Source organism: Syngnathus leptorhynchus, chromosome 21 (genome assembly GCF_054491065.1).
Source record: "Syngnathus leptorhynchus isolate UIUO chromosome 21, UIUO_Slep, whole genome shotgun sequence".
NCBI classification, from domain to species: domain Eukaryota; kingdom Metazoa; phylum Chordata; class Actinopteri; order Syngnathiformes; family Syngnathidae; genus Syngnathus; species Syngnathus leptorhynchus.
Genome location: NC_141215.1, coordinates 926,141 through 1,048,036, shown reverse-complemented (window position 1 = coordinate 1,048,036; position 121,896 = coordinate 926,141). Strand labels below are relative to the sequence as shown.

Here is a 121,896-nt window from a genome sequence, read left to right as displayed (position 1 = left end):
ATTGTACTCAATTCCATTCATAAAACTATTGAAGTATTGAATTATTTTTTATAAATGTACATTGAATGTATATAATTTAATTGTTACCCTAGAGCTTTATACGAATGAGATTGTTGTTTATTATACATTGAAGATGTCAAAATTATTTATCTATTTATTTATTGTTTATTTATTGGGTTATTTGCTTATTACTTATTCATCACTCTTGTCTATTCGTTTTTACTCTTTGTGCTATTTACTGTATGTGTTGTGTAATGTGTCGAGTCACCGTGGGACGGTGGGAAACGTAATTTCGATCTCTTTGTGTGTCTTAACATGTGAAGAAATAGACAATAAAGCAGACTTTGACTTTGAAAATAGAAAACCAATACATTCATAAATGGCACGTCAAGATGACAATCTAGGAACAGTTTAAGTTCTAGCTCCTGCAATAATAATAATTATAAAAATGTTAATGATTGTCAAGTAAACAAACTCAAAAAGACAAAAACGCGGGTGCCCGCGGAGTAGGATACCGTGAACGCGCACGCACACCGCATAGCATATACTACGTACGCTTTGGTGCTACGTGCATGTTGTGGTGAACGACAAGCCGCTCTCTCATTCTTGACACGTATCAGGTTGTTGAATGGACGGACATTTGTTGGCAGCTCGCACTTTTAGTCTTTTATTTTGTTCATCTTTTTAAGAACACAAAACGCCAGTATGTTGTCGACTGCAAGCCAGGTCTTCAGAACATTTTCCACCTCCTCTGTGAGTAAAAGCTCCTTTTGTTGCATTCATACAAACTTGCCACTGACAGTCATTGACTGATGCGAAGTCGCTTGGTCTTAGAAAGACTTGAATATTTTCCATATTAATTAATAGCTGTACGGATTTGTCTCTACTGTGTTGCACACTGCAAAACGTAGAGGAGTTGCATCAGCACGTTGTTTTTTTTTTGTTTTTTTTTGTTTAAATCACGGAGGGTAGTGATGCGACCGTGCATGACTTCAAAGAATATTCGAAATCGTGGAATTACTGCCTGGTCCTTTTTAACGAGTGCTTCTATTATTTGAGATTTTAGGCAATTCTGATATAATCTGTGAATAGTGGCCATGAACCATTTGCAACATGCAATACGATACCGGCTGCCTCGTGCACTTGACAGAGCCAACTCGCAGCCCCTTTTCTCTTTACACGTGTCTATGACAGTTGGGGAGGGTGAAGGCGTCATCGTCAGTCAGCCAGTAGCTTTTCTCGGCTCTTATTCTGGCCAATGGCAAATACTTTATGATAAGTAGCCCTAAGACACAACTGGCAGGGTGTAAGGCAAACACCTTTCTTCTTTTGTAATCGAGGGGATCCAATGTATGGAACAGAGTGGCAAACGCAACTGCATCCAACGTTCACTCCCGTGAAGCTAAAGGTGGAAGGAAAACTGTTGTCTTAAGTACATTACTGTAGTCTGGTAATAAAGAACTCAATACATAGAATGCTTTATATTTTCAGTGCACATGTAATTAAGTAAATGTGTATAATACAAATTTCATGATTTATTTCATTATTTTAACTCTAATATTTATTTTTAAGCTGTCAAAATTCATCTTTTTTCTTTCCTTTTGGTTTTTTTTTTTTTTTTACCACCTCAGAACAGTCCAAATCCTATGTCAGCCTCTCAACAGTAATTGTTCATTAATTTTAGTAATAATCCCGAAGTATAAACATATTATCTTTTGTGTTTAATCAAAACAAGGCAATTTCAAACGTTTGGTTAACTACGGAGAACATGAACTGAATCAGTCTTGTAAAGTTTGGCGAGTACAGCATTAGTCCCTCTTATCACAAAAATACAAGATTTTTTACATTAAATAAGGACAATTGTTTTGTGATACACCTACATGCAAAATAAAATCATCCAATTATTCGATTAATCGATTGAAAAATCTATAGAATAATTGCTGCTAAAATTATTACATTGTGACACCCCTAACACTTTTATCCGTCCATCCATCCATCCCCACCCCACTATAAGTGCATTACATATACGTGTATATCTGCAATATATGTGTGTGGGGGGGTCGGTTACAATTTATATAATGCCTGAAATTAATTAATTTTCTCCTCCCATTACAGAATCACTTCCAGAATAAGCTCAGACTAGCTATAATTGGCCAGAGCTTGTTTGGCAAGGAGGTGTACAGCAACCTGAGGAAACAGGGTCACAAGGTGGTTGGTGTGTTTACTGTACCTGACCAAAACGGCAAGGCTGATCCTCTTGGTAAGTAAAGAACTTATTTGTTTTCATTTTGTGTAGACAAGTAAAAAGAAAATGCATAGACTAATGATTTTTTTTTTTTACAATGTAGCTGTAGCACATTTTAAAACGTGCAGTACACTTTTGACACACGTGCCTTAAAGTTGTCAAGCCAAATCAACTAGAATAGAATAAAATACATATAGGGAAAAAAATTCCACCCACGGCCCGGTGAGTTTTAACAAAGCCAAATCAATGAAGGGACACGTTGGGCTCCCAAATCCCACATATTGGGAATTAATCAATCAGAACGAAGCTGTTGTCCAGGTAAAATTAAGACAAAGACTCTATTGGATAAAAGCATATTTACATGTTGAATATATTTGCATTTTTTTTCAAATGACAAACCAGATCTTACAAAATCTTAGCCATTTCTGCTGTCATTGCCACCAAATGCATTTAATTAAAATATTAGTATAAATGTTCCTGATATTGTCTCTTTGTAGAAATGTTTTAATCGCCTAATAAAATGGCTGTGCGCACGTCTTTTGTCATCTAACCAAGGCTGAATTGTGGTCTTGTACTGCTACTTATTGAACAAATTGGGTACTTTTCATTGTACACTCAATAATGAATACATGAAAGGTTTAAGAATTAGAAATAAAATACCCAAATTCTTGAAATTCTTGACAAAATACGTCGATAAAAAGACACGCTACTGTAATTTGTGGACGTAAAGGCACTATGGATCGAGATATTTCTATCAAACCTTTTGCTGGCCACCGTCTTAAAAAGGCTTAAAAGTCTTTATGGATATATCAGATAAATATGGAATATGTGAAAGACTATGGCTTGGCTACATCCTCTCTAAAGCGTAACATTTAATAGCCTAGCTTTAATTAGCCTCCATTACTTTTCCCATAGCTTGATTTATTTCTCTAGTTCCTCACAACTTGTACATTGCCTTTGTTGTTCTTTAGTACCTTCACTGACTGAACTGGTCGTTCTTGTTTGCAAACCTTAAGCTTTTTCAGTACTCTCTGTGGCCCAAACTTCACAAACTTGCCAGAGAAAACGTTGTTGCATATTCTTAGAATTATTGTAAGTTTTCCACTGTCAGTCAAAAGTGAGCAATTACGACAAATACATCGCTACATTTTCATCTTCATTACATTTTCATTCACATGCACTGAACACGGCCAAAAATCCATTAACACCATTAAATTTGTTTTCAGAAAGTTCTATCATCATTGTTTAACTAGAAATGTAGAGCTAGACCTTTGTTTACAAAAAGTAGAACTATATTGCAGAGCATTTCTACTTTGTCCATTTGTCTCATTTCGTTGTCAGTAGGGATGAACAAGCAGCGATACCGGGTATCGGTCCAGATACCAGCCTTATTTTAAGGTACTTGCAATGTTTGTGACCATCAGAAACTACAAATGGGAAAAGTAGAAAACGTTTCCATTAACATCATGTAATTCCAAGGAAAATTGTTATACTGGGACATGTACCGTAATTTTCGGACTATTAGACGCTCCGGAGTATAAATCGCACCAGCCATAAAATGCACAATAAAGTGAAAAAAAACATACATAAGTCGCTCCGGAGTACAAGTCGCACTTTTAGGGCAAATGTATTTGTCAAAATCCAACACCAAAAACAGACATGAACCAGCAACAACAGGCTAAACGATACGGTATGCTAATGTAACATATACACAAACGAGGAGCCGAGAACGGGCCTGACGTAACATTCAGAGTTATTCAAGTAAGTATTACATAAATAACACGTTCATCAAACCATCTGTGTCACTCCAATACATTAAATCCATTGATGTGCTTTATGTAAACAATGCTGCAGTACGCGTATGCGCCGCATATGCTGACGTCGGACTATTTGTTTATTTCTTTGCATTTCTAATTATACCACAGATCCATATAACGATATATAAAGTACATTTCGAATAACTATCATATTACAACAACATTATCAAACCATCTGTGTCACTCCATATCATTAAATCCATCGATCGTCTATTAGGTAAACAATGCAGAGTACGCCCGCCCTCTGATTCGTCATGATTTGCATTTCAAATTATTTCACAGACCCATATAACGATATATAAACTATATTTTAAATAACTATCACATAGTAACAATATTATCAAACCATATGTGTCGCTCCAATTCATTAAATCTATCGATCGTGCTTTATGTAAACAATGCTGCCTATGTGCCGCATATGCTGACGTCGGACCCGTTGCAAATTGCATTTCTAATTATACCACAGACCCATATAACGGTATATATAGTATATTTTAAATAACTATCATATTACAACAACATTATCAAACTATCTGTGTCACTCCAAATCATTAAAACCATCGATCAAATTCCTCGTTCTTCATGTCAACAACAGCGCGTGGGCTGCAGCGATCTAGTACATAACTATGTTGTAGCGTTAACAAAATACCAAGAAAGACGTGGGTTTGGTAAACAGCTCTTTATTTAACAAAACAAGAGTTCAACGAGCCAAAAACTACTGAACATCCAGCCACGGAGGTGGAAGAGAGCTCCATAAATAGGACCGGGTGTGCGTAAAAGCCATGTCCTAGCCCCATCCACCGTCCCCAGACAGCCACCCGGCCGAGCGCCGGCCCCCGACTTTCATCCACGAAAGTGAAAGAGAGCTCCCGTCGAGAAGGACCGGGCGTGCGTAAAAGCCATAATAGTTTTTCAAACCTTCTGTGTCACTCCAAATCATTAAATCTTTCAAACTCTTTGTCCTCCGTGTCACTTACAAACAAAGCCGCTAATGATGCCGGTAGTACGTGGGGCCCATCGTCATCTTCGTCATCCCGTGATCAAATCCTTTGTCTCTTATGTAAACAACCCCCGCACGGCATGGGTGACGTCACTTGCAGTTCAAATGACAGTAATCCCTTGCTACATCGCGGTTTGTTTTTCGCGGATTTTTGAATTTTGAAAATTTTTGAAAAAAATCACATAAGGAGCGACTTATATGTGATTTTTTAAGTATAAATTTTTTTGAGTATAAATCGCCCCCCCACCCAAATTGACAAAAACTGCGACTTATAGTCCGAAAATTACGGTAGGTGTTTGTGTCATTTTTTAAAAATCATTTCTGGGGAGAAAGATTTTATGGATGAAAAATACTTGTGGTATCGGTGCTTGGTATTGACCTGTAACTTCAAGAATAGGATACTTGTGCTGTATGGGATTAAAAAATGGTATTGAAGACTTTTGGGTTCATAGATTGACTGACGGAAGCTTACATACATGCTCATGTAATTCTGAAGGTTGGCCTGTTCCATTAATGCCATGTTAACAGAAAAAAAGTGTAGGAACTACGTTTATTTCTTTGAAGGTGCAAGGTCATGTGGTTTTTACCTCTCAGTTACTCGGACACTCAAAACACTTCCACACCTATTGACAAATATTATCCTCACAATTTGAGTTCTTGTTTATTCATTGAAGTAATCTTCTGAGTTTAAAGTAGTATAAAGTATACATTTATCACAATGGACTATGTCATCAGTTGACCCACTGTATGTTTTGACAGCGCTCTGCGTGTTGAGGTCATGTCATGACACATAGCTGTGGTCATGTCCTTCTGACTAACCTGTCATTACACCCCCTTACCCTCAAATGTTTGTAAAGATAAGTGTGGCGTGAGTTGGAGCACTGGCCGTTGGAAAATTGTAACTGAATGATTAAAGGTTTAGCGATTAACTTGGTAAGCAGCCCAAAAATACGATTGATACTGTGGCATCCTGACTTAAGTCAGTTTGTAAATTGGAATTGTGAGATGCACCAAAATGCTGGAACCAGGATTATTTATTGAATAACCAACATTTGTTTTAATGTTTTTTAACAGTACTTTTAACTTGAAAACAAACTCAAATGTGTGGTTGCAAATACATACTGATAATAAACAGCCACTCATTCTGAAAATGGAATTTTCTGCTTTTTTTTATGCGACAGTTTCCTCACACTCTTAATTTTCAAATGCCCCGCCCCTTCAATACAGGTACAAATAAAATGACAGTGACAATATTCAAAACACTACCTCAGTCACTTTGATCCATGTCTCAAATCATATTCTAAACTTGAAAAATGTATAGTGCATTTCTCAAAACTTTATGTACACAGAGTAAATTATTGTGGATTACCTTCAAAATGCACTTTTTCTCAATCATTAGTAGATATCTTAAAAGGATGTGTTGATGTTAATTTTGGCTAAAAGGTTTGACCATTTTTTTGTTGAAATTGTAAATTACATCTTAAGCCCTGTGGAAGATTGATTTGGAGAGAGGATACACGATTAATGTTTATATTGTAATTTATTGACAAATAAAACATTATAAGGCTGCAACTAATTCATAATAATTTTATAATTGTAATGATTTGGGCAATTGATCGATAATTCCGATTTAAAAAATGTTTGATTTCCATCCCTTTATTTAAAAAACAGGACTTAATTAAAAAAAAAATCAGTTATGATTCCATCCATCCATCCATCCATCCATCCATCCAACCATCCATCCATCCATCCATCTTCTTCCACATATCCGGGGTCGCGTTGTAGGGGCAGCAGCTTTAGGAGGGACTCCCAGACTTCCCTCTCTCCAGCCACTTTGTCCAGCGCATCTCAAGGCATTCCTAGGCCAGCTGAGAGGTATAGTCTCGTCAGTGCGTCCTGGGTCGTCCCCGGGGTCTCCTGCCACACGTCCAGGAGGCATCCTGATGAGATGCCGGAGCCACCGCATCTGGCTCCTGTCAACATGGAGGAGCAGCGGCTCTACTCAGAGTTTCTCCCGGATGACCGAGCTTCTCACCTTATCTGTAAGGGAGAGCCCGGACACCCTGCGGAGGAAACTCATTTTGGCCGCTTTTATCCTGGATCTTGTTTTTGCGGTCACGACCCATAGCTCGTGACCATAGGTGAGGGTACGAGCATAGATCGACCGGTAAATTGAGAGCTTTGCCTTTTGGCTCAGCTCTCTCTTCACCACGACAGACACAGTCCGCATTACTGTTGACGCTGCACCGATCTGCCTGTCGATAAATAATAATAATAATAATAATACATTTTATTTGTAAGGCGCCCTTCATGGCAATCAAGGACGCCGTTCAAAGATAAAATAACACAATCAAATATAAAAACTGTATAAAAGCAAGGAAACATCTGCAGCAGAATGAGGGGTTCAAGTATATGCTTGCTTAAAGAGGTGGGTTTTTAAGTGGGATGCTAACTGTAAAATGGAGTCAATGTTTCGAATGTCGGGGGAGAGAGTTCCAGAGACGGGGGGCAGAGCAGGTGAAGGCTCTAGCCCCCATAGTGGACAGACGGAATGGGGGAACGGTGAGGGTAAGAGTAGATGCGGACCTAAGAGACCGGCTGGGAATGTTAATGTGGAGAAGGTCAGTTAGGTATGAAGAGGCGAGGTTATGGATGGCCTGAAATGTATAGAGGAGGATTTTATAGTTAATGCGGTGTTTTATAGGAAGCCAGTGAAGTTGGAGCAGAACAGGAATGATGTGATGATGGACAGGGGTTCTGGCGATGATGCGGGCAGCAGCATTTTGAACCAATTGCAGTTTATGGAGGAGTTTGTGAGGGAGGCCAACAAAGATGGAGTTGCAATAATCCAGACGGGAGGTAACGACGGAGTGGACCAGGATAGCAGTGCTGTTCGGAGTGAGTGATGGACGGAGGCGGTTGATGTTACGGATGTGGAAGTAGGACGAACGGATGACGTTATTGATGTGGGTGCGAAATGATAGGGTGCTGTCAAGGACGACACCCAGACTCTTAGCCTGAGGGGAGGGGGAAACCAAGGAGTTGTCTATAGTGAGCATAAGACTGGGTTGTTTGTTGAGGGATGATTTGGAACCAATGAGGACTACCTCAGATTTGTCACAGTTGAGTATGAGGAAGTTTGAGGTGAACCAGGATTTAATTTCTTGAAGGCATGCACAAAGGGAGGACGGTGGGAAAGTGTAGGGGGGTTTAGAGGAGACGTAGAGCTGGGTGTCGTCCGCGTAGCAATGAAAGTTGATGTTGTGTTTTCGGAAAATCGAACCAAGCGGAAGGAGGTAAATGGTAAATAAAATTGGACCAAGGACAGAGCCCTTGGGAACACCAGAGGACAGGGGGGAGGGATGTGAAGTAAATGATTTTAACTGGACAAATTGCGAGCGGCCGGAGAGATATGAATGGAACCACTGCAGGGGGGTGTCTGACAGTCCAATAGAAGTTAGCCGGTCAAGGAGGATAGAGTGAGAGATGGTGTCGAAGGCTGCGCTTAAGTCAAGGAGAATGAGAATGGATAAAAGACCAGAGTCGGCTGCAAGAAGAAGATCGTTTGTAATTTTAATAAGGGCTGTCTCCGTACGGGGACGGAAACCGTATTGGAACTGTTCATATAAATTATTACTAGAGAGGTGAGTGTGGATTTGTGATGCGACAACTTTTTCGAGTATTTTGGAGATAAACGGCAGGTTGGAGATGGGGCAAAGGTTACTGAGGGTGTTTGGGTCTGAGCCGGGTTTCTTGAGGGTTGGTGTAACAGTGGCAGATTTGAAAGGTAAAGGGACAGAGCCAGAGGTGAGCGAAGAATGAATGATGGCAGTGATCAGGGGCAACAGAGAAGGGAGAGAAGCTATGACCAAGGAGGAAGGGATGGGGTCAAGTATACATGTAGATGGCTTTGAATTCCGGATGAAATTAGAAAGGTCAAAAGCAGAGGGAAGTTGGAAGCAAGAAAGAGTGGGGGGGTTGGATGGGGGAAGAAAGGAAATGGATGGCTAGACGAGGGATCAGTTGCTGGTGGATGGAGGCTATTTTATTGTCAAAAAAGGACATCAGGGTGTTACACTAGTCGGAAGAGTAAAAATGTGGGGGGAGGGAGTCAGGGGGGCGGGTTGAAAGATGGCCTTTCAAAATCATGGCGAACAGAGCTCTGGTGTTCCCCGCACCGGCTGTAATTTTCTCTGCAAAATATTGTGATCTGGCGGAGGAAGTTGCATCCTTCCTTATATTGGAGAAGGTGCATGTGAAATAACTGTTTGTGGATATTGAGACCAGTTTTCCTAGAAAGACGCTCTAGCTGTCGTCCTTTAGTTTTCAGTTGGCGCAAATGATGAGAGAACCAGGGAGCACAGTGAGTAAAGGTGACAGTCCGGGTTTTGAAGGAGGCAAATAAGTTCAGCAAAGTTTGGAGTCCATTGTTATAATTAAAAACCAGTTGATCCGGGGTGTATGGGAGGGTGATGGTGGGTGGACATTCAATGGCTGTTGTGAAATCTGCTAAATTTATGTTTTTGATGTCACAGAAGGATATAACACGGGGCAGTTTGATTTTGGACAATGCGATCTTAAGATTAAAAGAAACTAGCAAGTGATCAGAGAAGCCTGTTCTCAGATCAACAGCAGAGAAGTTAAAAGGAGTGTCACCAGAGCAGCAGACCAGATCTAAAACATGGCCTTTAGTGTGGGTGGGAAAATCAATGTGCTGCTTAAGTCCAAAACTGTCCACGCAAAATATAAAATCCTTAGTAGGAGTGCTGTTAGTGTTGTCCATGTGAATATTTAAATCACCCAGCAGAATGATGTTGGGTGAGAGTAAGCAGATGTGGGTGAGAAATGTGGTGAAATCATGAATAAAATCCTTATTTGGTTTGGGTGGACGTTAGATATTCACGAAAATAGTTGGTGTGGGACCATTTAGCTGTAAAGCCACAGATTCGAAGGAACTAGACTCCGGCACTAAAACAGATGAAACCTTCCAGGACTCACGATGAAGTATCGTAAGACCTCCACCTCGACCAGTGAGACGTGGCTTGCAGGTGTAAACAAACCCGGGCGGACTTGCTTCATTTAATTGAGAAAAGTCACCAGGATGTTGTCATGTTTCTGTTAAACACAAAAAGTCATACTTGTAGTCGAGGAGAAGGTCCTGTAGCAGTTGACCTTTGCTCATGAGGGAGCGGATGTTGAGTAGTCCCATTTTGACGTCACAGTGTAGATTGGAACAGGAAGCATTAGCTGACTTAGCTAGGCTAGCTTATACGCCGTGATTGATCTTTCTTTTGGTGTTTTTCGGTGGATGGCGGCGAGTGGAGGACCAGATGGTGTTTATGGAAGTAGAGTCGTCAATGTGGTAGTTGCGTCCAGCGCCACGATGGATGTATCTGCGGTGAAGTCGAGCAATGTTCGGGAAACACTGCAGCACAGGTGGGGGAGCACACCGGCAGCGCCGGAGTTGGAGAAAACTCGGTCTTCGTGTACTGGAACATGGATGATGCTTGATAAATCATGGCGGACAGGATAGTCCACCAGAGCTTGGAAGCTTGATGCACGGGCCCAGGCAGGAAAACGCTCATCAGGGCCGGCAAAACGGCGTGAAGCAACACACCAATGTCCGGAGAGCAGCGTTTGCAATTCGCACCAGCGTTCACTCACAACCGGAAACAGACTCAAATTGACTTTTCAAACATGACCACAAAAAGCCAAGCTGTTCTCGCGCTGCATCCTGCCCTCACTCGTCAGCAAGACCCCAAGATACTTGAACTCCTCCACTTGGGGCAGGATCTCATCCCCGATCCGGAGAGGGCATTCCACCCTTTTCCGACCGAGGACCATGGACTCGCATTTATTTGGAGGTGCTGACCCTCATCCCAACCTCTTCACACTCTGTTGCGAACCGCTCCAGTGAGAGCTGGAGATCACAGCTTGAAGAAGCCAACAGCACCACGTCGTCTGCAAAAAGCAGAGACGCGATGCTGAGGTCCCCAAACTCGACACCCTCAACGCCTCGGCTGGGCCTAGAAATTCTGTCCATAAAAGTTATGAACAGAATCAGTGACAAAGTGCAGCCTTGGCGGAGTCCAACCGTCACTGGGAACGAATCCGACTTACTGCCGGAAATGCAGACCAAACTCTGGCATCGATGATACAGGGACTGAACCATCCTTATCAGTTGATTCGGCACCTCGTCCTCCTGAAGCACCCTCCACAGAACTTCCCGAGTGACACGGTCGAACGCCTTCTCCCAACTCCACAAAACATATGTGGAATGTTTGAGCAAACTCCCATGCACCCTCGAGGACATTTATTGGCAAAAATGTTGATCATTGTTTCCCAAAGTAAAAGTAAATGTTTTACTTTGATTCAACACAAAGCTCATCAGCTTTCAAGCAGGACTACATACATTGGATCTTTATTGTTAAGACGTTGAATTTTTTTACCCTTTGGATAATTTTAAATGAAAGATTCAAACCATTCATAGATTATCAAAAATAATTACTGATTGATGTGATAAGCAATTCCTTGTTGATTAATCGATGCGTAGGTAGGTAGGTAGGTAGGTAGGTAGGTAGGTAGGTAGGTAGGTAGGTAGGTAGGTAGGTAGGTAGGTAGGTAGGTAGGTAGGCAGGCACGAAGGAAGGTGGGAAATTCAGGTGCGAGCAGTTAAATATAGAAATACACAGATAAACAAACAGATCGACTATACTAACTAATACTAATTTTAAAACACTGATACAAAAAGGCAAAGGCAGCATTGCAAAGTACCAAGAAAATAGACAAAACAACAAAATATAAAAATAATGTGCCAAAGCATTTCCTCAAGTGATGATGTAAAGAAGTTGTTCGGAATATTTCAATTGTGATCTGATAAATGCACCAAAGCGACTGAGTAAAACAATTTTCATAAAAGGTAATTAAAACGATTGTGGCAATTTGGAAAATTTACTCCCATCACTTGCTTTTTCAGCCTTGGCAGCAGAGAAGGATGGCACACCAGTGTTCAAGTTTCCACGGTGGCGAGTGAAAGGAAAACCCATCCCAGAAGTAGTCGAGGCCTACATGGCGGTGGATGCTGACATCAATGTGATGCCTTTCTGCTCTCAGTTCATCCCCATGAACATCATCGATTATCCCAAGCATGGCTCCATCATTTACCACCCCTCCATCCTTCCACTCCACAGAGGAGCCTCAGCCATCAACTGGTAATAGTCTTTTGTGACCATTGGGCAGTGGTCCATTCCCTGTTTTCACTTACTATTTGAATTAACTTCCTGTATTCATGTTAACCAATGAAAAATGGCAATAAAGAAAACACAAACACATTTACCGTATTTTTCGGACTAAAAGTCGCTCCGAAATATACGTCGCATTAGCCATAAAATGCACAATAAAGTGAAAAAAAACATATATAAGTCGCTCCGGAGTATAAGTCGCATTTTGGGGGAAATTTATTCGACAAAATTAAACACCAAGAACAGACATGAACGGGCAACAACAAGCTAAACGATAGGTATGCTAACGTGACATAAGCACAAACAAAGAGCTAAGAACGGGCCTGACGTAACATTGACAGTTATCCAAATAACTATAACATAAATAACATCTTTATCAAACCATCTGTGTCACTCCAATTCATTAAATCCATCGATCGTCCTTTATGTCAACGATGCCACATGCGCGCCGCGCCGCTGACGGCGGTTGCACTTCAAATTATTCCACAGGCCCATATAACGATATCCATCCATCCATTTTCTGAACCGCTTAGTCCCCACGGGGGTCGCTGGCGTGCTGAAGCCTATCCCAGCCGTCATCGGGCAGTAGGCGGGGGATACCCTGAATTGGTTGCCAGCCAATCGCAGGGCACACAGAGACGAACAACCATTCACACTCGCACTCACACCTAGGGACAATTTGGAGTCCTCAATCAGCCTATCAAGCATGTTTTTTGGGATGTGGGAGGAAACCGGAGTGCCTGGAGTAAACCCACGCGGACACGGGGAGAACATACAAACTCCACACAGGGAGGACTGGAGGTGGAATCGAACCCGCAGCCTCCTAACTGTGAAGCGGACGTGCTACCCAGTGCCCCACCGAGCCGCTCAAGCGGAATCATATACATATTAAATAGAATTCGTCCGAGTACCGATCCCTGCGGGACGCCACACGTAAAATTATAGAGCTCAGAGGTCGCATTGCCATGGACCACTCGGTGCGTCCTGTCTGATAGATAGAAATAGAACCAGCGTAGTGCTGACCCTGAAATACCAACACAGCTTTTAAGGCGCTCTAATAAAATATCAAAGTCTACAGTGTCAAAGGCAGCACTAAGATCGAGTAATAACAATACCAATGAAGTGTTTGAATCCATAGCTACGAGGAGATCATTAGACACTATAGAAAGTGCTGTCTCTGTGAAATGATTAGCTCTAAAACCAGACTGAAAAGATTCATATCGATTATTGGCGGTCATGTAATCAATAAGCTGCTGCGCTACTACTTTTTCAAGAAGTTTTGCTATGAATGGGAGATTCGAAACTGGCCTATAATTACTGAGACAGTCCGGGTCGAGATTTGGTCGCTTAAATGGCGGTTTAATGAAAGCGGTTTTGAAGGCTGTTGGTACTATACCAGAGGAGACAGACAGAATAATTATATTTAAGACGGACGGTCCTCAAATTTGAAATAATTCTTTAAATAGTTTGGCTGGAAGCGGGTCAAGTAAACATGTTTGTTTAGCCGCACTAACCAATTGTGTAAGCCTTTCAAGGGACACGCTTTTATAATTTGAGAGGGTTATTGCATGGTCGTCAGTGCCGGTAATCGGCGGTCTCGACTGAGCGATTGAAACGGTTATCTTGATCTGGTCCCTAATGAATTGAATCTTTCGAGCAAAGAATTTCATGAATTCGTCAGCTGAGTGAAAGGAGCTATCGGAGGTCGGCTGGCGTAGTGTTACCTTTGCCACTGTATCAAATAAGTATTTAGGATTGTTTTTATTGAGATTAATAACTTGCGTGAAATAGTTTTTGCTAAGATAAGCGCATCTTCATATTTCAAGAGGCTGTCACGCCATGCCTGATGGAAAACCTCAAGTTTGGTTAAACACCATTTGCGCTCATGCTTTCTACATAATTGCTTAAGCGTACGCGTTTCATCTGTGAACCATGGAGTAGGCTTTCTACGGTGAGTTTTCAGATGCATAATGAGATACTTCACACCCCTCACTGCCCATCGCAGGCCACAGAGATGAACAACCATTCGCACTTGCACTCACACCTAGGGACAATTTGGAGTGCTCAATCGGCCTACCAAGCATGTTTTTGGAATGTGGGAGGAAACCAGAGTGCCCGAAGAAAACCCACACCGACACGGGGAGAACATGCAAACTCCACACAGGGAGGACCGGAGGTGGAATTGAACCCGCATCCTCCTTACTGTGAGGCGGACGTGCTACCCAATGCGCCACTGAGCCGCCCCATATAACGATATATAAATTATATACCGTAATTTTTGGACTCTAAGTCGCTCCGGAGTATAAGTCGCACCAGCCATAAAATGCACAATAAAGTGAAAAAACAACAACATATAAGTCGCACCGGAGTATAAGTCGCACTTTTGGGGCAAATTTATTTGTCAAAATCCAACACCAAAAACAGACAGCAACAACAGGCTAAACGATACGGTATGCTAACGTGACATATACACAAACGAGGAGCTGAGAACGGGCTTGACGTAACATTCAGTTATTCAAGTAAGTATTACATAAATAACACGTTTATCAAACCATCTGTGTCACTCCAATTCATTAAATCCATCCATTGTGCTTTATGTAAACAATATGCGCCGCATATGCTGACGTCGGACCCGTTGTAAATTGCATTTCTAATTATTCCACAGACCCATAGAACGATATATAAAGTATATTTCAAATAACTATCATATTAACACAATATTATCAAACCATGTGTCACTTCAAATCATTAACTCCATCGATCAAATTCCTCGTTCTTTATCTCAACAACGCCCGCGCGTGCGCTGCAGAGATCTAGTATATAGACAGCCACCCGGCCGAGCGCCGGCCCCCGACTTTCATCCACGGAGGTGAAAGAGAGCTCCCGTCGAGAAGGACCGGGCGTGCGTAAAAGCCATAATAGTTTTTCAAACCTTCTGTGTCACTCCAAATCATGAAATCCTTCAAACTCTTCGTCCTCCGTGTCACTTACAAACAACGGTAGTACATGGGGCCCTTCGTCATCTTCGTCATCCCGTGATCGAATCCTTTGCCCTTTATGTAAACAACCGCCGCGCGGCACGGGTGAAGTCACTTGCAGTTCAAATGACAGTAATCCCTTGCTAAATCGCGGTTCGTTTTTCGCGGTTTCATTACATTGCGGATTTTTGAATTTTGAAAATTTGTGAAATAAATCACATATAAGTCGCTCCTGAGTATAAGTTGCCCCCCCACCTAAACTATGACAAAAAACGCGACTAATAGTCCAAAAATTACGGTACCAAAAATATAAACAATTTTATCAAACCATCTGCAGTTGCAGTTCAGATTACAGTAATCCCTTGCTACATCATGTTTGTTTATCGCGGTTTCACTACATCGCGGATCTTTGAATTTTGAAAATTTGTGAATAATTTCACATAGAACTTTTGGAACTTTTTTGACTTTATATAAGTCGCTACTGAGTATAAATCGCCCCCCCCCCCCCACCCAAACTATAAAAAAACAACAACGCAATTTATAATCCAAAAATACGGTAAAAGGTTTTTATTTTTGTCTGTTTTTATGGATTTTCACTTAATGTACTGCGTCCTTGGTGGCAACATCTTGTTGTGAAGCTGTTTTTCTCATCTGGAACTCTGAGGTAGTCACCAACATTTCCGCTGATAAGTCAGAGGACCGTCAGGCTTCTGCTAGAAAGAAGCAAAAACATTGGGCAAAGATTACTTCCACATCATGTTGTTGGCGCGATGTTATGAGGACGCTGCGAATAAAATTGGATAGGTGTTTGCATACAGAAGTCCACCATGGAGCTAAGAGTTGAAGTGCGTGTTGATAGCGTGGTGTGTGTTCTTTCTATTCCTCGTTTTCCGAGTATATTCAGTAAAGTTTTTTGCGACACACCTCCTTCTCATTTCTTTTGGCACCACAATACCATTGTTTTTATGCTGGTCGTATCATTTTATTTTGTTGAATTTATCCGCCACACCTTAAAAGCCCGCACCACATTCACTCAGTGTTCAGATCAGCTCCCCAACACTATTGAAGACGTCACGCTATATGATTGGCTGAAAAGACTGTGGTTGGTCTGTTTTGAGGAAATGGAATTGGAGTTTAAATGTGGACGATTTTTGCGAAGAAAACTTCTAAAAACCATGTGCAGTCTGTGATTATTTGATTTATTGATACTTTGGACATTTGATTTGATTTGTAATTTCTAGAACTGTTTTGAGAATTTTCTTGTTGCAAAAATCGTGACGTCATCAAACACCGGTCCATGAAAATATTGTCTGACAAAAATCCGGTCCGTGGTGCTAAAAAGGTCGGGGATCGCTGATCTACATGATCCCAGTTATTTATTCTGAATTTCACCTCCCTCAAAAGAAATTAATAGTACATGCAAATGTGCTCTGTGATGGCATGATGGCAGAAGAAAGTTGTTTACAAATGTGACAGTGTTTAAGCAACTTGTGTTGTGTGTAAATATTTGAATAGAAAACAATAAATGTCAAATAATTTAAAAAATGAAAGTAACAAAAATTTACCATTCTTACTGGTCAAATCTGCATCAATGGATAACATAAAAGTCAATACAGCACCGCTTAAATGTTTTGAAGTTGCTTGAAGTCATTCCATCAGTCTGGTGCTTGCAACCGAAACTACTTTGTAAAATTAAACCAAGGAGTCAAAGGACATTTTTATTATATTTCCAAAAGAGGCATACCAACTTCTATATCAATTTTATCTCCACCAATCAATTGTATAAAGTAATTTGTAATTTCCTTTTCTGCCCTTTATGTCGTCAGGACCTTGATCCACGGTGATGAAAAAGCTGGCTTCACAGTATTTTGGGCCGATGATGGTCTGGATACCGGACCGATCTTGCTGCAGAGGGAGTGTGCTGTTGAACCCAATGACACTGTAGACACACTCTACAACCGGTTCCTCTTTCCGGAAGGCATCAAGGCAATGGTAATCATTGAAAGACCATTGTGATCTTTCTACCTTTACGTTTTCAAAACACTGATTCCCAAAAAGGTGCGGCACACATTTTGTATTTTACGCAGTTCCCGCAGACTATAACCAACATTCGTTACCTGATGTGAAGCTAATGCAACAGCTAATAAGGAAGGCACATCACCAGCAGGGTCTTGTTTGGTTTTGATTAGGACTTTGTTTTTCGTGTCCCTTTTGGTAAGTGTCATGTTTTGCTTGTGTTACTTTTCGTTGGCATATGCCTCATTAGGTTTTTGTTTCCACCTGTCTTGTTAGCCCCGCCCCTTGCATCTTCCAACCAGCTCCCTCAGCCAGCTGCGCCTTGTCCAGGTGTTTGTCATCTTGTTAGCTTGTCTGTATTTAGTTCCCTGCTCTCTGTTTAGTCCTTGTTAGTTTAAAGTTAAAGTCAAAGATCCAATGATCATCGTCACACACACATCTGGGTGTGGTGAAATTGTCCTCTGCATTTAACCCATCCCCATGTGATTTTGATCCATCCCCTGGGGGAGAGGGGAGCAGTGAGCAGCAGCGGTGCCGCACTCGGGAATCATTTTGGTGATCTAACCCCCCAATTCCAACCCTTAATGCTGAGTGCCAAGCAGGGAGGCAATGGGTTCCATTTTTATAGTCTTTGGTATGACCCGGCCGGGGTTTGAATCCACAACCTTCCAGTCTCAGGGCGGACACTCTACTACTAGGCCATTGAGCTGGTTAATGCTGTTTATGCTGTTGTTTGTTTTGATACAGTCAAATCTCTACATGTGAATTAAATTTGTTCTGGGACCTACTTTGTATGTTGAAATAGTTGTATGTTGGAGCAAATAGTTCCATAATAATGCACTGTAGTTCGTTTAATTCGTTCCACACCCAAAAAACAATAGCTCTTTAATAAATACTTCATATAATTACACATAGTAATAAAAGGAATGCGTGATATCAAAGATGTAAAAAAAATAAATAAATCAATAAGGGGTTTTTATTGAGAGAAACAGATGCGTACACACTTTCCGTAACTTACTGTAACTTACAGTAAGTGAACTTCAAACCAACTTTGCTTATTATTTTTCATATGGCATTTATTATTTATATGGCAATGGCATATCTTTTTTCGATATATATTTTTTTACCATTTTTAATTTCTTTATCCAACTTACGTAGCAGTAACTTAAAACTAACTTAGCTTATTTATTTTTTTAATATTTTTTTACGTTTTCTTTTTAAATTTCATCTTCGTTTAATTGTCACTGTAGAGACACAGATGCGTACATACGTTCCATAACTTACTGTAACTTACAGTATGTGAACTTCAAACGTAGCTTTTTTTTAATATATGGCATATATTATTTATATGGCATATATTTTTTCAATATATATTTTTACTATTTTTCATTTTTTTATCTGACTTACATAACGTTAACTTATGACTAACTTAGCATTTTAATTTTTTGAATATTTGTTTGTTTTCTTTTTATATTTAATGTTCACCCTCTTCACATCCACTCAATTCAAGCTGTCTTTTCTTTGCTTCACTTTGCTCCTCACCATCACTCGACCGCTTTGCAGATCCCCCCCCCCCCCCCCCCCCCTAAAAAAAAAGGCATTCCATCTTTTCCAGGTTAGGGCTGCGACGTTTAGAGATGATGGTGATCCCCTTGGATGGCTTGACCGCTTTGAGAACTTCCTTCTGCTTAATCGTCGTCGATATGTTCCGGCCATATTGTTTTGCAAGATCACTCACGCACTCCGCGCTCATGTTTTATTTTGATTTCTTGTTTTAATTATCAGGAAATCATCACCTTCTTTTTTCACTATTACTACTTTGCGTTTGCCTTCTTGGGAAATGATCACGTGACGCTGATGTCATCCCAACGTGCTGCCATCAAACGGGTTGACCTTGATGACGTCGTATGTTGGGAATTACTTCAGATGTTGAGTCAAATAATATTGAAAAATTCCACAATCGTATGTAGAGGTTTTGACTGTACTTTGTTTCTGTTTTGGATTCCTGGTATCTTTTTTGTAATTATCCCAGTGACTTGTTTTGCTCTTTGTTTCATTAATATTAAATTACCCCTTGCATGTACTCCAGCCTCGCTTTCCTGCATTTGGGTTCTCAATCCTGCTCCACTTGACAAAAACAAACAATGACGCAATCCCATTGAACTTTTCACTCAGGTCATTAATGTACAACTTATACTGGGAAAGGTTTTGAAATGAACACTCATTAACTACCGACTCCAATGCTGTATTTCAACTTTTAGGTTTAGCAAACAAATGACACCTGTCGTGATTACGAAACTCAGGGTCATGTCCATCTTTTCCAGGCATCAGCCAATAATTAACTCCAAATAAAAAACAACAGCCAGGGATTATATGGTGGTGGCTGTGTATTTACATCAAAATAGTAATCAAACTGCAGCAATATATTTTGGTGTTCCTGAGTAGCGTATTTTACAATTGTAAAAAAACAACGAAAAGTCAAAATTTATATAGCCAGGACTGTACAAAAGTTCAGTAAAACATAAAAGTGTTTTCAGCCCATCATGTCAGCTTTCTTAGATTGTTTGGAAAGCCCACATTGTGTACATATTTGTGGTTAATAAGGTTAAATGGATTGATTATTTTAATTTTTGTCTGTCTGACGTTGAATTGTCGTACTGTTTTTTGTACTTTGTAGATGAGCCACAAACGTTGAGTATGTTACAAACAATTTGACAAATATTCAATTACAAGCATCTGCCTACCTTTGCTTTCCCACACGCAATTAATACATTTCTGGATTTTAAGATTCCGATTGCTTGAAATCTGTATTCAATGGATGCATATGTTGTTAGAGTAATTAATTGCAGTCTGTTTTACAAAATAGGTTGAGGCAGTGCAGCTTGTTGCTGATGGCAAGGCCCCACGAATCCCACAGCCAGAGGAAGGTGCAAGTTATGAAGGTATACAGAAGAAATCCAATGCCAAGGTGAGGTGTTACAGAGCAGTTGTCGATATGTATTGGAAACTTTGAACACAATCCTAACCTGAAGTCTGCGAGAAATTTTGTTGAAATCTAAACAACTGAAGATCAAAAAGCCATATGTTCTTCATTTTGGTTCTGTCTTTTTGTTGGTGGTACGGTGGTGGAGAGGTTAGCTCGTCCGCCTCTATTTGTAATGTTCTTTGTCTTGTACTTTTATTTTCTCCATCAGCTCAATCTGGCTCAGTCAGCTGAGGCAATTCACAACTGGATACGTGGCCATGACAAAATTCCTGGTGCCTGGACTGTTCTTGATGGCAAGGTGGGTCCGCAAAATGAACAAATAGAAAATGCTTATAAGAATTCAATATATGGGGGTGGGGTGGGGTGCGGTGGGGGCTGGGGCGAATATGGCAGAAAAATTTCTGGAAAAATCAGAAAAGTCTGGTCTGGCACCTGGGACAGCAAGCATATTTCAGGGGTCTCAGTGCCCTTGTGCCCCTTCGCCCCAAGCTCTGCCAGCGATAACGGCTATCGACTTAAAGAGAAGTTCATTATTTGGAAAAACCAGCATAGTAATATTTAATAAAATCAAATGAAAGTACTCACAATTTGAATATTTGGAAGAACCAGCATAGTAATATTTAACAAAATCAAATGAAAGTACTAGGAATGCCTTGAGATGCGCTGGACAAAGTGGCTGGAGAGAGGGAAGTCTGGGAGTCCCTCCTAAAGCTGCTGTCCCCGCGACCCGACCCCGGATAAGCGGAAGAAAATGGATGGATGGATGGATGGATGGACAATTCTAATCTGCCTGACGGATCCTTAATAGAGAAGCAATAGAAAATTGTTGGCAGACAAGTTCCAAGTTAGCAACACGATAATAACATCATTCTAAATGCTTTGCTTGTGACAGATCGGTGTTTACAGTAGACATCACTTTTTACATTAGTTATACATGAGTCATATAAAATGAAATTAGTTACTATGTTACAGTAATAATCGCAGAAAAGCTCTGTGCTGTCGATTGCAATTCCTAATATGGAATGCTGTTGATATAAATTGAACAACTTTTTTGGATGCGAATGGGCGGAGAAAGATTTTTGCCAACACTGGTTTGTTCATGGGCAGCTTGGTGGTGCACTGGTTAGGACGTCTGCCTCACAGTTAGGAGAATGTCGGTTTGATTCCACCTCAGGCTCTCCCCGTGTGGAATTTGCATTTTCTCCCCGTGCCCGCGTGGGTTTTCTCCGGGCACTCCGGTTTCCTCCCACATCCCAAAAACATGCTTTTTAGGCTAATTGAGCACTCCAAATTGTCCTTAGGAGTGAGTGTGAGTGTGAATGGTTCACCTCTATGTGCGCTGCAATTGGCTGGCAACCGGTTCAGGGTGTCCCCCCCTGATGACTGCTGGGATGGACCCCCGTGGGGATAAGCGGTATAGAAAATGGATGGATGGTTTGTTCATTAAGGTGCAAAAAAACTTATGGCCAGCAGATGGCAGCATTAGATCTCTTGTCTCTAGAAATTTGACGTTTCAACTAAACGTTTCTCAAAAGGTTATGCTGTTTCTACATACTAAAAATAGAATAAGGTAACAACATTTTTGTGTGATGTAAGAAGAGTCGATTCTCTCATTCTGTAGTTTCTGTATTTACATCGCCATTCAACAATATTCTGTGAGCCTTGAAAGATCAAAAAGAGCAAAACAAAAATTGGCTGGCATTCAAATATTGCCCTTTTTTTATGGTTTACCTTGAAAGAGTCGAAAATGAAATTTCCTGTGAATAATGGATGAAACAGTGATTTTATTTTATTGGTTTCTGAGTCTAACAAACTGAGGAAGTAAAAGTACCGTAATTTTCGGACTATAAATCGCGTTTTTTGTCATAATTTGGGTGGGGGGGGGTGACTTATACTCAGGAGCGACTTATAAGTGATTTTTTTTTCAAAAATTTTCAAAATTAAAAAATCTGCGATGTAGTGAAACCGCGATAAACAAACTGCGATGTAGCAAGGGATTACTGTCATTTGAACTGCAAGTGACGTCACCCGTGCCGCGCGGCGGTTGTTTACATAAAGGGCAAAGGATTCGATCGCGGGATGACAAAGATGACGAAGAGCCCCACGTACTACCGGCATCATTAGCGGCTTTGTTTGTAGGTGACACGGAGGACGAAGAGTTTGAAAGATTTAATGATTTGGAGTGACACAGAAGGTTTGAAAAACTATTATGGCTTTTACACACGCCCAATCCTTCTCGACGGGAGCTCTCTTTCACCTCCGTGGATGGAAGTTGAGGGCCGGCGCTCGGCCGGGTGGCTGTCCAGGGACGGTGGATGGGGCTCGGACATGGCTTTTATGCACGTACGCTCCTATTCTATGGAGCTCTCTTCCACCTCCGTGGATGGAAGTCGGGGGCCGGCGCTCGGCCGGGTGGCTGTCCGGGGACGGTGGATGGGGCCCGACACGGCTTTTACGCACGCCCGCTCCTATTCTATGGAGCTCTCTTCCACCTCCGTGGCTGGAAGTTCAGTAGTTGTTGCCTCGTTGAACTCTTGTTTTGTTAAATAAAGAGCCATTTACCAAACCCACGTCTTTCCTGGTACTTTGTTAACGCTACGATATAGTTATATACTAGATCTCTGCAGCGCACGCGCGGCGTTGTTGACATAAGGAACGAGGAATTTGATCGATGGAGTTAATGATTTGGAGTGACACAGACGGTTTGATAATGGAGTAATATGATAGTTATTTGAAATATACTTTATATATTGTTACATGGTCTGTGGAATAATTAGAAATGCAACTTACAACGGGTCCGACGTCAGCATATGCGGCGCATACACGGTATGTTCACATAAAGCAAGATCGATGGATTTAATGAATTGGAGTGACACAGATGGTTCTATAAACGTGTTATTTATGTAATACTTACTTGAATAACTCTGAATGTTACGTCAGGCCAGTTCTCAGCTCCTCGTTTGTGTATATGTCACGTTAGCATACCGTATCGTTTAGCCTGTTGTTGCTGGTTCATGTCTGTTTTTGGTGTTGGATTTTGACAAATAAATTTGCCCCAAAAGTGCGACTTATACTCCGGTGCGACTTATATATGTTTTTTTTCACTTTATTGTGCATTTTATGGCTGGTGCGACGTATACTCCGGAGCGATTTATAGTCCGAAAATTACGGTAATCCCGTTCGTGGTCTTTCTTTATACATTTGTTGATATTCAGTTTGTAAAGATCCACTAATAAAGCAAGGCTTATTTTGATTCTTGAAAATCATATCACCAAATACACATTTTGTTTTGAAGTCAATTTGAGGTCAATTTGAGGTCAATTACATATTTCTCTAACCCCCCCCAGTGTGTCACCCTATATGGATCATCAATGTTACAAGGGTCAGTGCCAGCTGGCCAGCCACTGGACATCGAAGGAACTTCCAGTCAAAGTCTGGTGACAAAAAATGGCCTTGTCATACATGGAACTGATGGAAAAGCAGTGAGTACTCCTCTGTTACAGAATTATTCACAAATTTTTTCATTACTGGTAAGCCAGCTCGTTAACAAAGAAGACAAGAGTTCCGTGGTACTGATGTTTACTGTGAGCTTAGCTTTCTTTTACATCACAACCATACCGTGGAACTGGTGAGACAAACGAACATAAAATAAACGTAGACAAAACATACACATCAAATACAAAAGTAAAAACTGCATACCACTTTGGCCTGCAAGTGAACAAACTGGGTACTTGACTTGAACCTCTTAACTTCGCGGTAACATGTACGAGGTCGGGCTGTTTCTTATCATGCTGTTTCATTATGTCAGACTCCCGATTCTTTAGCCGGAAACAGGAATCGCCCTTGAAGTTACTTTTGGTTTCTCTTGCAACTTTATATAAACAATACACTGCTACAAATTACATACAAATAACAAGAAAAAGAAAACAAATTCACACAAAAAAAAAGGTGTGCACCTTGTAAAACTTTCAACTATTGCTAGAGCTACAAGAGCTTTTGCTTAGTGGCGAAACATATAGACTTCGGCAGTTACAACTGGCATTCTATAAGATTTTACGCTTGCTCATGCTGATCTGGCTGCAAATAGCAGAGAAAAAAAAAAACCAAACCAAAATAAAAACAATGAAAAACTACAATTTATGCTTTTTTTTTTCTAGGTTCTCGTTAAGAATCTTCAGTTTGAAGATGGAAAAATGATACTTGCTTCAAAGTACTTCTCCACTGGTGAAACTAAAAGTGTGGAATTAACTGATGGCGAAAAAGAAATAGTAAATGAGATGAGGGTAAGTTCATTTCCTGCAAACCAATATTACCACGCGTGTTGTTTTTCAACCATTCCCCCCCCCCCACTGATTCACCACTGTTGTGAATCCAAATGTGGCCTTGAATTTTTTAAAAATTTTTTATGACAGAACATCTGGAAGGGCATTCTCAGTAATGTCCCAGCTATTGAGGACACAACGGACTTTTTCAAGTCCGGAGCTGCGTCCATGGATGTGGTCAGGTAAGTAGATCAGAAGAGCAAGATGTTTGGTTCTCATCTGTTAATGAAACAATAACCAAAATAGCTTACGCAACTTTAAACTTTAAGTCTTTAATTTTTTAGGCATTCCAATATTTTACCTGCCTAACATTGAAATCGCTGCATGAATTGCTGCACTGGACTCTGTTTTATAGGGAGGGGGGGTCCACAAATAAGGATTTTCTGAAAAATAGTGAAGTCGTTTTTACTCTTGAAAGCTGATATTAAGCAGTGGTTTCTCTGTCCAGGTTGGTGGAGGAGGTCAAGCAGCGAGCTGGTGTCCTCCTGCAGAATGAGGACATTTACATGGCAACCACCTTTCAGGACTTCATCCAGATGCTTGTCCGTAAATTGAGAGGTGAAGACCAGGAGGATGAACTGATCATTGACCACGTAAGTCAATCTAGATATTTTTTTGCAATTAACAAAAGGGTGCAGTCTGTAATTATCGAAATAACTTGAGCCACGAGCAGTTCAAAAGATTCATCCACGTTGGGATATTGGAATATTGGAATTGGATATTATTTGTAAATGGAACAATAAACTAAAAAATTAATACTAAAGTAATATAGATAATATTATAAATATTAATCGACAACAAAACGATTATCAAAATAATTGCCTTGTATTTAAAAAATCTAGTAATTTATTTTACAATTTTTAACTAAATATCTAACTGAAGGTCTTCTTATTTCACCTTCTCAAAAGTAATAATTATTTCATGAACGCAGACTTTGATCTTTTGGGGTTTGATCACAATTATTATTTTATTTTTTTATGTTTGTCCTTCGCTTTCAAAGATGACCACGCGACTTCACAGTGTCCCATGTGTGCGGAGATGGCTGATGAGGCCAATCCCTGCACGGAATGACCGGCCACAGTGGGGGCAGGCCAGGGCCGAGGGCTGGTTGGGTGGGAGGGAAGAACTGTCTTTGGTTTTGCAAAGCCGTCGTTTCCATTTCGCTTCGCGTTGCTTTTCAAAGTCTGCAACGCCGTGCTTGACTGCAGAGCGCCAGTTTGGTCGGTGTTGGGCCTCGGCCTCTCAGGTCTCTGGGTCCAGACTGCAGCTTTTGAGACTGGCCTTTAGGGTGTCCTTGTACCGCTTCCACTGACCGCCACAAAAGCGCTTGCCAAGGTGTAGTTCGCCGTACAGAAGCCTTTTTGGAAGGTGTTCGTCTGGCATGCGGCAGACATGACCAGCCCATCTCAGCTGGGAGCGGTTGAGGATGTCATAGATGCATTCCATCTCTGTCCTGTGGAGGACCTCAGTGTCTGGGATCTTGTCCTGCCATCTGATGTTCAGTAGCTTCCTGAGACATCTCATGTGGAAGGCATTGAGCTGCTTTGCATGTCGGCTGTAGACGGTCCATGTCTCACAGGCATAGAACAGGGAGGGGAGGACAACAGCACGGTAGACCTTGAGTTTGGTCTGCAGGCTGAGCCCTCTACGTTTCCAGACATAGCTGCGGAGTCTGCCTCATCTATATTGGCCGTACGGAACAGGGTGCTACCTAGGTAGACAAACTTTTCAGCTGCCTTGAGATATTCACCATTTACGCTGATGAGCGGGTCCGTGTAAAGGGCTCCAGGAGCAGGTTGGTACATCACTTCTGTCTTTTTTGTGCTGATGGTGAGGCCAAAGTCAGAGCATTCTGTGGCAAAGATGTCCATGCTCAGTTGCATTTCCATCTGACTGGATGGACTGAGTGTGCAGTCGTCCGCGAAGAGGAAGTCGCGGACTATGGTCGTCTGCACTCGAGTTTTTGCCTGTAGTCTCCGTAGGTTGAACAGCTTGCCATCGGTGCGGTAGCGCAGGTCTATTCCCATGTCCCAAATTGGTATGCGTCTGACAGCATGGCTGAGAACATCATGCTGAACAGAGTGGGTGCCAGAACACAGCCCTGCTTGACTCCGTTTTCCACCTGTAAGGGCTCAGAGTATGCACCGTTGTCTTGGACTCGTGCCTGCATTCCATCATGGAATTCGCGGATCATGTGGATAAAGATGTTGGGACAGCCAAACATTGACATGATCTTCTAGAGCCCTTCACGGCAAACAGTGTCGAAGGCCCTCGTCAGATCTACAAAGGTGAAGTACAGACTGACGTTCTGTTCAGGACACTTCTCTTGGAGTTGGCGAGCAGCAAAGATCATGTCAACAGTTCCATGACCCTGCCTGAACCCGCACTGGCTCTCTGGAAGGAAGACTTCATGTTCAAGATGTTCTGTCAGACGGTTCAGCAGAATTCTGGCCAGGATCTTGCCTGCTACAGAAAGCAGAGCAATGCCACGATGGTTGTTTCAATCCTGCCCGTTGCCCTTTCGTTTGTATAGGTGGACGATGGAGGCATCTTTGAACTCCTGTGGTAGCTTCCCTTAGCTCCACATGGTGCAAAAGAGGTCTGTCAGATGTTTGGTCAGGGGAGGTCCACCAGCTGCATAGAGTTCTGCTGGAATTGCGTCAGCCCCAGGTGCTTTGCCGTTAGGAAGTCCTCTGATGGCTTTGGTGACTTCAGCTTCAGTTGGTGGCTCATCAAGAGCAGTGTTGACTGGCACTTGAGGGAGGCGCGCAATCATTGATGACTGAGGGGCAGTTGAGGATGCCGCTGAAGTGCTCAGCCCAGCGCTCGACGGTCTTCTCTCTGTGTGTGACCAGGGTGTTGCTATCAGAGCTGAGGAGAGTGGGAGATGGCTTTGAGGGCGCTGTAGAAGTTCTTGTTGTCATTCTGGTCTGCATAGGACTGGATCTCGTCGGCCTTCCTGCTAAGCCAGTTGTCCTGCTGGGTAGCGTAGCTCCCGCTGGGTGGTTGCTTTGATTTTCTTGAGGGCAGACTGTTTTTGAGAGGATGTTGGATCACTGAGGTGGGAGCTGTGTAGGTGATGCTTTTCCTGGAGAAGATCTCTGATGTGCTCATCATTCTCGTCGAACCAGTCTTGCTTCCTGCAGACTGGAGGTCCTACTGCTTTGAAGGCTACAGTGTCTCTGAATGCAGCACAATCCAACTCCACGTTCCCTGAAGGTTTAGGGTCTTGCAGTTTACTGGCGAGCTCTTCATCCAGGGATTGCTTCACAGAGGCGTTGGCGAGCCTGGAGACGTTCAAACGCTTTTGGGGTTTGGAACCTTGAGGCCTCCTGGGAGGGTGGTCAGTCCAGCACTCTGCACCACACTGCCTAAGTGACCCTGACATCCTGTCTGTCCTTTTGCTTGACGATGACATAGTCCAGTAGATGCCAATGTCTTGTCTGCCTGTGCCATTTTTGCCGAGGACCCTTTCCCAGGACTTTTGGTCGGTGCCGACTCTGGCATTAAAGTCGCCAAGAATGATGAGGTTATCTGCCCTGGGCAATGCAGTGATCATGGCTGTCAGGTCCTCGTAGAACCTCTCCTTCACATTGTCTGGGTTAGTCATCGTTGGGGCATAGGCGCTGATGACTGTGGCAAAGTGTTTGCCAGGAAGAGGCAGGCGCAGTGTCATCAGGCGGTCATTGACACCTTTGGGAAGCGCAGCCAACTTATTGACCAAATTGGATCTGATGGCAAAGCTGACTCCTGCGTCGTGTCTCTCTGCCTCAGTGCGACCGATCCAGAAGAATGTATAGCCAGCACCAGCTTCAACCAACCCTCTCCAACTAGACTGGTCTCTCTGAGGGCAGCAATCTGGATGCCATACTGGTCCAGCTCTTTGGCAATCAGGGCAGTTCTTCTCTCAGGTCTTGATGTGGCGCCAGCCCTATCGAGAAGTGAGCGCACATTCCGTGCGCCAAAGCTGATTGGTGTCACCTTTGTCCTGTTACCTTGTTTCTTACCGCTGGTAATGGGACTCCTGCCAGCCACGGCCAGCTGGCCAGGAAGAAGTGAGGCAGGCAATTTTTGGAGCACCTTTTCTAGCCCGTTCCAACATGCCAGGAGGTAGGCAGTGCAAACCTAAATAGGGGGCTGCCGAAATCCAGTGCTGCCTCGGTTCACTGGACAACAACCCTATGGCCCGAGCCGCCTGTGTGCGAGTTTGTGACTATTGCTTCCAGTGAAGTCCACACCTGCCACTTCGCCACTTACCCGACGCCGCAGGACTTGGGAGGGGGAGCAATTGCGGGGAGTGTGTGTGTGTGAAGTCATGACTTGTGTGTTGGATTTAAGTGAGGGTGGGTTGCGCAGCACCAACCTCACTCTCTCGCCCGAGTCCACCTGTATCCAGTGGCAAGACAGAGTCAAGACGGCTGGAGATGGAGCCGGGTGCAGTGGATGGCCTGAATACATTACGAGGTGATGCATCCAGCCCGAGGCGCTCCACAAAGCTTGCTGGTGTCGCCGATTGGCCAGTTGAACCTCTGAGGGTTTCCTCCGCGCTTCCTGCCGAGAGCCAGTCTTTTTTTTAACTAAATATCTAACTAAAGGTCTTCTTATTTCACCTTCTCAAAAGTAATAATTATTTAATTCTTTCATGAAAGCATACTGATTGATCTTTTCGGGTTTGATCACAATAAGACATTTGCAAACATCTGGCTAACAATTACCATCAATCCTTTTTGTGTGATATTGCTTACCGTATTCCCGGACCAAAAGGCGCACCGGATTATAAGGCGCACCTTCAATGAACGGCCCATTTTAAAACTTTAAAGCTATACTGCAACAAACTGCGGTTGACTAGGGTTGTGATACGCATCCACTAGCCAATAACCAATGGGCCCTCTGTAAACAATCGCATTTCTCAAACTATCCTATAAAATGATCAGAACTGACTAAATTTCCCCATGGTACTGCTTACCTATGTTTCTCTTCCATATCGATCCGTAAATTTACTCAAAACATTAACAGAGCAGGCGATTTTGACATGAAATAGCCTCGTGCGTATAGCAGATATCACTATAGCATCAGCCACCCGCAAACTCCCATGAGCCTCAGCAAAGTGTAAACAATCGCGTTTCTTAAACGAGGGTTTAAAAAATGATCAGAACTGACTAAAGTTCGATCTAACACCTTGGTACTGCTTACCTATGTTTCCCTTCCATATCGATCCGTAAATTTACTCGAAACATTAACAGAGCAGCCTATTTTGACATGAAATAGCCTCACAAGTCAAGTCAAGTCAAGTTTTTATATAGCCCTAAATCACAAGCAGTCTCAAAGGGCTCTGTCCTCTGCATTTAACCCATCCCCATGTGATTTTGATCCATCCCCTGGGGGAGAGGGGAGCAGTGAGCAGCAGCAGCGCCGCGCTCGGGAATCATTTTTGGTGATCTAACCCCCCAATTCCAATCCTTAATGCTGAGTGCCAAGCAGGGAGGCAATGGGTTCCATTTTTATAGTCTTTGGTATGACCCGGCCGGGGTTTGAACCCACAACCTTCCAGTCTCAGGGCGGACACTCTACTACTAGGCCACTGAGCTCACGGGTACAACAGCTATCACTATAGCATTAGCCACCCGCAAACTCTCATGAGCCTCAGCTCGCAGACTCCCATGAGCCTCAGCAAAGTGTAAACAATCACGTTTCTCAAATGAGGGCTTAAAAAATGATGGGAACTGACTAAAGTTCGATCTAACACCTTGGTACTAGTTACCTATGTTTCCCTTCCATATCGATCCGTAAATTTACTCGAAACATTAACAGAGCAGCCTATTTTGACATGAAATAGCCTCACGGGTACAATAGCTATTCAGTGACGCCCCCTGACCACGGTTACCGTAATGCTGATAAGAGATGCGACCTTGTAATTTACTAGTTGTACTAAAACGTACAGAAAATTTTGGCAGAGCACTGTGTTCAACCAGTATGGATCAACAAATTCATAAATTGATCCATATATAAGGCACACCGGACTATAAGGTGCACTGTCGGCTTTTGAGAAAATTTTTAGTTAAAACTTAAAACTTATAGTCCGGAAAATACGGTAACTGTTTTTAATGACTAAATACTACTAAATAAACAAAAATAATTGGTTAATAAATAGCAAATGGGAAAAAAACTTTCAATACACTGAAATAATACTGGATTTCATTCATCAATGGAATAATCAATAAAATAATCGATTCTAAAAATAGTCAATAGTGACAGCCCTTCTTTTTGCACATGTTAAAACCTGCATCTCTTCTTAAGGTTTCTACATTTTCCACAAAATTGGATTCTGAATTTTCCTTCCCCAATTGGTGAGTTTGGATTATGGAATGTCATCAATGATTGACCACTGTGGTCCTGTGAAATCCTTTGTGAATTGTTTGCGAGTAGGAGTCAGAACTATATAAATAATATGAACTTGTTCCTTGTTTGGCACGCTCAAACATGGCGAATAAAATCTCTTGAATCTTGAAAAAATCTTGAATCTTGACTTGAAGCGCAAATGAATTCACCCCATTAGTGTTAGAGATGTTCTCACTCTAACTTATTTTGCAAGAACCACATGGGAGACAGTATGCCCTTTAAGCACTTGCAAGTGGAGAGCCTGTTCGTTACTGTGGCTACAGCAATGTTCGAACAAACTCTACCGTTAGTTAGTCTCTTACAAGAACATATTTATTGAGAACAAGTTGGGTGGGGGTGACATTGGACATGTTTGGTGGTCACCTCAACAACCCCAGTGCAGAGGGTCCCAGTTCATTGTTTTACAAGGCCGTGGAAACAGAAACTAGTGGAGCATTGTAGATGACTAACTAAGCAGAAAGTGTTTCAACACCATTTGGAAAGTTTCAACAACTGAATGGTTAAACTTTTCAGAGTCAAGGAAAGGTAAAAGGTTTAAACAAAGTTAATAATTCTAGTCTACATTCCAACATAATCATACGATCAAGATAGTTTATAAACCCTAACAATTAGTCTGAACACCATTTTCTGGATATTACGTTTGTAAAATACATGTGAATCATGCAGAAAAACCCACCCATTTATCCATTTTAGGAGGCTGCCATTTTGTGTTGTGCTCCCGCTTGCTGAAAATGACATCGCAATGCATAAGGCAGGGGTGTCCAAACCTTTTGCAAAGCGGGCCAGATTTGGTTAGATGAAATGGTATAAGGGCACCGCACCAACATTCCTCGAACCATTACCATTGTAAATGAACTTGTAAATATGTAACTATATCCTTTGCTGTCTGCAGAGAGGTTAATATTGCAGATGAGAATCTATTGTCAACTGCACTACCAGAAAAGTTAAAGATTAAAATAATAATACATTAAATACAAATGAACAATTTTATGAAAGTTGAATGATTTTCTATTAGATGTTTTTACTTTGTTTTATTATTGTTGTTATTGTTGTATTAATGAGAAGGGTGATATTGTTTTTTCGACTGCAGTAGACAGGCCAAGTTGCATCATGTAAGATTTTTAATCCAAATTAAATCTTTCTCCATTTTATCGTTTTCATTTCAACTTCATACGCAACAAATTACTTCATAATCACAAAATAATAATCCATAGTCTTTTTGTTGTCTGCGATCACTGCGAGTGGGCGGCGCGGACGCTTAGTAGTGTGTAAAGTTTGTGCGAAGTAGACAGCTCTCACCAGTAGTCCGTGTTTATTTATTTATTTATTAATTTTTTTATTTTTGCCTTTCCCTGTGCAGCATCACTTGCAGCGTTTCTGATTTTAGCATCGCCTTAGTTAGTCCTTGGTGTGCGGACATCTGAATGAGGAAGTATCTGTGTCACTGATTATCTTGCAAACGGACACCTGTGTGCGCGTGCACTGGGAAGGGACGGGGGAGACACACTCTCAAACGATCATGAGCGCTGGCTCATATGCGCGTTACCGTTCGGACGAGTTTCATTTCTTATTTCTTATTCACTTATTATTGATTTTATGACACAATGCTTCGGGCCGGTCTAAATTTTTACGCGGACCGGATTTGGTTCGTGGACTGGACTTTGGACAGCATGACCTAAAGTCTCAGAATGTGAACATCATATGACCTAGGGCAGGAGTCGGGAACCTATGGCTCGCGAGCCAGATATGACACTTTTGGCGACGGTAAAAACATCATTAAAATATTAAATAAAATAAATATAAAATTATTAAAATACATTAATTAGTACAGTCAAAAACTCCATCCATTTTCTGAACCCCTTTGTCCCCACGGTGGTCACGGGCGTGCTGGAGCCTATCCCAGCCGTCATCGGGCAGTAGGCGGGGGACACCCTGAACCGGTTGCCAGCCAATCGCAGGGCACACATAGACGAACAACCATCTGCACTCGCACTCATACCTAGGGACAATTTTGAGTCTTCGATCGGCCCACAAAGCATGTTTTCGGGATGTGGGAGGAAACCGGATGTTAGAGATGTTCTAACTCTAACTTATTTTGCAAGAACCACACGAGAGACAATATGCCCTTTGAACACTTGCAAGTGGAGAATTTGTTCGTTACTGTAGATACAGCAATGTCCGAACAAAGTCTGCCGTTGAAGTCATGCAAGAGAGTATTTATTGAGAGAAGGAGGGTGGGGGTGAGAGTCAGCCAAGGTGGGGGTGACATTTGACATGTGTGGTGGTCACCTCAGCAAATGACAAACCACTTGGGAGGGTCCCAGTTTATCGCTCCACGAGGCCGTGGACATAAATCCTAGTGGAGCAAAACAAGGACGCCTCCACACCACCTGGAAAGCTTCAACAACTGAATGGTTAAACTTTTCAGAGTCACGGGAAGGTAAAAGGTTCAAACAAAGTTCATCATTCTAGTCTACATCCCAACATAATCATACGATCAAGATAGTTTATAAACCCTAACATATCCCTCCTGTTTATCATATGATTATGCCCACCCCGATCAATAAAACATAAGTAAGAAAATATAATGAAGAAAAACAACAATAAAATAAAAACACAGAAACAGCACATCATTGTACCCATCACTTGCGAAGCATTTTCGATGGTCAAATCATTAAGTTTCTGTAAAACATGCTCGGCTAAACATCATCTACGCAATCTACATAGATCAATTTTAGTGTGTGAGTGAAAAACCTGCGGCAAGATGTTATAATGCAGGAAAAGTCTCACACGGTCCCTCTGCCTTAGGCGACCATAATGTTATCAATAACAACAGTCAAGACAAAAACTGCTTGTGTTTGTTCAGCCGTCATAGTCATCACATTTAACATGTCTGATATGTTGTATTTGCACTTGTGCTATGGTAGAAGACAAAAGTCTTGATACAGCAGACTTCAAACACGGGATAACACAAGTTGTAAATAAGCACATCAACACAAGCACAAAAAGCACAGGAGCCACAAATTTCAACAGCAGTTGCCACCAGTTGCCAGAGAATAGCCACGAAAAGAGATCCCATTGGTGTGGGACTTTGTCTTTTGACATGGCCTGCTGTAAGTTCTTCAGTGAATTCATGGCGTCGTTGATGTGCGTGTCATTTTCTCCTGGTATGTATGTGCAACAGGAGGTCCCAATAATGTGGCACACACCACCTTGCGCTGCAGTCATCAAGTCCAGAACCATCCTGTTTTGTAAGACCATTAGCCTCATAGCCTGAATCTCTCTGTTTTGACCATCATTGACCTGCAGCGAGAGATTCACAAACGATTGGAAACGATAGTTCAGTGTCTCGATGTAGAGTGCTTGTTTTCCAACTCCGATCCAAGGAAAAAGCGCATGAACAACTTTGTCTCCGACGGACCATATTTTATGATCATCTGGCACGTTCGCACCCCAGACAGGGTCATGAGGGTCAAAGGTTGCAACAGCCCTGCGTCGACGTCCAGAAGAGTTGTGTGCTGTCGTCAGCTGATGATGTTGTATCCTGTAGGTGTGGTCTGTCACCCACACTGGAGCACACACTCCTGTTCAGTTGGCGGGCAGCATCGGATAAACCTTGTGACCACAAAGCCACCAGCCATTCTGTATGAAGTAGGTTCTGTTTGATGGCGCAGCCATGTTGGTAGGAGAGCCCTCACCACTTGAAATGGCTCTCTCATCCTGACACTCAGCGGTGATGTCCAAAGCTCCCATCCAGTTTCCTCCTGGAGAGCAGTCGTCGTTGATGCATTTGTGGGTCTCGTTTCCTTGGATGTAACATGTGTAGTTCACTCCAGCTGGTCTCTCTGTGTAGGCCACTTGCGGCAATGTTCGTCCTTTAACAGTTGCGTTGATATTGATCCAAAAGAGTTCGATCACAGGTTCTTTTCTGTGAGTCCAGGGCGGTAGGGGTAGCATCACTGACTGTGACAGCATGGTGTTGAAATCCAAATCCGTCCCACAAAGGCGATGCATTTGCTTCAGTGACAGTCATTGTTCTGGCCTCCAGGTAAACTTTTGTGGAGGAAGGGGGAGAGTTTGGAACACACACATAGCATTCCCCCTGTGTGTGAGCTCTCACAGTGAACCCCACACACCGGCACCAAGCGTAGGCCCCGTATGGGCCTCTGCGGTCCCATGACCAGTCCCCGAAATTCTCATCATGTGACCATCTTCTTCCACGAATGACACTGTCCATTGGTCCATTCAGATGAGCCCACAAACCATAGCACACTCCAACCACAGCGCAGCATAGAATCCACCTGGCATTTGGAATTCCGTTGCTACTAGGATGGCAGAGACACCGGGACATCTCCTCGCCTAGCGGAGTGGGGATCACTGAAGTCTTCACCAACGTTGAGACGTTCCACCCTAAGCGATGAAACCCCTTTGAAGTCGGAACTTCCCCACCACTCCGAATGAGGGGTCCAGCACTCTCTGCAACTTGCAGTGGCTGAGGTGAATCCAGCTGGGCCGTTCAGCAATCTTTACTGCAGTGGGGGTAGTCAGCAAGACTTGGAATGGTCCCTCCCACCGCGGGCTGGCCCAGTTCTTTCTTTTGATGACCTTGATGTAGACCCAGTCTCGTGGCTTAATGAGGTTGTCAACCTGTGGGGAAAGAAGACTAGGCGGCAGTAAATTTGCATTTAACACATCTTTCATTTTGAGCGTTCTGATCATGTAATCTGCCAAGGTCTGTTCTTCATCTGCTTTTTGCAAATCTGGAGTGAACACGGGTAGTCTATATGGTCTCTCATGGATAATTTCAACAGGCGTTAGCCCTTCTGAATTGGGGGTGATTCTCATATAGAGTTTCACCAAGTCTAGGCACTCTGGCCAGGCTCTGCCTGTTGATTCCATGCATTTTTTCAACCTGCTTTTGATAGTAGCGTTTGCTCGTTCAACCAGGCCTGCACTGGATGGGTGCCACTGTTAAGGCATCTACTCATTTAGATGGAACTATTTCAACCCATTTGGAAAATGCATCAATCATCACTAGGCAGTATTTGTGAGGTCCACTTTGTGTGAGTTCAATAAAATCTATGTGCATGATTTGGAATGGGTAAGACGGTTTTGGAAATGAGCCTCTCTTAGGTCTCATGTTCCCTTGTGGATTATGTTTCACACAAACAGGACATGCTTCACAAATATTTTTTTTTAAGTAAGAATCTAAACCAAAGGTAGTGAATTGACCTCATCCCTCCTCTCGACACATGGCAAGGCCCATGTGTCGCAATTGCTGCTGCCTTAAAAAGTGTTTTTGGTAAAACAGGTTTGTCATTGATGCGGTGGATATTATCTGTATCCACAACTGCACCTTTTGTCGTCCACATTCGTTTTTCCACCATTGGAGCGTTGCCCTGCATGTCTGTCAGTATAGTTTTATCTATGAGTTGCGTGTCCTCTGAATCTATTAAAAAAATTTCATGGCCATGTTTCCCTGCTGCTGCTTCTTTAGCGATTTTGTCTGCAAATCTGTTTCCATTTGAGACTTCATCTGTGCCTGTGGTGTGAGCAGCACATTTACACACAGCAAGTTTAGCAGGTAAACGGATGGCCTGCAACAAGTCTTTTAACAAGGAGGCATGGGTAACCGGCTTACGGGTTGACGTTGTCATCCCCCTGCGCTCCCATTGTTTTGCAAAATAGAACAGAGTAGAAAACGCATACTGACTGTCTGTGTATACAGTGACTTCCTTATCTCTTGCTAACTGACAAGCTCTTGTCAGTGCAATCAGCTCAGCAGCCTGCGCTGACCGATTGTATGGAAGCTTCTCTGCTTCAATAATCTGGTTTGGCAACTTCACAATTGCATAACCACTTTGATTGTTCCCTTTAGGATCCTTTGAACATGATCCATCCACAAACCACTTTTCCCCTTTATCAAGTGGAGTGTCACTTAAATCTTGTCTGGGTAGCTGTAGATGTTCTGTAGCATCTAAACAATTATGTGGGGTTCCATCTCCTGGCAACGGGATCAATGTTGCTGGATTTAGGACTGTGCACCTTTTTATCATAATATGCGGTTGTGACAGAAGTGTAGCAGTGTAGGATAGGTGTCTGGCGGGTGACAAAAAGTTCATTTTGCTTTGCAGTAGCAACACATCTACAGCATGTGGAACCAGCAAGTCCATTTTGTGGAAAAGGACCACATCTGCGGATAGTGTCACTGCAAGCGCTGCTGCGCATACTGCTTGGACACAGTCTGGTAACAATTGAGCCACTGGATCCAATTTTTTTTGAATAAAATGCAATTGGTCTTAGTTTACTGCCATGACTCTGCAGCAACACTGAGGTCATAAAACCATTCCTGCAGTCTACCGTTTGCACAAACGTTTTATTGTAGTCTGGTAAGATAAGGGTTGTAGTTTCCATCAAAGCCTGTTTCAGTACTACAAAAGCATCTTCCGCTACTGGTGTCCATATTATTTTTTCTGTCATTGCCATGGGGACTCCATGCACATTATTCAGCAGTGGTTGCGTCTTTTCTGCATAATGTGGGATCCATGCTCTGCAGTAATTGCAGAGCCCCAAAAATGACATCATTTGTTTTTTTGTCTCAGGTTTTGGTGCATCTGCAATGATTTGTTTTCTGGTTTTTTGTATCTGTCTTCCAGCAGCTGACAACGTGTGACCTAAATAGTTCACTTCCTGTTTGACCCATTGTAGTTTATTTTTGCTTACTTTATTCCCTGCTTTACAGAGATAGTGTAACAAAGCTAAGGAGTCTTCCTTGCAAGCAGCTTCAGTTTCAGAGGCTATCAAGAGATCATCTACATAAACTAGAAGTTGGCTTTTGTTTGAAATTTGAAAATCAGCCAAACATGCCATGATAGCTTGAGTGAAAATAGTTGGACTATCAGCAAATCCCTGCGGCAATCTGGTGTACGTATAACTTTGTCCTTTAAAGGTAAACGCAAACCAAAACTGTGAGTCTGGGTGGATTGACACTGAGAAAAATGCATTGCTAAGATCAATCACTGTGAAAAACTTCTGGTTTGGTTTCAAAGTGTTCAGAAGTGTGTGCGGGTCAGGCACATTAGGTGCTCTTGTTTGTATTGCCTCATTTACAGCTCGTAAATCTTGTATCACTCGCCAATCAATCTTGTTGGCCTTTTGGACTGGAAAAATAGGAGTGTTGCAAGGAGAATCTGAGCACTTCCTAATAATCCCTCCTGACAAAAGATCATTTACGACAGGGGCTATCCCATTTATTGCCTCCTGGTTTAAAGGAGATTCTCTGATCCCGGTTAGATTTGGATGTTAAGTCCTGTAGCAAATGGTTCCTTTGATCAGTCAAACAAATGTTGATGAGCCAGGGAAGCGCATAAGCGCGTGCCCTTCTAAACACCCACACCACTTCCTCATAACTTCGTTAGTAATTAGCAACAACTTTTTCTTTGGGGTTTTTGTTTTCTTAGCATTTAACTTGCACAAAAGCACTCTTTTGTCCAAGCTGCTCTACCAATTTCCCATAGTAGTCTCCAACAACTTCAACCATTCAACCAATACTTTCCTTTCATTCAGGAAATCATTCGTCCCTGCTCATTTGCATCTCACACACAGTCACCAAAGAGGAGTCTTTTCAACACATTGGTCTCAAGCTATCCAAGTCCTCCACACAACATTCATATACCATTCTCAGCACAATCCCTATCCTAATGTTTCCGATAGAACAATTCACCAGTTCAAAAAAAATAACTCAACACATAAAAAAACACAGCTTGCGAATTAATCAGATTTTTTTATTTTTATTTATTTATTTATTTATTTTTCAAATTCAGTTTTGCAATGTGTACAATCACCAATTTTGCTTCATCCAATTCTAGAAAACATGTTTTCTCTGTCTGTCGAATTTGTCATCAGGGTGAGACACTAATGAGCACTAGTGTAAACCAGTTTTCTGTCTACAAACAGATTTCTTTCTTTTCTTCTCTTTTTTATTTATTTATTAAAAAAAAAAAAAAGAATTATTTATTTATTTATTTATTTTATTCTTCAAAATTGTTTCTGTTTTGCGGTGCAAATTGGATAGACCACAGTCTAACAAATTTCTTTTGTACACAGGTTTAGCCAATTTTATCAGTTTAACAAATATGCACACACGTGCACAGCTCTCGGTGCGAGGGGAGGGGACCTGGCAACAATGATTCGTCACAAGCTGGCCATTTCTTGCGGTCGATCATGAAGCTGGTCCCACCCACGCACGCGAGGACAGCACATTCTAATTTATCTTTTAGAAACAAGTTGTATTACTTTACCACTTGATTTGCAAATTTTAACTTCAGTGTGCACACATAATTTGACCCCTTCGTCATTTGGCGTTGGGCATACAATCAGCATTGTCTTGTATGTACAGGAGTTCTAATAACCTAAAAAAATGTTTTAAACCAAAAGTAGGAGCATGAGAGGTCAAAGAGGAGGAAGCCCGTTTTGCTGAAAATTTGGCTTTTCCTCTGCCCCTTCCTCCACCCTTTGATTGGTCTCGTTTTGCATAACGACACACTCTTGCAAAGTGTCCTCGTCTCCCACAGTTCCAACAGTTGTCAGAATCTGGTGGGGGTTTTGAACCATATGGCGGCCTGCGACCTTGTTGGCCTTGACCTCTTCCTCTGCCCCATTGGGAACTTTGGAAGAAGACTGTTGCATCTTCATCTACATGATTATCATCATCATCTAGATGAAATACATCAGAACTTTTGCCTTTCTTGATCACTTTGTCAGCGTCTCTGGCCCACTGCATGGTTGTTGTAACACAAGCAGTGTGTGCTTCCACCAAGTGTTTCCGCACCCTGTTGTCTAATTCAGGTGGGGAACCATTTAGGAGCGCATATTTTAGCTGTTGCTGATAAGCACTCTCAGCTGCATCATTGAATGGGATGCCATTATGCACCCTAAATTCTTTTTCAAATGTTAATGGAATGGACTTCTCATCACCTTCAAGAGCTAGAGATTTACCGTTTTTATTTCCCATCTTAACTTGGTATTTTTAGATTTTTCCAATTTTTTTTTCAATTTTTTGTTTTTCTTTTTTGAGGATCCTCAATGCAGGATTAAATTTACCCTTCAACAAAATTACTAGCCTGTGTATTACCGTTGGTTTTTGCTAGTACTGTTTTTTTTGTCAATTTATCCTACCATTCACACTCTCAACCACACAACTTTCATGCAAACAGCTCGGAAAAACAGACAAAAAAAGAATCTACGCCCTTCTTCAATTAAGAAAAAGAAGCTCTGTTTTTTTTTTTTAACCCGTTCCTTCCACTGGGACTCCAACCCAAGCTGTTCTATGGCTCGGAAAAACGTACAAAGAAAAATCTACACCCTTCTTTGAATTACAAAAAAGAAGCTCTGTGTTCCTTAGCACGTTCCTTCCACTGGGACTCCAACCCAAGCCAGATCCTGCAGCTTGGAAGAACAGACAAAGAAGAATCTACGCACCTCTTCAATGAATGAAAAGGAAGCTCTGTTTTCCTTAGTCTGTTCCTTCCACTGGGACTTAAACCCAAGCCAGATCCTGCAGCTTGGAAGAACAGACAAAGAAGAATCTACGCACCTCTTCAATGAATGAAAAGGAAGCTCTGTTTTCCTTAGTCTGTTCCTTCCACTGGGACTTAAACCCAAGCTATATTCCGTGCACCTTCCACTCTTACGCGTTTCACAACAGCACAATCACACAATTTTAGGGCTTTAACTTACTTGTCCCCTGGTTCGTTGCACTGCCGGATCCCATCAATCCACTGTTGTCCGACGAAGGCAGACCTAAGATGCTGGCCCAGCGAAGAATTTTCTTGCCAGGTCTTTTCTTTACCAGGTCCTCCTAATGGACGCTGGCTTGTCGACAATGCAGCACGTCGTCCTCCGTCGATCAGCAGTGGGTATGTTGGATCCGGGTCACGGCACCAAAATGTTAGAGATGTTCTAACTCTAACTTATTTTGCAAGAACCACACGAGAGACAATATGCCCTTTGAACACTTGCAAGTGGAGAATTTGTTCGTCACTGTAGATACAGCAATGTCCGAACAAAGTCTGCCGTTGAAGTCATGCAAGAGAGTATTTATTGAGAGAAGAAGGGTGGGGGTGAGAGTCAGCCAAGGTGGGGGTGACATTTGACATGTGTGGTGGTCACCTCAGCAAATGATTAACCACTTGGGAGGGTCCCAGTTTATCGCTCCACGAGGCCGTGGACATAAATCCTAGTAGAGCAAAACAAGGACGCCTCCACACCACCTGGAAAGCTTCAACAACTGAATGGTTAAACTTTTCAGAGTCACGGGAAGGTAAAAGGTTCAAACAAAGTTCATCATTCTAGTCTACATCCCAACATAATCATACGATCAAGATAGTTTATAAACCCTAACACCGGAGTGCCCGGAGAAAACCCATGCGGACACGGGAAGAACATGCAAACTCCACACAGGGAGGGCCGGAGGTGGAATCGAACCCGCACAATCCTAACTGTGAGGCGGACGTGCTACCCAGTGCAACACTGAGCCGCCCCACTCAAAAAATCGTTGGTCTTAATTAAAATACATCCATTTAATTGTATTTAACCTATCAGTTGTTTTTTTTAATGGTATGGCTCTCACGGGAAGTTATATTTAAAAAATGGGCATTCAAGGCTCTGTCCGCCAAAAAGGTTCCCGACCTCTGACCTAGGGTGACCAGATTTGGTTTTCTCAAAAAGAGGACACCTTTTATCGGTGGGTGAGAGCGCCAGAGTGGGCATCGTTAGACCACTGGTTTGTCCGGTGGGGGGGGGTTAGTGAGCGCGCTTAAGTGGGGGGTGCTGTTGGTGAGAGCGCTGGAGTGTCTGGCGGGGGGCTCGGAGGGGCTGCTGTTGGTGAAAATGCCCGGGTGGGGGGGGGGGGTTGCTCCTGGGTTGCAGGTCAGCAATCAAACAATGTCCCCCGGACATTTTTTTAGGTCTCAAAAGTAGGACATGTCTGGTCTCCAAACCCAGAAAGCAGATGAGCTGCAACATTCAGTTGGCAGTAGTTCATCAAGACTGACCAGTACTGATTGAAATCACTGTCCAACAGATGCAATACAGGCCACCAGAGTTGAGGAAATCCCACAGAATAAAGGTTTCATTTCCCAATGACCTGATGTGTACTAGAATTGGCGGGCATGGCTTGAGGCAGTTCCCCAGAAAGCCAAGGGGGATGTTTGCGGCAGGTCTGAAGTTCAATCAAATGGATTTAGGAACCACGAGGGCATAACAACGTGAAGAACTGAATCTATGTGTCTGAGGTAAAACAAAAGTTTGCACTCCATGTTTGCTGGCTGTTAGCTACAGCCGCTAACTTGTTTGTTGGTCAGTTCTGTTTACATTTGGAAGCAAATTTTGTCCGGCAGGCCTACTGAGGGGAGCCAACATCAGCATGTTATTGAAACAGATTACATTGTGTGTTGGTGAACATAAACATCGTAGCAAGCATTGTAGTAAAAGTGAAAGTGAATTTACTGGCAACCTTATTTGAACTCCTGAAGAACTTTAGCTAGCAATGGCAAGTAGCAATCACGAGATATCCAATTTTCATTACAGTAATATTGTATGGGCCTCATAGTCTAAACACGACATTCTGGTGAATCTTGTGGAATGAAACAAAATCCATCCGTATATTTGTCTCAGGAGGCAGCCAATTTGGCACTTACGTAGCTGTCGACGGAAAACTAAACTACATCACAGTTGCTCAGGGGTCAGATTACGACCAATCATGGCTCACCTGTTTTCTAAATTTGGTCATGTGACCCATGCTGAGTCGTGATTTGCAAAACAAAAGCTAATGAAAGTATTTATTGTACCTGCTTAATGTGATTTTTTTGTTTGTTTTTGCTTCAACCTCAACCTCACATCAGGACAGTTATCATATGTATCTTTGTAAAGCACAGTTGCTATCCCAATAATTAATTACCGTAATTTTCGGACTATAAATCGCGTGTTTTTTCGTAGTTTGAGTGAGGCGACTTATTTGTGATTTATTTCACAAATTTTCAAAATTCAAACCGAGATAAACAAACTGCGATGTAGCAAGGGATTACTGTCATTTAAACTGCAAGTGACGTCACTGGCGCCGCGCGGCGGTTGTTTACATAAAGGACAAAGGATTCGATCACGGGATGACGAAGATGACGAAGGGCCCCATGTTTGAAGGGTTTAATGATTTGGAGTGACACAAGGTTTGAAAAACGTATTTATGTTATAGTTATTTGATATAATAATTCAAATAAATAATATATATTATTTGTTATTTGAAATAAAGAGCCGTTTACCAAACCCACATCTTTCCTGGTACTTTGTTAACGCTACAATATAGTTATATACTAGATCTGTGCGGCACACGCACGACGTTGTTGACATAAAGGACGAGGAATTTGATCGATGGATTTAATGATTAGGAGTGACACAGATGGTTTGATAATATTGTTGTTATTTGAAATATACTTTATATATCGTTATATGGGTCTGTGGAATAATTACAAATGCAACTTACGACGAGTCTGACGTCAGCGGCGCATATGCGGCATTGTTTACATAAAGGACGATTGATGGATTTAATGAATTGGAGTAACACAGATGGTTTGATAAACGTGTTATTTATGTAATACTTATTTGAATAACTGAATGTTACGTCAGGCCCGTTCTCAGCTCCTCGTTTGTGTATATGTCACGTTAGCATATCGTATCGTTTAGCCTGTTGTTGCTGGTTCATGTCTGTTCTTGGTGTTGGTTTTTTACAAATGAATTTGCCCCCAAAGTGCGAATTATACTTTGGTGCGACTTATATATGTTTTTTTTTCAATTTATTGTGCATTTTATGGCTGGTGCGACTTTACTCCGGAGCGATTTACAGTCCGAAAATTACGGTAATTAAATTCAATTTGCACTAGCAATAAACATTCCTTTTGGCAGCTCAATAAACCTCAATAAATCTCGAAACCAGGTCCTTATTATCGAGCCTCCATTTGTAAAATCAGCAATTTTTACAGTTGGGCTTTGTGGTTGATTTATGATTGATATTATAAGCCTGTTTTTTTGTTTGTTTTTTATTAGGTAACCAAGGAAATTAACAACATGACTGTGAAAATGCCACACCAGTGTTTTATCAACGGCTCATTTGTGGATGCTGAAAATGGCAAGACCTACGATACCATTAATCCAACTGATGGATCTGTAAGACATCTGAGGAAAAAATAATCATCGGTTCTTTTTCCATTCAAAGTACTACATGGACTGATTCTGCTTGTCATAATTTTTGACTAGGTAATCTGTAAGGTGTCTTATGCTTCAGTGGGGGATGTGGACCAGGCCGTTGCAGCTGCTAAAGCAGCATTTTATACTGGGCCCTGGGGCAAGATGAATCCAAGAGACAGAGGAAATCTACTTTATAAGTAAGTAGTCCTAAAAGGATGAATAGTGTGTCTTGATAGTTTTTAAGAAAACCATGACTAATGTGACGACTGACACAGTGAAACACTACACATTTAAAACAAATAATGTGGCCTGAAATCGTATGCAGGAGGGGAATATTGAGTTTATTAATGGTGATTAGATGATGATAATAGAAAAATATTTTCTGAGGATGCAGATTTTTTTAAAAAACATTGTCCATGTATTTTTTTTCATATAAGGGCAAGATGTACCGTATTTTTTGGACTATAAATCACTTTTTTTTCCCCATAGTTTTTGGCCTATACTCGGGAGCGACTTGTATGTGAAATTTTTCAAAAAAAAATTATTTGATCATGAACACATTACAAAGTCAAAATCAAAGTCTGCTTTATTGTCAATTCCTTCACATGTTAAGACACACAAAGAGATCGAAATTACGTTTCCCACCGTCCCACGGTGACTAGACACAGTACACAACACATACAAGCAAATAGCACAAAGAGTTAAAACAATAGATAAGAGCGATGAATAAGTAATAAGCAAATAAACTAAATAAATAAACAATGAATAAATAGACAAATAAGAGGAGCAAAAAGGAGCAAGCGTGCATACAGCAGACAGCCAGAATATAGCGCAAAAATACAGGTCGTTATGCAGCCAAGGGTGGAGGGGGGAGAGAGGTCAGGATCCTGACACCTTGGAGTATGAAGCTGTTAGTGACTCTGGTGGTGCGGGAGCGCAGGCACCTGTACCTCTTCCCAGAGGGCAGAAGATCAAACAAAGATGAGCGCGTTGACTCACATCACACACAATCGCGGTCGCCTTGCGGGTGAGATGGGAGGTGTAAATGTCCTTCAGGGAGTGAAGCACCAATGATCTTACTAGCTGTGTTCACTATGCGCTACAGGGCCTTCATGTTGTATTCAGTGCAGCTACCACCCCACACAGCGATACAACAGGAGAGGATGCTCTCAATGGTACCACGGTAGAATGTGGTCATGATGGCCGGAGGAGCACTCGCTCGCCTGAGTTTCCGCAGAAAGTACAGGCGGCGCTGAACTTTTTTCGCCAGCGACGCAGTGTTGGTGGTCCAGGAGAGGTCTTCACTGATGTGCACCCCCCGAAATCTGGTGCTGCTCACCCTCTCCACCACAGCACCGTCGATGGTCAGCGGCAGGTGTTGGGTGTGACCCTTCCGGAAGTCAACAACAATCTCCTAGGTCTAGCTGACGTTCAGCAGGAGGTTGTTGTCCCTGCACCACGTGGCCAGAAGGTCGACCTCCGACCTGTATTGAGTCTCGTTGCCCCCGGTGATGAGACCCACCAGAGTCGTGTCTTCGGCATAATTCAGCATGCGGTTGCTGCTGTAGTTTGCAGTGCAGTCATGGGTCAGCAGGGTGAAGAGCAGCGGACTGAGCACGCAGCGTTGGGGGGCCCCCGTGCTAAGCGTGACGCTGCCGGAGACATTGTCGCCAACACGTACTACCTGAGGCCTCTGACAGAGAAAGTCCAGTAGCCAGTTGCAAAGGTAGGTACTGAGGCCCAGCTTGTTGAGTTTGCAGATGAGACGCTGTGGAACAATGGTGTTGAATGCAGAATTGAAGTCCACAAACAATATCACATACGAGTCTCTTTTCTCCAGGTGAGTGGAGGGCAGAGCAGATGGCATCCTCAGAGGACCGTTTGGCTTGGTACGCAAACTGGAAGGGGTCTATGGTGGGGGGGGAGAACGGATCTGATGTGCGCCATGACAAGCCGCTCAAAGCACTTCATGACGATGGGTGTCAGTGCCACAGGGTGGTAGCATTGAAGCAGGAAGGAGCAGATTTTTTTGGCACAGATATGATGGTGGCAGCCTTGAAACATGATGGGACGATGGCCTGGTACAGGGAAATGTTAAAGATGTCCGTGATGACATCCATCAGCTCCTCAGCGCAGTCCTTCAGCGCTCGACCCGGGATGTTTGATAGCGGCACGCGTCCTCCTCACGCTAACGGCAGAGAGGCACAGGGGCTGCTCGTTCGAAGGGGGAGGGGTCTTCAGCGGGCAAATGCTGTTCTGAGCATCGAAGCGAGCAAAGAAGCGGTTCAGTTCGTTGAGCAGAGGGACGTCGCCCTCACAGCTCTGCGGCGCGGGCTTGTAGTCCGTGATGGTCTGAATGCCTTGCCACAAGCTCCATGCGTCCCTGCTGTCTTTGAAGTGGGCGGTAATCTTGGAAGAGAACGCCTTTTTCGCTTCCTTGATGCCCTGGGACAGGTTCCCCCTAGCTGATCTCACGACCGGTTCATCCCCAGCCCTGTAGGCTTAGTCTCTGGCCCTCAGCAGCCCAAGGACAGCCCCTGTCAGCCATGGCTTCCAGTTAGCCTGAGAGACGATGTATTTTGTGAGGGTCACATCATCGATGCATTTTGCAATGTAAGAGGTCACAGAGTCAGTATACTCCTCAATGTCTGTCTGACTGTTGCAAGTGGCCGCCTGCTTAAATATTTGCCAGTCTGTAGTGCCAAAGCAGTCTTGAAGAGCATCAGAGGCCCCCTCAGGCCACACTCTTACCCGCTTGCGAATCGGCCTGGAAGCCCTCACTCTTTGTCTGTACGCGGGCATAAGCATAACAGTAATATGGTCAGAAAGTCCAATGTGGGGGAAGGGGGTGGGCTTGAAAGCTCCTTTATGTGCAGTGTAGACCAGGTCCAGGAAGCTGTCACCATGTGTCGGGAAATTAACATGCTGGTGAAGCTTTGGAAAGACAGACTTCAGGTCAGCATGATTAAAATCCCCAGCGAAGATGGTGAAACCGTCAGGGTACGCTGTCTCCTGTTCACTGACAGCCTGGTATAGGTCACTAAGGGCCGTGATCCTGTCGCTTCCAACGTTGGAAGGCGGGATGTAGACCACGACAAGCAGAATCACAGTAAATTCCCTTGGCAGGTAAAAAGGACGGCACTTAATGATCACAAACTCCGCCAGTGGCGAGCAGTGTCTGCGTACAACCACAAAGTCCCGGCACCATTCGTCACGGATGTAGACACAGATTCCTCCTCCTCGTGATTTTCCACCCTTTACAATGGCCCGGTCCGCTCGATAGCATGCTAGCTGCTCCAGTTGTACAGCAGAGTTGTACAGCACAGTTGTACATTGTACAATGTTGACATTTAACCAACTCTCAGTGAACACGAGCACACAGCAGTTACTCACTGTCCAGTTTGTAGATCTCAGCAGTCGAATGTAATCCAGTTTGTTGTCCAGCGACCGAACGTTTGCCAGGAGAATAAAAGGCATGGCTGGGCGAGTCGGGTTGGTCGCTAGCCTGGCCCGGACGCCTCCGCGCTTGCCCCTCTTCTGCCTCCTCGCACACCGCTTCCGACGCGTTCTAAGGAGTAGCAGACGAGTTCGGCGTCATTTCAGGCCGGAGTAGTCCGAGAGCCTTTAATGTCTCTGTTTTAAAGTTCAGAACGCCGCAAAACTCGCTTTCGCCGATGTCGAGCAGAACCTGCCTGCTGTACTAGTAGCACGACTAGACGAACACGTAAAACTGACAGACAAACACTTAGTAAATGAACAAAACACCGATCAGTTGGGACAGAGAGGTCGCTGCGTGTGCAGGCGCCGCCAAAGAGCTCTCGAACAACACCACCAGAAAACCTTGAGGAAAATACTCAAGGATCAAATGGGAGGACAGACGCACAAACATCAGCATTCTGGAGGAAGCCAGGATACCGAGCATCACCACCTTAATAATGCAGCACCAACTCCGATGGACAGGACATCTCATCCGCATGGCTGACACCCGCCTCCCCAAACAGATGTTATACTCCCAGCTGGAGAGCAGTCCGCGAGCCCCGGGTGGGTAAAAGAAACGTTTCAAGGACAACCTCGAGACCAATCTCAAGAAATTCCAAACAACATCTCAGGACTGGGAGCGCATCGCCTTGAACAGGAACTGCTGGAGGGCAGCGGTGTAAGAAGGTGCAGCACATCACAAAAAGAAACTCCGCCGTGTCGCAGAAACCACACGACAACTCCGTAAGGAAAGACAAAAACAGGCTCCAGCACGCCCACAACCCATCACCACTTTCCCCTGCCCATACTGCACAAAAATATGTGGATCCCGGATCAGCCTCTACGCCCACCTGCGGACCCACAAGTAGACAACCCTGAGAAGAAGACAGTCGTACTCGTCCTGAGTGACCGCCGGTGATGATGATGATTTGATATATCTAGTCTGACGTCAGCAGCGCATGTAGTTCCGGCCTCAAAAGCTGTTTTTTTTGTTTGTTTGTTTTTTGACACAGAGGATGAATATTCCGATGGATTTAATGACTTACATTTATTTGATATATCTAGTCTGACGTCGGCGGCGCACGTAGTTCCTTCCGGTGTCAACAGCTGTGTGTGTGTGTGTGTGTGTGTGTGTGTGTGTGTGTGTGTGTGTGTGTGTGTGTGTGTGTGTGTGTGTGTGTGTGTGTGTGTGTGTGTGTGTGTGTGTGTGTGTGTGTGTGTGTGTGTGTGTGTGTGTGTGTGTGTGTGCGTGCGTGCGTGCGCGTGTGTGTTTTTAAGTGACACAAGACGAAGATTTGGATGGATTTAAAGATTTGGAGTGACACAGATGGTTCGATAAAATTGTTTATATTATTGGTACCGTAATTTTCGGACTATTAGTCGCGTTTTTTGTCATAGTTTGGGTGGGGGGGGGCGACTTATACTCAGGAGCGACTTATATGTGATTTATTTCACAAATTTTCAAATTTCAAAAATGCGCGATGTAGTGAAACCGCGAAAAACGAACCGCGATGTAGCAAGGGATTACTGTCATTTGAACTGCAAGTGGCGTCACCCGTGCCGCGCGGCGGTTGTTTACATAAAGGGCAAAGCATTCGATTGCGGGATGACGAAGATGACGAAGGTCCCCACATACTACCGGCATCATTAGCGGCTTTGTTTGTAAGTGACACAGAGGACGAAGAGTTTGAAGGATTTAATGATTTGGAGTGACACAGAAGGTTTGAAAAACTATTATGGCTTTTACACATGCTCGATCCTTCTCGACGGGAGCTCTCTTTCACCTCTGTGGATGAAAGTTGGGGGCCGGCGCTCGGCCGGGTGGCTGTCTGGGGACGGTGGATGGGGCTCGGACACGGCTTTTACGCACGCCCGCTCCTATTCTATGGAGCTCTCTTCCACCTCCGTGACTGGAAGTTCAGTAGTTGTTGGCTTGTTGAACTGTTGTTTTGTTAAATAAAAAGCCGTTTACCAAACCCACGTCTTTCCTGTTACTTTGCTAATGCTACAATATAGTTATATACTAGATCTCTGCAGCGCACGCGCGGCGTTGTTGACATAAAGAACGAGGAATTTGATCGATGGATTTAATGATTTGGAGTGACACAGATGGTTTGATAATATTGTTGTAATATGACAGTTATTTGAAATATACTTTATATATCGTTATATGGGTTTGTGGAATAATTAGAAATGAAACTTACAATGGGTCCGACGTCAGCATATGCGTCGCATTGTGTTATTTATGTAATACTGAATAACTCTGAATGTTACGTCAGGCCCATTCTCAGCTCCTCGTTTGTGTATATGTCACGTTAGCATACCGTATCGTTTAGCCTGTTGTTGCTGATTCATGTCTGTTTTTGGTGTTGGATTTTGACAAATAAATTTGCCCCAAAAGTGCGACTTATACTCCGGTGCGACTTATATATGTTTTTTTTCACTTTATTGTGCATTGTATGGCTGGTGCGACTTATACTCTGGAGCGACTTATAGTCCGAAAATTACGCTATTTGCTATAGTTTATATATTGTTATATGGGCCTGTGGAATAATTTGAACTTCAACTGACGAGTCGGCGCGCCGCACACAATGAAATCGATCGATGGATTTAATGATTTGGAGTGACACAGATGGTTTGATAAACGTGTTATTTACGTATGTTATAGTTATTTGAATAACTGTTAATGTTACATCAGGCCCGTTCTCAGCTCCTCTTTTTTTACGTTATAGTTATTTGAATAACTGTTAATGTTACATCAGGCCCGTTCTCAGCTCCTCATTTGTGTTTGTCACGTTAGCATACCGTGTCGGTAGCCTGTTGTTGCTGGTTCATGTCTGTTCTTGATGTTGGATTTTGTCAAATAAATTTCCCCCAAAATGCGACTTAAACTCCGGTGCGACTTATTTATTTTTTTCCCTCTATATTGTGCATTTTATGGCTGATGCGACTTGTACTCAGGAGCAACCTTTAGTCAGAAAAATACGGTAATTAAAATTTTTGTGCTTTTTGGTTGGCCTTACAGACTAGCAGACTTGATGGAGCAACACCAGGAGGAGTTGGCCACCATTGAGGCAATCGACTCCGGAGCTGTGTACACGCTGGCCCTCAAGACTCATGTGGGCATGTCCATCCAGACATTTCGCTACTTTGCTGGCTGGTGTGACAAGATACAGGTAAAAAGGATGGCCATCAAGGTTTTTGACACAGTTGCCACAAAAACAAATGGGTAAGCTTTGTGAAATTTCACGAGTAATGTGCCAAGTGGCTTCTATCTTTGTGGACTAAAAAAACAACAACCCTTTCTAACAAACATTCCATTTGGTCTATTTAACTTGAAATATTTTAGGGCAAATCAGGACGTCTGAAGCGTCACTGTAATTCTGACGTGGGAACTAAACTTCGACAGAACACTTGGGAATTTTGACTGATATTAGCTTATTGGTTTAAAACAGTCAGCCAATCTGAGAAAAGGGTTTCCACGAGTCTCTATAGATGATGTTACACCAAAGAAAATCTCCCAAAAAGCCACTTTTTTTTCTATACCCCAAATATGAATTTAGCCATAACCCATGATTAGATTTTCTGAAATTATTGATGCATTGTACTCAAGATGAAGGCTATTCCAACCAAAGTCACCTTTTTTTTAAGCTGTTTAATATTTTAACTTTATCACATTCGGTAACTATTTGGGTGACTACATTTGGGTTGAAGACAGAACATGAGATAAACATTTATATATTTATTTTTGGTTTTTTTGTCAGGATCTTCGATTGTTTTCAATTAGCTACAGTACTTTCAAGGATGTTCACCTCAAATACCTTGAAATAATACCGTAATTTTGGGACTGTAAGTCGCGTTTTTTTTTCATAGTTTTGGTGGGGGGGGCGACTTGTACTCAGGAGCGATTTATATGTGATTTTTTCACAAATTTTCAAAATTCAAAAATCCGTGATGTAGTGAAACCGCGATAAACGAACCGCGATGTAGCAAGGGATTACTGTCATTTGAACTGCAAGTGACGTCACCGGTGCCACGCGGCGGTTGTTTAATTAAACATTCGATCACGAGATGACGAAGGGCCCCACGTTTGAAGGATTTAATGATGACACAAGGTTTGAAAAACTTATTTGTTATAGTTATTATTATTACAGTTCAGTAGTTGTTGGCTCGTTGAACTCTTGTTATGTTAAATAAAGAGCATTTTACCAAACCCACGTCTTTCCTGGTACTTTGTTAACGCTACAATATAGTTATATACTAGATCTGTGTGGCGCGCGCGCGCGGCGTTGTTGACATAAAGGACGAGGAATTTGATCGATGGATTTAATGATTAGGAGTGACACAGATGGTTTGATAATATTGTTGTTATATGATAGTTATTTGAAATATACTTTACATATATTATATGTTTTTTTCACTTTATTGTGCATTTTATGGCTGGTGCGATTTACACTCCAGAGCGATTTATAGTCCGAAAATTACGGTAATCCTGGTATCGGCCCGACAGCCTCGATATTAATACCTGTTTTCGTTACTCGGCTAGCCCATTCCTATTTTTTGTTGTTGTAAATATTGACTGTTTTGCTCTTTTGGAGGTTTGCACACTAATTTGCACTGGTGTAAAGACTACAACATTTATTTGGAAGGAGCTTAAAGAGATTTCCGCAACAAAGGCATACAGGTTAGATATATTGGCCAATGATGTCATCATTTTAACTTACTGCTCCCTCTCTGTCTCTCTCTCTAGAGGTCAGATTAATCACCTGATTTGACCTAGGAAAACCTCTAACTTGACCTGGCAACGACTTGGCACTTGCTTGAGACGCAAACATTCTGACTCAAGACAGAGCCCATATTTGAAGTATGCAATGTAATCAATACAATTCTGTTTGCAGGGCAAGACAATTCCCATCAATCAGGCCAGGCCCAACCACAACCTCACCTTCACTAAAAAAGAACCAATCGGGTAAGTTTGACATGTTTTTAGAAAAAACTTTGCGCTTGAATTCATTATTCTTGTTTAGTTCTTAATTTTTTTCCCCTGTATCAGTGTTTGCGCTATTGTCATCCCTTGGAACTACCCACTCATGATGTTGGCATGGAAAAGTGCTGCCTGCCTTGCAGCTGGTAACACACTTGTTCTTAAACCGGCACAGGTAATCATACACAGCATGAATATGATTAACAATGTCATGTCTTTTCTTAAAAATCCGCTAAGTATGCTCGAGCCGCATGTCAATCAGTTTCGTATGTCAGGCCTATATTACGCGTCTCACTTATTCAGGTCACACCACTGACTGCTTTAAAATTTGCTGAGTTGTCAGTAAAGGCCGGTATTCCAAAAGGAGTTATCAACATCTTACCTGGCTCAGGTAATACACACGTCATAAAACATCACGTAATATTATTTCAAGTGACTGTTTGGAATCTTACAAACTCAAACAAATTGCTCTTCTTTAGGAGGAATGGTGGGACAGCGCTTGGCTGATCACCCAGATATTCGCAAACTGGGTTTCACTGGTTCAACACCTATTGGCAAACAAATCATGAAAAGGTGAGACTTAAAGATCTTCTCCTTTACTTAACATGCCTGTACTGCCGTTGACGTTTAATTATTATATTTTTCCACTAAAGTTGTGCACTCAGTAATTTAAAGAAAGTTTCTCTGGAGCTGGGAGGGAAATCTCCTCTCATCATCTTTAGCGACTGCGACATGGACAAGGCTGTTCGCATGGTAAGACAATCACATTTTGTAGGTTTTGCTATTTTTTTGTCTTGGTGTTTGAAATGGAAAGCTGCAAGTTTTGTAATATCTTACTATTACAATAGAGGGCGTTCTTTCTTTCCATTTTTGGTCAGGAGACGTGTGGATTGTCAAAATAAAATGTTTTATGGTCAATCTCAAAACTCCTGCATTTCGGTCCACGGGATTAGATCTTGAGAAAGTAAATTTTTATTTTCTACCACTTACGACCCAATAGTTGCAACATCATTGCATGAATAGTTGTGAACTCAGGTTAAGTGAGCACACCTGGGTTTAAATCACATAATCTACCGTAATTTTCGGACTATAAATCGCTCCGGAGTACAAGTCGCTCCAGCCATAAAATGCACAATAAAGTGAAAAAAAACATATATAAGTCGCACCGGAGTAGAAGTCACAATTTTGGGGCAAATATATTTGTCAAAATCCAACACCAAAAACAGACATGAACCAGCAACAACGGGCTAAACGATACGGTATGCTAACGTGACATATACACAAACGAGGAGCTGAGAACGGGCCTGATGTAACATTCAGAGTTATTAAAGTATTACATAAATAACACGTTTATAAAACCATCCGTGTCACTCCAATTCATTAAATCCACCAATCTTGCTTTATGTAAACAATGCCGTGTACGCACGCCATCGGACTCGTCGTGATTTGCATTTCTAATTATTCCACAGACCCATAAAACGATATATAAAGTATATTTCAAATTACTATCATATTACAACAATATTATCAAACCATCTGTGTCACTCCAAATCATTAAATCCATCAATCAAATTCCTAGTTCTTTATGTCAACAACGCCGCGCGCGCACTGCAGAGATCTCGTTTAGATCTATATTGTAGCGTTAACAAAGTACCAGGAAAGACGTGGGTTTGGTAAACGGCTCTTTATTTAACAAAACAAGAGTTCAACAAGCCAACAACTACTGAACTTCCAGCCACGAAGGTGGAAGAGAGCTCCATAAATAGGACCGGGCATGCGTAAAAGCCATGTCCAAGCCCCATCCACCGTCCCCGGACAGCCACCCGGCCGAGCGCCGGCCCCCGACTTCCATCCACGGAGGTGAAAGAAAGCTTCGTAGAGTATGACCGGGCGTGCGTAAAAGCCATGTCCGAGTCCCATCCACCGTCCCCGGACAGCCACCTGGCCGAGCGCCGGCCCCCGACTTCCATCCACAGAGGTGAAAGAGAGTTCCCGTCGAGAAGGACCGGGCGTGCGTAAAAGCCATAATAGTTTTTCAAACCTTCTGTGTCACTCCAAATCATGAAATCCTTCAAACTCTTCGTCCTCCGTGTCACTTACAAACAAAGCCGCTAATGATGCCGGTAGTACGTGGGGCCCTTCGCCATCTTCGTCATCGAATCCTCTGTCCTTTATGTAAACAAACGGGTAACGTCACTTGCAGTTCAAATCAAAGTCAAGTCAAAAGTCAAAGTCCGCTTTATTGTCAATTTCTCCACATGCCAGGCACACAAAGAGATCGAAATTACGTTCCCCACCGTCCCACGGTGACTAGACAGTACACAACACTCGCACCATATAGCACAAAGAGTAAAAACGAACAGACAAGAGCAACGAAGAAGTAATAAGTGCCCGGTCCGCTCGACAGCACGCCAGCCGCTCCAGTAGCACAGCAGAGTCCGGTGTCCAGCGACCTTGACAGTCGCCATAAGAATGGAAGGCACGGCCGGGCGAGTTGGGCACGCCGCTAGCCTGGCCCGGACGCCTCCGCGCTTCCCCCTCTTCTGCCTCCTCGCACACCGCTTCCGACGCTGCTGGTCCGGGGAAGGAGTAGCAGACGAGTCCAGCGATGATGCAGGCATTGTAGTCCCAGTGACTTTAATGTCCCCGCACCAAAGTCCGAAACGCCGCAAAACTCGCTTTCGCCGACGTCGAGCAGAACCTGCCTGCTGTACTCGTAGCGCTACGTGGTGCGATCAGACAAACACATAAAACTGTCTGACAAACACTCATTAAATGAACAAAAACACAGATCGGCAGGGACGGAGAGAGGCCGCTGCGTGTGCACGCGCCGCCATCTTGCCATGGAAATGACAGTAATCCCTTGCTAAATCGCGGTTCGTTTATCGCGGTTTCACTACATTGCGGATTTTTGAATTTTGAAAATTTGTGAAAAAAATCACATATACGTCGCTCCTGAGTATAAGTTGCCCCCCCCCCCACCCAAACTATGACAAAAACCGCGATTTATAGTCCAAAAATTACGGTAATTATTTTAATAATCCATCCATCCACTCACCCATCCATCTGACCGACTGACGCCTTCCTTCCTTCCTTCCTTCCTTCCTTCCTTCCTTCTTTCCTTCCTTCCTTCCTTCCTTGCTCCATATACAGCAAATATAAGGGAAATGGCCTCATACTGTAAATGAGACTTTTGGAGGAAAACTAGTCAGCCATTTGCTGTCTCTTTATGAATACAATTGTGTTAGAGATGTTCTGACTCTAACTTATTTTGAAAGAACCACACGAGAGACAGTATGCCCTTTAAGCACTTGCAAGTGGAGAGCCAGTCCGTTACTGTAGGTACAGCAATGTTCGAACAGACTCTGACTTTGGATTCATGCAAGAGAGTATTTATTGAAAGAAGAAGGGTGGGGGTAAGAGTGGCCAAGGTGGGGGTGAACCCCTGGCCTCTCAGGGGGTCACAGCAGGGGGTGTTTTACAATGTTGAGTAAACAGAACACCTCTGATTGCTTCCTCTGCAGTTGGTCAATCAGTTGAAAGGATCTTAGCACTTTGTTAAGACAGGACAAGCTATGTTAATTATTACAGATTACATTCCAACATAAGCATAGGATCAAACTAACCTATCAACCCTAACATATCCCGCCTGTTTATCATATGATTATGTCACCCCGATTCATCAAACATAAGTAAGAAAATATAATGAAGAAAGAAAAACAACGAAAAAAATCTAAACACAGGAACAGCACATCCTTGTACCCATCACTTGCGAAGCATTTTCGATGGCCAAATCATTAAGTTCTTGTAAAACATGCTCGGCTAAACATCATCTACGCAATCTACGTAGATCAATTTTAGTGTGTGAGTGAAAAACCTGCGGCAAGATGTTATAATGCAGGAAGAGTCTCACACGGTCCCTCTGCCTTAGGCGACCAGAATGTTACCAATAACAACAGTCATGACAAAAATTGCTCGTGATTATTCAGCCGTCGGGGGCTTGGCACGCCCACTGTTGGAGGGTGAGCACAATTCTCACCCCCTTTGCAGCACTGCTTCATCGGGGGAGAACCTGGAAATGTCTGCCGCGCGGTTGTCGTCTTCAGTCTTCAGTGGCCAGGGTAGACTACCTGGCCACCAAGGGGGAAGAGGATTATTCTGCCTCTAGTTGAACTGGGGGCGGGGACCCTGTCGATGGTGGATCTGCTTCCTTGCTGGAACCCTCGTGTTGCAGTCATCAAGTCCAGAACCATCCTGTTTTGCAAGACCATTTGTTCAATAGCCTGAATCACTCTGTTTTGTCCATCACTGACCCCAGACAGGATCATGAGGGTCAAAGGTCACAACAGCCCTGCGTCGACGTCCAGAAGAGTTGCGTGCTGTCATCAGCTGATGTTGTATCCTGTAGGTGTGGTCTGTCACCCACACTGGTGCACACACTCCTGTCCAGTTGGCGGGCAGCATCGGATAAACCTTGTGACCACAAAGCCACCAGCCATTCTGTGTGAAATAGGTCCCGTTTGATGGTGCAGCCATATTAGTGGGAGATCCGTCACCACTCGAAATGGCTCTCTTATCCTGACACTCAGCGGTGATGTCCAAAGCTCCCATTCAGTTTCCTCCTGGAGAGCAGTCGTTGTCAATGCATTTGTGGGTTGTATTCCCTTGGATGTAGCATGTGTAGTTCACTCCAGGTGGCCTTCTTCTTTAGGCCACTTGTGGCATCTTTCATCCTTCAACAATTGCGTTGACATTAATCCAAAAGAGTTCGATCACAGGTTCTTTTCTGTGAGTCCAGGGCGGTAGGACAGTCATTGTTCTGGCCTCCAGGTAAACTTTTGTGGAGGAAGGGGGGGAGTTTGGAACACACATAGCATCCCTCCTGTGTGTGAGCTCTCACAGTGAACTTCACATACCGGTACCAAGCGTTGGTTTCGTATGGGTTTCTGGGGTCCCATGACCAGTCCTCAAAATTCTCATCGTGACCATCTTCTTCTACGAATGACACTGTCCATTGGTCCATTCAGATGAGCCCACAAACCATAGCACACTCCAACCACAGCGCAGCATAGAATCCACCTGGCATATGGAATTCCGTTGCTACTAGGATGGCAGAGACACCGGGACATCTCCTCGCCTAGCGGAGTGGGTATTGCTGGATTCTTCACCAACATTGAAACGCCCCACCCTAACTGATGAAGCCCCTTTGAAGTTGGGCTTCCCCACCACTCCGAATGAGGGGTCCAGCACTCTCTGCAACTTACAGTGGCTGAGGTGAATCCAGCTGGGCCGTTCAGCAATCTTTACTGCAGTGGGGGTAGTCAGCAAGACTTGGAATGATCCCTCCCACCGTGGGCTGGCCCAGTTCTTTCTTTTGATGACCTTGATGTAGACCCAGTCTCCTGGCTTGATGGGGTTGTCAACCTGTGGGGAAGGAAGATCAGGCGGCAGTAAATTTGCATTTGACACATCTTCCATTTTGAGCGTCCTGATCATGTAATCTGCCAAGGACTGTTCTTCATCTGCTTTTTGCAAATCTGCAGTGAACACAGGTAGTATATATGGTCTCTCATGGATGATTTCAAAAGGCGATAGCCCTTCTGAAATGCTTTTGATAGTAGCGTTTGCTCGTTCAACCAGGCCTGCACTGGATGGGTGCCAAGCGCAGTGGTTTTTTTAACGTTATCCCAAGGTGTACAGCTATGTTTTGTACAACTTGGTTCACAAAGTGTGGACCGTTGTCACTGTAAATGATCTGCGGGATGCCATGAGCCGGTATGACGGCTTTGCAAATGGCTTTTGCCACTGTTAAGGCATCTACTCGTTTAGATGGAACTATTTCAACCCATTTGGATAATGCATCAATCATCACTAGGCAGTATTTGTGAGGTCCACTTTGTGTGACTTCAATAAAATCCATGTGCATGATTTGGAATGGGTAAGACGGTTTTGGAAATTAGCCTCTCTTAGGTCTCATGTTTCCTTGTGGATTATGTTTAACACAAACAGGACATGCTTTACATTTTTTTTTTAAGTAAGCATCTAAACCAAAGGGAGTGAATTGTTGATGTATGATGGACCTCATCCCCCCTGTCGACACATGGCAAGGCCCACGTGTCGCAATTGCTGCTGCCTTAAAAAGTGTTTAGAAGCGTGTGTGGGTCAGGCACATTAGGTGCTCCTGTCTGTACTGCTTCATTTACTTCTCGGAAATCTTGTATCATTCGCCAATCAATTTTATTGGCCCTTTAGACTGGAAAAACAGGAGTCTTGCAAGGAGAATCCAAGCACTTCCTAATGATTCCTCCTGACAAAAGACCATTTATGACAGGGGCTATCCCATTTATTGCCTCCTGGTTTAAAGGAGATTCTCTGATCCCGGTTGGATTTGGATGTTAAGTCCTGCAGCAAATAGTTCCTTTGATCAGTCAAACAAATGTTGATGAGCATGAGCCAGGGAAGCGCATAAGCGCGTGCCCTTTGAAACACCCACACCACTTCCTCATAGCTTCGTTAGTAATTAGCAATCCAAAAGCAACTTTTTCTTTGGGTTTTTTTTTTTTTTTCCTTAGCATTTAACTTGCACAAAATCACTCTTTCGTCAAAGTTGCTCTACTAATTTCCCATAGTAGTCTCCAACAACTTCAACCATTCAACCAATATTTTCCTTTCATTCAGGAAATCATTCGTCCCTGCTCATTCGCATCTCACACACAGTCACCAAAGAGGAGTCTTTTCATCACATTGGTCTCAAGTTATCCAAGTCCTCCACACAACATTCATATACCATTCTCAACACAATCCCTATCCTAATTATTCCTAATGTTCCCGATAGAACAATTCACCAATCCAAAAAGAAACTCAACACAAAAAAACAGCTGGCGAATTAATCAGTATTATTTTTTATTTTTTTTGAATTAACCAACTCAATCTCTCGGATTTAACTAAAATATAGAAGTTTGTAGACTCTTACAACACAACTAATCAATTATTTTTCTCAAATTTAGTTTTGCAATGTGTGAAATCCACAATTTTGCTTCATCCAATTCCAGAAAACATGTTTTCTGTCTTTCGAATTTGTCATCAGGGTGAGACACTAATGAGCATTAGTGCAAACCAGTTTCTGCCTACAAACAGATTTCTTTCTTTGAAAGGCTTCAGGTCTTTTAAATTTGGATACCTGATTTGCATAGGAGCGAAAGCTCCTTTTGCCCCACTGTTTGAGCCGCGCCTTGAGCTGCGGCCTTGCGCCTGCGCACTGGGGCCTTATTGTGTTCTGGTCTGACAAACACTTGTGACCTCATCACTTTTCATCTTTCTATGTTTTGTCTTTTGAATTTGTTCTCTTCTCCCTTGTGAAGCTTCCAACCACACTCTATCTAGCACAACTCAATTCTCTCTCTTTTCTTTCCTTTCTCAGTCCTTTTGTCTTCCTAGCCACACTCCAAAACATCTATCACTTCTTCCACATTTCAACTTTCATCTTCCCTTCTACTCCATACTTTTTCTTCCACTTAGGCATGTATTCAAGAAATCTACTCGCCATGAACTTCTCATTTCCTTCAAGAGCAAGAGATTTACCGTTTTTATTTCCCATCTTAATTTGGTATTTCAGGATTTTCCCATTTATTTTCAAAAAAAAAATTGTTTTTGTTTTTCTTTGAGGATCCTCAATGCAGGTTTAAATTGACCGTTCAACAACAATTGCCTCTTAGTCAAATTTTCCTACCAGTCACACACTCAACCACACAACTTAGCGCTTTTTTACTTTTAGGCCTATCTCGGATGGGTGTATAACCCTTCCAAACAGCTGGGAAAAAACGGACAAAAAAAGAATTTACGCCCTTCTCCAATTAAGAAAAAGAAGTGTGTCTTTTCTAACCCGTTCCTTCCACTGGGTCTTGGACCCAAGCTGTTCTTTGGCTCGGAAAAACAAACAAAGAAAAATCTACACTCTTCTTTGAATCACAAAAAAGAACCTCTGTGTTTCTTAGCACGTTCCTTCCACTGGGACTCCAACCCAACCCAGATTCCGTAGCTTGGAAGAACAGACAAAGAAGAATCTACGCACATCTTTGATGAACGAAAAAGGAAGCTATGTTTTTCTTAGTCTGTTCCTTCCACTGGGACTTAAACCCAAGCTATAATTTGTGCACTTTCCACTCTTACGCGTTTCACAACAACACAATCACACAATTTTAGGGCTTTAACTTACTTGTCCCCTGGTTCGTTGCACTGCCGGATCCCGTCAATCCACTGTTGTCAGACGAAGGCAGACCTAAGATGCTGGCCCAGCGAAAAATTTTCTTGCCAGGTCTTTTCTTTACCAGGTCCTCCTAATGGACGCTGGCTTGTCGACAATGCAGCACGTCGTTCTCCGTCGATCAGCAGTGGGTATGTTGGAATCCGGGTCACGGCACCAAAAAATGTTAGAGATGTTCTGACTCTAACTAATTGAATTGAATAATTGTTGATGTAATCAATAAATTCTGCCTCTCCCCATACCAAGTTCTCCAAGCGTATTTTTCTCAATTCAATATTTGCTGTGATACTAAATAATAAATCTGAGGGTTTAATAAAATGGATTTTATCATTTGTTACTCTTGTCATCATTACAGGGTATGAGCTCAGTGTATTTCAACAAAGGGGAAAATTGCATTGCCGCTGGGCGCCTTTTTGTGGAGGAATCAATTCATGATGAATTCATCAGCCGCGTGGTGAGTTTTGTCAAGTGGAAAGGCTGTCATAGTCTTAGCAAAGTCTTTCCATTTTGATTAGCACTTCATATTGCATTGTTAGGATTCAATAAACTCTCTCCCTTCCCTTCACTAAGGTGGCGGAGTTAAAGAAGATGAAAATTGGAGACCCGCTAGATCGATCCACGGATCATGGGCCACAGAATCACAAAGCACACCTGGACAAGCTGCTGGAGTACTGTGATGTTGGAACAAAAGAAGGCGCTACATTGGTATACGGCGGCAAACAAGTGGACAGGCCAGGTAAAATACAAACAAATCAACATGATGCAAAACTTCCGATTCATGTAAGATGGTAACGACTCGTATCACAAACATTTGTTATAGTGAATGAAAGAAAATGTGCAGTAAAAGAATTTCTCTAGAAAGTTTGCAAAAATATTAATTACCGTAATTTTCGGACTATAAATCGCTCCGGAGTATAAGTCGCACCAGCCATAAAATGCACAATAAAGTGGAAAAAAAATCACATATAAGTCGCACCTGAGTATAAGTGGCCCCCCCGCCCAAACTATGACAAAAACCGCGACTTATTGTCCAAAAATTACTGTAATTTCATGAAATGTAAAACAGACTAAAAGGATGTATAAGAAATACAAAACCAGACCAAAACAAAGACATAAAAACGATATTTAGGCTAGTTGGCGTGTTCATGAGTGATTGAAAATCTCTAAAATAGAGACTCATAGATTAACTGTCATTGAACCATCCATCCATCCATTTTCTTTACTGTTTTGTCCCCACGGGGGTCGCGGGCGTGCTGGAGCCTATCCCAGCTGTCATCGGGCAGTAGGAGGGGGACACCCTGAACCGGTTGCCAGCCAATCGCAGGGCACACAGAGACAAACAACCATTCGCACTTTCACCTCGGGACAATTTGGAGTCTTCAATCGGCCCACCAAGCATGTTTTCGGGGTGTGGGAGGAAACCGGAGTGCCCGGAGGAAAACCCATGCGGACAAGGGAAGAACATGCAAACTCCACACAAGCAGGGCCGGAGATGGAATCGAACCTGCACCCTCCTAACTGTGAGGCGGACGTGCTACCCAGTGCAACACTGAGCCGCCCTTTATTCAATTACCGTATTTTTTGGACTAAAGGTCGCTCCTGAGTATAAGTCGCACCAGCCATAAAATGCACAATAAAGTGAAAAAAAAACATATATAAGTCGCTTCGGAGTATAAGTCGCACTTTTGGTGGCAAATGTATTTGTCAAAATCCATTACCAAGAACAAACATGAACCAGCAACAACAGGCTAAACAATATGGTATGCTAACGTGACATATACACAAACAATGAGCTGAGAACGGACCTGACGTAACAGTCAGAGTTATTCAAATAACTATTTCATAAATAACACATTTATCAAACCATCTGTGTCATTCCAATTCATTAAATCCCTTGATTGTCTTTTATGTAAACTATGCCGCGTATGCGCCGCTGACGTCGGACCCATATAACAATATATAAAGTATATATCAAATAACTATCGTATTACAACATTATCAAACCATCTGTGTCACTCCAAATCATTAAATCCATCGATCAAATTCCTCGTCCTTTATGTCAACAACGCCGCGCGTGCGCTGCACAGATCTAGTATATAACTATATTGTAGCGTTAGCAAAGTACCAACGGCTCTTTATTTAACAAAACAAGAGTTCAACGAGCCAACAACGACTGAACTGTAACGATAAAAACATATACGTGCTACACAAAATAAAATATATCAAATAACTATAACATAAATAACAAGTTTTTCAAACCTTGTGTCACTCCAAATCATTAAATCCTTCAAACGTGGGGCCCTTCGTCATCTTCGTCATCCCGTGATCAAATCCATTGTCCTTTATGTAAACAACCGCCGCGCGGGTGACGTCACTTGCAGTTCAAATGACAGTAATCCCTTGCTACATCGCGGTTCGTTTATCGCGGTTTCACTACATTGCGGATTTTTCAATTTTGAAAATTTGTGAAAATAATTAACATATAAGTCGCTCCTGAGTATAAGTCGACCCCCCCACCCAAACTATGGAAAAAAAAACGCGACTTGTAGTCAAAAAATACGGTAATGATACGAAATTTAATGATAATAATTTATCAACATCAAACCATTTTGGAACACGATACTGTACTGTTTTGAGAATAGAATAGAAAGCTTTTATTGTCATTCTACAATAACAAACAAACCGGATCAATAACAAAATTGCATTAACCCTTGCAGATACTAGTTGTTATCCCCTGTGCAAAAATAAATTACCGAACCCTGTGGAATACCACAGGTTATTCTTCTCAGTGATAAAAAAAAAAATTTCAGCATATAGTCTTTAGCTATATTTTCTACAAATTCCATCACTGGCAGAAATGTTGATCACTTGTTTCTGAAGCCGTATTGGTGGTCATTTAGTCGATCATATTTAGTCATAAGTTAGAAATTAATTTAAGGTAAAGAAACGGGTCTATAATTTGACACAATTTGCCTTTCACCATTTAAAAAAAATTGAATCACTTTTTTCATTTTATCAGGAAACATACCCGTCATAAAGGATTTGTTGCAAATACAGGTGAATGAATGGTTTGGATGTTCTCCCCGTGTCCGCGTGGGTTTTTTCCGGGCACTCCGGTTTCAAGATTCAAGAAGATTCAAGAAGAATTTATTCGTCATGTTTGAGCGTGCCAAACAAGGAATTTGACTTCGTTACATCACAGTCTCTGTTCAACATTTAGGTGACTAACAACACTTGTTGGAGATGTTCTGACTCTAACTTATTTTGCAAGAACCACACGGGAGACAGTATGCCCTTTAAGCACTTGCAAGTGGAGAGCTTGTCCGTTACTGTAGGTACAGCAATGTTCAAACAGACTCTGCCGTGAGTCTCTTACAAGAGCATATTTATTGAGAACAAGTAGGGTGGGGGTGACATTTGACATGTTTGGTGGTCACCTCAGCAAATGGTTAACCAGTGCAGAGGGTCCCAGTTTATTGTTTTACGAGGTCGTGGAAATAAAACCTAGTGGAGCATTCTAGATGACTAACTAAACAAGGATGTTTCCACACCATTTGGAAAGTTTCAACAACTGAATGGTTAAACTTTTCAGAGTCAAGGAAAGGTAAAAGGTTCAAACAAAGTTTAATCATAATCATACGATCAAGATAGTTTATAAACCCTAACAACACTCAATTATCAATCGTAAATTGAGTTGGCAGCCACAGATGGAAAATTATACACCAAATGTAAATTAGCTCAATTCTTTCTAAACTAAAAGATTTGATAAGTAAGAAAGCGCTTCACACATCTTACTCTTCTGTTGACTTGGTTGCAGATACAATTATTAAACTAGTAGCTATTAGAAAAAAAATTTTAGGTTGGTTCCAAACTTTTATTCTTTATTATTTTTTTAATTTGTGTTCATCTAATTATCATTTCTGATCCCTTTTCTCATAAAGAACAAAAGCCTACCTGTTTGTATTTCCTAAACAAAGACCAGAAATTAACCATTTTGATGGGTGCAATTGCGCTCTTGTGTTATAGAATGGGAACTAGTTTTTTGTTTTTGTTTTTTCTCTTTTTTTTTCCGGACAGGTTTCTTCATGGAGCCCACCGTGTTCACTGATGTGGAAGACCATATGTTCATTGCCAAAGAGGAGTCCTTTGGACCTGTCATGGTCGTGTCCAAATTTAAAAATGGGTTAGTAATCAAAATGCCCTTTTGCTTGTCCTGTGTTAAAATGTTTTATTTCTTATAATTACAGGGATGTGGATGGTGTGCTACAGCAAGCCAATGACACAGAGTATGGCTTGGCTTCGGGTGTGTTTACACGTGACATCAGCAAAGCCATGTATGTGAGTGAACACTTGGAAGCTGGAACAGTATTCATCAACACATACAACAAGACTGATGTTGCTTCACCTTTTGGAGGCTTCAAGCAATCTGGCTTTGGCAAAGACCTTGGTAAGTAATAGCAGGCGAATGACTCTATTATTAACTATTTTTATTCCTGTTGTTTATTATTAAAATTATTGTTATTATTATTACTATTATTATTGTTCTTATATTTTATTCTGCCCACTTTTTGTACTCTATCTTCTTCCACATTTTTCACCCAATTCACTCGATTTCAATTTCAAAATATTCAGACAATTTATGTCATCCGGGAATAATTTTTTCTTGTTTCAAAATGTTCACAATTTCACATTTTTTAGATCCCAAACTATTCTCATTCTTTTCAGACAACACATCATTCCTGTTTCAAATTATAAACATTTAGTTCATTCAAATGACCTTGGGGACAAAGTACGTATAACGTTTGTTAGACATGTTCCCACTCTAACTTATTTAGCAAGAACCACACGGGAGACAGTATGCCCTTTAAACACTTGAAAGTGGAGAGCCTGTTCATTACTGTAGGTACTGCAATGTTCCAACAAACTCTGCCGTTAGTCTCTTACAAGAGCATATTTATTGAGAACAAGTAGGGTGGGGATGACATTGGACATGTTTGGTGGTCACCTCAGCAACTGGTTAATCAGTGCGGAGGGTCCCAGCTCATTGTTTTACAAGGTCGTGGAAATAGAAACTAGTGGAGTATTATAGATGACTAACTAAGCAAGAACGTTTCCACACCATTGTGAAAGTTTCAACAACTGAATGGTTAAACATTTCAGAGTCAAGGAAAGGTAAAAGGTTTAAACAAAGTTAATAATTCTAGTCTACATTCTAACATAATCATACGATCAAGATAGTTTGTAAACCCTAACAACGTTGCCATAATTTGCACCACCAGACATTTGGCGGTTCTTTACATAAAAGGCAAAGGATTCGATCACGGGATGACGAAGATGACGAAAGGCCCCACGTACTATCGGCATCATTTGCGACTTTGTTTGTAAGTGACACGGAGGACGAAGAGTTTGAAGGATTTAATGATTTGGAGTGACACAGAAGGTTTGAAAAACTATTATGGCTTTTACGCACGCCCGGTCCTTCTCGACGAGAGCTTTCTTTGACCTCCGTGGATGGAAGTCGGGGGCCGGCGCTCGGCCAGGTGGCTGTCCGGGGACGGTGGATGGGGCTCGGACATGGCTTTTACGCACGGCCCGGTCCTATTTATAGGGCTCTCTTCCACCTCCGTGGCTGGAAGTTCAGTAGTTGTTGGCTCGTTGAACTCTTGTTTTTTTTTTAAATAAAGAGCCGTTTACCAAACCCACGTATTTCCTGGTACTTTGTTCACGCTACAATATCGTTATGTACTAGATCTCTGCAGCGCACGCGCGGCGTTGTTGAAATAAAGAACGAGGAATTTGATCGATGGATTTAATGATTTGGCGTGACACAGATGGTTTGATAATATTGTTATATAAACCCACGTCTTTCCTGGTACTTGGTCAACGCTACAACATAGTTTTATACTAGATCTCTGCAGCGCACGCGCGGCGTTGTTGACATAAAGAACGAGGAATTTGATCGATGGATTTAATGATTTGGAGTGACACAGATGGTTTGATAAACATGTTATTTATGAAATAAATAACACGTTTATCTAATTCTAATATGTAATTACATAATAATTCTCTCTAATATTATGTAATTACATAATAATTTATGTAATAAGTATTACATAAATACTTTAAGTTATTCAAGTATTTATGTAATACTTACCTGAATAACTGAATAAGATGGTTCTATAAACGTGTTATTTATGTAATACTTACTTGAATAACTCTGAATGTTACGTCAGGCCCGTTCTCAGCTCCTCGTTTGTGTATATGTCACGTTAATAGACCGTATCGTTTAGCCTGTTGTTGCTGGTTCATGTCTGTTTTCAGTGTTGGATTTTGACAAATAAATTTGCCCCAAAAGTGCGACTTGTACTCCGGTGTGACTTAAATGTGTTTTTTTTCACTTTATTGTGCATTTTATGGCTGGTGCGACTTATACTCCTTAGCGACTTATAGTCCGAAAATTACGGTACTTTTCTCATTGCAAAATTGAAAAAAATTAAATCAAGAGGTCACCATTTATTCCCAATGGCACATTCAACATTTTGGATTTGCATTTAAAGTATTTGACTCATTCAATTCACCATTAGAATTTTCAACATGCACAAAATTGTCATGTAGCAAAAATTCTACATTTCCCTTTTGAATACCCATATAAAATTGAAATACATACGAGGATTTATTGTCTTTCTCCTCTAATTTCAATTTTTTTGTGATTCGAATCACTCCATCCATCCATCCATTTTCTGAACCGCTTAGTCCCCACGGGGGTCGCGGGCGTGCTGGAGCCTATCCCAGCCGTCATCGGGCAGTAGGCGGGGGACACCCTGAACTGGTTGCCAACCAATCGCAGGGCACACAGAGACGAACAACCATCCGCACTCGCACTCACACCTAGGGACAATTTTGAGTCTTCGATCGGCCCACCAAGCATGTTTTCGGGATGTGGGAGGAAACCGGAGTGCCCGGAGAAAACCCATGCGGACACGGGAAGAACATGCAAACTCCACACAGGGAGGGCCGGAGGTGGAATCGAACCCGCACAATCCTAACTGTGAGGCGGACGTGCTACCCAGTGCAACACTGAGCCGCCCCACTCAAAAAATCGTTGGTCTTAATTAAAATACATCCATTTAATTGTATTTAAGTTTTTTGTTTTTTTATGGTATGGCTCTCACGGGAAGTTATATTTAAAAAATGGGCATTCAAGGCTCTGTCCGCCAAAAAGGTTCCCGACCTCTGACCTAGGGTGACCAGATTTGGTTTTCTCAAAAAGAGGACACCTTTTATCGGTGGGTGAGAGCGCCAGAGTGGGCATCGTTAGACCACTGGTTTGTCCGGTGGGGGGTGTTAGTGAGCGCGCTCAAGTGGGGGGTGCTGTTGGCCGGACGTGCTACCCACTGCTCCACCGAGCCGCCGATTCGAATCACTCCAAATTTGTTATTCTATAGCTTATGCCTACCGAGTCAAGAATTTTACTCAAAAATTCAACATTTTGTCCATTAAAATATTCACAAAATATACGTTATTTCTCTTTTTTTGTAATTTCAAACATTTTTTGACGAACTAGTCCAACATTAAACTATTGAGTTTCTCCAGACTAATGCCAAACATCCCCACTTATCTCAAATTAAAAAAAATACTCCTACAATACTCACACAAAATTCACAAAAAATTGTCATTCCATCTCTCAGCCTTCAAGCACATTTTTCTCAGAAAATCCATTCTCAAGTTCGACAAAAGTAAAAATGTTTGTCATCCAACAACATTTAATGTGTGTGCAAATGTTAAATTGTAAGTTATTTGATCAGTTATCTTTCCCTGGCTTATCCTGCTCTTTTAGGTTTATGCTATGGTATTATTATTTCAATAAGTACGTACTTTATGCTGGTATAAATCAGAACTTTGGTGTCGTGATAACTCCAATTGGGTCGCTCTCTCATTCACAGGAGAGGATGCTCTCATGGAATACCTCAAGACCAAAGCAGTGACTGTGGAATATTGAGACACTTTTTCAACAGAATGCCAACCACAACTTAACAGGAAGGAATTTAGAGACAGCCAGCACAATTCAGAATCACTTCTTTGAGCAAATCATCATTCAATTAAAACCACGTAATCTAGTTACAATGGGTATCTCTTTCATAGGTATGTATTTTAACTATAACTTGTATTAGGTTCATGCTTTTATATCCAGACTGACACAGCTAAATCTTATTTTTATATTCTCCAACTCAATCATTAGGTCAACGCACAAACACATAAAGTCAGATTTGAGCAAGAGTGATACCAGACATCACAGATGCTCCTTCACTGCAGACATTCTAATCCAGGGGTGGGCAAACTTTTAGACTTGCGGGCCGAATTGGGTTCTAAATTTTGACCGAGGGCCAAACCAGGAGTAGATGTAGTGTTTGTGTGAAGTAATAGAAATGATATGTAGAGGTTATTGCAAAGAAGGTTTTTACTTTTAGTAGGTAGTAAAGCATGGATATTCAAAAAAAGCTTTTTGGAAACAAACGCAATTATTAACTGCATTAAAAAAATATTTCACCAAAAAACTACTATCAGTGATTCTCATTAAATATGACACTGTTATTATGAATAATAGTTTCCATCACTTCAGTGCCTGCAGGTCAGATTTATGAAATATGTTCATCTAATGAGACGAAATCACATCAAACAGCAAACATTCTGACCAAATACATCATCTTGAAGAATCAGTGAAAGAATACATCTAAATAAAGTAATAAAGAATTCAATAGTATTGTTGGTCTCCCTTTGTTGCTAGTGCATCATGTTCTGGAGTAAAATTTGTTGTGGTAATTCTTAGGATAGACCCGAGGTGTCGGTCCATTAACCTAGATGTGTGACGGTCTTTGTTGACGTTCATGTGGCTGAACGTCTGCTCACACACGTAGGTCGAGCCGAATTGTCCACTCTTTTTTTAACATTCGTCACTCAGTGTGCACCTTTCTTTTCCTCGGGCCACTCATTTTGATGGAAGGATTTCAGGGGAAGGTTTGTGGGTGGCATTAGCGGATAACTATCTGAAAGGTCAGCGCACGAATTACAAGAATGCTGACGTCACAGCCCACACTCGAAATTCGGCACTGATGGAAATAGAGCGCGGAGTGCGCCGGGTCCGTACTACTGAGTAGGTACACGCACTTCCGGGAGTAAATGCGCGGGCAGGTGCTTTCCCATCTACTGGTGAAACATAGTAATTGCACGGAAAATGACCACAAAAAAACGTTTAATAATACAATTTATTCAGGTTTGGTGTGTCGGATTAAACGGCACAGGGGGCCGGATTAAACGGCCCGGTGGGCCGGATGTGGCCCGCGGGCCGTAGTTTGTGTATGTCATAGAATCGACTCCAAAAGTATTGAAATGTGATCAGTTCATTTGTTTTGTTGTATACTGAGCCCGTTTGGGTATTCAGTTCAGAGGATGAATATGATTTTAGGAAAAGGCTGTTTTGCTTATCCTCGCCAACACACCCACGGAGAGATGGAGTCAGAAAAGAGCATCCTAAAATGCTTTATAGTAGGTTGCTTGACAAAATGTCCAACCATCAAGGGTGTAGATTGAGATCATCATGCAGCTCTCCCATTCAAGCACGTTCCCTTCTTCCTAACGGTTGAGTCTGATGAGTCCTGCTTTGGCTTGTTGATGCGCTTCCATAACTCCCAAAGTTCACCTTGTATCAGCCAGAAACCCTGAAAATAATACCTAGCAGACTTATCCGTTGTGTTCCCGATAGCTTGAGTCCAATTTTAGCAAGACTATGCATGGAGCATATAACAATTGACTGAGTAGAGTCTGTGTACAGAAGTCAGATCGAAATGAAATAAATAAAAACAAAGAAACTGACCTTGTTGTTTCAATATTTTTTCTCCAAATCGTATGCTGCCTAACAGTGAAATAGAAGAAACAAATGACCGCCACTCTTTGCTTTGAGTTGCTACTTTGTGGATGTGGCCAAACCTCTCACTGCAGAACTGTTTTGAGTACTGCTCAAACCAGCCACTATTTAATTTATTTTTAGTTTTTAATCAGTCAATCCCACACACACAAACAGACACACGAGTGGCGAAAGACGTGTGCAATATATGTTAATGCGAGTTTAGGAAGTTAAAAGCTTTTGCACACTTGTTTCATGAATCAGTGCTCTGAGCAGTGCAGAAATCTTACGTTCTTACAGACATGGTTTATTTTTTAGCTACCCTAAAAAAATTGTGAATGGCATCAAGGGCCAGTTCCATCCATGTTATTGAAGAACTGACATGCACAGTAACATGTAACTACCAGCATTAGTGATGGTGTAGTGAGGCTTGAAAATGAATAAAACTATTGCCACACTCAACACTTTGTGTTTGTTTTTTGTTTGCTCCAAAAGGTCCCCACAAAGACACACCAGACTGTAATTTGGCAGTATAAAGATGTAGGTGAGTCATTGAGGCATCGGTTGTTGACATTTGCGGAAGTCGTCCTTATTTTTTCAGTGTCAGATCACTCCCAGTCTTGTCTTGCTTGCTACGCCAATGGTCAAAACCATGACATGAAACAAAGGCAAAGCGCCTTGGGATAGAAATTCATTTTATTTGAAAATCAACAATTGGAGACAGTCACTGTGAAATTTGAGGATTGTTTGTTTATTGAACATATAAAACTAAATTGTAAAATATTGTCATAGAAAGTTAAAGTAAAATAATTGATGTTAACATTCAAATGGGTTAGGGTTAGCGTTAGGGTTAGGTTTTGGGTACTGAGACCCACTCCAAAAGGAGCGAGGAGGTGCACGGACCTCCCGGTCCCAGGATCCCCCTTCCCCCCTGCTCAAAAAATTGGGCGGCTGACGTGGCACCCTCCGACCACGACTAACCACCGTCCACTCTGACATTGTTGCTTTTCAGCTTATTATTTTTTTAAAATTTTTAATGTTTTGATAAACTGTAAGTATTATTAACAAAACCCCAACAACCCAAACACAGTAACTGTGCCCAAACCAACAAAACAAAATTCTATGTCATAAAAAAGAACTGAAACAAATACAACGTTTCGACCTTAATCGGTCTTCATCAGGTACTATCAAAACAAAAGAAATGAAAACTCCCCTCCCCCACAAAATTATATTTATATTCTTTAATCAAAGAGCTGGCTAGTTTTTATGTGAGCAGAGAGTTCACCGTTCGAAAGGCAAATGCACAATGAGCCCGTTTTGTACTCGTCTCCTTTTATGCTCTCTTTTCCCCGCCCTTCTTTTTTCTTTATTTCAATTTTCTAACTTTCCGATTTTCTCTTGTTGTATTTTATCCCACTTTATTCACCATACACCACTAAATACACCGGTCCAATTAGTTTCATCCGTTCTGTTGTTTATTGTACATTCATGCAGTAATATTTTTCCATGTCTTTTTAATCCAATCCTCAATTAATTTTTATCTTTTATCCTGTATATGTATTTAACACTCCTAAAATTCCATAAATGATTTCGAACTAATTGGTATTTATAGTTTAATTGTCAACGTTCTAAAAATTTTTCAAAAAAAATATTTTTAAGAGTTCCAAAACAAGGTATTTTAGATTTTTTAGTCTTTTTAAATGTCTTTTAAAATTTTTTAAAAAGCTTTTTATGAAATGTTAAAATTGTTTTAATGAACTCAATTATTCGGATGAAACTGTTTGACACGTATAGTCTGGTAGTTGTGATTTGTAGTAGAAGAGGGTTAGGGTAAGGGTTAGGGTTATGAGATAGAGACCCCCCCCCCCCACCTAGCGGAGGGGAGGGGAGATGCACGGGCACATCCCCCGAGACCCCACCCTGCCCCCCGCTCCCGGTGCTGGCGAGCCTGCTTGCGTCGCCGCCCATAACAAACTGTCGTCCAGCCACTGTCTATTTTGGAGGCACGTGCTTTATGCGAACAGTGAAATATTGGGCAAATGGCCAGATCGGAGTAGCCTTGGTTATATAAGTAATCAAAAGTTGTTGGTGTAGATATTGTTTTTATTTGAATTTTTTTCAAAAATGCAGTAATAATCTCTAGAATTGTGTTATACCGGTATTATAATAATATTTGTGTGCCCTGACAACGTTTCGGCCGCTAGGGCCTTCCTCAGGTCTGGCACACAAACAAACAAATGAACGGGTCAGGTAATTCCACTGTTGGTAACTGCTGCTGAGTTGTTTCCTCTTTGCTCTCTCTCCACGCACTGAGCGTCTGCCGCCCTGCGCGTCCTTTTATACACCCTGCCCGGTTAGAATTTCCAATTTTACATTTTTGTTTTCGTTTTTGAGTTATTTCGTTTCTTAGAGATAAAACTGGTTCTAGCCTAAAAAAACGCTGTTTAATCGCGTCTTGATATTGGAAATTACGAACTCGAATATTGTGTCGGTTAGGTTTTTTTCGTTTTGTTTTATTTGATGTTAGTGGTCCTTTAATTATTTAATTTTTTGTAAAAACATTTTTATTTCTATTTTCTTAGTTTTTCATCTTTCATACTATAGGTAAGTGAATAATTCAGGTAGGGTTAGGGTATTGCGGGCCCCTGTAAACTTTGCAACGAGACAATTGGTAGACCTTTGTTGTTTTTGACTGTTTTTATAGGTGGGCGCGGTCCGGGGACCAGTCGCTCGGTCCCAACTGGAGGTAAGTATCCCAGGTAAGTATGGAGGTCCCGCGGCTCAAAACGGTCACCGATGTAGCTTGCTGATTTTTTCCTTTTCAAAGTTTTTTAGGTAGGCGTGGTCCAGAGACCAGAGGTGTGGCTCCAATTTGAGGTAAGTATCCAAGGTAGGGATTTGAGGCAAATGGGTCCGAATTAAATCCAACCGATTGGTCCTAAGTAGGTGAATTGAGCCTCCCGTTTGGAAGTTACGTTCCCAGTGGGACATAAACTGGAAATGGGATTGGGGTCAGTGGCGGTCGTTCTTGTGAGTCAGGTATTTGTTGGTAAGTACGTTTATTGCTGATTCCCAGTCGCCCGCTCGGGTGTACACCATTCCAGGAAAGTGGCCAGGGCCCGGTCGTAAGCAGGCGACAGCGGTGGTAATTGACCCCGAGTGTGCGCAGGCGGGCGCGTCATTTGCGTTTTATCGGAGGCCTTCTGGAAAGCCGGAGGATGTTTGTCCTGCCCCTCGAACAAATTGCGCTCGGTATGGGCTGGGTGGGGATTTGGGTTAGGGTTGGGGTTAGGGTTTTGGGACATTTGCGCTCGTTCCCTATCGCGTACCTCTGTGTGGCCTTCGACAATGTTTCGGCATAGTTTTGCCTTCTTCAGGTCTGCACACAGGAATTCTCATATAATTTAGGAGCTTCATTGGAGTAATGGCATGGGGAGACACGTCCTCCTCCAGAGCCGCGTCGAGACCGAGAGCTCATCGCTCGGAGCGGTCCCTATATACGTCCCAGAGGGCGGCGCCTACGGCCGCGCTCCATTTTGGGCTTGGTTAGGGTTAGGGTGGGAGTATGGAGCCCTCCTCCCACCTGGATTGGGGAACTGACGTTCCCCCCAGGGAGAGAAGGGCAACGCACGGTCCATTCCCCCGCGGCCCGCTCCCCACCCCTGTCCAAAACCACGGCACACCGGCCGGTGCTGCCGTCCACGGTGAACCACTGTCCACCCACTGTCGCCTTGATATGGCATTTTTCAATAAAGATTTTTTTATGTATGTGGTCGTGGTTTGTGTGTGAAAAAAAACAAAACAGTATTTTTTTGTTTTTTATAATTTTTTTATTTTTTTAAAAAAGAACAAAAGAAGAAGAAGAGGGTTAGGGGTTAGGATTGGAATTGGAATGGAGTTCCCCTCCGAAGAGAGGAACAAAATGCACTGTCCTGCACACGAAGCATTCTCCCCAGTACTGGCTTCCAAGCAGCCTGCCCGACGCGGCTGTGCCAGCTGCGCTGGACTTGCCGAATTTGGCTTTAATAAAGATTATTTTGGAGTCTGTGACATGTGTTTGATGTTTGTTGCCGTCCATACTTTTGCTTTCCGGTCGCCTTTGTATCATAAGTAATAAGTGAGTCTCGACTTGGCAATGGGTGATTCGTAGCTGCGCATGTATTCTTCCTAAGCAATCGTACCTCCCACGTAATTGTTCGTCTCTCCCTGGCTTGGGCAGAGCGAGAGCCTTAGCTCCGTGCGGAAATCATATCGGCTTTCAATTGGGTTCTCAACGGCATCATTTTGTGCTCTGCACTCGCTACTAACTAGGTTTTCATCGGCGCCATTTTGCGCTCGGCATTCGCTCCTAAGTATTCATCGGCGTCATTTTGCGCTCGTTCTCTATTGCGTACCTCTGTATGGCCTTCGACAACGTTTCGGCATATATTTGCCTTCTTCAGGTCTAACACACAGGAATTCTCAACTAATTTAGGAGCTTAATTGGACTAATGGCATGGGGAGACACTTCCTCCTCCAAAGCCGCGTCGAGACTGAGAGCTTGTAGCTCGGAGCGGTCCTTTAATACTCGTCCTTGTGGGCGGGGCCAGCGGCTTTCGCTTCAATTTGGGCTTCGTTATTTACTGATATTAGTTTAAGGACAGTTTGAATTCGCTCTTTTTCCTTTCTTGCACGTCTGATTTGACTTCATGCAGGCATTAGTTTGGCTTATAATTGCCTTTTCCGGCGCAGGTAAGTGGACATTTTGGCTTAGACACGTATCCAGGTAAGGGTTAGGGTTAGGGTCTGAAAGTCATCTACAGACCCTGTGACACACACACACAGACGGAGCTGTTCCTGCTTGTTGGATCGGCGCCTCGGGTTGATGTGGCGGGCCTCCGGCTGGGCGGGCGGATCCGCTCGGTCGATACTGCGGGCATTCTCTTGCCCAGTGATCGGTTTCGCTGCAGATGAAGCATGCGTTGTGGCGAATGGGGTTTGTATGTTGCCCTCCCCGGGTAAGCAGGTGCATTCCCTCCCCGGCCTCTGTATCCACCCCGGAACTGGCCTCTTCCGCGCCTCACCACCTGAGGAGCCTTTGACATTTGCATTTCCTTTTTCTGTGATTTTGACTGTTTAGCTTCACCATGCATTTTTGCCAACTGTAATTTCAACAACTGTTTGGATAATGCGTCTGTCTCGTTATCAACTTTAGCTTGTGACTCAGTAACATTCTGCAGTGATGCAAAAGATGACGTTTAAATCGTTCCTCGGCACAAACCAGAATGTCAGGGTATGACATTAGCTGCTTCTTCACATCTGGCAGAGGTCCATCCACCAGCGCCGTCCGGAAGAGCACCTCTGCCTCATGCGTGAGAGTCGGATGGCGACCTGTGGTTTCAATCCAACTCTCCACACATGTTACATAATGTTGGGCAGGTGACATTTTCACATCATAAGGAAACATAGTGGGGGCCAGATCGGTGGGTTGTGGGAAAGTCATTTTAATGTTTTCAAACAGGGGCGCTGCTACTTGTGGCAAGGGCACCTCCCTCCCCAGTCTCGCTGTGCCTGCTGCTTCCTCAATCGCCTGTAATTGCACTAGGGAGCATGCTCCTGCCAACATCTAGCGAATGTCACCAAGTGTGCAGGTCTGCCCACTCATCAGAGCCAAAAATTTGTTCAGCCACACCTTGCCTCCTCTGCTTTTCTCACATTAACAACACTTTCTACGGGCAGTTTCTTCTGAGTGGCAAACAAAGCTGTTGCAGTTGTTGCCATATTGTGCAAAGAGCGTTGCTCTTCCTCTCTCTCCCTAATGTGCTTCTCGAGCACCTTGCGCTCACGCCAGCCGGCTCCTTTCTGCTCGTCTTCTGAGGAGAGCTTTCTTTTCAGCACCTGACCCTCTTTTTGCTGCAATTGCCGTGAGAGACGTTCCATGTCCCAAGTTGTTGAAAAACCCTGAAACAATTTGTCAGCTTCCAATTTCGCGAAGACTTTTCGGTGTCTCACACGCTCCTTTGCCACTTTCTTTCTGTCAATGCCACTCACAATTTGCTACCACATTGCATACATTCTTTCAATCTCACTCCATTCATTCCTCTCAGCGCACACACACCTCTCATCACACACACTATCTCACTCCATTCATTCCTCTCAGCACACGCATTCCTCTCATCTCACACACACACACACACACACACACACACACACACACTCCCCCTAGTTTGATTCATTTTGGATATTTTAGCGGTCTGATCTCTCACAGGAGGAACTGTTACCACCGGATGTTTTCGGGAGGCCTCACTTCTCCCAGGATCTCAAAAAACCTGGCTATTTGAATACGCTCGTCAACGTACCCTTGTCTACCACGACGAAGCTAGGTCCCGGACCTATCCGCAATACGCATAAGTCCCTGACTTTACCGTACACGTCACACACGTAAGTTCCAAACTTATTCACCGTATGTATCTTAATTTCTTGCACACTTTATTTGATCTGAACAACAGTCTCCTCTTAAATTTCCTCTTTCAATTTGCAGAATTTCGACTAATAGTAACAGGTATTCTGCTTACCTTATCAGTGATGAGCGCTCAGGGTTGAGGAGACGTTGTACCAGCTCAACGTTGTGCACTTTATTCCAAACGGTTCGCCGACCGAGAGACAGCGTCCCAGACGCTGTCCGGTGTCCTGGATACAGACCACGAGTTACCAATTACCCTTCTCTTGACATCACGTCGGGGTCACCAAGAAATTGTTAGGATACGGATTTTTAGCTATTGATCTGACTCCAAATTGCGATCAACACTTAACACAAGTTTCTATGTCCCAATCCACACACTGGCGCACCTAACAATTTTGCGAGTTCGTTCTGTCAAAGAGAAGACCGGTAGATCAATCAGACCAAATTTACCAATTGTTTATTCCTAACAAAGCGCACTAATACAGGCCTGGGTCCCGGGTCCCTCACACTAAAACTCGTGCGTTTTTGTGACCACCAAAAGAAGGACACATTCTTCCGGGTTGCCCAGTTTTAAAGAAACACATTATGAATATTAAAGCATGCAAAATATTGTGTGATGATTGGTCGATGGCCATCTCCATCACTGTGGTCAGGGGGTTGGGTTTTTTCCTCTCGAAGCCCAACCACCTGGACGTGGTGTTGTTCTTTGTTCTCGTTCCTCACCGACCTTGAGGTGTTATCGTCCGGTACTCCCTTCGTCCCGTACCATCCCGTACTCCCTGTCTGGGCCTGTTTTACAACACTTCGCAGAAAACAAGTTCATGCAGTGTGCCTGCACATTCCTCACCCCCACCATTCTACACAAGCACTCCAATACTAGATATTATATTGATATGATTATATGTTTCACACAACCTTAAAAAATATGTTTGCAAACTGCTGAAAGCACATTTCCCTTTATGTCTCAAGAAGACCTGGGGCTGGGTCTTCTTCTGCAACGAAAAAATGCAGCAAAAGTTATCTTTGCATAATCTCAAGGTCACCAGTGAGTCACTCAGAATATGTGCTCACTCACCAGGGACAGTCATTTTATTACTGAGGTCAAGACGGTCGTGCCGTTTACTTTTTCCTTAGGTGTTAGCAGACTCAGACATTTTCTTTACCTAAATCTCAGTGGTTTGAAGGAAGCCTTTGTTAATCACAATCCATTTTAGGGCGTTCGATCATTTCTGGTGGTACCCATTTGAATTTAAATCTGTCATTTTACTTTAGGAAGTAAAAGTTATTTCTTAAAAATCCATACTTGTGATGTGCGAGGAACAACAATCTGGAGCATTCTTCAAAAGGACGGACCGACAGCCGACAAAAAAGTTTTGATAAATTCATATCATGGAACGAGTCCGCAACGTAGTCATTACATATTTTATTTTTACTAATTTGTTTCATACAGATTAGCAAGCAAATGCACAGTTCCAGACTACAGTTAATAATGCTCAAAAGTCGTATTGTGTCGCGGGATGCTGATGCTTGTATCGAGTACTCCAGGAAGTGTTCAGTGCAGCTTGCATCGAGGCATGTATCATTATGGAGCGGAAACCTCATCGATGACAGAGGAGGCTTCGTCTGCTCGACGGGTGCCGTGATTGGCTGACACACAGACGAGGCTTAGTCTGCTTGACGGGTGCCATGATTGGCTGACATAAAAAAGCGGCAACGCGTCCCCTGTCTTCCCCGCACAATTCGAGTTTCTGTGCGACAATACGAGATTTTTTGCTAACAAACCGTTTTCATGGAGCCTAAGAAAAAAAAATAATTCCCCACTAGGATAACATTTTGATCTAGTTTCCCCAAATAAGGTGTTCTTTTGTATGGTGCCCCATTTCATCGACGTTTGCATTTATGTCTTGCATTCTTTTCCAAGGTGTCCCTGATGGTCCAGTGGTTGGGATGCGGAGCTTCCACGGCCCCGCCCCCTGTTTTTGATTCCCGGTCACATGTCAGGCTATTTATTGTTTTTGAATAAAAACCAATAACCATCCCCCTCAATTTCACAAGCAGTCCTTTACTGTTCACAAGCACAATCGCAAGTACAGGCCATCTTCATCCATCAGTCTTTCCTTGTTAAAACAGGAGCCCTTCAAAACTAAATGTGTTCCATCAACTTTTAGTGTCTTAATAGACAATGATGGTATTTATTTACATATTGAAACACAATATTCCACCTCCTTCAATGTTACACGTGAATGCACATACAGAGAGAAATTTTATTCATTTTGATCAGGCTACATGAAGCGAAATATAAAGGTGAATGTAACTCTCATTAATGAAATGAATGACTCCTTTTGACCAGCAGGAGGGTTTATGTGCCCCCCTCAAGAAATAAACCTGTTTGCAAACAGTTTGTTGGGAAAGCCTCAAATCCCAAGGTGGCCTCATGTGTCCATCACTATTCATTAGCGTTTGGTGTGTCACAGCACTGTAAATCTGTAATACGTTTTGAACAGTAAAATTGGGGAAGAGAGCGAACGCAGCCCGTCATAATTGGATTATGTTCTTCAGATGCCCACATTTGGAGAGACCGGAAGGGGCAGTACAAACGTAGTGCAATTACAACGACTCACGCAGGTGGGGGGTTAATCCATTTTTTTGGCGCATGGTGTCTCGCTTGCCTGTGGCGTGTGAGGTTTCCAAGTTGCCGGGCCCAACTCTTTACCGCACACGCCATCTTCAGTCACGGGCTTAATTGCTACAAACGTGTGGCACAAATACACACTCAGTGGATGAAACAGGATTCCTAGAACTGTTTAAAATTTAAACAGTTCTAGGAATTCTCGACTCTGCAGCTGCCATTTTACAAAGGAGCGAATCCTGGTTCCTTACAATAGAATATGGTCCAGAGAAAGTAATGTCAGTAAACTTCCAAGTTTGTTGTCGTGGCCGAGTGGTTGAGGAGATAGACTTGAAATCCATTGGTGTCTCCACTCGCAGGTTTGAATCCTGCCGGGAACAGATGTCATTTGCTGTACACAGCTTTGGTTGTCACATCGTCAAATTTCACCTACTATCTTTAACGTTGGTCTTTCTATCTTAAAATGGAAGCGTCGTCGACAGGATTCGAACCTGTGCGGGGAAACCCTAATGGATTTCTAGTCCATCGCCTTAACCGCTCGGCCACAACAACTCACACATGCAGTTGCAGCTGCCATTTATCAGGACGGAGCAAACCCGGGTTCCAGCACCTGGCCTGAGAAATTAACACCTGGACAAAATGTTGTCATGGCTGAGTGGTTAAAACAACATCTGTGTTATGGAAGAGAACGTCGACGATGTTCACAACGGATTTCACTTGACTGTTTTTTTCAACACATGTAAGTTCAGCTCATATTAAAAATGTCAAGAGCATGTTTCATTTTAACGCTACATCATTCTATGGCAGTACTGAGCCAAAGTCAGCAGGATTTGAACCTGCACGGGGAGGCGCCAAGAGAATTCTAGGCCATCGCCTTAACCACTCGAAGAAGATATAAACTGTTTTTTTTTTTTTTTTAAATAACTTCATAGGGTTTAAAACTGAAACAGAATAAGCCATTACTGGTAGAGGAAAAGTTTCGTAAGTCTTCAAAGCATCTGCTGAAGGTTTGTACATGATGTAACCGACTGTACTCACAACTGCTGTAAACTGTGTCGGGAGGTCGTCAGAGGCGGCACAGAAGAAGGTGTCCGACACCAGCGGGACTACCACTTAAAGGGGCTTCGAACCTTACTCTACAGAAAGTCATCCAAATGGCAGAGTCAGTTCATTTCAAAGAAGCCACCTTTATCTTCTGAATCCAATTCCTCACACGAGACATTGAGAAGAGATTCCACAGTACCCTTTGGCACCTCTAGGACCCATTAGGACTTGTTCACTCTCAACCATCTCCTGCACCACGCCTTCCACCTTCGGAAGCAGAACCATGACGCGCTGACGACAAATGCCCGTTTTACTGCAAGAATTCAACGAGCAAAGAGCGTGTGACTCTACAGAAAGTTTGATGAGGGTCAATTCTTTTGGATCGTTTTTTTTCCCAGATATTTTAAAGCAAAATGTTCCTAAATTTGATCCTGCTCCAAAATATAGGCACACTCTCTGCAGGATGTGGAGACGTGGTTAGGAACTATTAGGACTTGGTTAGAGGGTTGTTTGGACTTGGTTAGCAACTGTTAGGACTTCGTTAAGGACTGCAATGAAAGAAGAAGGAAAGCAATTGCAGTATAGAAGATTACATTCGACTATTCATTACAGTACACTCACGGTTTTGTCAAATAGATGTTTTGGCAATTTCTTCTGCTCTGAAGTGGATGTAAGCGTACATCAGTAGCTGAGGTGTGTATAGAAGTCTCAAAGCTTCCTCTCATAGAACTGCACCGCTTGTACCACTAGATGCGAGATTTCCTGACCATCCCCTGAACAACGCTGCTCTGGGTGCCAGATGGAAAGTTTCATTTCATGAAGACACAAAAAAGTTCTCAGAGGGGAAAAGATGCATGAAGAATCCAAACCTTTGGGTTTCTCTCTCAGCTTCCGCAGCATTCCCATGGCCTTTCCTTAACTAATAGAAAAACAGGTCAAGTTAACAGTGCAGTTCTTAGTAACTGTTGTGTGAAACATTCATTGGGATGTGACTCACAGTGTGTCCAAAGCCTCGCCGCTTCTCCATGGCAGACGCTGAACATCCAGAATGTCTTGTTGCAGGTGCATCATCTCCTCAAAATCACTTACTTTGGTCTGCGCACACACACGCACGCACACACACACACACACACACACACACACACACACACACACACACGGCAGTGACTCTCCAATACACATAGATACCAAATAGTCAGGTGACGCTTTCCCGCCTTTTCCGGACAGTATAAAACCTTCTGACGGGGAAATGGGGGGTGTTGTTACTTCTGCTGAAGTGCTATGTTGACTGACTGCCATCAAACAATCCAAGATCTTGCCAATAAAGAACCAAACGTTACTTCACATCTTACTTTTCCTGACCCAACAACATCAACAACACACAACAGCCATTGGTGGAATCGAACCCACACTTTCCTAACTGTGAAGCAGACGAGCTAACCAGTGCATCACCGAGCCGCCAACGAGTATCCATTTTACTATATTGAGTCAAATACAAGCCAGATTACAGATACAACAATTTAAAACCAACCTTCGGTGAGAATGGGATTTAAACCCATTCGTGCAGAGCACAATGGATTAGCAATCAATCACCTTAACCTCTCGGCCACCTCGTCATGTACATCTTGCGTTGACACGTCACGTTATGTACGTTGTGTCAAGATACTTCGGGCTGAAAATTTGACGAGGATGCGATATGAAATGATGAGTGGAGAGCACAATGGAGGAGCAACCCATGGCTGAATATCTTAGCCACCGCATCTCATGCATGAGTTGTATGGGCGACACGATATGGTATGTACGGTGTGGTATAAGCCGCAAGGTAATATAATACGATACTTTAGATGTGAAACGAACGAGAGGTAAGCCACAAAAGAAACGACACTGTCAACAAAGAAAAGATTCTTTCAACGTTGTCTCACACCAAATCTTTGCGATCATCGGATCTGCGCATTTGGATAGTTCCACCAACATTTTAACATCAACATACTTTCATGGTCTGCCTGCGCGTCCTGGCTGAAGATCCTAAAGGTTTTCAACTTATTCTATACTTCTGCATATAAGCCATGGTCGTATCTGTGTTGTGGCCGCAGCAACCACGGTTCGAATCTGGGTCATGGCATAATCAAATTACATTGTTGAATTTGTCTGCTGTTCACTGTTGCTAAATAGTCTTCCTTTGGACAATGATAATTTTCCACACAAGTTTACAGTTCATAGCCATAACTTGTAGGGTGAGTGCCACAATGGATCCCGCATCATAGCAGATTCAAGTAATGTCGCCCATGTTTTATTTATTTTTTGTTCATTTTTGCAAAAGTGTTACAAAAGTGTTATGCGTTGAAGTGACTCACAGACACTGTCAACAAAGAAGTCTTTCCAATGTTGTCTCATCTAAAGTCTTTCGGATCATCGGATCTGCGCAGTGAGATAGTTCCACCAACATTTTAACATCAACATTCTTTCATGGTCTGCCTGGGTGTCCTGGCTGAAGATCCTAAAGAAAAGACCTTAAACCTATTGTATGCTCTTGCATATTGGTCATGACCGTTGTTAGGATACGGATTTTAGCTATTGATCTGACTCCAAATTACGATCAACTTTAACACAAGTTTCTATGTCCTAATCCACACACTGGCGCACCTAACAATTTTGCGAGTTCGTTCTGTCAAAGAGAAGACCAGTAGATCAATCAGACCAAATTTACCAAATGTTTATTCCTAACAAAGTGCTCTAATACAGGCCTGGGTCCCGGGTCCCTCACACTAAAACTCGTGCGTTTCTGTGACCACCAAAAGACGACACATTCTTCCGGGTTGCCCAGTTTTAAAGAAACACAATATGAATATTAAAGCATGCAAAATATTGTGTGATGATTGGTCGATGGTCATCTCCTCCCCGTCGAGGTGTCATCACTGTGGTCAGGAGCTGGGGGTTTTCCTCTCGAAGCCCAACCACCTGGACGTGGTATTGTTCTTTGATCACCGACCTCGAGGTGTTATCTGTTGGAATAATCTCGGGGGAAGCCTTGGCCTGCCAGATCAGGAGGCCTTATTTTTATGAGTTTACGACTCTCCTTTAAACTAAATGCTTTCTATTTGGTTCAAGGAATGTCTTTTGATCCCCGTCAGCCTTATGTTTCCTTCCTGTCCTTATGTTACTTTTGTGTTTGTTTTGTAAGAAGTCTTCAATGACAATGAGCAGAGCTTCTTTGCATAGGCGAAATGTTCTTTGTCAGTTTAAAGGGACTTCATTCCTTTTAGTTAACTGTAGCTTTGATTCATAGATTGTAGATGATCAAAATTGGTTATATACAGTTTGAAGAAGTCACATTAAAGTTATCCCATATTTACTCAATGTTCGTTTAAGGAACTGTTTATCAGTTACCTTACATTTACTTAATATGTGCTGAAAGGTTTAAGTAAGGTTAGATATTATTATTATTATTATTATGTGTTAGTTTACTAAGAAGTTAAACTTAGCAGGAGTCGGCCACCTGTGGAGAGGACAACTGGTTGGGGAAGAAAGCAGACTCTGCACTCCCAATGTGGGGGTCGAGAAGATCAATTCACACTACACTACATTCCTTTTCTAATCAGCGTTACTACAGCCACTATCTTCCTTCCTTTAGTGTAGCAACGCCTCTGTAGCCAGGGCATCCAAGACATCAAAAGGAGGAGCACGTGGGGGAGGAACTCAGAACTGGCGGAAACTGCAACCGAGCCTCCCCCCAATACTAGATATTATATTGATATGATTATATGTTTAACACAACCTAGAAAAATATGTTTGCTAACTGCTGAAAGCACATTTCCCTTTATTCCCTCTCATGACCTCATTTATGAGGTCATCACCCGCGACTCTAACAAATATCTACCAGTGCGCTATCGGTCCTTTCTTCCTCCCGCGGCTCATGTTGAGCCACCAGGGTATATTGGCCCATCGGTGGCAACGGGCCAACGGTTTTCTCGATCAACCGGACAGTGAGTGATCTAATACATGGAACACAACAACAACCGCATAACATCATAATTGTAGTAAAAATAGCCACAGCAACAAGCACAGACATGATGAGCCCTTTCCAGTTTCCAAACGTTTTCATCCAATCAAACCAAATATCGGTGTGTACACCTGAATGATCTTTCATCTTTTTATTCAGTGTCCTTAGTCCTTCCAACGCCTTGGTCAGTCGTCCCCCTGGTGCCGTGTTGTTTGGGATGAAAGTACAACATGCATCACCAAACATTCCACACACACCATGTTCCTTAGCCAATAGCATGTCCAACGCAATTCTATTTTGGAACGCCATTAATGACGTCGCGGCCAATTGTTCATGAACTGCGGCAAATGATTCAGCTGTATAATTACCAAGTCGTTGGACATTGTAATGAACGTAATTAATACGGTCTACATTTTTATTGGGGGTGATCCATAGGAAGATACTTTCGAATCCCGAGGCCACTTGATTAACGAGTTTATACTCATCTGGTACACCTCGGGGCACTCCTATAGCGTCAATATATGTTGGATCGTCGTCGCTCAACCACGGGGGCAAAACGTTTCTTTTGGCTCGCTTCAGGAGCTCCGTCAATGGGGACTCCAGGTCCCAATTGAGATTCTGTATTTCAATGGGGACAACCACCACAGGCATTATCAAAGACACGAGGGCACAGATACCTGATGCATTCTTCGGCAAGCGATCATATAATTTGTCATCACCACACCACAACCAGATGTCTGCACGAGAGAGAGGAGAGGTTACAGTCAGTGACAACTTGAATTTGCACCATGTGGAATCTATTGTCCCAATACTTATGCCGGTCCCCTTTAACTTTAAACATGTCATATTTTGTTGAGTCACATGGTTGTCAAAAACGGGCTTTCTTTTTTAGTGAATAATTGTATGCCGTGACTCTCCAATGCCCTCTCAACCAAAGACAAACTAAACTCACCCCCTAAGCATTGAGAATAAAACAACCACATTTCTCCGTATGTTAATTTACCTTTTCCATGACATGAAGCAACTACAAACCGTCCATCCCCTTTACATTGGTGAATACATGTCCCTTCTCTGTCTGGTGGGGCTAAATCCAATATTTCCCTTACCTTTTCAATTTGCTTCCTCCACACCCTTCTCTGGTACTTTTCCAATTTGTCCTGTAACGTTTGGTTTGTCTCTGTCCAATTAGACAATGTGACATGCATTTGCCAATTCCCGCTGTCACATCTCTGTCTCAAACCTTCCTGTTCTTCTCGTGAGAGCTCTTCTGTTGTGTTCACAAAAACTACTTCTCCTTTGCATCGGTATTGTTTATAAGTGGGTAAAATTTGAATCTGGGACGTTTTCTGCTGGATAGTCTCATCAATTGTCATCAATGTCCACACAAAAAGACAACTTACTAAAAATAGCACTACTAAAATTAATTCTGAAAAATCCGAAAATCCTTTCGAGCCCTCTCCTTTACTTTTCCGTATTGCTGCTCCTTCTCCTTCTGTCACCCCCCTTTTGGCCGGGTCCGGGACACGGCCAAACAAGAATACCTTCATCCTGACGGAACAAACTCTGGGGCCGGACGTAGGTGTGTGTAGTGATACCACCGGCGTCCTTTGAAGTCGAGCTGGGCCGCGTGAGACGTCCTGGCCAAGACACGAAAGGGGCCCTTCCACCTGGGCTCCGTCCACTTTCTGGAGACGACTCGGACGTACACGTATGGTGTGAGCTGATTATCCACCGACACGTCTCCCTCCGCCACAGCTGCAGCGGTTTTCTCTCCAATCTGTGCAGAAACACTGGACACCAAAGCAGACAAATAGGACCAATATGCTGCATGAGACAAATTTGGTACCGTAACATCCTCCGGCGGGACGAGCGTTGTCGCTGGTCCCGGCATTAGACAACCTGTCATCAATTCAAACGGTGCAAATCCAGTGTGCCTGTTAACAGATTGCCGCACAGACAACAAGGCAAGCGGAATCGCTTGGAGCCAATTCATTCTCATTTGAGCAATAATTTTGGCCAGTTTTTTCCTTCAACGTCCGGTTCATTCGTTCAACTTTGCCCTGGCTCTGAGGATGGTAGACACAGCCGAATCGATGCTTCAAACGCAAAATTGATTCCACCTTGGCCAAGGCTTTGTTGTTAAAGTGTGTACCATTGTCAGAGCGGATCAGGGCGGGAAAACCATGCGTGGGGATGTAATGGGTGATCAAAGCCTTGATCACAGCAGCAGAATCTTCTTTCGAGCACGGATATGCCTCAGGCCAGCCTGAGTAAGCGTCAACCAACACAAGCAAAAAGCGTTTCCCATTCACTCTTGTATACATGTCGGTGAAATCAATGATCACCTCTGCTCCCAGCCACGGGGTCGGCTGAAACAGGCCGGGCTTAGGCTTCAACGTAGAACGCAAACAGGAGTCTGGGTGTTCCCCGTCCAGATTACTGGACCGCGGAACACCAACATCATCTCCAGCAATCCTGTCTGCCATGGGTTGTTTAATTTGGTATGCATTCTGAGACTCAAACCAGTACAAATTAGGAATGTGAGTTTCCCGCCAATCGGTCTGTTGCAACAACTGCTTGACCATTGAACCCAATTGTCTAGCCTCGTGTCCTGGGGCAAGAGCTAGGGAAATGTGTGGCACCCCTTTTTCTGTCATTTTGAACCACTGCATTTGTTCATGTGTCAGCTCAGTTACCGCTGCAACTCCCTCTTTACCAATCAAAATGCATGATGAAATTAAATCCCACATGTGCCCTTCAATTTCTTCAAACAAATCCCGATATACATCATCACTTTTTCGGTCATAATATAGAGTGCAATGCAAAGGATCGGATCAACAGGTGGGTGGTATGGCGTCAGTGAGCAGATCCAGGGTTTCCACAGTTGGTAGGTCGAGAACACACCACCACCAGCAGGGGTCTCTGGCTCCAGCCTGGCCCAGTAGATGGTTGCCGTTTCTGCTTCTGTTGGTAGGGGCGCCATCAGCCACTGACCATGTTGTTGTATTTGTTGTGAGCACTGGATGCTGATGCCATCTGGAAATTGAATAATCACTCCCTCTGGCCCGCACAGAATTCTGGCTTCAACGGCTGACAACAAGTCCCTCCCCATCAAATTGATTGGGGTGTCCGTGGAATGGATGTATTTGTGCCAGAGTCTACACCCCGTCCGGGTGATCACAGTCTCAAGTGGTTTGGTAAAAGGCAGAGTTTGTGGTTTTCCCGAGAAGCCGACCAAAGTTGTTGTTTTCTTTGACGGTGAGGATACAGGAAGGGCAGTGTTTATTGATGAATAAGCTGCTCCTGTGTCCACCAGCATCTGCACAGGTTTTCCCTCCACTGTCACATGAAGCATTGACTCCGCTGGGCCACTGCTTCTCTTGCTCCCCGGGCTGCCCTATTCAAATTGTCCACACCAGAGATCATCATGTTGGTAGTACTGACCTCCGTGTGTTTGTGGCTGTTGCCAGGGCCGTTCACCAGACGGAGCTGTTCCTGCTTGTTGCATCGGCGCCTCAGGTTGATGTGGCGGGCCTCCGGCTGGGCGGGCGGCTCCGTGCGGTCGATACTGCGGGCATTCTCTTGCCCAGTGATCGGTTTTGCCGCAGATGAAGCATGCGTTGGGCGAATGGTTTTTGTATGTCGCCCTCCCCGGGTAAGCAGGTGCACCCTCCCCGGCCTCTGTATCCGCCCCGGAACTGGCCCCTTCCGCGTCCCACCACCTGAGGAGCCTGTGACATTTGCATTTCCTTTTTCTGTGATTTAGACTGTCTAGCTTCACCATGCATTTTTGCCAACTGTAATTTCAACAACTGTTTGGATAATGCGTCTGTCTCGTTATCAACTTTAGCTTGTGACTCAGTAAACATTCTGCAGTGATGCAAAAGATGACGTTTAAACCGTTCCTCGGCACAAACCAGAATGTCAGGGTCTGACATTAACTGCTTCTTCACATCTGGCGGAAGTCCATCCACCAGCGCCGTCCGGAAGAGCACCTCTGCCTCGTGCGTGAGAGCCGGATGGCGACCTGTGGTTTCAATCCAACTCTCCACACATGTTACATAATGTTGGGCAGGTGACATTTTCACATCATAAGGAAACATAGTGGGGGCCAAATCGGTGGGTTGTGGGAAAGTCATTTTAATGTTTTCAAACAGGGGCGCTGCTACTTGTGGCAAGGGCACCTCCCTCCCCAGTCTCGCTGTGCCTGCTGCTTCCTCAATCGCCTGCAATTGCACTAGGGAGCATGCTCCTGCCAACATCTGTCGCATGTCGCCAAGTGTACAACTCTGTCCACTCATTAGAGCCAAAAACTTGTTCAGCCACACCTTGCCTCCTCTGTGTAGTGGGGGCATCTTTTCCATCATCGCAGTTACATCACGGAGCACCATGGGCTCGTAACGCTGACCATCCGCTGTTGCCACTAGGGGACACATCAACTCATTTTTCTGAACCTCTGCTTGTATCATCTGTCCACGAGTACTCCGCAAATTATATTCTCTCCGTGTCTGGCTCTCTCCCTGTCCGCCCTTTTTTCTACCATTCAGATTCGCGTACTCCAACATTTTCCTCTGTTGCATCACAACATCATCTTCCTCCTCACCTCCGCTACCGTCCCGCTGTGAATGCTCTTTCTGTCTCCACTCACTCTTCGCGTCTTGTCTTATTTTCTCCGTTACCCATTTCAACATCTGAGCTTCCTGTCTACGCTGCTCATCAACTTGATCAACTTTCTTTTTTAGCTCCTCGTTCTCGGCACTTAGTCTATGCCCACCTACTCCTTTCGTTATGTTGGACGTTTGAGGGCTCGGAGCGGGGGTGGAAGTGTCCACGCGGGACGCCTCCTCCTCCCTGATCCGTCGCCTCTCTCTATTTACTGCTTGTTCAATCAGTTGTACAATACTTTGATCCGCCCTTTCACCTTCGCCCTCGACATCCACCACCAGTCGGCCACCCAACGTCACCACTGGAGCCATCACTCCGGGGTTGCCGTACGGCGGCGGTCCAACAGCAGTCACTCCGAGTGTGGGGGCACTCGGGGGTGTTACATCATGCAAAGATGGATAAATGCCCTTGTATTCAACTCCTTTCTTATCTATTTCCACCGCTTTCTCTTCCACTTTGGCATGTATCGCATACAATTAAGAAATCTACTTGCCATGTACTTCTCATCACCTTCAAGAGTCAGAGATTTACCGTTTTTTATTTCCTATCTTAACTTGGTATTTTTAGATTTTTCCAATTTTTTGTTTTACTTTTTTTTTTTTTTTACTTTTTTTTTTACTTTGAGGATCCTCAATGCAGGATTAAATTTACCCTTCAACAAAATTACTAGCCTGTGTATTACGGTTGGTTTTTGCTAGTACTGTTTTTTACTGTCGATTTATCCTACCATTCACACTCTCAACGCACACACACCTCTCATCACACACACTATCTCACTCCATTCATTCCTCTCAGCACACGCACTCCTCTCATCACACACACTATCTCACACACACTCCTATCAATTTGGGGCATTTTGGATGTTTTAGCGGTCTGATCTCTCACAGAAGGAACTGTTACCACCGGATGTTTTCGGGAGAGCCTCACACCTCCCAGGATCTCAAAAAAACCTGGCTATTTGAATACGCTCGTCAACGTACCCTTGTCCGCCACGACTAGGCTAGGTCCCGGACCTATTCGTAATACGCGTAAGTCCCTGACTTTACCGTACACGTCACACACGTAAGTTCCAAACTTATTTGCCGTATGTATCTCTTGCACACTTTATTTGATCTGAACAACAGTCTCCTCTTAAATTTCCTTTTTCAATTTGCAGAATTTCGACTTATAGTAACAGGTATTCTGCTTACCTTATCAGTGATGAGCGCTCAGGGTTGAGGAGACGTTGTACCAGCTCAACGTTGTGCACCTTACTTATTCCAAACGGTTCGCCGACCGAGAGACAGCGTCCCGGACGCTGTCCGGTGTCCTGGATACAGACCACGAGTTGTCAATTACCCTTCTCTTGACATCACGTCAGGGTCACCAAGAAATTGTTAGGATACGGATTTTAGCTATTGATCTGACTCCAAATTACGATCAACTTTAACACAAGTTTCTATGTCCTAATCCACACACTGGCGCACCTAACAATTTTGCGAGTTCGTTCTGTCAAAGAGAAGACCAGTAGATCAATCAGACCAAATTTACCAAATGTTTATTCCTAACAAAGTGCTCTAATACAGGCCTGGGTCCCGGGTCCCTCACACTAAAACTCGTGCGTTTCTGTGACCACCAAAAGACGACACATTCTTCCGGGTTGCCCAGTTTTAAAGAAACACAATATGAATATTAAAGCATGCAAAATATTGTGTGATGATTGGTCGATGGTCATCTCCTCCCCGTCGAGGTGTCATCACTGTGGTCAGGAGCTGGGGGTTTTCCTCTCGAAGCCCAACCACCTGGACGTGGTATTGTTCTTTGATCACCGACCTCGAGGTGTTATCTGTTGGAATAATCTCGGGGGAAGCCTTGGCCTGCCAGATCAGGAGGCCTTATTTTTATGAGTTTACGACTCTCCTTTAAACTAAATGCTTTCTATTTGGTTCAAGGAATGTCTTTTGATCCCCGTCAGCCTTATGTTTCCTTCCTGTCCTTATGTTACTTTTGTGTTTGTTTTGTAAGAAGTCTTCAATGACAATGAGCAGAGCTTCTTTGCATAGGCGAAATGTTCTTTGTCAGTTTAAAGGGACTTCATTCCTTTTAGTTAACTGTAGCTTTGATTCATAGATTGTAGATGATCAAAATTGGTTATATACAGTTTGAAGAAGTCACATTAAAGTTATCCCATATTTACTCAATGTTCGTTTAAGGAACTGTTTATCAGTTACCTTACATTTACTTAATATGTGCTGAAAGGTTTAAGTAAGGTTAGATATTATTATTATTATTATTATGTGTTAGTTTACTAAGAAGTTAAACTTAGCAGGAGTCGGCCACCTGTGGAGAGGACAACTGGTTGGGGAAGAAAGCAGACTCTGCACTCCCAATGTGGGGGTCGAGAAGATCAATTCACACTACACTACATTCCTTTTCTAATCAGCGTTACTACAGCCACTATCTTCCTTCCTTTAGTGTAGCAACGCCTCTGTAGCCAGGGCATCCAAGACATCAAAAGGAGGAGCACGTGGGGGAGGAACTCAGAACTGGCGGAAACTGCAACCGAGCCTCCCCCCAATACTAGATATTATATTGATATGATTATATGTTTAACACAACCTAGAAAAATATGTTTGCTAACTGCTGAAAGCACATTTCCCTTTACCGTATAGCGTTGTGGCCGCAGCATCCCTGGAACGAATCTGTCATTAAATTAAATGACCTTGCTGAATTTGTCCATTGTTCACTGTTGCCAAACACAAGCTTCCAGACATTACGTCCACCTACGTTTTAACATCAACTTTATTTCCTAAAGTTCTTCTTACTTCTTCTTGGCTAAAGTCCCTCAGGCGTTCCCATCTTTTTTTAGGCCTGGCTGCCACGAGGCAGCGGTAGACACACAATTATGGCCCTGACAGGATACGCGCATGATAATAATCAGAATTCATTAATCACCGAAATGCAGTCCTCAGGTCCATGTCATTTTCGCTACCAATCAGAATGTAACTAAGAGAGCTAATTTGGTACGGAACTTGTTGGTCTCAGGGAATGATTCTCGCTTAGGCTGCGAGAGGTCCTGGGTTCAACTACTTACTTTGAAACACTTATGTCACACTCTGCCATTTTCGACAGGCCAATGTCACATGCGCATCATTTACAAGCTGTATTCGTGTGTCACGTGATGCGAATTTGATCACAGCTAAGGACTACCAAATGGAATGTAAGAGTCAGCATGGTTCCAACAAAAAAGTTAGTGAAATATAGCAGTTTTCATCCAGTCTCAAATCAGGTACCACATCATAGTTGCATCGCGAAATCATTTTAATGTGTCAGGGACTTTGCAAAGGAACCAACAATGACAAGAAAGATCAGAAGTAGCTGTTTCCACCCAGTCTAGAATTCCGTACCTTTCACGTGTTCGGCGAATTATATATCCATTACACTATGGAAACAACTGCTGCAATGGTGTACCTTACTTGCTGGCCCAAAGGTGGGTGCTACTGGACACCAAGCGCACCTGAACAAACGCTACAGTAATCCCTCGCTACATCGCTACATAATGATAATAAGAGTTCTAAAACATATTTACAGTGTTGTACCTTGTTATATAATTTTTTGTATAATAATAAAAGAGGTCTAAAAACATATTTACAGTATGCACACTTGTACCTTGTTATAAAAAATATTATAATAATAAAAGTTGTTCCAAAAACATATTTACAGTATGTGTTAAGCGTTATTTATTTTATTCAGCCGTGCTTTGATTTGAGGAAGGGAGATTTATTTTGAAGGCCGTTTTCATACCACTTCCTGTTTTACGTTTGTGTACATATGTCGGTTACAGTGGACATCATTGACGATGGTAGTGGACCTGCGTGTAGCTGGCCCACCACCCCACGCAAAATTTAAGGAAAATAGTCGGTTTCGTTTGTGCTTCGTTTGTGCTGGTTTGTGCCGTAAAAAAATTCGTTCGTGCAGCAACGAATTTCGAGTTGTATAAGATTATTTTATGGATCATCCAGAGTTCACCCAGCCCCCCATCTGCTCCAAAATGAACCCAAAATGGTACCGTTCGTTTGTGCTGGTTTGTACAGCAAAAACCTTCGTTTGTGCTGCTACGATTGGAAGTGGGCCTCCTTGCAAGAGAAATAAACGATCACATGTCTAACCTTTAGGACAATGCAGTATAGCTCCAAATGTTCGTTTACTTTCCTTTAGAGGTCCGTTTTTGCGTGTTAGCACGATCGTGAATTAGCATTTCCCCGCTAGCTCGTTTGCCTGCCCAGTACTTCTTGCTAATATGTGACACGCACACACGTATATTTATATTTTCAATATTCATACAGACATTTCTGTATGTTATTTATACTATTAATGTATTATTTGTTTGAAACAAATATTTAATGTTCTAATAATAAAATTTGCACTTAAATGGTTTCATATACATTTATTGACACAAAAAAATGTACAGATGAGCGGGGGATTTCACTTATCGCGAGTGGTTTTTGGAACCAATTATCTGCGATAAACGAGGGATTACTGTATTTTAAATCTTTACGACTGCTCCCTCATTCATTCACATGTTTGGTGAAACCTCCCCAAATCCACACCCAAACATGCAAAGCATACGATTCAACATGAAAGCAAATCCATTTGTATTTGCAGCAGCGAAATGGCATGGCTGATGACCCCTTGTGGTATGTTATTCCACTGCTAAAGAATGAGAACCAAGTCTTGTATTCTCATATATCTGAAATAATGGATCAACAAGATCATATTGATAGCGACCGAAGAGACATGATTTACAAACTACTATCCAAAGAGGGAACAAGATATAAGACATACAAAGATATTATTATCGGTGCATCCACTATATACAAGCACCAGCAGTATACCTTACATCGAGGACTATTTGAGGATAGCCTTTACACGGTTTCGGTTGTCTCATAGATTACGTGTGGAAATGGGAAGTTGGAATCGCACACCACCTGAGCAGTGGACATGTCAATGTGAGACTGGTATACAGAACGAACAGCACATACTGGTGTGTCCCCTCACACAAGACATTAGAGAGAAATATGGACTTGAGTATAAGGACCTGAGCTCACTCTTTGTGGGCACTAGCAGAGCAACTTTGCGAATGTTACATGCCTGTCTGTCAACGTTGGAAAAACAGAAAACTGAAGCAAGGATTTTTGTGTTTTGTTTTTATTTTAATCTATTGTGGTATTTATTTTAATATTTTGTAATGTGTACCTTTTTTTGTTTAGACCCAAAGTTTTATACTTTTGTCAATAGATTAACTAACTAACTAACTAACTAACTAACTAACTAACTAACTAACTAACTAACTAACTAACTAACTAACTAACTAACTAACTAACTAACTATCATAGAAGGACTTTTGACTTATGCTCTGGCTCTCCCTGTGTGGAGTTTGCATGTTCTCCCCATACCTATGTGGGTTTTCCCCGGGTGTTCCTTTCACATTACAAAAACAAGCTTGGTCAGCAGATTGAGGAATCCAAATTGCCCATAGCAACAGCAATGTTACTTACTTACTAGTTTACCATAACATACGTATATACTTCATCATATCAATCAATGTGTAAATACTCTTATTAATTTGTCCAAACATTGTTGCTCAATCAGAGCCCAGACACAGCACACAGAGCTTTGTGACTTTCACAGACACATAGGCAGAGAGCACAGACACGGCACACAGAGTTCAGTTAAGTTTCATGACACATAGTCACAAAACATTCAGTAGATAACAGAACATTAAAGTGATAACAGAACAGATATCTAACTTACAAGGACATGCTTTTCCTTCCCTCCCATTCCCCTCCTAGTTCCTGATTTTGGTCAGTATAAAGCCTTCTGATCTGGAGTGTGACGTTGTTGTTTCATCTGCTGAAGTGCCTTGTGCATCTTGCAAAAAAAGAACCACCTGTCACTCCACCGCAAGGTGGCTAGATTTGAGGAGAAGGGCGTGACTTATTTGCAAACGATTACAGAAAAACCTGGAATAGAGTGAAATGGAACGGAGTGGCAATTCTATTGACAATGTACTGTACATGTGAGGCAGTCGAACCAAATCCCAGACAGTTTTTGAAATTCCCCTCGGACAGATTTTTGGGGCTGAAAAGTAGGACATGTTCGGGGAAAAAGGGACGTCTGGTCACCGTAGCTTTTGTTGCACAGTTTTGAAAAGCAAATCAAAAGGATCATAAGACCGGTTACCACCTGGTTTCTAACCAGAGGCCTTTCCCGTGCGAGGCGAATGTGATAACCACTATACTATGGACACTGCGCTGACATACACAGCCTTTTGAAAAGCCAGGCAAAATTTCAACACAAGTGCGAAAATTCACCCAGTCTCAAATCAGGTACCCTTTAGTGAAACGACGCACAGCCTCGGCTCGGCAAATCGGACTTCAATTCCCCGACGCGGAGCTTATTTCTTTGTATGAAAAAATTGCTTTTGCTGGCACAGTTTTGAAAAGCAAATGAAAAGGTTCATAAGTGCCAGCTTTCTTCCTTGCGACTTATACCACACCGTACATACCCTATCATGTCGACCCACACAACTCATGCGGTGGCTGAGATTCAGGGAATGAATTGCTACTCCATTGTGCTCTTCACTCATCATTTCATATCACATCCTCGTCGAATTTTCATGATCTTGTTTCACATCCAAAGTACGCATATCTTGGCACAACGTACATACCGTGTCAACATAACTTGTCATCATTCAATATGAGTTCTGCACATTTGTTGCCTTAAAATACATGGTGATTAATATAGGCTTGTTTGAGGCCACTAATTTCATACATCCAGTACCATCATTCAATATGATTTGTGCACATTCGTTGCCCTAAAATAGATTGTGATTGATATAGGCTTCCTTCAAACCACTGACATTTAGGTAAAAAAACGTCCAAGTCTGCTAATACCGAAGGAAAAAGGGAACGGCACGACTGTCTCGACCTAAGTCTTAAAATGACTGTCACTGGTGAGTGAGCATAAATTTTGAGTGACTCACTGGTGACTTTGATATTATCCAAAGAGAACTTTTGTTGAATTTTTTGGTTGCAGATCTGGGTGGTGACTGTAAACTTAGGGCTGGATGTCATTGAGACACTAGGCTTTTGCTGCTGATCTGACAGTTGATTGATTGGTTGATTGGTTGATTGATTGATTGATTGATTGATTGATTGATTGGTTGATTGATAACTTTATTGATCCCGGGGGTGGGGAAATTCAGGCCCCAGCAGCATTCATACCACAGAGCGGGTATATAAAAGACACACAACTCAATAGGCTCCTATAAGGCTGCCACACAACAGCGCCACAAAGAAAGCCAATAAGTGCGTAGCCATCAAAGGAAAGCCAAAAGACAAAGGAAAAAAGTAACAGCGGCCAACCAGCCCAGAGTTCAAGGTTATTGTTAGACCACTCCAGTACTGTGTTGCCAGCAGAGAGAGCATCCAGCACCAATGCCTGCCTAATCTTGTCTGATGGGTCACCAATGTGATTATGCGTGATTAACATTACAAATAGAAAAAAATCCTCGTCAAAATGTGGATACTCCAGAATTGTTTATACGTGATGTGACGTAAAGGCAGCATACAATTATGACACCATAATACCTCACTCTCAAGCTCATGGTTGGGACCGACCCTGTCTCACAGAGACAGCAGCCAGCACCAACGCCTGCTGAATCCTGCCTGATGATTCACCAAAACCAAAACCCCTGCATATATTGTGGATTTAAACTCCTGTATAACAGCCGCCTTTCCCTTGTATCTACAACATCCTCCTACATCAGCCCCAGTTGTCAAGCCTAAGTGAGCACCCATTACCAGTGATGGCAAGTGGCAGTTCAAAGGCCTTCTGTTCAATAGGCTGAGGGGACAATGTGCTTAGTGAAATTCCCCATTGATAGTTTATTGTGTACTTCCACAACTTCCTTGTGCATTGCACGGTAGACTCAGCCATCAGTTCTCTAAATATGGCATCAGAGAGTGAGAAGCAGCGCATACCATGTCAGGACGTTTCCTAGGATCATTAACGGACTCTGTTCAATATTTGACACTGGCTGTAAGATGGGGTGCTCCAAAGAATATTGACGGGGACAGCTATCGGTGAGACCCAAGTTTCCTCCCCGTTCAACAGTATATTTTGAGCTACCATATTACATGTGTCCATTGAAACCTATTAGGACAATAATTGACACCTTTTCCAAGTCAACCTTAACATTATTTAGCATTTTGGTGAAAGCTAATTCCTGTTTCTAATTAGATTTGCTTCGACAGTTTGACAAAAAGAAAACCAATGAGTTCGACAGCAATTTGTGATGGCTGGAGTCATCTTTCCAAAATCTGATAGGTAGCTGCTACAAGTTGCATTGGTAGTCCAGTGGTAGGATTCTTGCCTGCTACGCGGGAGGCTCGGGTTTGATTCCTGGTCAATGCAGTTTGCTGTGAGTAAATTCATACATACATACTCCACGGTCTTGAGCGGGTACAGATCCAGGTGGTTTTGGCTGCACCAGTGGACCAGCTGCTCCACTTTTTGTCTGTACGCAGTCTCGTCACCGTCCCGGATCAGTCCGATGAGAGTGGTGTCGTCCGCATACTTCAGGAGCTTCACCGAAATGTCGCCTGAGGAGCAATTGGTGTAGAGAGAGAAGAGCAGTGGGGAGAGTATGCACCCCTGGGGGGCCCCAGTGCTGGTGGTCCGCGTGTCAGAAGTGATGGTCCCCAGCCTCACATATTGTCTCCTGTTGGTCAGGAAGCTGGTGATCCACTGACAGGTGGAGCCAGGCACCGCGAGCTGGACGAGCTTCTGGTGTAGGATGTCGGGGGTGATGGTGTTGAACGCCGAGCTGAAGTCCACAAACAGGATCCTGGCGTACATTCCTGGGGTGTCTAGGTGATGCAGGATGTAGTGCAGTCCCATGTTGACCGGATCATCCACCGACCTGTTTGCCCGGTAGGCAAACTGCAGGGGGTCGAGCAGGGGGCCCGGGATGTCCTTCAGGTGGCTCAACACTAGCCTCTCAAAGGATTTCATGACCACAGATGTCAGGGTGACAGGTCTATAATCATTCAAACCTGTGATGGCGGGCTTCTTGGCCACTGAAACGATGGTGGAGCTTTTGAAGCTTGAGGGCACCTCACACAGCTCCAGGGAATGGTTGAAGATCTGTGCAAAGGTGGGTGCCAGCTGTTCAACACAGACTTTCAGACAGGAGGGGTACACGCCGTCTGGGCCTGACCTTCTTTCTCCGGAACATCTGACACACCTCCTTCTCACGGATCTGAAGTATTGGCGCGGCTTCTGAAAGAGAGAGAGTAGGTGATAACGGAGATGGATGTGTGAACAGGGGTGTTGTTGGGGGAGGTGTGGAAGTTGATTGTGCTGCAGGAGGTCCCGTTGTGTGGCTGGACCGTTCAAACCTGCAGTAAAACCTGTTTAGCTGGTTTGCAAGCCTTGGGTTCTCCACAGGATGGGGGGTTGGTCTCTTGAAGCCCGTGATGCTCTGCAGGCCTTTCCACACTGATGAGGGATTAGGATTGGCAGAGAGGTGTCTCTCCAAACTCTGCCTATAGCTTTTCTTAGCTTTCCTGATCCCTCGGGTCAATGTGTTCCTGGCCTGCCTGAACAGGTCACAGTCCCCACACCTGTAGGCCTCCTCCTTGGCTTTGCGCAGCATCCTGAAGTTTGGTGTAAACCACCGTTTGTTGTACGTGCAGAAGATCATAGTCTGCACACACAAGTCCTCACAAAAGCTGATGTATGATCTCACAGTATCAGTAAATTCATGCAAGTCTGAAGTTGCAGCTTCAAAAACACTGAGAAGTTGTTGAATAACAAGAAGAGGCATTTGGAGCGACATTTTCAGCTAAAGCATGCAAAATTTGCTGCCGATCACCCTGTTGGAACTGAGAGGAAAGGTGTAATTTGAGGAACGAAAAAACAATTTTAATAAGTGGATTGCATCTCCAAATTCGACTACTGCTGCAAGTTTTGTTGCAGCTCGGGAGATAATAAAGCGCGGAAAACCATTCACCGATGGCGAGTACATGAAGGGATTCATTCATTAAAATATCAGAGTGTCTATTTTCGGACTTCAAAAACAAAACCGAGATCATTCAGAAAATTCAAGACATGCCTCTCCGCATAAACAATATCGCCGATCAGCAGATCAAGGACATCAATTCAGCTCCAGCTTTCTCAATTGCCTGTGATGGATGAGTTGTGTGACATGACCGATATCGAACAGACAGCTCTGCTATGCAGGTACGAGAACTCTAATGGGCCGCAAGAAGATATTATCAAATTGATACCACTATTTTTCTTTACATTATTTTAATGGTAGGCATACAACTTATGTATTGACAGTCTATGTTGCATTATAAAAGCCTTTTAGATTTTTGTGTCATTTTTTATGGTTTATTATGGTTGCTGCCATCACCACGAGATGGCGACTCTAAGAAAAAGGAGGTGAACAAAGGTGCTCGGGTCAGGGCAATTTTGGGTAGAAAAAGAAGCAAAGCATGATGGTAGTGTTTTTGAATCTATTTTTTTACCCAATTTATAATGCTTTGGTTTTGTAATAACTAAAAGTACTATTTAAACAGTTCTACAAATTCTGCTTCATCCACTGAGTGTGTGTGCCACACGCTAGTAGCAATTAAGCCCGTGACTGAAGATGGAATGAAAACGACGGCCCAGCAACTTGTACAACTCATACTTACCTGTCAGGGAAGACACCATGATCAAAAAGGTGGTTCACCCAGGGCAAGCCTCAACCATTGCACTCCAGTTGTGCTGACCCCACATTTAGTGGGAGTTCTCTTGTTTATGTTGTTGACTACGGTCCATCTCTCTCAACCTTAAATTTATGGTATTGCGGCTTTTGGGTGTCAAATGTAGCCATATTTGAAAAGATTTCATTTGCTGAGTAGGAATTGAATACTCTGGACTTTTCCAGCTCACTATCTGGGCTCCCAGGCTTTCCTCTCTTTTCTGATGTCGACGGCGATTCAGAGGACCGTTCAGATGCGAGTCGTTTAGCTTTTTGCGCACAATGAATCTGGGTGTCTGCACTCAACTCATCTGTGGCTATTTCTTGTGACATGTCACTTTCCATTTGTCTGCTTCCCACATGCCCCTTTCCTCAATTGTTTCCTCTCCACTACTTGTAGGCCTTTCTTCTACTCTATCGATTTCCTTTGCGTTCTCTGTTGGTGGGGGTGACACACGTCCCTTCCCTCTCCTCATCTGTTCCCTCATTACCTGTTCTCTCATCACCTGTTCCCTCATCACCTGTTCCCTCCTCACCAATTACAGGCCTTGTAGGGAAATTTGAATTTCCACAATACTTGTTAGCTTCATTTTCCTTCACCTATCAATTCTCTCCCGGCCTTCAGTTGGCAAAAGACTTTGGGCACTTTCTGTAGAGATGATCAGGTTCTTGACAGAGATTGCACTTTCTGCCATTGGTACACTCTTCAAAAGTGTGACCAATTACTCTACATTTCCGGGATATTATTTACTCACACGCTTCTGTAAAGTGCCCATGCTGTCCACACATGCGGCAGAGCTTGGGTTGGCCCTGATAATCTATGTAGCCTTAGTTTTCTCCCAAAACTATCATTGATGGGAGATATTTGAGGCCCTGGAACCCCTGAGGGTCCTCCCATTGTTGAATGGGGGCCCGCCAGGAACAATTCCAGATGCCATCTTCATCTCTCACCGTTAGTGATGGGTCCATGAGGCCTCGTTTATCGTTTGGACACATTACCATACTATATTGACACTGTGTCGATACTGTGTCGCTCAATGCTGACACCCGGTAGACCTTAAAAATACTACAGGCAACCTAGTTGGCAGACTCGACTGACACTGATTTGATGACCTAGTACATACATTCATTAATTTAAGTAATTCTATTTTATATTGTATTCTTTCACATATTCATTTAAATTGAAAATATATTTTATTTTTTAGTTACATTCAATCAATAATGTGAACATGTATCATAACATGAAAATTTAAGTGAACGTGTTGTGAAAGAGGATGCTAGTGCACTGGGATTTGTTTTTTACAAAGTTTTATTTAAAACAATAATTTTTTCAAATGTTTTGAATTTGAGCGTGACGCTTTTTGGACACAATCCCCCGCCTTTGAAAACACCCACTCACACGGCACAGATGAGGCTGGAGTGCAGTGTCTTTTTATTGTCCCAGTATCTGACTTGGGGCTGCTCCAGAATTCTTGATATCTTCGAGGATGAACCGCAAAAGATCAGATATTGTTTTAGCAGATCCATCTCGTTGACAATGCGCTTCCTTTAACAGAGCTTTGGCATGCTTCCTTGACAGACTATACTGCTGCTCGTTCGGTCACGTGACTTGTTTAAAGCGATACGGGCACCAACACAGGGCTTCGCTCTATGAGCTCGACACATGCGCCGACGCATCGATGTTGCAGGACCCATCACTACTCACCGTCATAGACTGGCCTTTAACCGTGCAATATCTTCCCAGAAAATAACAAATGTACTCTGCATTCACTGTCTCATTAAACATTCTGACATTAACTGTTTTCGCAGCATTGTCGGTCAGCTTTTCAACATTAAACAAAGAGAACAGGGATTTAACATTTTCATACCCATTCCAAAACTCACGCACGTTTGCCACAGAGCAAAAGCTCTCATCAAAGCCTTTGCTAAAAGGCAACGTTATAATGCAGTTCAAATCATCAGCTTTAAATTTCAGGGTTTGTTGGATGAGCTTTCTGGAAAAGTCTCACCTTGACATTACCAGCGGCTCACCATTCATTTCCTTAAAAGTAAAGCGTACACTATGGTGCCTCCGCATGGCAGCATGGGGAGCTACCATAGCGGAAGCACCACTTAAAGAGATTTAGATTAAAGGAAAGAAACACATAAATAATTCCAAACAACTACAAAATAACACAAAGTCAATTAAAGTAACTTACCATCGTAGATTTTGTAACAAAAGTATAAGGTTATTTGTAACACAATGCTATGTCACTATTTCCTCCACAAAGTGAGTCAAGTTCACTGCCACGTCAGTGGCTGAGAACTTACAAATCAGTAGAGGTGATTGCCTCCCGAGCCAGCCAAGAACAGATACTACAATTGATCTTAGCCAAAAGGCCGAGAAGCGATGGAATATACGAGTGACGGACTCGCTTACAGGCATCCCTGTTAACCCATTCTCATCGACGGTTACAGTACGGAACAGAGTGCTGCTCTTCTGGGCACTAATAAATCGGCAAACCTGTCTGCCGACTTATTTGTTCACGAGGCATATATGTGTTTCCTTTCAGCAGTCTCTATCCAAATACACAGTGTAGGTACACTGAACGTCAACAAGACCAAGGAGATTATCATTGACTTCCGGAAGGGTCACGCCCACCACCTGCCGCTGACTGTCGACGGAGCTGTGGTGGAGAGAGTGAGTAGCACCAGATTCCTGGGGGTGCACATCAGTGAGGACCTCTCCTGGATCACCAACACTGCGTCGCTGGCGAAGAAGGCCCAGCGCCGCCTATACTTTTTGCGGAAACTCAGGCGGGCAAGTGCTCCTCCCGCCGTCATGACCACATTCTACCGTGGCACCATTGAGAGCGTCCTCTCCAGCTGCATCGCTGTGTGGGGTGGTGGCTGCTCTGAGTACAACATGAAGGCCCTGCAGCGCATAGTGACCACTGCGAGTAAAATCATCGGGGCTCCACTCCCCTCCCTGAAGGAAGTTTACGCCTCCCGTCTCACCCGCAAAGCGGCTGCGATTGTGTGTGATGAGAGTCACCCCGCTCACTCTTTGTTTGTACTTCTGCCCTCTAGGAAGAGATACAGATGCCTGCGCTCCCGCACCACCAGACTCAGGGACAGCTTCGTGCTCCAAGCTGTCCGGATGCTGAATTCCCTCCACCCTCTGCTACATGACGTCCTGTTCTTTTGCGCTATGATCTGGCTGTCTGCTATTAGCGCGCTTGCTCCATTTTGCTGCTCTTATTTGTCTATTTATTTATTTATTGTTTATTATTTGGGTTATTTGCTTATTACTTATTTGTTGCTCTTGTCTGTTTGTTTTTACTCTTTGTGCTGTTTGATGTGAGTGTTGTGTACTGTCTAGTCACCGTGGGACGGTGGGAAACGTAATTTCGATCTATTTGTGTGCCTGGCATGTGAAGAAATTGACAATAAAGCGGACTTTGACTTTTGAGGTACCTCTTAAAAAGGTAGTCTCAATGAACATGAAAGGCAAACATTGATAAATCGCAAAGAACTTTCCAGGGTCATCATATGTACCCAACGGCTGCGCCGAAAAGAGTTGGGCCAGAAGTATAGAGTGAAACTGATGAAGAAGGGGCAGTGGTGGGTTTTGTACCCACGCCTCAGGAGTGCCTGGAGCTTAAATCCAGCCCCTTAGTCCGCTCGGCCACACTACCTCCCAGCTGCAGTCTCGACATTGAATTTTGTTGACAATTCTATTAAAACGTAGGCGGATAAGTTGGTTTCTCCACCAGCATCCAGGTTAGTGCTTCCCGACTGAGCTTTATTCATAATGTAATGAAGCCTGTACACAACAGAGGCGAAACAATATGAGTGACAATCAAAATCCAGCTGTAAGTTGGAACCGAATGCCCTTTTGCCAATTAGAGGACATCATGAATTACTAGCAGTGAGTAGCAGAGTGGCGCAGCGGGAGCGGGCTGGGCCCATAACCCAGAGGTCGATGGATTGAGACCATCCTCTGCTATTTGTGACTTGTGTCCTTTGGAAAGCTTTGGACCTTCTTTCGAGTCATTGTACTGAAAAGAAATGTTGTGCCCGTATTTTCCACACGTTGGTTGTGCTGGATGGAAGTCGACCCATCCTCATTGCATACAGTTTATGAGGCATATATGTCCCTTCTTTCATCATTCTCACCCCAAATACACAGTGTAGTTACATATTAAATGGGTACTCCAGGTTAGAATAAAAGGCAAAGATTTATATTTCGCAAAGACCTTTGAAGGGTCTTGATACTTTCCAGCTGCACTGACAGGAGTTGGGCAAGAAGACCAGACCTTAACTGATGCAGAAGTGGCTGTGGTGGGATTTGAACCGACACCTCAGGAGAGACTGGAGCTTTAGATCCAGCACCCTAGACCGCTCGGCCACAATACCTGATCGCTGAGCTACTGTATGGAATTTTCTTGACAATTATATTAAAACTTTGAAATCTCTGAATACATAGCTGGTTTCCCCACCAGCAACCAGGTTAGTGCTGTCATACACCGCCTTGTTTATAATGTAACAAAGAAGAAACAACTCGCAGAAGGCCTGGTGATCATCCACAAGAGCCAGTTTCCCGGAAAGCAAAAATACGCAGAAGAGGTAGGTTGGTCCACGACCACCTACCCTGTTGAAGAGGGCTGTCGGGGCTACGTCAGCACATCGACTTCGACAAGGCTGCTTCGTGATGTGTGAACAACTGGGGCTAAGCTCCGAAGGGAAGGGCAACGAAAGCCCTGACTGAGGAAGCAGAGAAGGGAAGCTTCTGGCTGTGGCTGAGGAGGAGAGATAAAATTGGGGATCAAGGTAGTAAAATGGGCCAGCTGCGGGGGAGGGGGCAGGGACGTCTCCACCACGACGCGTTCCAGGGTTAAAGTGAGCGAAACTCTGATGAGCGGTGGTCCCCGGTTGACGACCCTGCAGCTCACTCAAGGCGCCGTAGGAGGCGCAACAGGCACATGTGCCCTACAGAAACAACACCATACCTTGATTGTACCGAATCAATCACAACAGGCGAAACGACTTCAAAGAGGACCAGAATCCAGTTGCAAGTGTTGGGACCTAATGCTTGTTTGGTGATGAGTGGACAGAAAGAGTTTTGTCTGATCGGCTGCTGGGTAGCGCGGATGGAGCGTGCTGAGGCCATGGCCCGGAGCTTCATTGAGTGATTGAAAACATTTTCTGCAATCTGGAGCTCGTTGTTTCCTATTGTTAAACAGCCTCCAAACTTATTTCAATCGTTGCTCTCGAATGAAGTATTGGGAAGTTCAGACTGTCTACACGTTGATTGTTGCACATGGAAGTTTACCCATCGTCACTTATGTTTCACATGGAATGTGTGTGCCTTCTTTTACCGGTCTCCTCATGAGAGACCGGAACCTTAACTCAGTGCTTTAAAGCAGTGGTCCCTGTTAGTGATGTTCACTCTAACCTATTTTGCAAGAACCACACGGGAGACAGTATGCCCTTTAAGCACTTGCAAGTGGAGAATTTGTTCGTTACTGTAGGTACAGCAATGTTCGAACAAAATCTGACATTCGATTCTTGCAAGAGAGTATTTATTGAGAGAAGTAAGGTGGGGGTGAGAGTGGCCAAGGTGGGGGTGAACCCCTGGCTTCTCAGGGGGTCACAGCAGGGGCGTTTTTACAATGATGTGTAAACAAAACACCTCTGATTGCTTCCTCTGCAGTTGGTCAATCATTTCAAAGGATCTTAGGACTTGGTTCTAATACTTTGTTAAGACAGGACAAGCTATGTTAATTATTACAGGTTACATTCCAACATAAGCATAGGATCAAACTAATCTATCAACCCTAACAATCCCTAACTTTTTTTGCGCCACGGACCGGTTACGCGTCAGAATTATTTTTGCGGATCGGTCTATATATAAATAAATATAAAATTTATATAAATAAATAATACATTTATAATAAATATATAAATATGATTAAATAAAATGATACGACTGGCATAAGAACAAATATAAACCACAAACAAATAAAACTCACCATTACGTTGATTTATTGGGCGCACCGAGCTTGTTTCTCAGAAACGAGTCGGTCCGATCTAGGCGTCATCGGAAACATTGACACCCGAAGTGGTTAAAGTTTGTCTTTTAATGCAGGATGCTTGGTCTCCATGTGTCGAAGCAGTTTGGAAGGTTCATTGCCTCGTTAGCTAGCCTGTCGCCGCATGTGCCGAGTGCGCTTGGCGCGTAATGCTCCACTATTACGCCTGTGACCTCTTATGGCCAGTGAGTAGTACACACAAACTTCTAACTCACTAGTACCATCACGTCATTCGCCAGTTTACAAATGGCACCGTCATCTAACAGAGAGGATGTAAGATAAGTGGTCGCGTGCCCTGGCCTAAGAAGTCATACTTACTTGACAGGGGAGAGAATGTGATCACGAAGGTCTCTTCTCTGTTTCTTGCTCATTTGTGCTTGCCTCGCTGGCTTGACTGAGGTGACGTCACGTGACCGAGACGAGCATCTTGTGTCAAGAGACACAGCGACGGATGTAATTGGGAGAGAATTGCCAAATTATTTATATTTTTCAAAATAAATTATTACTCATTTTTGCTCGCTTTGCGGGCTCGACTGGGAAAACATGTCCCGGTTTTGAGTGTCTTGACCAGAATGAATTGATCGAGGAGTTTGAAACTACACCTAAGAATACACAGGAAGGAATTTTTTTTCCAAAGGTAAAAACACACACGAACCCACACTGGTGAAAACCCTTTTTCCTGCTCAGTTTGTGGCCAAAAATTCTTTCAGAAGGGTGACTTAAAAACACACACAAGACCCCACATTGGTGAGATATCTTTTTCCTGATCACTTTGTGGCCAAAGATTCTCTCAGAAGATAAACTTAAAAATACATGCACGAACACAGAGAGGTGAAAATTATTTTTCCTGCTCAATTTGTGGCCAAAGCTTCTCTCGGAACAGTCACCTAAAAATAATCACAAGAACACACACATCCGTGAGAAACCTTTTTCCTGCTCAGTTTGTGGCCAAAGATTCTCTCAGACGAGACACTTAAAAACATATGCAAGAGCGCACACAGGTGAGTAATCGTTTTTCTGGACAATTTTGTTGCCAAAGATTCTCTCAGACGGTAAACTTAAAAACACATGCAAGAACACACACAGTTGAAAAATATTTTTCCTACTCAGCTTGTGGCCAAAGATTCTCAGGAAAAGGAAGCTGAAAAAGTCACACAAGAACCCACACTGGTGAGAACCCTTTTTCCTGATCAGTTTGTGGCCAAAGATTCCCTCAGAAGGTAAACTTAAAAACACATGCAAGAACATACACAGGTGAGAACCCTTTTTCTTATTCAGTTTGTGGCCAAAAATTCTCAGAGAAGGGAAAATTAAAAAGACACACAAGAACCCACACTGGTGAAAAAAACCTTTTTCCTGCTCAGTTTGTGGTCAAAGATTATCAGAGAAGGGACAGTTCAAAACACATATAAGAACACACACAGATTAGAAACATTTTTCCTGTTTAGTTTGTGGCCAAATATTTTCTCAGAAGATAAACTTAAAATCAAATGCAAGAACACACACAGGTGAAAAACCTTTCTCCTGCTCTCTTTGTGGCCAAAGATTCTCTCTGAAGAGAAACTTCAAAATCCACTATTTGTCGGACCCCACGAGCGTTTTCCAAAAATGCAAGGCCTGGAAGTGGCTTTGTTTGTTGTTCTTTTTTTGGTATGGCGCCGCTGTGAGTCGCAACCTCCCAGCAGTGTTCTCTCTTTCCCACTTGTCAATCGTGCACTTATCTGACCGGCTCTCCGTTTAAAGGGTAAAATTTGGTACTTGAGCCCCTCTGCAGTGACGCAGTATGTAGAGGAGACGAGAATTGATTTAAGCCGGTACGGAAAGAAGATTTGTTCCGGGTCTAACCGCTGTTCAGGTAACTAATCTATTGTTAGATTAATTCCGTCATTTCCGGACGCCAGTCCCGCTGAAATCAAAGAAACCCGAGGGTTGAGTAACTACTTTGTCGAGACCCAGGATCTCCTCGATCGCGGCCGTTTAAGCGTCTCTCCTTTCCTATCAAGATTGTTGCTTTTGTTATCCGCTCGGAATAGTTTAGCTGTCTTTGTTAAGACCGCAGGAACCCGTTTATTTTCACTAGCGTGCACCTACACTAGCTAAACTCAAGTTAAGGGTTTCGAACCAGATTCTGACACTACCTGTTGTCAAGGATTAAAGCTTTCTTCATTTAAAAAAGAACTGAACAGTTTAAAGTATGACTATGGTAGAGAAACAAAAGAGATTTAAAGCATAAAATATCAAAATAATCATTCATCGAAATTAAATGATTATAAAGTAGAATTTTAATGAATAAGCAAGAAAGAATCACAAGTTTCAATTGTTTGAACAACTAACAATAATTTCCACTCACCATTCTCAATTGAGCAATTTTATATATTCACTCTCGAAGTTCTCTCGATTGAAAACTCAAAAATACAGTAAAAAAGGGTAAAAAAGTAAAAAAGAACTGTCTAATTGGTGTTCTCGACCCACGGCATTAGCCGCAGGGGCCCAGCCCGTTGGGGAGAACCCACCAAGGGAAAGAGGGCGAGGGTCCGAACGAACCTTTTATACCAGTCCAGTTCGTGGGAAGGTACTATGTGCTTGGTCACGTACCAGTTTTTTTCCATGACGTCTTACATTGGCCTCAGATGACCCAAATGCTTTCAGAATAGACTGCACCTGCATCTCGGCCAGTCTCAACCAGATTCAACCAGATGAGGTGACAATGTTCTCACGGAAGTAACAATTTTCTCAGGGATGCTTCATCCTGTTTCCCACTTCCAAATCTTTTCAACTGTCCGTTAACTTGACATTTGCAAATGTTGTTTTCTCTGACTTGTGTTCCGTCAAACAGCATTTTGTTTAGGCTTTAACTTGATGAATGTGACCGAGGTCACGCTCGTGTGTGGAATTTTAGTCTTCCGTCACTTAGTATCACCATTAATCCTTTCCGCCTTCTTGTCTTTGCTCACATTTATACATTCATGTGTAAATGGAAGATTAATATGACATACATGTTTGATATTGATTAAACATTGTGACAATAATAACACATACTTTCACAATAATCAATTTAACACATAATCATAACTATGATCGTGGATTCTCTTAGTTAGCAGGTTACAACACTCAAGCAGCTTCAAAACATATTTTGACAAGCTGGTGACCTCTAGGTTAAGCTCAAGCGTGGGATTGCAGTCTTCCACCCACGCACAGTATCACTGTCAGCCCCTTGTCCTTGATCAACTCTTAATACATTCATGTGTAAATGAAACATCAGTGCCATGATGCTGCTGAAGTTGCTACTAACTATACAATATTGCAAAGCAGAATAAAATAAAGTATATTGCAGCTTACTCTAACTGTGATTAACATGTCTCATTCTCATTACCTAACGATGAGCATGGGCTTCCCTAGTTACCAAATTAAAATATTCAAGCAGTTTCAAAGTATATTATAGCAAAACAAAATAATATAACATAATCCAAAATTGTGTGTTGCTGTGCTTTAGAACAAGTCTTCATCTAATCGATGAGTTTTTGAACTATTCGTTTACTATGTTAGGTCAATCTGACTTTGGCACCATCTTCTGGTGAAATTTGGAACGGGAATGGAGATTTACTGGTTCAACCAACAAATTCCCCTTTACCAATTTAACAATAGTTAATTTTGAAGAACTAACTTTGAAGTAACTCCTACTCAGGGCCCCCTTCTTCAGGTCTTCCATGTCAAGCTTTGAAATTTGGAATTTCATCTTAGCCAATTCGTCTGGGCCAAATCCAATACACACTCACGCACCATCTCTTACCATCCTATCCACCATGTAACTCGATACACTTTAAAGGGAAATGTGCTTTCAGCGGTTAGCAAACATATTTTTTAAGGTTGTGTGAAACATATAATCATATCAATATAATATCTAGTATTGGAGTGCTTGTGTGGATTGGTGGGGGTGAGGAATGTGTAGGCACACTGCATGAACTTGTTTTCTTCTAAGAGTTATGGAACAGGCCCAGGAAGAGAGTACGGGACGGTACGGAACGAAGGGAGTATCAGACGATAACACCTCGAGGTCGGTGAGGAACGAGAACAAAGAACAATACCACGTCCAGGTGGTTGGGCTTCGAGAGGAAAATCCCCAACTCCTGACCACAGTGATGACACCTCGACGGGGAGGAGATGACCATCGACCAATCATCACACAATATTTTGCATGCTTTAATATTCATATTATGTTTCTTTAAAACTGGGCAACCCGGAAGAATGTGTCGTCTTTTGGTGGTCACAAAAACGCACGAGTTTTAGTGTGAGGGACCCGGGACCCAGGCCTGTATTAGTGCGCTTTGTTAGGAATAAACATTTGGTAAATTTGGTCTGATTGATCTACTGGTCTTCTCTTTGACAGAACGAACTCGCAAAATTGTTAGGTGTGCCAGTGTGTGGATTAGGACATAGAAACTTGTGTTAAGTGTTGATCGTAATTTGGAGTCAGATCAATAGCTAAAATCCGTATCCTAACAATTTCTTGGTGACCCCGACGTGATGTCAAGAGAAGGGTAATTGGCAACTCGTGGTCTGTATCCAGGACACCGGACAGCGTCTGGGACGCTGTCTCTCGGTCGGCGAACCGTTTGGGAATAAAGTGCACAACGTTGAGCTGGTACAACGTCTCCTCAACCCTGAGCGCTCATCACTGATAAGGTAAGCAGAATACCTGTTACTATAAGTCGAAATTCTGCAAATTGAAAGAGGAAATTTAAGAGGAGACTGTTGTTCAGATCAAATTAAGTGTGCAAGAGATACATACGGCGAATAAGTTTGGAACTTACGTGTGTGACGTGTACGGTAAAGTCAGGGACTTACGCGTATTACGAATAGGTCCGGGACCTAGCCTAGTCGTGGCGGACAAGGGTACGTTGACGAGCGTATTCAGATAGCCAGGTTTTTTTTTTGAGATCCTGGGAGCTGTGAGGCTCTCCCGAAAACATCCGGTGGTAACAGTTCCTTCTGTGAGAGATCAGACCGCTAAAACATCCAAAATGCCCCAAATTGATAGGAGTGTGTGTGAGATAGTGTGTGTGATGAGAGGAGTGCGTGTGCTGAGAGGAATGAATGGAGTGAGATAGTGTGTGTGATGAGAGGTGTGTGTGCGCTGAGAGGAATGAATGGAGTGAGATTGAAAGAATGTATGCAATGTGGTAGCGTAAATTGTGAGTGGCATTGACAGAAAGAAAGTGGCAAAGGAGCGTGTGAGACGAAAGTCTTCGCGAAATTGGAAGCTGACAAATTGTTTCAGAGTTTTTCAACAATTTGGGACATGGAACGTTTCTCACGGCAATTGCAGCAAAAAGAGAGTCAGGTGCTGAAAAGAAAGCTCTCCTTAGAAGACAAGCAGAAAGGGGCCGGCTGGCGTGAGCGCAAGGTGCTCGAGAAGCACATTAGGGAGAGAGAGGAAGAGCGACGCTCTTTGCACAATGTGGCAACAGTTGCAACAGCTTTGTTTGCCACTCAGAAGAAACTGCCCGTAGAAAGTGTTGTTAATGTGAGAAAAGCAGAGGAGGTAGAGAAAGCTGACATAGACTCAGTGCTGAGAACGAGGAGCTAAAGAAGAAAGTTGAGCAAGTTGATGAGCAGCGTAGATGTTAAAATGGGTAACGGAAAAGCGAGACAAGACGTGAAGAGCAAGTGGAGACAGAAAGAGCGTTCACAGCAAGACTGAGGAGGGAGGTGCCCTTGCCACAAGTAGCAGTAGCAGTAGTAGTTTGAAAACATTAAAATGACATTCCCACAACCCACCGATTTGGCCCCCACTATGTTTCCTTATGATGTGAAAATGTCACCTGCCCAACATTATGTAACATGTGTGGAGAGTTGGATTGAAACCACAGGTCGCCATCCGACTCTCACGCACGGGGCAGAGGTGCTCTTCTGGACGGCGCTGGTGGATGGACTTCCGCCAGATGTGAAGAAGCAGCTAATGTCAGACCCTGACATTCTGGTTTGTGCCGAGGAACGATTTAAACGTCATCTTTTGCATCACTGCAGAATGTTTACTGAGTCAGAAGCTAAAGTTGATAACGAGACAGACGCATTATTCAAACAGTTGTTGAAATTATAGTTGGCAAAAATGCATGGTGAAGCTAAACAGTCTAAATCACAGAAAAAGGAAATGCAAATGTCACAGGCTCCTCAGGTGGTGGGACGCGGAAGGGGCCAGTTCCGGGGCGGATACAGAGGCCGGGGAGGGTGCACCTGCTTACCCGGGGAGGGCGACATACAAAAACCATTCGCCCAACGCATGCTTCATCTGCGGCAAAACCGATCACTGGACAAGAGAATGCCCGCAGTATCGACCGCACGGAGCCGCCCGCCCAGCCGGAGGCCCGACACATCAACCTGAGGCGCCGATGCAACAAGCAGGAACAGCTCCGTCTGGTGAACGGCCCTGGCAACAGCCACAAACACACGGAGGTCAGTACTACCAACATGATGATCTCTGGTGTGGACAATTTGAATAGGGCAGCCCGGGGAGCAAGAGAAGCAGTGGCCCAGCGGAGTCAATGCTTCATGTGACAGTGGAGGGAAAACCTGTGCAGATGCTGGTGGACACAGGAGCAACTTATTCATCCATAAACACTGCCCTTCCTGTATCCTCACTGTCAAAGAAAACAACAACTTTAGTCGGCTTCTCGGGAAAACCACAAACTCTGCCTTTTACCAAACCACTTGAAACTGTGATCACCCGGACGGGGTGTAGACTGTGGCACAAATACATCCATTCCACAGACACTCCGATCAATTTGATGGGGAGGGACTTGTTGTCAGCTGTTGGGCCAGAGGGAGTTATTATTCAATTTCCAGATGGTGTCAGCATCCAGTGCTCACAACAAATACAACAACATGGCTGGAGCCAGAGACCCCTGCTGGTGGTGGTGTGTTCTCGACCTACCTACTGTGGAAACCCTGGATCTGCTCACTGACGCCATACCACCCACCTGTTGATCCTTTGCATTGCACTCTATATTATGACCGAAAAAGTGATGATGTATATCGGGATTTGTTTGAAAATATTGCACATGTGGGATTTAACTTCATCACGCATTTTGATTGGTAAAGAGGGAGTTGCAGCGGCATCTGAACTGACACATGAACAAATGCAGTGGTTCAAAATGACAGAGAAAGGGGTGCCACACATTTCCCTAGCTATTGCCCCAGGAAACAAGGTCAGACAATTGGGCTCAATGGTCAAGCGGTTGTTGCAACAGACCGATTGGCGGAAAACTCACATTCCTAATTTGTACTGGTTTGAGTCTCAGAATGCATACCAAATTAAACAACCCATGGCAGACAGGATTGCTGGAGATGATGTTGGTGTTCCGCGGTCCAGTAATCTGGACGGGGAACACCCAGACTCCTGTTTGCGTCCTACGTTGAAGCCTAAGCCCGGCCTGTTTCAGCCGACCCCGTGTGTTAGGGTTGAATAGATTAGGGTGATCATATTATGTTGGAATGTAATCAGTGGTGATTGACCTAGATTAGGGTGATCATATTATGTTGGAATGTAATCAGTGGTGATTGACCTAAGCTTGTCCTGTCTTAACAAAGGAGCAGAACAAAGTGCTAAGATCCTTTGCACTGATTGACCAATTGTAGAAGACGCAATCAAAGTTGTTTTGTCTACTCAACATTGTAAAACATCCCCCGCTATGATGTGATCAGAGGCCAGGTGTTTCAACCCCCACCTTGGCCACCACACATGTAAATTGTCACCCCCACCCTTCTTTTCTCAATAAATACTCTCTTGCATGGGTGCAGCGGCAGACTTTGTTCGAACAGTGCTGTGTCAACAGCATCGAACAATTTCTCCACTTGCAGAATTTGTTCGGACATTGTTGTAACTACAATGACGAACAGATTCTCCACGTGCAAGTGTTCAAAGGGCATACTGTCTCCTGTGTTGTTCTTGCACAGTAGGTTAGAGTCGGAACATCTCTAACATTTTGGTGCCGTGACCCGGATCCAACATACCCGCTGCTGATCGACGGAGGACGACGTGCTGCATTGTCGACAAGCCAGCGTCCATTAGGAGGACCTGGTAAAGAAAAGACCTGGCAAGTAAATTCTTCGCTGGGCCAGCATCTAAGGTCTGCCTTCGTCGAACAGCAGTGGATTGACGGAATCCGAACGTGCAACGAACCAGGGGACAAGTAAGTTAAAGCCCTAAGTGTAAACGCGTAAAGGTGCACAAGATATACGGCTTTGGTTTGTCCGAGCTATGAGATACGCGTAAAAAATTAAAGGTGCACAAGATATACGGCTTTTGGTTTGTCCGAGCTATGAAGTATACGGCTTTTGGTTTGTCCGAGCTATGAAGTTTACGGTTTGGTTTGTCCGAGCTATGAAGTGTACGGCTTTGATTTGTCCGAGCTATGAAGTTTACGGTTTGGTTTGTCCGAGCTAAGAAACAGCTGAGGTTCTAGCTGTTTGCATGAAAGTTGTGTGGTTGAGAGTGTGAATGGTAGGATAATTTGACTAAGAGGCAATTGTTGTTGAACGGTCAATTTAATCCTGCATTGAGGATCCTCAAAAAAGTAAAACAAAAAATTGAATAAAAATTGGAAAAATCGAAAAATACCAAGTTAAGATAGGAAACAAAAAACGGTAAATCTCTAACTCTTGAAGGTGATGAGAAGTACATGGCAAGTATGCGATACATGCCAAAGTGGAAGAAAAAGTATGGAGTAGAAGGGAAGTTGAAATGTGGAAAATAGTGGTTGATGTTTTGGAGGAGAGTGTGGCTGGGAAGACAAAAGGACTGAGAAAGGAAAGATAAGAGGGAGAATTGCAATGTGCTAGAGTGTGGTTGAAAACTTCACGAGCGATGTGAACAAATTCAAAAGACCAAAAAATGGAAAGATAAAAAGTGATGAGGCTGCCATTCCATTAACATTTGAAAAAGAATTTAGGGTGCATAATGGCATCCCATTCAATGATGCAGCTGAGAGTGCTTATCAGCAACAGCTAAAATATGCGCTCCCCAATGGTTCCCCACCTGAATTAGACAACAGGGTGCGGAAACACTTGGTGGATACAGATAATATCCACCGCATCAATGACAAACCTGTTTTACCAAAATCACTTTTTAAGGCAGCAGCAATTGCAACACATGTGCCTTGCCATGTGTCGACAGGAGGGATGAGGTCAATTCACTACCTTTGGTTCAGATACTTAATTTTTTTTTTTTGTAAAGCATGTCCTGTTTGTGTAAAACATAATCCACAGGGAAACATGAGACCTAAGAGAGGCTCGTTTCCAAAACCATCTTACCCATTCCAAATCATGCAGTTGGATTTTGTTGGACTCACAGAGAAGAACCTGTGATCAAACTCTTTTGGATTGATGTCAACGCAACTGTTAAAGGACGAACGTTGCCGCAAGTGGCCTACACGGAGAGACCAGGAGGACACTGGATGGGAGCTTTGGATGTCGCTGCTAAGTGTCAGGATGAGAGAGCCATTTCAAGTGGTTGTCCGATGCTGCCCGCCAACTGGACAAGTGTGTGCACCAGTGTGGGTGACAGACCACACCTACAGGATACAACATCATCAGCTGACGACAGCACGCAACTCTTCTGCACGTCGACGCAGGACCGTTGTGACCTTTGACTCTCATGATCCTGTCTGGGGATGGTTCTGGACTTGATGACTGCAACACGACGGTTCCAGCAAGGAAGCAGATCCACCATCGACAGCGTCCCCGCCCCCGATTCAAATAGAGGCAGAATAATCCTCTTCCCCCTTGGTGGCCAGGTAGTCTACCCTGGCCACTGAAGACGACAACCACACGGCAGACACTTCCAGGTTCTCCCCCGACGAAGCAGTGCTGCAGAGGGGGTGAGAATTGTGCTCACCCTCTAACAGTGGGCGTGCCAAGCCCCCGACGGCTGAACAATCACGAGCAATTTTTGTCTTGACTGTTGTTATTGGTAACATTCTGGTCGCCTAAGGCAGAGGGACCGTGTGAGACTTTTCCTGCATTATAACATCTTGCCGCAGGTTTTTCACTCACACACTAAAATTGATCTACGTAGATTGCAATGATACGCTGTTTCTGTGTTTGTTGTTTTGGTTTTTTTTTGTTTTTTAAAATTGTTTTTCTTGACAACATCATATGATAAACAGGAGGGATATGTTAGGGTTGAATAGATTAGGGTGATCATATTATGTTGGAATGTAATCAGTGGTGATTGACCTAGATTAGGGTGATCATATTATGTTGGAATGTAATCAGTGGTGATTGACCTAAGCTTGTCCTGTCTTAACAAAGGAGCAGAACAAAGTGCTAAGATCCTTTGCACTGATTGACCAATTGTAGAAGACGCAATCAAAGTTGTTTTGTCTACTCAACATTGTAAAACATCCCCCGCTATGATGTGATCAGAGGCCAGGTGTTTCAACCCCCACCTTGGCCACCACACATGTAAATTGTCACCCCCACCCTTCTTTTCTCAATAAATACTCTCTTGCATGGGTGCAGCGGCAGACTTTGTTCGAACAGTGCTGTGTCAACAGCATCGAACAATTTCTCCACTTGCAGAATTTGTTCGGACATTGTTGTAACTACAATGACGAACAGATTCTCCATGTGCAAGTGTTCAAAGGGCATACTGTCTCCTGTGTTGTTCTTGCACAGTAGGTTAGAGTCGGAACATCTCTAACACCGTGGCTGGGAGCAGAGGTGATCATTGATTTCACCGACATGTATACAAGAGTGAATGGGAAACGCTTTTTGCTTGTGTTGGTTGACGCTTACTCAGGCTGGCCTGAGGCATATCCGTGCTCGAAAGAAGATTCTGCTGCTGTGATCAAGGCTTTGATCACCCATTACATCCCCACGCATGGTTTTCCCGCCCTGATCCGCTCTGACAATGGTACACACTTTAACAACAAAGCCTTGGCCAAGGTGGAATCAATTTTGGGTTTGAAGCATCGATTCGGCTGTGTCTACCATCCTCAGAGCCAGGGCAAAGTTGAACGAATGAACCGGACTTTGAAGGAAAAAACTGGCCAAAATTATTGCTCAAATGAGAATGAATTGGCTCCAAGCGATTCCGCTTGCCTTGTTGTCTGTGCGGCAATCTGTTAACAGGCACACTGGATTTGCACCGTTTGAATTGATGACAGGTCGTCTAATGCCGGGACCAGCAACGACGCTCGTCCCACCGGAGGATGTTACGGTACCAAATTGGTCTCATACAGCATAAGGGTCCTATTTGTCTGCTTTGGTGTCCAGTGTTTCTGCACAGATTGGAGAGAAAACCGCTGCGGCGGAGGAAGGCGTGTCGGTGGAGAAACAGCTCACATGTACACGTCTACGTCAGAGTCATCTCCAGAAAGTGGACGGAGCCCAGGTGGAAGGGCCCCATTTCGTGTCTTGGCCAGGACGTCTCACGCGGCCCAGAGCGACTTCAAAGGACGCCGGTGGTATCACTACTCACACCTACGTCGGGCCCCAGAGTTTGTTCCGTCAGGATGAAGGTATTCTTGTTTGGCCGTGTCCCGGACCCGGCCAAAGGGGGGAGACAGAAGGAGAAGGAGCAGCAATACGGAAAAGTAAAGGGGAGGGCTCGAAAGGATTTTCGGATTTTTCAGAATTAATTTTAGTAGTGCTATTTTTAGTAAGTTGTCTTTTTGTGTGGACATTGATGACAATTGATGAGACTATCCAGCAGAAAACGTCCCAGATTAAAATTTTACCCACTTATAAACAATACCGATGCAAAGGAGAAGTAGTTTTTGTGAACACAACAGAAGAGCTCTCACGAGAAGAACAGGAAGGTTTGAGACAGAGATGTGACAGCGGGAATTGGCAAATGCATGTCACATTGTCTAATTGGACAGAGACAAACCAAACGTTACAGGACAAATTGGAAAAGTACCAGAGAAGGGTGTGGAGGAAGCAAATTGAACAGGTAAGGGAAATATTGGATTTAGCCCCACCAGACAGAGAAGGGACATGTATTCACCAATGTAAAGGGGATGGACGGTTTGTAGTTGCTTCATGTCATGGAAAAGGTAAATTAACATACGGAGAAATGTGGTTGTTTTATTCTCAATGCTTAGGGGGTGAGTTTAGTTTGTCTTTGGTTGAGAGGGCATTGGGTAGTCACGGCATACAATTATTCACTCAGATGATGCAGATGGCGAGGAACGTAAGTCAAGGTAGGTTAAACGATAAATTGAAAAACCTAGCCCCAATCATGGAACCGTTGTGGTACTGTAATGGAACGAGGTGCCACAAAACAAACAGTAACGTGTCTGAGTACCATTTAAAATCCCGGTCCAAAAGGCGAGTGGTGGCTGGGGTAACTCAGACACACCGGGGACTCTGCGAACCGGTTCAATCATTTAAATGGGGAATCCAGGTTTGCATCCCTAAAAACGTGACAGTACAAATTACCATACCGTTTGATAGTTTGGTAAGCGGGCAGATTAGAGGACAGGATTATCGGGATTATGATTGGTATTTGACCAACGAGCTAGTTAACAGAGGTTGGAAAAACTTGGTATGGGACACCAAAGATTGGTATAAATCATGGGGAACTAGTGTTCAAGCGAAACAACATCAGCAAATGATAAAAGGGGAAAAAACGCAGATAGGCATCACTTTGTGGGTTAATACTACGCAAGATTTACATTTAGGAAGACACACAGTGGGATGCTGGGGTTTCCAGTTAAACATATATGTGCATGGATACCCGTATTGGCAGGTGTTCCTATGTCAAGGTGAGGATGACAAACAAGAAGTATCCGTGAGTCCCTCGACAAACCCTCGAATCCTCGTGGAAGCAGTCAGAAGCATAGATGATTGGTTTAGGGTCACTACGGGAGTCACCGCTATAAATAATAATTGGCTTTTAATGGCAGAACAAGCTGCTAATACTACTGGTGAAGATTGTGTGGTCTGTCTCAAAGCAAGAGTAGTGTTAAAAGTCGTTCCAGCTGCAATAGAACTATCTTGTATTTTGCAGGTGTTGACCAAGTCTAGTACCAATGGTGACTGTTTGATTTATGACGATATTTACCCAGTTGTAGGCATGGAAAAAAGAAAGCCCATTTTTGACAACCATGTGACTCAACAAAATATGACATGTTTAAAGTTAAAGGGAACCGGCATAAGTATTGGGACAATAGATTCCACATGGTGCAAATTCAATTTGTCACTGACTGTAACCTCTCCTCTCTCTCGTGCAGACATCTGGTTGTGGTGTGGTGATGACAAATTATATGATCGCTTGCCGAAGAATGCATCAGGTATCTGTGCCCTCGTGTCTTTGATAATGCCTGTGGTGGTTGTCCCCATTGAAATACAGAATCTCAATTGGGACCTGGAGTCCCCATTGGCGGAGCTCCTGAAGCGAGCCAAAAGAGACGTTTTGCCCCCGTGGTTGAGCGACGACGATCCAACATATATTGACGCTATAGGAGTGCCCCGAGGTGTACCAGATGAGTATAAACTCGTTAATCAAGTGGCCTCGGGATTCGAAAGTATCTTCCTATGGATCACCCCCAATAAAAATGTAGACCGTATTAATTACGTTCATTACAATGTCCAACGACTGGGTAATTATACAGCTGAATCATTTGCCGCAGTTCATGAACAATTGGCCGCAACGTCATTAATGGCGTTCCAAAATAGAATTGCGTTGGACATGCTATTGGCTAAGGAACATGGTGTGTGTGGAATGTTTGGTGATGCATGTTGTACTTTCATCCCAAACAACACGGCACCAGGGGGACGACTGACCAAGGCGTTGGAAGGACTAAGGACACTGAATAAAAAGATGAAAGATCATTCAGGTGTACACACCGATATTTGGTTTGATTGGATGAAAACGTTTGGAAACTGGAAAGGGCTCATCATGTCTGTGCTTGTTGCTGTGGCTATTTTTACTACAATTATGATGCTATGCGGTTGTTGTTGTGTTCCATGTATTAGATCACTCACTGTCCGGTTGATCGAGAAAACCGTTGGCCCGTTGCCACCAATGGGCCAATATACCCTGGTGGCTCAACATGAGCCACGGGAGGAAGGAAGGACCGATAGCGCGCTGGTAGCTATTTGCTAGAGTAGCGGGTGATGACCTCATAAATGAGGTCATGAGAGGGAATAAAGGGAAATGTGCTTTCAGCGGTTAGCAAACATATTTTTTAAGGTTGTGTGAAACATATAATCATATCAATATAATATCTAGTATTGGAGTGCTTGTGTGGATTGGTGGGGGTGAGGAATGTGTAGGCACACTGCATGAACTTGTTTTCTTCTAAGAGTTATGGAACAGGCCCAGGAAGGGAGTACGGGACGGTACGGAACGAAGGGAGTATCAGACGATAACACCTCGAGGTCGGTGAGGAACGAGAACAAAGAACAATACCACGTCCAGGTGGTTGGGCTTCGAGAGGAAAATCCCCAACTCCTGACCACAGTGATGACACCTCGACGGGGAGGAGATGACCATCGACCAATCATCACACAATATTTTGCATGCTTTAATATTCATATTATGTTTCTTTAAAACTGGGCAACCCGGAAGAATGTGTCGTCTTTTGGTGGTCACAAAAACGCACGAGTTTTAGTGTGAGGGACCCAGGCCTGTATTAGTGCGCTTTGTTAGGAATAAACATTTGGTAAATTTGGTCTGATTGATCTACTGGTCTTCTCTTTGACAGAACGAACTCGCAAAATTGTTAGGTGCGCCAGTGTGTGGATTAGGACATAGAAACTTGTGTTAAGTGTTGATCGTAATTTGGAGTCAGATCAATAGCTAAAATCCGTATCCTAACAATTTCCTCCTTTTTCTTTCTTTCCATTTGTCCGTCGGCAATGCTGGTGCCTTCTACCGCACCTCGCCGTGTGCAGATCGTTTCGGATCGAATATTTTTTTTCCCTGGGAGCCGGGATGGCTGCGCACATCGGTCGGGACCGGCGTGACTCTTCGACGGCCATCCTGCTCATCAGGCCGGTGCTGACCGGGTCCCTTGCCTTGGCCTCGCAGTCGCGACCCCTGTGGGAGGTCCACTCCTCCGTGCTCGTCGGAACCAACGACCTTAGCCGTGCCAGCCCCATGGTGACCATCTGCACGTGCCCCCAGTGGGTGCCCAGGACACTGCTCACGTTTGCCTGTTTTGTGATGTTTTACCGGTTCACGATCACGGTCCATTGGGCGCCGTTGAACTTGACTGACCTGCACCTGTGGAGGCTATTCTGTGTGTTTTGGGGTGTTCTTTGGTATTGAGGGGGGCTGGTTGGCTGCTGTTACGTTTTTCCTTTGTCTTGTTGCTTTGTTTTGATGGCTTTTAACTTTCACACTTACTAGCTTTTTTTGTGGGGCCAATAA

General features: G+C 43.3%; 2 protein-coding genes, 2 long non-coding RNA genes, 1 other non-coding gene and 1 pseudogene across 7 annotated transcripts; 2 read left to right on the top strand and 4 right to left on the bottom strand.

The window, feature by feature from the left end:
- The first annotated feature begins 556 nt into the window (after nt 1-556).
- Nucleotides 557-70,837, top strand: aldh1l2 (aldehyde dehydrogenase 1 family, member L2). 3 transcript variants are annotated; one of them, XM_085902209.1, is made up of 23 exons: nt 557-753; nt 2,116-2,260; nt 12,039-12,273; nt 17,108-17,273; nt 20,164-20,265; nt 20,492-20,581; nt 23,631-23,765; nt 24,441-24,566; nt 24,696-24,787; nt 25,054-25,198; nt 44,103-44,222; nt 44,313-44,440; nt 50,746-50,896; nt 52,619-52,689; nt 52,774-52,879; nt 53,008-53,095; nt 53,184-53,277; nt 53,358-53,457; nt 61,323-61,421; nt 61,538-61,703; nt 65,045-65,150; nt 65,215-65,414; nt 68,911-70,837. In XM_085902209.1, the coding sequence occupies exons 1-23, from the start codon at nt 706-708 to the stop codon at nt 68,964-68,966; spliced, it is 2,769 nt and encodes a 922-aa protein (XP_085758335.1). In that variant the 5' UTR covers nt 557-705; the 3' UTR covers nt 68,967-70,837. The 3 variants fall into 3 exon arrangements, with proteins under 3 accessions (XP_085758335.1, XP_085758336.1, XP_085758333.1); XM_085902207.1 differs by lacking the exon at nt 557-753 and adding an exon at nt 1,304-1,408; XM_085902210.1 differs by lacking the exons at nt 557-753; nt 61,323-61,421; nt 61,538-61,703; ... (1 more) ...; nt 65,215-65,414; nt 68,911-70,837 and adding exons at nt 1,296-1,408; nt 60,699-61,094.
- A 9,572-nt stretch (nt 70,838-80,409) lies between these two features.
- Nucleotides 80,410-80,491, bottom strand: trnas-aga (transfer RNA serine (anticodon AGA)). The gene has a single exon. It is a non-coding gene; the product is annotated as a tRNA-Ser (tRNA).
- Nucleotides 80,492-81,738: 1,247 nt separating this feature from the next.
- On the bottom strand, nt 81,739-82,149 carry LOC147039989 (uncharacterized). Its single transcript, XR_015063074.1, has 3 exons — nt 81,981-82,149; nt 81,853-81,902; nt 81,739-81,771 (listed from the first exon to the last, which is right to left on the bottom strand). It is a non-coding gene; the product is annotated as an uncharacterized LOC147039989 (long non-coding RNA).
- Nucleotides 82,150-83,682: 1,533 nt separating this feature from the next.
- LOC147039988 (uncharacterized) lies at nt 83,683-92,982 on the bottom strand. The gene is made up of 2 exons (XR_015063073.1): nt 91,179-92,982; nt 83,683-90,957 (listed from the first exon to the last, which is right to left on the bottom strand). It is a non-coding gene; the product is annotated as an uncharacterized LOC147039988 (long non-coding RNA).
- Nucleotides 92,983-102,627: 9,645 nt separating this feature from the next.
- On the bottom strand, nt 102,628-102,834 carry LOC147039987 (U2 spliceosomal RNA; annotated as a pseudogene).
- Nucleotides 102,835-117,205: 14,371 nt separating this feature from the next.
- LOC147039986 (uncharacterized) lies at nt 117,206-121,138 on the top strand. Its single transcript, XM_085902121.1, has one exon. The coding sequence runs from the start codon at nt 118,204-118,206 to the stop codon at nt 120,625-120,627; it is 2,424 nt and encodes an 807-aa protein (XP_085758247.1). The 5' UTR covers nt 117,206-118,203; the 3' UTR covers nt 120,628-121,138.
- Nucleotides 121,139-121,896: the final 758 nt, after the last annotated feature.

What these genes read in the sequence shown, in the direction of transcription:
- LOC147039986 (XM_085902121.1), top strand. Translation starts at nt 118,204, where the DNA reads ATGACAATTGATGAGACTATCCAGCAGAAAACGTCCCAGATTAAAATT.
- aldh1l2 (XM_085902207.1), top strand. Translation starts at nt 1,349, where the DNA reads ATGTATGGAACAGAGTGGCAAACGCAACTGCATCCAACGTTCACTCCC. An exon ending in GCTGGTGTGACAAGATACAG is followed by an intron (nt 50,897 to 52,618) that starts GTAAAAAGGATG and finishes TTCTGTTTGCAG; the next exon opens with GGCAAGACAATTCCCATCAA. An exon ending in TGGCTTTGGCAAAGACCTTG is followed by an intron (nt 65,415 to 68,910) that starts GTAAGTAATAGC and finishes TCTCATTCACAG; the next exon opens with GAGAGGATGCTCTCATGGAA.